Raw genomic sequence first — 144,179 nt, forward strand, 5'->3', positions numbered from 1 at the left:
CTGTAGTTATTCATTAAAAACCCAATGTTGTTTTATTTGATATACCAAGTACCATCCCTTGGTATGAGGCCCAAGCTATGATTCTGGGAAGGACCATAGTATACACTTCTCATGTTCAGATGGAGAGCTAACAGCCAGTAAGAAACCACAAAAACTAACCACTCCAACAACATCATGATAGATAGTAATATAACTCTCCCAAGATCAAATAGATAAGTATCACCAACCTCATAGAAATACCAAATCAGGAGTCATACACAAGGATCAAAGGAGCAACATACAAAAGGTGCCTCCCTGGGGCATAATCCATCATCTTACATATTTTGAATTTAAAACCCCCAACATACACATAGCAAGCAACATCCAAACTGGAGGAATGTAACATTCTGCTATGTTGACTATAGCTATGAAGCAGGCACATCATTAAACTATCTTGGTGTGATTTGCAGCTCCTATGGCCTTGGACACCTTGGCCACATCCTCTTGTCCCTTCTTCTTGTGCCTCTTGGACGGCTTCTCTTGAAGTTCATCCTCAGCCACATTATAGAAAGATTTAGTTAGGTTTTTGACCACTTTAGTCTGAATAATTGGTGGTATAGCATTACAAGGCAGGCAAGATTTAGTATCACAAGATTTTCATATATAACCATTATTATCTCTCTTAATCCTGCCACTTCTTACCTCAGTTTCCACTAAAGGTTCTTTGTCTCTCCTTTTCTTGGAGATTGCTTCCCCTAGTGGTCGCAGAATTACCTTGTAAGGAGATACTTGCCTTAAGGGGCTACCAGCCCCACTTTAAGAGTGTGCAGCTGGGCCAATGCCTTCATTTTCTTTACCCAAACCTTGCATGTTCTCCATACAACTACGAGCCAGGGAGGTAGAACATCCATCAGGAAAATGAAACAGAATAGTTTCTTCAGAATCATAGTTTGCAATGAACATTTTCCACAAACCAGATTTCAACAAATGCATTGTCCAGCCAAACTTTTTAGGAGTCAACAGAAGATGAATTATGAAATTAAACCAACTTACTAGAATTTCAATTTTGAATGTATTGGTAGCTCCCTGAGTTGCTGGGGCAAAATGTTGTATCCACAAGTCCAGTCCCTCTTCAGAAATTAAATGAGAACCATCATTAACTTCCAAAGCATGAGATTTAGCAATGGTATGAAAATCAAACATGTGAGGAGAACCTGGTAAAGAATGAGGTCCATCGGTACCTTTCTTATTGATATCAGAAGATGTTTCCACATAGGGAATTTGGACATCGTCTTTTCCCTTGTCTGTTGCACTGATAGCCTGAGGTTGTGCTAAATTTGCATCTTCAGTAATAGTCACTTTAACAGTTTCTGTGGTTTTATTTGCCACTATATTCTGATTGATGGTAGCATTTTCAGTGTCATCATCATTTTCAGTGATATTCATTTTCAGTGATCATCATTTGAGCTACAGAGCCACCAGCAGTAGTATCTCCTCCCTCCTTGGGCAATACTGCCATAGCTGTATCTTGTTGGATATTGTTCTGTCATAGTAGTATCTCCTTAACCAGCTGCTGCCACTACTGCAGGAGACTAGCCAACCTCATTTTGATGCTGTAAATTCTCCAAATTGTTAGCTACCAACTCAAGATCTTCCTCCTTCTCCTCAGCTTGGTAGGCCATAGCAATGTTGAGGTTCCCCAGACCAATATGTTGTATTGGAGCTCCCTGGTTTATCACTTCACTAGCAAAGTGAGTAATAGAAAAAATGCCATCACACAAAGATATAGTTGTAGTAATGCTACGGTTGGGAGCCCCATCATCCTGTAATATAGGAATTTCATATTCCTGTTGTTCTAGCTCATTTTGGTTCGGTTGAGGGAATGCCCAGTGCTGGTCTTGCTCCTCTTGTTCTTCCCAAGCATCCTAGTCTTCATTTTGTGCCTGCAAATTGTGCACTGGCAAGGGCTGAAAACCTGGAAAGTCATTAGCATGCTGTGGAACAGGGTTCGGGTCTACTCTAGGGGTGGAATGGGGTACTCATGAGCGGGCCCACCACCCAACATCTCTTCCAACTGAACCTCAACTGAACTAGTCCAAGACTCTTCTTCAAAGCATTCCCCCTCAGACCACCTAATGCTTTTTGGTATGTCAATGAGCTCTGTCACTCTAGCCTTAACCAAGATCTTGCCTCTCAAAGCATCTTCACTTTCCCAGCTGATAATTTTACCCCATTTAGCAACGGACTCAGCAATGTCTTCAGTATTGGAATAATCAGAAGGGACACCTACGAATAATAACCAGCAAGTCCTATTGAAATGGACCCGGTGCCAGTTTCTACCCTCATTATGCTTGGTAAAAGAAATGAAGACATCTCCAAAAGGGTGTGGGCTCTACCTGATTACCCTATCTCGATCACGGACATGCATGAACTGGACGTATGCCTTACCAAAAGGACATGGTTGGATTTCTCTAAACCCTACTTGCTCAACTCATTGCAGAAACTCCTCAAGAACCTCTCGGACATTGGGGAAAATACCTCGTTGGGATGAGTATGAATGGAAGCAATCACCCAATCTTTGTGTCTTCTTGGGCAATGAGGTGGGATTGCTCTGGAAACCCCAGTTCTCCCTTCGATTTCTTATATCTGGAATCCATGCGGAACGAAGGGGAGCGGGTCGATGGGGATGTTGGCCATTGGAGGAGTATCCGGCGAGAGAGAGACCACTACCCTCAACGGCGACGACAACTGTAGTGGCAAGCTTGTCGAGGTAGGAGCAGAGGTGGAAGCAGAGTTGGTAAGTGAAGTGGAATGCGAGAAGGCAAGCGACGGTCTCGGCTGAAAGTTTGGAAAAAGAGCCTTGACCAGCTCCATAAATGACGACGCCTGCCTAATCCGGGGAGCAGGCCCGGCGCATTGAAACCAGGACACAACCTCTCCATCGGCCCAAGCCTAGTCTGGTGGGCTAGGGAAGGAGCTAAAGCGCATAAAAGGCCAGAGCCCAGGTAAATTAGGTGTCGGGTAGTTACTGGCAAAATGACTGTTAGCTCCACATGCATGGCATACCACGTACGTGGCCACATGCATATGTTGAGAGACATGGGGCTCAATTTGTGGCCTATTGAATTCAGAATTAAAATGAGATGAATTGGGGCCAGCTCCTGGATTATTGCCCTCATGAATAGGGCCTGATAACTGCTCGAAGACTGATCTGCCATCTCTGACCACTGTGTTGTAACTCCGGCGATAACCGGAGTGAGGAACCACAACCCTACCATTTCTATCCACTAGAGTCCATTCCTTATCAAGCTCATCATGGTAAATAGCTTCTTCTCTACGCCAATTAGGACCATCGAAATTCCGAAGACTGAAAACCATCTCAAACTCTTTTTCAACAATTCTACCGGCAATATAGATCTCAAAACCAACTGACTTTGAGGCTACCAAAAACTTGTAAGTTCTGTCTCTCAAGAAACGGACTCGAAATCCTTGGGCATAACCACTAAACACTGCAAGAAGAGAAACACTAACCGTGTATGCATCAAGTTTGAAAGATGCTCTACTGAAAGATACCACCAAAGTGAATTCCTTTTGAAGAAAGCCCAGGGAGAAAACCATCGGGTGACAAAAGTTGGGCCGCATATCTGCTTGGAATTTCTTGCCACAATCAAAGTTTAGTGCATAGGGCTCCATCTTGTTGGGGTGGGTGGACACCGGGGCCGGAGTGGCCACCGATAGGGAGGAAGGAGGTGGCCGCCAGGGCTGGAGTGGCCACCGGTGCTAGGAGGAGGGGGCTAGGAGGAGGTTCATCCCCGAGTCTTTCGCTTCGTTTATTGGCGCAAAGATATGAATGACGAGCACAATGGACAAGAGAGAATTTGGAACCACTCCGGCTGAAACAAGATAAACATGGGAGAGAAGAATTTGGAAAACACTCTCTTTGACAATGGAAGGATTTGGGCATGAACTTGAAAAGATGGGATGATACTTGACAAGAGCAACAACACAATGCCTCACGAAGAATGGAATGAAAAGAACGGAGAAAAGAACCACAACTTCTAACACAATTGAATTTTAAAAGCATCCTTAGAAAGAAGGATTGAACAGAGTTGTAGGAAAAATCAACAACGGAAGGTATAAGCTTGTTGTGGGCTTATCGAAAACATCTCAAAACTTAGGTGAATTGCTTGCTTTAGATGAACGAAGAGATCAAAAACTTCTTTCGCCGAGAGGATAGGAGAATACTTGGATCATTGATAGGAGAATACTTGGATCATTGGTAAGCACCACAAATAGCAACATTCCTTACGGTAGGCTTTAGGTGAAATATAATCAAAGATAGCTCCAACAAAGAAATTGCATAGTTGAAAAGATCTCATGAACGAAGAGAAAATGATGTTTTTAAAATATCTCATTCCTGACAAGTTGTGAACCGTGAAACATGAAGCGAAATTGTCAAGAATGACATAACACCACCTCAAAAGATAAGGTAGAAAGAATTGCACTTTGAAATGCAACATGAAGAATACTTGAGCTCCGGCAACAAAAATCTTGGTGAACACTTCGAGATGAATTAAATACTTAGCGAACCATCAAGTAGAGCCTCTTGGAAGAACTCCCTGTCAGGGTACACAAACAGGGGTGTTTGTTTCCCCCTTACTTGTGCACGGATAGCAAACCACCGGCCCGTCTAGGTTGCAACATCCAAGACCAAGACCAAGTAGAAGAGATCAACTCTATGAGGAATCAAAGGGAAAATCCAAGAGACCAAGTCAAGCCGAAAGAAGCAAGACACCACTAAGGGAAGAACTCCCTTGCTGGGTAGGCGAGCCTGGCGAGGTCAAGGTTACCCCGAAAACAAGCCTCAAGACAGTCCCGGCAGGCCTGCCTGGCCCTACGAAGGCAAACTACCCCGCCAAGGCTTCACCGCTCCACCTCACAGCGACGCAAGTCATCGATCGGTGCCGTGTCAAGCCCCCAAGTGACTAAGTGGTTGTTTTCTGCCACATGGCAGCCACTTCCTATGGAAATCCCCTCCAAATGACACCCGTCTAGAGACGTGTCATACAGGCAGGAGAGAAGGTGGCTGACTAGCCCGGCAAGGCTTGCCGGGCAGGCCATCACGTGACACAAAGCGGCGCATTTAATGCGCTCTGCCCTATCTGCAGAGTTAGGTATGATAGCACTGTTTGCTATCTAATCAATACACATTGATTGATTTGCCATTGTGGTGACCCCTTGATCTATAAAAGGAGGCCCGTGGCAACCATAGAAAGGATACGGACCCTTGTACACTCATACGCGCGTAGCTGCTCTCGCCCCGAGGCAACCCTGCCGAGTTAGAGGGTTGTGTTTCCACCACAATCCACCATCAATCCACCAAAGTAGGAGTAGGGTTTTATGCCTCGCGGCGGCCCGAACCTGGGTAAAATCGCCCGTGTGTTCTCTGTAGTGCTGTGCGACGATCTCCGCTCTTTGTGCAATGTGCTCATCCCCCTGCCGAACCACAAGGGGCTCATGGCCCCATAGGTGTCTGTGGTTTCCCACGACATCTTTGGCGCACCAGGTAGGGGAAGTGCTTGCGCGAACCCGAGAAGCGTACGCAACGCGTCATCTTCATCCTCGTTTTCTTCATCGACAGCTTCATCATCCGTGACGCCCAAGGAAAGGCGGGGGATCAAAGGAACGGAGAGGGGGAGCGATATGGCTTCCCACGCACCTGATCAGTTTCCATCACCTCCCACCGCCACAGGTACTGTAGCGTCAAGAATTAGTAATGACGGCGGCAAGGTGGCCCCGACATATCAGGTGGGATGATCGTCATAGAAGCACATCCAGGGGAAAAGGACAAAGTGCATAGGTACAAGGTTTCTCTTCCGCCACTCTCACTTATCGACAATCGAGCCACTCTGGGTTTGAGCATCATCAATGTCATTGAGTACCGCGTGAAACTTGGTTCGGCATTTACCGTACTTAGGGAAATCCTGAGTGTAGCGCTGGTGCGAATTCGTTGATCGACGCCCCGGCAAGTGCGCTCCACCAAGGCCGTCCGCTGTAGCGTAACTTCTATGCCAGCCCACCAGATTGTTTGAAAAGTATGGAGGGGGAGAGAGAAACTGGTCGTACCTTGCACTGCATCCTACCGCCCACAAGATACATATGGATTTTTATCGGCCACTGTCGGGAGCCAGAGAACTACGCGCGCGACACCTACTCTTCCCAAAGCATGCGAATGCCGCAAGCACTCACATGTGAAGGGCATGAGAGGAAGTGAGGACAAAAGGTAAGTCCATGCAGTCATTTATGAGTTTAAGATTTCACATTTGTTTATCCCTTGTGTATCGCAGTGTTCGTATGAGGAAATCCTTCGTGTAGTGGCACCTTGCTAGTTTCTCTATCTCCACCCTCGATCTGTTCCGAGCCTGCTCGCGGAATGAGTGGCTGTGTGGAAAACTACCAAGGGAAAACCTGCCGGGACGCATCCATGCCAAGATGAATGCTAAGAGCCTTACGACAATCGCGACACATATGATACCGGTAGGCAACCAAAACATGCATAGGGACTAATCATACGAACACTTACGGGTGAACTCTAGAGGGATAAACATGCAATTAAGATTAAAGAAAAAACATCAGTTCCACGCAAGCATAAATAAAATGATGTCTAAACACAGAACATGCATCATGTTTTGTTACAGGACAGCGCGTGGACAAGAATAGTTCAGTGTCGGGCCTAGCGACCACGTGGAGCCATCGGGACAGAAAGGACCTTGGCAGCGAGGGGGGCAGCTTTCTCCTCGGAAGACGGGGCGTCCGTGCCCTTTCGCGGCTTCTTGAAGCCATCGGCAAGGTCGAGGTCCGGATGCCGACGGGCGAAGTTGCTCAAAACAATGAAGAGGGCGTCGCGGCCAAGGTTACGAGATTTAGTCGCAATACAACCAACCCTTCCCTCTTCATGCGCCTTCAGCTTGTCAATCAGCTCATTGAAGAAGACCCCTAGCTTGATGCTGGGGACCTCCTGCCTGCTGGCCGAAAAGACTTGCCCACCCATGCCCATTGCTGTAGTATGAGCAGTGAGACGCTCGGCGATGTCGATCGAGCTCTTGATCGAGAGGTCGACCTGCTCGGAATGATTTGCCAGCTTGACCTCTGCGTCCTTCAGGAGACGCCTTGCGGTATCCTGGTCTTTTGTCAGCTGCTGCTCACGGGCTCCGCTGTATCTACCGAGCTCTCCAAGGTGCCGATCCTGGCTTTCTGATCTTCAACGGTGCCGTTAGCAGTCTCGAGGCCTTGGCTCTTGGAGGAGAGCTGCGATTGTATATCTTTCAGAAGGGTCTCTTCTTTCCACGCCTCCTCCTTGAGGATTAAGACCTCCTTGGCGCTTCCGGCAATCTCTTCCGTCAGCTTGGTTACCTGTTGGTCGAGGTCAGTCTTGGCAAAGGAAGCAGCGGCAAGGTCATCAGCAAGTTTCTTTAGCTGGGTAGCAGAATCAGCAATGATGGCATCTAGAGCGGCCTTGTCCTTGTCCTCTACCTCCTTGGTGCGCTGCTGCACGAGGGCTTCCAGATCGTCGTCCTTGGCGTGGAGGGTGGTTTCAAGATTCTCCCGGGAAGAGATGTCTTGCTCTCTAGCGTCCAGAAGTGCCTTGCGCTCTGCCATGCGAGCCTCCCGGGCAATGACATCCTCCCTCGCCATCAAGATTGCCTCCTGCTGCCTCATCAGGGCCTGGAGCTGCTTGCCATTTTAGTCGCGCAACTCGCTACCCTTGTCCCTAAGTTGCTGGTCTACCTTGTTGGCAGACTTGCGCTGCTCCTTGAGTGCCTCCCACTTCTGGCTGTGCCGACCCTGCATCTCCTTAATGCCTGCCGCCATGGACTCCATAAAAGACAAGTCCATCGTGACAGCAACAGAATCGTCGACCTCCTCGACTCCTTGATACAGCAACGCCAGAATGCGCTGTTGCTCTTCGTCAAGTTCCGCACTCGTCGCCACTGACGAGCCGGGGGCTCTGAACCCAGGCTACGCGAGCACCAGCGCCAACTGGCTCGAGGGTGGCTGCAAGGTCCCCGCCACGGTGCCAAATGAGGGGAGGGGGCCATGGTTTGGAGGGGAATCTTCTCCTCGACCGTCGCCCCCGCCCTTGGCGCGCTGACAAGGATCTGCTTTGTTTCTGTCAGGGGCTCATGGACACTCCCGATAGCATGTCCCTGCCCCTCCGTGATAGCAATATTGATGGCTTCATTAGAGGCATCTCTCCCTATGCTGGCCACTTCTTCCGCCAGTTCAGGCTCTTCGCCCTGAGGTACTGCAAGCAAAGGCGGCAAGAAAAGAAATCAAGAAGCAGAAATATCAGGGAAGCCCAAAGCATGTAGCGAGATGGTAGAAAGAAAGAGAGGGAGGGCGAAAAGAACAGATGAATTACCTGGAGGAGTCTGCCGGGCGGAAGCCTCAATTTCCCCAGCAACATCAGTTGTCGGGTCATGGATTTCGTCCCCTTCCGTGACAACAACGGCATCGTCCTGGGCAATCTCTCCTGTTGAAGTTATCGTCGGGGGCTCCTCAACCCAATCGACAGGCAGAGTAAGTCCTTCATGGAGGGGCTCATCCTGGGTCATCTCTCCCCCTCTTCTAGCCGAGGAGGTTGGGAGCTCTCCTCCATAGCTCCCCACAGGAGAGGCCAATCCCGTGCTTTCGCGTCGGGTGCTGACCTAGGGGCTTGGCGGCGGGTCGTTTATGCTGCTCCCTGCCAGAACCGTGCCCTCCACCGTCTTCTACGGTTCTGCGCGCTTAAGCCACTTGGACCGGTGAATGAGAGTCTCCGTCTCCTCCTCCTCCTACCTGACAATAGTAGCAAGCAAAAGATTATTCAACAAGAGCAAGCAGGCGTACTGAAACAAGAAGGGGATTGTTCTCTCTTACTCTTCATCGATGAGCATGGAGTTAAAATCAAAATCGATGGGCGGTGAAGGCGCCCAGCCTCTCTTCTGTGGCAGGGGAATGGAACCTCCCGGCAGCTTTGAACCTTGCTGAGGCATACGGGGCTCCTGCGAAGACGAGTTCTATAAGGAGCTCGAGCCGGACTGGGAGCTGGAGTCAACTCCCGCAGCCGCAGATGGCTTGGCGGGAGGGGTTTTAGCCCCGGCAAGACGGGGGGACTGCCGGTGCACCACGTCCTATATGTTGCTCTAGGAGGCAATATTCTTCACCTTCTTGGTCGCACGTGCAGGATCGGGAACCGCCTCTCCCCGGTTGGCAACCTTCCTGCGAGGGCGCTTGTCCAGGACTGGCTCGGGGGCTTGAGGGCCTACCGCAAGACACTCTTCGTTGGGCTCCTCCACCTCGTTAGCCTCCTCTTCCTCCAGGGCCTCTGATGCCGTGGTGTACAGAGGCTCAATCCAGGAAGGCTCATCCCCGACAGGTTCGTTCTCGGCAAGCTCCTTCCTGGCAGGATCATCCCCGGTAGCTTCTTCTGTGGCTTGTGCCTCGTCCTTGGCGTGGGAGGAGCCTTCGCCCTCAATCTCCCCCTTCTCTTCCGCTGCCTTCGCAGACTTTGCTTTTGAGGCGGCCCGAAATGTCCTGTCCTCCTCGAGCCACTTCCTGATGTACGCATCCTCCACCTTGGAGGTTCACTTGTACATATTGGTCTCCACCCTGGTAGCCCTTTCCACTAGGGTGCAGGACCATGCAAGCTCATCATCGAGCGTGGGTAGCCACTAATCCCCCGAAACTCCATGGGCATTGCAATCTGGCATCAATTTCAAGATCTGGTCCCTGGCAGAATTGGTATGCGGTGGGATGACATTTGCCGGTAGCTTGAATAACCCAAGGCTACCAAACAGTGGATCACACAGCCAGGTGTGGCCGTAAACTGACAGGATGTTGGTCAGGCTAGGTTGCAATCTCATTCTATCCGCTGCATTTCCATACTCCCAGGCGAACCTGTCCCTCTTCTGCAGGGGTGCGATGCGATGAAGGAGGAAATCAGCTCCCACATGCTCGGTAGTTAGCCCAGCAACCTTTAGGCGGGTAATACTGTTTATTGTCGAGCGGAGCCTATCATCGGAGAGGCCGAATTCCCACCAATCATTGCCGCGCTCGATGCACTCTGTCCGAGCTTGGCAGAAATCTGGGGCCTTCTCGTCTTGAATCCAGCACCAACCTGCTCTCCATTCCTCCCATCTGTCGTGCTGCTGACCTGGGAGGTAATCCCAGCTCCCCCTCGCCACCCGTGGCATCCAACTTATGTTCTTGAAATGGTGGGCTTTGTCCTCCACCCATGGGACAAAATTGTGCCTAAACAAGTCAACATTGGGGACAACTCCGACAAAATTCTCGCAGAAGTGGAAAAAATCGCCATGCACGCCATTGCATTTGGCGTGAAATCCAGAAGATGGAATCCATAGATCACCATCATTTCTTCAAAGAAATCCGAGAAGGGAGGGCAGAGGCTGCAGATGAAATATGCATAGAAGAATCGGTATGAATCTGGCGGCTCCTCTTTCCCCTCCACCAGAACTTTGGGTGCACCGTGCCCTTTCGAGACTTCCCTCCCCCACAGGTATCCGTACCTTGCTTCCATCACTTCACCGTCCAGATTCGACAGGAAGAACATGACATCTCCCCTCTGCCTCATGTCTAGCTCCATTGCCCTCTTGCTCCCCTCAGTGGCCGCCTCTTTCACGGTGGTTGCCCGATTCCCCTTGGCGGCGACTTTCTTCCCCATCTCCTCAAGCGGCGACAGGGATAGGGGAAGGAAGTTGGATGGGGGATCGGCGGCAAGTGTGGGCGAGGAGGAAGAACAGTTGTTTGGCTTGCGAAAGAAGATGGTGGAGGGGCAGAGCAGGCGACGAATGAGCAGTGCCCTTTCGCGCTTTCCTCTCTTAAGGAAAGGACGTGGGGGAGGGCGCGACTCTTCAAAAAATTACCATTTCACATTAACTACTGCAATCCCACTACCCCACGACCCACGGTAATTTCGCAAAGTGGACGTTGGATTGACTGGTTATCATGACAAACCGCTGCACGTGCAACACTCTCTCGCCACGTGTTCGTGCACTGTTTCGAGCCTAACCCAGCGTTCCCAGCGACACGTATGGCTCAGGCTCGGGGGCTTCTATCGGGGTACACAAATAGGGGTGCATGTTTCCCCCTGACGTGTACACAGACAGCAAACCACCGGCCCGTCAAGGTTGCAGAATCCAAGACCAAGACCAAGTAGAAGAGATCAACTCTATGAGGAATCAAAGGGAAAATCCAGGAAACGAAGTCAAGCCGAAGGAAGCAAGACACCACTAAGGGAAAACCTCCCTTGCCAGGCAGGCGAGCCTGGCGAGGTCAAGGTTACCCCGGAAACAAGCCTCAAGACCGTCCCGGCAAGCCTGCCGGGCCCTACGAAGGCAAACTACCCCGCCTAGGCTACACCGCTCCACCTCACAGCGACGTAAGTCATCGATCGGTGCAGTGTCAAGCCCCCAAGTGACTAAGTGGTTGTGTTCTGCCACATGGCAGCCACTTCCTAGGAAATCACCTTGAAATGACACCCGTCCTTAGACGTGTCATGCAGGAAGGAGAGAAGGTGGCCGAACAGCCCGGCAAGGCTTGCCGGGTAGGCATGCCATGATGTGACACTAAGCGGTGCATTTAATACGTTCTGCCCTGTCTGCGGAGTTAGGTATGAGAGCACTGTTTGCTATCTAATTAGTACACAATGACTGTTTTGCCATTGTGGTGACGCCTTGATCTATAAAAGGAGGCCCGTGGCAGCCATAGAAAGGATTCAGACCCTTGTAGACTCATACGCGTGTAGCCGCTCTCGCCCCAAGGCAACCCTGCGGGGTAGAGCGATGTGTTTCCACCACAATCCACCATCAATCCACCAAAGCAGGAGTAGGGTTTTACACCTCGCGGCGTCCTAAACCTGGGTAAAATCGCCCGTATGATCTCTCTCATGCTGCGCGACGGTCTCCGCTCTTTTGTGCAATGTGCTCGTCCCCCTGCCGAACCACAAGGGGCTCATGGCCCCAGAGGTGGCCGTGGTTTCCCACGACACTCCTTGGAATTGTTTAGATGGAGTTTCATGATGATGTAATGAGAAAACTATGAACTTCAAAAAAGAAGGATGAACAACTTAGAACCGATAAATTAATCCTCATGAACAAACTCCGAAAGAAGGGATCAGTCACCTCGAGGAAACAAGAATAAGAATTATGTCATGCTTACCCTTCATCAACTTGAATCGATGACAAGCAACGGATAGGCATGCTACTTATTCTTCTTGCAAGGATTGAGGAGAGATATAGCGCGAACTTCAGGAAATCTTGAATGACTCACTGGTAGGATTTTTGAAAGAACGAATGAATTAATATGATAACAGAGTAAGAGGAATCTTGAATGAACCGTTCTAAGAATTGAAAACGAAGGAAGAAAACAGAACGAATCACCGGGAAGGATTAGGAAACGATGAAAATACTAGAGGGAATTTAGATACAAGAGAACGAAGAGATCATGTGCTGACTAGAATATTTTTGAACGATGCACCGGTAAGATTTGGAGAAGGATACGTGAAAACTGAGAATGAAAAAATTCTTCTAAATTTTTTTCCTCCAGATGATCTAGAAACGAGAACTCCTGAAATGCTTCGGATTGTCAGGAAAATAATTCTCACAATAGAAAACAATTATGAGGATTGCATGAAGTTAGAACCATGAATCTACAAGAGCATGGATCAAGATTTAAGAGCAACTTTTCTTCGGTCTTCGAAGATAAGAATGACAACGAGAAAGACCACCATGAATTGTTTAGACACTCCGAGAGAATGAAATGAGAAGAGGTTGAACCAACGATGAAAAATGTTTTGAAAGCGATCTTGGAGGAGGCATGCGACTGATGATAATTCATTCTCACGTCAACTTCGAAAAGAATTTGAGAATAACTCTGAAAAAAATTAGAAGAGCCAGGTAAGATCTTGGGAAAGACCTGTTGGTTATGGGCCCACTCACCGTTGAATGATTTTAAAAGAGAGATTGCACCTGTTGAATTAAATGGCTTGAATGAGATAACAACCTCGAAATAACTTGAATGGATTAAGAATGGAAACGCGAAGCTTCTGAGATATTTCAGCACTCCGGAACAAATGAATAATGAGAGGTGAATGATAAGAGGTGCACCGGCATGAGAAAGCATTTGAAAGGAGGAAAGGGATATAAACACAAAAGGCTTGCATTTAGTCCACCGGGGATGAAAATGATAATGAAGAATGATAAACTTGTAGCTCCTGAGCATCTTCACGTGAAATCACTGGTTAAGGATAATGAAGGAATGAAAGAAAGAAAAACTTCACATGAATAAAATGGATACTTGATTAAGATATCTGTCAGTGTTCTGGGAACCAGGGTACCCAGACTTGCCTGCCTGCGGCCCATGGTGTGGCTCCATCGACGGCCTGGTGCGGCGCATCTACAACACCAACAAGGCAAGACCCTTGCGAGGGGCCAAGCCTCACGAGGCGGGCGACATCAAGACCTCCAGAGGGAACGGCCTGCCCCAGGCGGCCTCCTGAGGAATGGAGATTTCTATGCAGGTGCCCAAACTCATGAGGTTGGGGTGACGCAAGCCATGACGACCAAGGCCAGGTGGGTGCCAGCGGGCGCAGAGGAGCCAGTTTCCCCTTTGGTGCTATGCAGGACCGCTAGGACGGTAGGACGGATGTCATCGCCGTGCCCACCACGGCGTCACGACCAGAAGCTTTGCAGGCGAAGACCACCTTTCATCGGGATAAGATGTACTACTTGTCCCCTTTCAAATTGGCCACTGTGGGATCCCTTCCCGCCTACGTTTCAGCGGAAGAGGACCGAGGCCACTATAAGTATAGGTTAGCCACCACCGAGAGAGAGATCAGACCCTTTCCACCCTCACCAGAGGAGACCTTGCGAGGTTGTTCTTCCCTTGTACTAGTTCATCCTCAACCCCTCGTGATGCAGATCCACCATAAAGCAGGAGTAGGATCTTACACCGCAAGTTGGCCCGAACCTGGGTAAAACTGTCGTGTCCATCTTCTTCCTTGTTCATCGAGATAGGCCTTGGGGGTGACAAACTGGTTTGCGGGAGAGGTTGAGTTCTTCACACACGCCCAGAGTTCGAACCTTTCTTCCACCGTTCGCTCCATCGTCATTCTATCATTCCTATGGCCGAGGCTCGCCGTGTCCGTGCTGAGCGCCGTGCCGCTCGTGTCGCTCAGACGGCACCCGCGGGCAATGGCGCTCCCTGGTGGCTAATGCCGTCAGCGACCCTGCTGCCCGCGAACAGCAGGATTCATCGCTGCCACCGTCTGTGCGGCGCGACGGCTGCACGGTGACTCCATCACCCACTCCAGCTACGGCATCATCTTCTCACATTCGTCGCGGGCCGGCGAACGCACAGGCTGCGCTGCTCATGGCGCGTGAGCTTATGCGCTATTGTCCAGCCAATGACCTCTAGGACGACTAGCTCACCCACATCGCTGAGCTCGTCAACGCCGCCGGTGAGGCTCCGGCACCGTCCCGTTCACCTCTTCGTCCGCCGTCCGTAGCGGGCAACATGGCTCATGGCGCTCCACCTCCTCCTCCTCTGCACGGCGTGCACCCCAAGCCAAGGCGTGAGGCACCCCAACGTGACCCACCGCACAGGGCATCGACACGCGCTGAAGAGAGCTGTCGGGTGGTGCAGCGGCCCCAAGAGGAGGCGCCCGCGCTTCCGGCACCACCGCGTCAAGACCGTGTTCCGCCGGAGGCGGCGGCCCGTGGGCGTCATGATCAAGCTCCTCCCATGCGGCCGGCCCCTGTGAGCGCGGCAGGATCCTGTGCTTTCACCCCTGAGCTGCACTGCATCGTCTGGCCCGGCAAGTTCATGCCAGATCTGCCTCCACGCTATGACGGCACTCCTGACCCTGCTGAGTTCCTCCAACTCTACGAGCTGAGTATCGGGGCGGCGAATGGCAACGATAAAGTGATGGTGAACTGGTTCCCCATGGCCCTTAAGGATGGCGCGCATTCTTGGCTCTTGAACCTCCCGGTAGGGTCGATCTCCTCCTAGGACGAGCTGCGCGAGCGCTTCATAGACAACTTTCAGGGCACTCACGACCGCGCCCCTGCTGCAGGCGACCTGCGGCCCATCAAGCAGCAGCCGGAACGTTCGCCTCAGGATCCCGAAGGTGCTGGACGAAGCCATCATTTTGGCGTTCTCGGAGGGCGTCCAGATGAAGGAGGAGCTCACCATACACGCGGACTTATGCTCGGCTCTGGAGATGTTCAACATGGCCACCAGATTGCCAAGGGTAGAGGAAGTTTGCCTCTCCCTCCTGGAGCTCCCGGAGGCTGATCCTGAAGAAAAGAAGGACAAGGCTAAGGACGTAAAGCGCAAGGGCCCCGTTGTGCTCATGGCTGAACCTCAGATGAAGTGCGGCTGCGACCATGCCGAATCCTCCAGGGGCAGCCGCCCGTTCTGCGTCTTCCACAACGTCCATAGCCTCAACACCAATGACAGCCAGGAGCGCAGGGCAATTCACGACGGGTGCATTGGCCACTGTCCCAAGCGCAACTACCATGGCTACGACTGCAAAGGAGGCCGCAGTGGAGGCCGCTGGGACAACCGCGACCCCCGCCAGCCTCGTGACGGCCCCTGGTGTGACCAGCCTCGCGAGGACCGTCCGCAGGGCAATGCCGGACTTCTTCCGCTGGCACCGCCACCAAGAAGAAACAACGACAACCGCCAAGATGATTGGGCTGGGGGCTTCCAAGAGCCTTGTGCAATCGCCTGCATCCTGGGCGGCACTCAGGCTCCCTCTTCTCATCGCATCTTCAAGCAGTTCGCTCGTGAGGTGAACGCGGCCCTTCCCAAGCTTCAGGCGTCGCGTCCCCTCAGGTGGTCCAAGTTCGCCATCACCTTCGACTCTACGGACTAGTTCAAGTGCTTAGCCGCCGCTGGCGCACTCCCAATGATCTGCTCGTCGACCATCAGCAACGTCCTCGTCACCAAGACACTCATCGATGGTGGCGCGGGGCTCAATGTTCTCTTTGTCGAGACATTCGAGCCACTCCACGTGCCCTGCGACCATCTCCTCCCCACCAAGCCTTCTCAGCAATGACCGACGGCTCCACCGTCCCCATAGGGTAGATTCGCCTCCCTGTGACCTTCGGCAAGCGCGACAACTACCGCACCGAGCTCATCGACTTTGACGTCACCCACATCCGCCTCCCGTACAACGCCATCCTCGGGTATCCGTCCCTCGTCAACTTCATGGCAGCAACTCACCATGGCTACAATGTCCTGAAGATGCCAGGAGGTGGCGGCATCATCATAGTCTCTTGCGACAAGAAGGATGCGGTGTGCTCCCTCGAGCGCGCCTACCAGGCCGCAGCGGTCGAAAACCTTGATGCCGTTGGTGCGGTCCTGCCTCTTGAAGCCACCCCAAGAAGAAGAAACAGCTCCTCCTCAAGGGACCTAAGGAGGATGGGGCATCCGAAGACCGCGCCTCAAGCCCCGCGCCTGCTGCTGGGGCGCCATTCACTCTCGCATCGGAAGGCGCGCCTAGGGCCCCTCTCAGGACGGGCTCGGGGGCTCTCGTCTGGAGGACCTCTGACCTGACCAGCATCACGAGGGAGGTGTTTGGGCACCATGTCGAGGCGTGCTTCGACGCGAGTTTCCATGAGCAGGGCGCGAGGCGCCAGAAACTCAGGAGTTCATCACCAAGGCGATGCAGGAGCTTGAAGAGGCGCGAGCTATGCGTGGCGAGCATCGCCCCACACCATTCAGTGCAACTGCCGCCCCTGATGAGGGTGGCGAGCTGCGCGTCTGCGTCAACATCCCGGGCCTCAACAGGGCGGCTTCTCAGGAGCTCTTCTGGCCGTCCCGTGTTGGCCTAAGCGGGGGCTACCCCTGCAGCTACGTCTGCATGCCGTTCGGCCTACTGAACGTGGCCGCCTCGCACCTGCGCTACATTGAGGGTGTCTTGGCGACTCACGAGGCCAGGCGCCAGGCGATTCTAACGGAGGAGGTTCCGGAACATCGCGAGTCTCCCGGACCTCCGGAGCCCCTCGGGACTCAGGAGCCGGCCGGCTCGTGAGAAGCGACCTCTGCAGCATGCATCTTCAGTAGCCCCAACACCTCTACAACGACGGTGCCAGGTGACTTCTTGGTTTGTTCAGTCATGGGCGCCCCTTGGGCAGCATTCTCCTCAAGCTGTCAGGGCCCGCCCCTACAACTACTTCATTTTGATTCCTATACCCCGGATCATTTACGCATGCTCAAGTTATTATGGTTGTCGGTGGTTTGGGAACCGGGGTACCCAGACTTGCCTGCCTGCGGCCCACAGAGTGGCTCCATCGACAACGTAAGACCCTCGCGAGGGGCCAAGCCTCGCGAGGCGGACGATGCGGAGTCCTCCAGAAGGAGCGGCCTCCTCAGGCTGGCTCCTGAGGAGCGGAGATTTCTATGCAAGCCCTCACCTCGCAAGGTTCGGGTGACGCGAGCCATGATGACAAAGGCCAGGCAGGCGCCAGCGGGCGCAGTACAACAGGTTTCCTCTTTGGTGCCAAAGAGGCAAGCGCATGCGCGGAGTCCCGAGGCATCAACCAAAGGTTTCCATTTCCATGCTACAAGACCAAGACCGCCAGTACGGCAGGACGGAGGTCATCGCCATTCCCACCATGGCGTCACGACTAGAAGCTATGTAGGTGCAGACCACCTCTCGTTAGGATAAGATGTACTAGTTGTCTCCCTTCGAATTTGGCCGTTGTGGGATCCCTTCCCGCCTTCATTTTGGGGAGAGGACCAAGGCCACTATAAATAGAGCCTAGCCACCACCATGGAAGGGGACGGATCATTCAATTATCCGAACCCTCACCAGCTCACACAAACACAAGAGCACACCTCTTGAGGTTACTCTTCCACTGTACTAGTTCATCCTTAGCCCACATCGAGGCTAATCCACCACAAAGCAGGAGTAGTGTATTACACCGCAAGGTGGCCCGAACATGGGTAAATTGCCGTGTTCCGTTTCCTTCTAGTCCATTGAGCTAGGCCGTGAGATCGACGAGTTGGCAGACAGGGGAGGTTGAGTTATTCACACGCACCCCAGAGTTCGAATCTATCCAGGACCTACGCCCACTGACGGGGTGCCTTCCCCTCTCGCATAGGAAGGCACGCTCGGCGCCCCTCTCAGGCTTGGCTCGGGGACTCTCCTCTAGAGGGCCTCCGGCCTGGCGAACGTCACGAGGGAGGCGCTCGGGCTCCATGTGGAGGCGTGCTTCAACGTGCGCTTCTGCGAGGAGAGCGCAAGGTGCAAGGCACCAGGCGCTCAGGGCTTCATCACCAAGGAAATCAAGGTGCTACATGAAGCAAGAGCCATGCGAGGCGAGCCTCGCTCTTCACCACCCGGCGTAGCTTCCTCCCTTGACGAGGGCAGCGAGCTGCGCGCATGCGTCAACGTCCTAGGGCTCAACAGAGCCGCGTCTCAGGAGCTCTTCTGGCCGTCCCACATCAGCCGGTGCGAGGGCCCCCCTCACATCTGCGTTTGCATGCCTTTCGGTTTGCTGAACAAGACTGCCACACACCAGCGCCACATGCGGGGCGTCCTGGGGGCTCATGAGGCCAGGCACCAGGCGATCCTATCGGAGGTGGCGATGGATCCTCGCGAGCCCCCGGGGCCTCCGGAGCCTCACGAGGTTCAGGACCTGGGTGACTCATGAGGAGCGACTTCTGCAGCACGCGTGTTCAGCTACTTCAATACTTCTTCAGCAACGGTGCCAGGTGACACTTTTTGGTTCGTTGAATTGGGGGCGCCCCTCGGGCTGCATTATCCCCAAGCCGCGTGGGCCTGTCCCAGCGGCATGTATCGTTCTTTGCATCTATCAGAACTAGCTTTACCCTATCCATGAGATGCTTTATGATTATCACCTGTTTGTCCGGTGCTTCGTCGCCCTTCGCGGCCTCCGCGCATTGCTAACCCGCCATTTGCTCATCCCGCCATGGGGGCTGTTGGCACAACGCCTGTGCTCGGGACCGTCCCTGCAGCACCGATAAACCTGAGAGATTAGGCTCTGAGTCGCGGTCTGCCCCGCACACGTCACCTCACCAGGTCCTCAGTGCCTTCACCTTTTCGCGGAAAGATCAACGCCAGGATAGCAAGCGCGGCCATGTGTTATGATCTCTTTCCCCGACTAACTCGCAGGAACCTTCGGAGCCAAACTACGAGCGGCCTCGCCAGCCACTCCCTTTTTACGCAATTCTCTTGGACATTAAAGGGGAGGCTCCTACTGCATCGCGCCTCAGGAGCTCCTACTCGCTCTTGAGCCCTCACCACCTGGCCTTGACCACGGCATCGCAACCTGGCATACCAGTGGTGACTGAGCCTCACTCGAGGGCCGGGACCCGAGGACGCAGAGCATCTATATGAGCGAAAAAGGGGGAATCGGCGTGAGCTTCGCCTAGAAGTTCCACCACCAGGGCACAGTCAGGCATCACGCAAGGGAATCACTATGAGCTGGCCAAGATAAGTCACCCCTACATAATTGCGTGAACCTCATGGCTCAGTATTTTGACTCTTGCGATCTCGCTCGAGCAATGCCGCTTTCCTTTTCGGCCATCAAGGAGCCGCTTGCACGACAAAGGGGACCTCCTGAGCATCGCGTCTCATGAGCTCTTACCGGACCTTGGGCTGCTCACCTCCTACCCTAGACCACGGCAACGCGACCTGGCATACCAGCGACGGCTGAAGCCTGCCTGGGGACTGGGTCTTGTCTACGTAGAGCACTAAGCTACCGCGAGAACGAAAAGGAGCACCGTGCCGAAGTGAGATACGCAGTTGCAACACCGAACTAGGAAAGATAACATTGAAGCAGAAGAATTACAGTTTCTTGCATACCCCCTTGGGGCTTGTCACGATTCCGCGCAGGGGAAACAAAAGAAGAGGACCTGGAAGAACCCAGGCCACAGGGCGTCACCGAAGACGCCGGGCGGACACCACTGCTGCGCTCCGGGTGCTCCGAGAGCTCGACAGCTCGTAGCTATCATCATCGCTAGACTCCAGAGAATTGCTGGATTCTGGGAAGTCGTTACTGCTGCTAGAGGAGCTGCTTGCAAGGCCAAGGGAAAGTTCAGTGCCCGAGGCTGCGCCGTGTGGATCACCTCTTCCGGAGCACCAGTCCAAGCGCCGGCCGTCTTCGTCGACAACCTCGACCTCCGCCTCCGTGGCTTGGCTGCAGCACCCGGCATGTTGCAGCCACAGATCTGCGGGCCGCCTCGGCGGTATCTCCTCGGTGAAGAACCTCGGGAGTCGGATCCACGTGCGTGGCGGCATTGCCGCCCCCACCATGAACTCGCGCGATGTGCCCTCGGCGTAAGTTGGCAAGCCAGCTGGCCATGCAGCCACAGCATGTCCTCCGTGACCCCGACCCGTGCAGCGTTGGGCAGTGCCCCCTGCTGTCGGCGTTCTGGGAACGGGGGTCCCCAGACTTGCCTGCCTGCGGCCCACAGCATGGCTAAGCCAGCAAGCCGTACGGCCCATCTTCATCAACAAGGCATCCAAGACCCTCGCGAGGGTCCAAGCCTAGCGAGGCGGACGACGCAGGACCTCCTCTGGAGTAGCCTAGCCAGGCAGGCTCACGAGGAGCGGAGATATCAAGGCGAGGCAAACCTCACGAGGCTCTCGTGACGTGTGCCATGATGAACGGCACCAGGCGGGTGCCAGCGCGCGGAGCATCCTTTTTCCTCCTTGGTGCTAAGGAGGCCAGCGCGGGCGAGGAGTACCGAGGCATCAGGCAAAGGTTGCTATATTGGTGCAACGAGACAAAGACCAGGAGGATGGCGAGACGAAGGTCATCGTGGAGCCCAAGGCAGCGTCACCACCAGAGCTTTTCGCAAGCGAAGACCACTTTTGTCAGGATAGCTTGTACTAGCTGTCCCCCTTCAAATTTGCCCGCCGTTGTTGGCTCCCTTCCTGCTCGATATTTGGGAAGAGGACCAGGGCCTATATAAGTAGAGCTAGCCACCATAGTAGGGGCATCTCATCTTAGCTCGATCCAACCCGATCGAGAGCCTACTCACAAGAACACCTCAACCTCAGGAGGCTGTTCTTCCCTTGTACTCTTCATCATCAGCCCTAGAGGCAATCCACCACCACCACACTGGAGTAGGGTATTACACCACAACGGTGGCCCGAACCAGTATAAACCTCGTGTCTTTCTGTGTTGCGAGTTCGCCGAGTTCGTCCTCGAGATCTTAGTGAGCTAGGGCGTAGATTGGTAGGAGGAAAAGACTTCACGCGCACCCCAGTGTTCGAACCTTAAGGGTTTGTCGGAACCCCACATCCGACACCTACCCAGGTGTCTATGCGTGAGCGTACATAGGGATCGGGAAGCCAGGCGAAGGCCACTCATACCAAGGCCGCGTCACCGCCTGCCCCTCGCCGGTTTCGCGGGAGCGGCCAAGCCTTTTCTGGAAGGAGTGGCCCGGGCTCCTCCCGAGGAGTTTTCCCCTTCTCCACGGCGGAAAACGTCCTTATCGGGGCCATGGATACTATGGCAAGACGGCGAAACAAGGAAGAAGAAGGAAGAACGGGCAGCAAGAAGATGGAGACGAGCAAGGGGGGCTCTGTCCCTCCCCTCATTTATAGCTAGAAGGAGGCCAACCGCCCGGCCTCCATGATCCCCAGTAATGATGAACTTTTTGCATGCAGCAGGCTCTTGTCAAGTTGAACGGTTGCCGAGGTTGCATGGGGAAGCGGAAGCACCCACGTCCCATCAAGCGCCACACATCGACCGAGGCCGCAGGCGGTTGGGGCCCGCGGTGCTCCACCCTTGCCCTTTGGCTTTGCCTCGAAGCCAAGTCCGAGCGTGCCTTGGGCCCGGGGGCTACTGTCGGCATTATGGGAACCGGGGTACCCAGACTTGCCTGCCCGCGGCCCGCGCCATGGCTCCATCGACGGCCTGATACGGCCCATCTTTAGCACCAACAATGCAAGACCCTCGCAAGGGGCCAAGCCTCGCGAGGCGGATGACGCCAAGACCTCCAGAAGGAGCGGCCTTCTTAGGCTGGCTCCTGAGGAGTGGAGATTTCTATGCAAGCCCTCACCTTGCGAGGGTCGGGTGACGCGAGCCATGACGACCAAGGCCAGGCGGGCACCAGCGGGTGCAGTACAGCAGGTTTCCTCTTTGGTGCCAAAGAGGCAAGCGCAAGCGCGGAGTCCCGAGGCATCAACCAAAGGTTTCCATTTTCGTGCTACAAGACCAAGAACGCTAGGACGGTAGGACGAAGGTCATCGCAGAGCCCAGGACGGCGTCACGACCAGAAGCTGTGCAGGCACAGACCACCATTCATCAGGATAAGATGTACTAGTTGTCTCCCTTCGAATTTGGCCATTGTGGGATCCCTGCCCGCCTTCATTTTGGGGAGAGGACCAAGGCCACTATAAATAGAGCCTAGCCACCACCGTAGAAGGGGACGGATCATTCATTGATCCAAACCCTCACCGGCGCACACAAACACAAGAACACACCTCCTGAGTTTGTTCTTCCACTGTACTAGTTCATCCTCAACTCACCTCGAGGCTAATCCACCACAAAGCAGGAGTAGGGTATTACACCACAAGGTGGCCCGGACCTGGGTAAGTTGTCATGTTCCATTTCCTTCTAGTTCATCGAGCTAGGGCGTGAGATCGATGAGTTGGCAGACTAGGAGGTTGACTTCTTCACACGCACCCCAGAGTTCGCATCTACCTAGGGTCTGCGAAGCCTCGAATCCGACAATGGTTGTCAATGTTACGCGTGTCGTCTCGTTATCTCTGGAGTTGCCCTTCACGGCCTCCGTGCGTTGCTAACCCGCCTCTCGCTCATCTTGCAATGGGGGCTACTGGCACGGTGCCTGTGCTAGGGCCCGTCCCTGCAGCACTGATAAAGCTAAGAGACCGAGCTCTAGCTCTCAGCCGGCCCTGCGCACGTCACCTCACTGGGTCCTTAGTGCCTTCGTCTTCTCACGAAAAGATCATCAGCAGGATAGCAAGCGCGGCTTCCAGTTCTGTTTCCTTTTACGACTAACTTGCAGGAACGTCTGGAGGCAGGACCGCAAGCGGCCTCGCCGGCACCTCGGGGTGCAACCGCTCCTAGGCACCCCCTCGGAGCCAACCAGTCTTTTATCGTGCAAGTCACTTGCACATTAAAGTAGGGGCTGACATTGCGCCTCAGGGGCTCCTACAGGTTCTTGAGCCCTCATCCCTGGCCTTGGCCACGGCATCATGACCTAGCATACCAGCGGCGGCTGAGCCTCGCTCAAGAGACGGTTCCCGGGGACGTATAGCACCCAGACGAGCGAGAGATATGGAGTCGGTAGGAATCCTGCCCGGGGGTGCCATCAGGAAAAGGGCGCAGCCAAACGTCGCATAAAAGCTCGCCCTCGCGGCAAGGAAACTATCGCAAACCTGCCAGCATAAGTCACCTCGCACGCGCAGGCGTGAACCACATAATTGACACCTCTATTTTGTGCGATCTCACTCGGGCAAGGAAACTTCCATCTTAGACTTCTAGAAGCTGCTTGCGCGCTAGAGGGCCCCCCCTGAGCATCGCGCCTTGGGGGCTCTTACTGGACCTCGGGCCGCTCACCTCCTGCCCTTGACCACGGCATCGTGAACTGGCATACCAGCAACGGCTGAAGCTTGCGTGGGGACTGGGTCCTATCGGCGTAGAGCACTAAGCTAGCGCGAGAGTAAAAGGGGGGAACTATGCCAAAGCGAGAGATGCAAACATAGCATAAGTAGGAGACACAAACATTAAGGCAAAAGTGTCGTGGCTTTTACATACCACCGCGGGGCCCTTCATGGTTTTCCATAGGAACGAAACAAAATGAAAAGGTCTCGTGAGGACAGTGGTCCAAGCAATGTCGCCTGCAACGTCAGGCTGGCACCATGACTCCCCTAGGCCCGGCCACGGCGGCGCGGCGGCTCATAGCTGTCGTCGTCGCTCGAGCCGGGTCCGGAGGATGCGCTGCTTCTATCGGAGGAGTCATGGACAAGGCCAAGGGCAAGTTCGCCGTGAGGGGCCTCGCCGCCTTGAAGGCCTGAAGGATGGTCGCCGCCTCGATCGCCTCCCCTGGGGCAGCAGTCTAGATGCTAGCCATCCTCCTCGAAGACCTTGAAGATGAGCGTCGACGCCCGTCGTATTCAAAGTGGATGGCGTGCCTCCCCTCCGAGCGACAGGCGCGAGCGATCGCGCCCCATCCGCGTGTCATGAAGATATCATCGGACTGGACGACCTCAAACTCTGCCTCTGAATCTTGGCTGCAATAGCCGTCGAGCTGCAGCCACAACTTGATGGGCCCCTTCAGCGGTATCTCCCCCCAGAGACCGTGGGATCTGGATCCACGCGCGCAGCGGCATTGCCGTTCATACCGCACACTCGCGGGCCGTGTCCTACATATGGGCCTGTGGGTAATATGGTTGCACGGCCACCGCTTGTTCCCCTCCACGGCTCCATTCACCGCGGCTCCCGTGGCCGCTTCTGTGGGCGGAGCTATGCACGTGAACATACACGTAGACTAGGAAGCCCGATGGAGTGCGTTCGTGCCAAGGTCGCATTTCCATGGGTGCCTCGGCGGCATCGCGAAGGCAATCACGCCTCTTCTTCGGCGGGAGCAGTTCAGGTTCCACCTGAGGGGTTTTTCCTTTTTGCGAGGCAGAGAACCTCCTCACTGGCGCCATGGATGCTCTTGCAAGATGGCGGGACAAAGAAGAAGAAGCAGGAGCGAGCAGCAAGCAGATGAAGATGGACTGGGGGCTCTGCCCCCTCTCCCATTTATAGCCAAAGGGAGGCTAACCGCCGGCCTCTCATGCAACAAGCAATGATGGCCTTTCTGCATGCATCAGGAAGTTGTCAAGTCGGGCAGTCACCGAGATGGAGTGGGGATGTGGAGACACCTATGTCCCATCAAGCGCCACCTGTCGGCTGGGCCCACAAGCGATTGGGGCCCGTGGTGCTTCACCCTTTGCCCTTTAGCTTCACCTCGGAGCCAAGTCTGAGCGCGCCTTGGGCCGGGGGGCTATTGTCGGCATTCTAGGAACTAGGTTACCCAGATTTGCCTGCCTGCGGCCCATGGCGTGGCTCCATCGACGGCCTGGTATGGCCCATCTACAACACCAACAAGGCAAGACCCTCGTGAGGGACCAAGCCTCGTGAGGCGGGCGACATCAAGACCTCCGGAGGGAGCGGCCTCCCCAGGCGGCCTCCTAAGGAGCAGAGATTTCTATGCAGGTGCCCTACCTCATGTGGTTGGGGTGATGCAAGCCGTGATGACTAAGGCCAAGCGGGTGCCAGGCAAGCGCAGGCGCGGGGTCCCGAGGAATCAGGCAAATGTTTCCATTCTAGTGCAATGAGACCAGGACCGCCAGGACAGCAGGACAGATGTCATCGCCGAGCCCACCATGGCGTCACGACAAGAAGCTTTGCATGTGAAGACCACCTTTCGTCGGGATAAGATGTACTACTTGTCCCCTTTCAAATTGGCCACTGTGGGATCCCTTCCCGCCTACGTTTAATGGGAAGAGGACCGAGGCCACTACAAGTATAGGTTAGCTAGCACCGAGAGAGAAATCGGACCCTTTCCACCCTCACCAGAGCAAACCTCGCAAGGTTGTTCTTCCGTTGTACTAGTTCACCCTCGGCCCCTCGTGAGGCAAATCCACCACATAGTAGGAGTAGGGTCTTACACCGCAAGGTGGCCCGAACCTGGGTAAAACTACCGTGTCCATCTTCTTCCTTGTTCATCGAGCTAGGCAGTGGGGGCGACGAACTGGTTGGCTGGAGAGGTTGAGTTCTTAGCACACGCCCCAGAGTTCGAACCTTTCTTTGGTCTGCGGAGCCCTAAATCCGACAATATCTGAGTCCTCGAAGGAAAAGGATGGGATGGTGGGAAGAAAACAAAGGCAACTTGGGATGGATGAAATGGCAAATCCTCAGGCTTCTGAACGGCGCCCGCATGGATTAACTTGAAGAGAAGTGGACCGGTTGAAAAGGATTGACATGACAGTCTCAATGATCAAGAAGGATTAGCACCCCCGTAGAAATATGAGAACACCTCTTAGGAAAAGGTATGGAATCAAGACTTGACTTTGAAGCAAATTGAATACCACAAATAAAACAAAACAAAACAAAGGATTTGGCTTTGAAAATAAGCCTGAAACAAACATATGTAGAGATTTCCCCAAGCGCATATCATGTATCTGTCGGAAAGATATGTTGGGTAACTACTTGAATTCCCATCTATAAACTCCCGAAATTCTCGGTTATGCAATCTGGGACAACAAGTAAAAGGAGCAAAACATCATCACACAACTCCTAGCAGAATTCTACGCTCCAAGTGTACTGCCTCCTCAACACATAACCAAGAACCTCAGAAATTATGTACCTCAGACCTTCGGAAAACATCTGCTATACTAGCTATGGTAATACATCTTATTGCTCTCCCCAGTACTGGGTGGAGCCAAACTACTCTCACCACAAAGAGTGTAGAAGCATTTTCGATGTCGGCATCCTCTGGTATTCTGGAACTAAAACGATAACAATTGTGAAGAAAACACCTTGGAGCTCAACTCCCCGGGACACTGCCACAACCCCTAAATGACAGGAGGCACCAAGAACAAAGTTCTCGTCACAATGATCCTAAAAAAATTGAAGGGGCAGAGGAGTAGAATCAAAACACCTACATCACAATTCCTCACCAGAGTGACGAAGGGGATAAGGAGTAAAAAGAATTCCTACTCTCCAACGGCAACGGTTCGTTCAATCAAGGGGGCTCCTCCGAGCGCTAAGGCTCTGATACCAACTTGTGGCGCCCAAGATGTGATTCTATCCCAATCATGTGATGAATTCATGATTGCGGCACAACCGCATTTCGAGCGCATAGCAAGGTGGATATCATTACAACATACCATGTACTGAATAGATGAGAATACAAGATAAAGGCTTAAACTCACGACAGGCTACAACAGGAATACATGAATACATCAATACATAGCAATCATCATACAGAAGAGCAGGATCCAACTACGGATGAAATCAAAGAAAAAAGAAGAACGACATCCACCCTCCTAATCCCAAGCTCCCGACCCGGAACCTATCCCTTGATGGAAGAATAAGTAGAAGAACTCCAAAAAAGCAAGCATCACTCTGACATCAGATCATCGCATTACATGTACTTGTAATTGTTGTTGTAGTAATCTGTGAGCCATGAGGACTCAGCAATCCCATTACCATGGGTATCAAGACTAGCAAAGCTTAATGGGTATGGAATGGTTAAGTGGTGAGGTTGCAGCAAGCACTAAGCATTTGTACGGTGCTAACTTATGAGTACAAGAATAAGAAGAGAAAATACGCATAACGGTCGCAATATATTAATGATCAAGAAGTGATCCTGAACTACTTACGAGTCATACATGAGCCCACTGTGCTCTCTTCTCGAACTCACTCAAAAAGATACGGTCACGGTTACACACGCGGTTGGTGTATTTTATTTGAAGTTTAGTGTAAAGTCTCTAGAACCGGATATTATAAATTTCCAATCTGCCACATAACAGCGGGCATGGCTCTCGAAAAGATTTAATCCTGCAGGGTGTCCCAACTTAGTTCATCATAAGCTCTCATGATCCGCGGAGGTAAATCTCCATCTCGGGACAATCCGATCAAGCTCGGAATCCTGGTGCACAAGACATTTCGACAATGGTAAAACAAAACCAGCAAGACCTCCCGATGTGCTAACACCCTGATAGTAGCCGCGGGTATCTCGTCTCAGGCCATAATCAGATGGGACAAGCTATGAGTAAAACATATCCTTGAGTTTCCCTGTGGTGGCCATGCAGGCTTCCAGTTTGGACCAACACTCATGAGGAGCACTGGCCTGGGTTGTTGATTTATTATCCCCGAGTGCTAGACGATCCCTATGTAAGTTTATGTTGTTATTAGGCAAATGGTAAAACCAAAGTTGGGCCTTGCTGGAAGAGTTTTATTCAGAGTGAACTGTCAAGGGGGGCCCATAAACCTCGACCGTGTTAGGAACGCAAATCAAGGAACATAACACCGGTATGATGTAAACTAGGGCGGCAAGAGTGGAACAAAACACGAAGTAAAAGGCCGAGCCTTCCACCCTTTACCAAGTATATAGATGCATTAACTAAATAAGAGATATTGTGATATCCCATGATATCCATGTCCCAACATGGAACAACCTGCACTGCACCTACAACTAGCAATGCTATGAGAGGGGCTGAGTAAAGCGGTAACATAGCCAATCAACGGTTCGGTCGGAGGGTGAAAAGGTTAGAGGTTTATCATGGCAACTTGGAAGGCTTGGTCAACAAGTGGTAGGTAGCGCGACATAGCAATAACATCGAGACAACTAGCAAGCAAAGATAGTAGTGGTATCCAAGGTAATGGTCATCTTGCCTGAAATCCTGCTAGAAAGAAGACCGAATCCATTAAGTAGACAAACCAATGTAGTCGAACGAATCCTCACAATCATAAAGTTACCGGAACTATCAGGAAGAACCACAACCATAAAGAAGCAAACAACATGCTAAACCAACAAGCATAATCATGGCATGATGCATAACCAAGTATGATGCATGTCCGATTTAATGAGGCATGGCATGGCAAGGTGCAACAATCAAATACTATAAATTAAGTGGAACTCAATATGCCAAGAGTTGCATATGGACGAAACCCCACATTCGAATAATTTAGTTCTCTATTGTTCATCTACATGACACGGTTAAATGTTGGTTTCCATGGCAAGAGGTGAAGCATAAATAACTACACATCTAGGCAAGTTTAAATGAGGCCGGTAACACACAAAAAAATTCTGGAAAATCCTCATGTGCAATTTCAAACTTTGCTACTGTTCTTCCCTATACACAATTTTAGAGTTGTTAAACATATAAGGAAATGCCACCGTGTTAATCTATGAATTTTTCTACCCCATTTACATAAAAAGTATATTTAATTCGGAACTACGGTTATTTAGTTAGGAAATATACCATTTTAACATGACATTTAAGCAAAATAATACAAACAGTAAGTTTAAACATTTTTAACATGGATGAAAGTTGCAAATTGTGAAAGTACATGAAATTGTAAGCATTTTACCTATATAGTTTGTTAATTCCGATGCACAGTGGATGAGTTTTTATATGCATGAAGGGCAAGGGTTTTTCTATAAAATAGTGATTCTCCGGTTAAATGGATAATTTGTCCCGCGGAAAAAACATGTATGAGGCCGAAATCTAGATCGACTGGGATGCTCACCACGGGTTGAGGCCTAGGTCGGTGAGGTGCCAGGGGAGGCTGGCGCGCTGGGCCTTGGCGTGGGATGCAGCCCACGTGGGCGCCTCACTTGCTCGCCCGCTCGAGGCATGGAGCTCGAGCAGGGGCATGGCCCCACACAGGAGAGGGTGGGTAAGTCCGGCCGGGATGAGATCTAGTGAGAAGATGACGGGGAAGGGCCGAATGGGGCGGCGCCGAGCAGATTTGGACGGAGGAGGGGCCTGTAAGCGGCGGATCCGGTGGACTAGGTGGCGGCGCACCAAACTAAAGAAGGTGCGGCGCACGTCCTCTATTCAAAAGACAGAGAGTTTCAGAGAGTGAATGAAAGCAGGGAAGTGAAAAGAGGAGGGTGCCAGGAGTCTTGTTGACCGGCGGCGGCGCTGCCGACGGGGTGGAGGTCGCCGGATCTGGCGGGGAACTTTACCGGCGGCGGGGTCGAAGCTAAAGGGGGAAGAGATGGCGAGGTGAGGTAGAGAAAAGGAAGGGCATGAGAGAAGAAGGGAGAGGGAGAAGTGCAACAGGGAAGCGGCCTGAGTGGAGGGATGCTCCGGCGATGACGAACTGTAGAAGGTCCGGCCTGGTTGGGCACTCGGGCGAGGTTGTTGCTGGGCCAGAGGAGCTGAGAAGGCCGGTGTGTCGCGGGCTGCACGCTGACGAGCCGTCGGGGTCCTCTCCCGCTCGGGGTCGAGCGAGGAGGAGGGTTGCGGGCACTGGGGAGCTATCGTGTTACTGGATTGAGGCAAGATGGAGGTTGGATCGGGAAGGGAGCGGGTTGTGGATGGTGGCTAGCTGCGGAGATTTGGAAACCACGGGAAAACAGGGAGTTGATCGGAGGCGACACTTGTTGCTGGATGGATCGAGCAGGTGGAGAGGTGGTTGGCTCGGGGGGGGGGATTGAGGAGGATTGGATGGGACAGATTGCTAGGGGCTAGGGTTAGACTGATTATATAGTTGGTGAGGAGATGTTTGGGGATACTCAGGCCTTCCGGTCGTAATCAGACGGTCCGAGATAAATTGGTTAGGGAAGTCCAAATAAGAAACCTAAAATATTTTAGGGATTTTGGGGATGATCCGGACCCATCGGTCATGACAGAGCGGTTTGGGTTCGGGGAAGCATTCGGACGTGCCCGAGGTTGCGAAATGGGGGGGGTCCATGCCTATGTAGAGAGATAAGGCGGTCAAACAAGAGGGAAGCGAGAACCCAGTTGGTCTGAGAAAAATCAATGAAGACCACGAGGAGAGGCGTCGACTACGAACGGATGCATGTTTAATGAAAACATGAAGGATGCAATGCTCATGATGACATGATGAAATGCAAGAAACAATTAAATCGAAAGGCGACAAAGAAATAACTGGAAGGCATCTGGAGTGTCGGTCTCAAGGTGTCACACTTCAGGTCGGCCTCCACCTCACCGCAATGTTTCCCAGCCGACGCTGCCTCAGCCAGCGCCTCGTCACGAACTGCCTTGGCTTCGGCGACTTCCTTCTTGCTATCTGCGATGGCAGCTTCGGCCCATCCCCAAGCGGCTTTGGTTGCTGCGTCAACCTGAAGCCACCCCGAGACGAGCCCCAGGTGCTCCCTTGCGAGGCACCTGTTGGCGTCCTGGAGATCTGCCCGGAGCTGGCCAAGAGCGGCGTAAGCTTCGTCCAGAGCCCCAGTTCTAACCAGGGGGCCGCAACTCGCGAGTGCAAGGGTCTGCTGAGGGGGTTGTGCTGGTGTGTCGGCCGTCTCCATGGACAAGGAGGATGTGGCGCGGTCGGCTTGGGGCGCTGGAGGCTCCGGGTTCGTCTCGGACGCGACAAGGACAACCGACTTCATTGCCCGCTGGATTGCGGGGGCTGGCTACGCCTGAGGCTGCGCCGTCGCGCTCTTCAGGTCAAATTCAACTGGAGGGGGATGGGGTGTCACCCCCTCCCCCAGGACAGGGCTGCCGCGACCGCGGCACGGAGCGCTTCCTGGTGAGGTCCCGTGTCCTCAACGGCTGCCCCCCCCCCCCCCGAGCTGCGGCGGCGAGGCACCAGGAGTGGGCGACATGCCCGCGCGCCCTGGCGCCATGCTCCCTACGCACCCAAGGGTTGCGCCAAGCCGGCGCGACGCGGGAGGCCGCGACCAACCGCTGAGGCCGTCTTCCGGATGATCGGTACCTCCATGTTTGCGTTCGGCTTCTTCTTCTTCTTCTGTGCGCCGTCACTACTGTTTGGTGTGACAAGGGACAACGTGAGCACATGGATTAAAAATGCGCGGTAGCAGGTAAGACGAAGATACTCAATCGTCTGGCGCAACCCATTTCCTCTTCTTCTCCTCCTCGAGGGTTGACGTCCCCACCTTCTTCCTCGCCGCAATCTCGGCCTCGCCACGAGGCTCGCGTAATGACCCCTTACGGGCCCTGTTGCAGCGCTAGTGACTAGAGGATCACTAGCGGCTGCCTCAGGGGAGGCCTCCGCGACCGTCATATGCTCAGCTTGCAGGGATTAACCCGTCTCCTCAGCCGTCGGGCTGGGCACCTATGCGGTCAGAGCCGTGGATTCGGCCCTTCTAGGCGTCCTGGCGGAGCGCGGCGAATCCGCGGCCGGGAGCTCATTTTCATCACCATCATCATCGTTAAAGCCGGGGAGGAGATCCCTCCATGATAGCGGGGATGCGTCCTCAAGGTCATCGTCTTCCATCTCCTCCAAGTCCTCATCTCCACCGCTGATACCAGAGGATAGCACCACGGGCGAATCAGGGTTGTTTGGTGGCTCAAGCCCAAGCTCATTGAAGGCGGGCATGGCGGCGACCAGATCATTCATGTCGTCACAGCTGTACAACGGAGTGTAGGCCTCATGGATGTTCGCTGGATTGCCGCCGAGCAGGGTAACCAAGGCCAGGTCCAGCTCCTCACATGTAAGGCCAGCAGGGTGCAGCCTCACTTCGTCCTCTGAGCACTGATACTCCCACAGGGGCTTCAAGTGCGAATGGAGCGGCGCCAAGCGCTGCGTCAGGAAGTCCTTCACAATCATCGCCCCCGTCAACTCCTCCGCCTTCATGTACGAGTCTACGTTCTCTAGCATAGGCCTCGCTCGAGGGTCAATGAGTGTGGGGACCCCGACTCATAAGTCGTGATCACCGAATGCACGTGTACAGTGATCTCAGAGATCAATGCTCACTGAACACACAGAAGCTGAATAACAAGAGTCTTACATCCATACATACCATCTTACACAAGTAGGACCATTATGGTCAAGTCTTGAGCATATCATCGCAGCGGAAATATTCAACGATAGCGTGAACTCATGCCATCTGCCTTAACCCTACAGGCATTCTGACTGGGAAGTGTCCTAGCTCGCATGTTCATCATCGTCACCAAGGTACTCTTCAATATATCATGTTCTTTCATGCCTGGCCAATAAAATAACTAGAGGCAAGCCAATGAGTACTTTGAATGTACTCGCAAGCAACCCAAGAGTGATAACACAATAATTATGCAAGGCTCAACTGCTAAATTGGCAGTTTTGCGGAAAACTAGTTTTGCTCATGCAAGTATGATCAACATTTATCAAAGACATGAATGCGTCTGCAACGAGTATCAGGAGGTTACAGAAATTAACGTCGAAAAAGAGTTGTGAACAACTCATGCTCAAGCTCATCGTGACTTCCTCACAAATCACATCAACAATATACTCAACCCGTGTTGTTTTCCAGAAACATATGGACATAGTCTAAGCAGCAGCACCCAACTGTCCTTGACCGCGGACACGGCTATTCAAATGGTTTGACACTCTGCAGAGGTTGCACACTTTACCCACAAGATCCGGGAAGCTTTTGTGTCATCCACGATCCTACAGTACCTCAAGTACTCGGGGGAAGCACCCGATCACTATCTTTCCCTAGGCGACACTAACATAGGGTCCACTCGTTGGTACACGGCCTTTGTGTATAAACATCAAGATCTTGGGACTCTGCCCTTTTTATTATCACACATACACGCAGGGACCAACGGTGTGTCCGGTGCCCTGTGAAAACAGTCATGGCCGCCTATCCAACCATGACCCCGTCCCGAGAGTGACCTCATGTCACCCCCGTCACTAGTAATGTGCGCACCATGCTAGTATCGGCCTAGGTAATGAATAATGCCCCGTCCCATAAGGGGTAGAGTGGTTGTACATGTTAGGTTGGGACGACCGAAAAATCTTAAATCTAATCCGTCTCTGTATACAACACTTTCATCAAGCCTCGGTACACTACTTCTCCACCAAGGAGTGACCTAGTTCATCATCATCTCCCAAGGGCATTAGTGGCACCCACTTGGGCTATTTGCAAGTATGTCAAACCACACTTGTTTCTTTCCATGCATAACCCTGACCCATTTTGCGTAGCCAACTACTATAGCATATCTCTACAACCCATCAACACAACTCTAAACAAGGATAGAGTCATGAACAATGCAAGTACCAACAGGGTATGCAACTGAGGCAAGCCTAGCCAGGTTGCCATTCAAGGTATATCATGCACTCAGTGAAGCAACGAAAATGCTATTATGATGTAAAATGGTTCATCATGGTCAAAGGGTTGCTTGCCTGGTTCATCAGAGTCTTCATTCCTTCTGGTCCATCTCTGAGTATTCCGTCTACTTTGCCAACTAACGCCGGAAACAAACACAGTAAGCAACACAACAAGGCAAAAATAAAAGTGCTCTAAAAATAGGAGTTGGACTTTTCTAGGATACCTCTGGTCATATGAAAAATGACCAAAGCGGTTTTGTTGGAATTGGATCAGTGGATATTTTGGAACATTTCACTATGATGGAATCAATGGATTTAATGGATCTGCAAGTTGTCCACATAATGCCTTTTTATAAAAATGAGTAAAAGTACCCATTGAATCAGGCATGATTTTAGAAACATTTAGAAATTGATTTCACTGGATTTGGAGTCCAAATGAATATCCTATGGATTTTTTAAGTGTACTTATGTGGATAAATGACCTATCCAGTGAAAACCAAGCACAATAAAATGTTCACTATGGCTCATTAAATAGATCTAGATTTATGGAGTCTCTGGGAATTTGAATCATCAAATTTGGACACGAAATGAAATACTTATGGATTTTAGAAGTTCACTGGAAAAGAAAAAGAAGAAGATTTGGGTTATTCCTAAACCACGCATAGTGCACAGTTTAGCACGGCAGCGCACTGGGCCGGCCCAGCGGCTCGGCCACACGGACGACGGGGCGACGTCGAAGGCGCCTTCGCGGAGTACGCTTCTGCGCGGGCGAAGCGGATCCTCTGGAGTCGTATCCACTTAAACGCATGGGCCCGCCTGCTGCGTCGCTGACCTGCGGGCCCCAGCGGCAGGTCGTCTTCCACCCCCCGCGCGCGTTCTGGCCGTGGGGAGGAGCGGCTCCCGATGGCGATAGGTGGGGCTATAGAGCATCTCCGGCGATGCTTCGCCCACCAGCGTTCTCAGGAGGATGAGCCGCATCCATCGGTGCACGGCTCGCTTGCCGAAGAGAGCCGTAGCGGCGACGGCCTGGACAACCACGGAAGAGGCCGTCAGCCATCTTTGGCTTCAAGCACACGACGCTCCTGCAGATGAATGGCGGCGAGGTAAGGGCTTGTGGTGGTGACATGAGGGGCCGGGGCTGTACAGGGGGAAGAGAGAGGGGCCAAGGCGTGTGAATTTAAGCAGCGGCCGGTGATGTCTACCACGCAACCTTCTTCTTGTAGACGTTGTTGGGCCTCCAAGTGCAGAGGTTTGTAGGACAGTAGCAAATTCCCCTCAAGTGGATTACCTAAGGTTTATCAATCCGTGGGAGGTGTAGGATGAAGATGGTCCCTCTCAAGCAACCCTGCAACCAAATAACAAAGAGTCTCTTGTGCCCCCAACAGACCCAATACAATTGTAAATTGTATAGGTGCACTAGTTCGGCGAAGAGATGGCGATACAAGTGCAATATGGATGGTAGATATAGGTTTTGTAATCTGAAAATATAAAAAACAGCAAGGTAGCAACTGGTAAAAGTGAGCGTAAAAAGTATTGCAATGCTAGGAAACAAGGCCTAGGGTTCATAATTTCACTAGTGCAAGTTCTCTCAACAATAATAGCATAATTAGATCATATAACAATCCCTCGCCATGCAACAAAGAGTCACTCCAAATTCACTAATAGCGGAGAACAAACAAAGAGATTATTGTACGGTACGAAACCACCTCAAAGTTATTCTTTCTAATCGATCTAGTCAAGAGTCCGTAGTAAAATAACACGAAGCTATTCTTTCTGTTCAATCTATCTTAGAGTTCGTACTAGAATAACAACTTAAGACACAAATCAACCAAAACCCTAATGTCACCTAGATACTCCAATGTTACCTCAAGTATCCGTGGGTATGATTATACGGTATGCATCACACAATCTAAGATTCATCTATTCAAACCAACACAAAGTACTTCAAAGAGTGCCCTAAAGTTTCTACCAGAGAGTCAAGACGAAAACGTGTGCCAACCCCTATGCATAAGTTCACAAGGTCACTGAACCCGCAAGTTGATGACCAAAACATACATCAAGTAGATCACGTGAATATCCCATTGTCACCACAGATAAGCACATGCAAGACATACATCAAGTGTTCTCAAATCCTTAAAGACTCAATCCGATAAGATAACTTCGAAGGGAAAACTCAATCCATTACAAGAGAGTAGAGGGGGGGAAACATCATAAGATCCAACTATAATAGCAAAGCTCGCGATACATCAAGATCGTGCCAAATCAAGAACACGAGAGAGAGAGAGAGAGAGATCAAACACATAGCTACTGGTACATACCCTCAGCCCCGAGGGTGAACTACTGCCTCCTCGTCATGGAGATCGCCGGGATGATGAAGATGCCCACCGGAGAGGGATTCCCCCCTCCGGCAGGGTGGCGGAATGGGTCTAGACTGGTTTTTGGTGGCTACAGATGCTTGCGGCGGCGGAACTCCCGATCTAGGTTATGTTCTGTGGGTTTCTGTATATATAAGAGGTTTTGGCGTCGGGGACAAGACAGGGGGTCTCCGAGGTGGCCACGAGGTAGGGGGCGCGCCCAGGGGGGTAGGGCGCGGCCCCCACCCTCGTGGGTGCCTCGGGAAACTTCTGGCCCATCTCCGGTGCTTCGTGGGCTTCTTCTGGTCCAAAAATAATCTCCGTCAATTTTCAGGTCAATTGGACTCCGTTTGGTTTTCCTTTTCTGCGATACTCAAAAACAAGGAAAAACAGAAACTAGCACTGGGCTCTAGGTTAATAGGTTAGTCCCAAAAATCATATAAAATAGCATATAAATGCATATAAAACATCCTAGATGGATAATATAACAGCATGGAGTAATCAAAAATTATAGATACGTTGGAGACGTAACAAGCATCCCAACGCTTAATTCCTGCTCGTCCTCGAGTAGGTAAATGATAAAAACAGATTTTTTGATGTGGAATGCTACCTAACATAATTTTCAATGTAACTTTCTTTATTGTGGCATGAATGTTCAGATCTGAAAGTGCCAGGACCCCGATCCTAAGTCACACCGGTCTAGCATGTGACACATCATATCACTTTGCGGCCTCACACTCGGTATTCCCACGGGTGCCACCTTACCTGGCCCAGGACCGTTTGCGCCTTTTGGCTCAAGTATATGATAGTGTCGCTAACATCCATATGACAAAGAACCCAGGCCAACATGACTAGTCATAAACCCAAAGTGGCACTAACTTACAGGGACAGGCATACATGACCCGGCAACGAACGTGTCAGTCATCAGCGAGTGAATCCGGGCTGTAGCAGCTGGGCTAACAGGACTCCGGAGAATCTGGGCTGTAGCAGGCTAATAGGACTCCGGTAGACACCGCGTGACATTTCCCCAAAGGGACAGACACAGGAACGAAGAAGGACACATGCCAACCAGCCTAAGTGTTCCAGAGCAGTAGCAAGCTACCATGGCTTAGTGGAAGCACTAGGAGACATTTCCCGGTAAGAGAGCCTACAAGGATAAACAACTAGGTTGTCGTATCCCACACATACCAAGCATTTCAAATCATACACACAATATGCTCAATATGTGCAAATACAACCTGGCGTCACAACAAAACTCTACAACTCAAAGTATTTATTCATTAGGATCTGAGGAGCCAAGTATTACAAACATGGGTCTCATGACCCAACATACAGAGCATACAAGCAACAAGCGAAAGCAAAAACATGTCTGAGTACAGACAACTACAAATGAAAAAGGTTGAGAAGCCCGACTAACTACAAGACCCTCCCATGGGTACAAGATCGTAGCTGAGGTAACAAGCTAAATGTCGAAGTCCATGCGGAACTACTAGTGAGACTGAAGTCTCTCTGCAAAAACATAAATTAAGCACACGTGAGTACAAATGTACCCAGCAAGACTTACATCAGAACTAACTACATATTCATTGGTATCAATAAAGGGGTGGTGGAGTTTAACTGCAGCAAGCCAGCTTTGACTCGGTGGCTATCCTGAACTACGACTGCTGGTAACTCTTTTGAGGTGGCGCACAAGAGAACGCCATCCATAGAACTCATGCTTATCTTGCGTGTTTTAGAGTATCAACTTTCACTTGTCTATGAACTGTACAGGCAACCCAGAAGTCCTTTACCGCGGATGCGGCTATTCGAATAGATCATTTATAACCCTGCAGGGGTGTACTTCTTCACACACGCTCTCGCCACTTACCACCATGTACACGTCATGTATCTCAGCAACCTTCAAGCGGAAGCCTGGCGAGGGAGTCGGCCATGACCTGACTAACCACACAAGTCTCTAGTCCAGGTTTATCGCCTATTCGGGTTCCATCCGCAAGGAGATCCGGCCGGGGTGTCGATCAGGGCCCCAAACGATGTGTGCAGGATTCCCAAGACCACCTCGTCGGATGGATCTACGCCTGGTACACCGTGCCACGGTGCCTAGTCTGTCCCAAGCCCGCCTGTACCGGGTGCCACTTGGTAGACTACTAACACTACCTACAAACACCAGAAACTAATTGCAACTCCTGGACAGAGATCGTGGCGGTTCATAAGCCGAGAGGGGCACTTAAGCATTCCAATGCATGGTAGTAACTGTTCATGGAACACAAACACAGAACTCAGTTCCTGAGGACGGTTTCAGTGAGACAACCCACCATGTACTCCAACATGGCCTCTCACCACTACCTTTCTCAAATCGTGTTCACACACTTAGCTCTCAATAGTAGGACATGTTCACCACAGTTGAATTCATCCCGATGAATCAGACCTGACTCAACTCTAAGCACAGCAGGCATGACAACAAGCATGAATGAGTAGGCACAACAGGGGCTCAAACAACTCCTACTCATGCTAGTGGGTTTCATCTATTTACTGTGCCAATGACAGGTCATGCAGAGGAAAGGGGCTCAACTACCGCAACATGTAACAGTTGAATCGTTGTTGTCCTAATGGAGTAAAAGAGAGCAGGAGCGAGAGAGTGGGATTGTACCGAAATGAACAAGGGGTTTTTGCTTGCCTGGTACTTCTGAAGATAGTATAGTTCTTCATCGGTGTCATCGATCTCATCGTCAGAACGTTGTCTACTGAGAGGGGACAATTACCGGCAAATAAAGAAGAACACAATCAATGCAATGCACAATATGATGCATGATCATGACATGGCAATATGATGTGGTTGATCTAAACAGTGAGGTTAAGTTGTTTAAACATCCATGAAACTAGTACAGATGGATAGATTGGATGTTTCTGATAATTTTTCATATATAAGCTATTTCATTCTGAGCTATGGTTGAATATCTATGATTTTTAGAAGTTTAGGACACTTTCTGAAAATAAATAAAACGTTTAGATTTATTTAAAATCCAGAAAAGTGATTACTGCATTAGCATTACGTTAGTGTGATGTCAGCAAGTCAACGGGACTGCTCCGGGTCAAACCTGACAGGTGGGACCCGTAGGTCAATGACACAACGCTGGCTAGAGTCACAGACAGGTGGGCCCAGTCAGCGTTGACTAGGTCAAAGTCAAAGCCGACACGTGGGCCACGGGGTTATCACTAATCTAAACAGAAAATTAGTCTAACCTAAACAGGCACAGGGGCCCACATGGTAGTGGCTCTAGGGGTGTTTAGTAGGGTCATTAGCGCTAATTAAACCAGTGCCACGTCAGCAGTTGACGCCGGTGACCACAGCAACGGCGGGGACTTGCCGGAGTCGCTCGGGACGGTGCTACAGAAGGTGGTTCGCGGCGGGGTGTGGCTCTACTACGAGCTAGCGTACGCGCGCATCCAATGGAGCAAGCGGGAGGAGCTGGGGTGGCCCGAAACATTGACTGCAACAACGGCAGGCGGCGGCCGGAGTCGCACCTTGACGGAACCGGCGTTGCAAGACGCGGCCGAGCAAAGTAAAGGCCTGGGCAGCCTCCTGGGTTTACCAGGAGCTCGATGCGGTGCACGGGCGCGACCCGTTCGATCTCAGGCCATGCGGCAGCGAGCTTCGGTCATGGCGGGGAACAGTGCTACGGCATGGAGGAGAGCAAACGGGGAGAGGGGAAATGCTGTGGAGCTCACAGAGGATACGAGGGGATGGTTAGCGTGCTCGGTGAAGGCTTGGACGGAGCAAATCGACGGCGATGGTCCACGGTGGCCGAGGACGGAGACGAGGGTGGTGAGGACGTTGCAGGGCTTCCCGACTCACATGGCGCGGTGAGGAGGAAGAGTAGGTCGAGGCGGAGCTTTGGGATGCGTTGGGGAGGTGAGGCGGTGGCTGCGGCCGTAGCAGCAGCGAGCGGCGGCGACGAACTCGCTCGGTGGGAGGGGGAGAGGAAGCCAGAGGAGGGGCCTGGGGGGTGCGTGGCAATGCTAGAGAAGGCCAGGGCGAAGCGACAAGCAGGAGATGGCCGTCGGTGGCCGTACGCGTGCTGGCGCGCCGCGGGCACAGGCCCTTGTGCCGACTGGCACGATGTTAGGGGTGACTGGGAGGGGGCTGGGCTAGGCCGGCACAGTGCTGGCCCGGCCGGTGGGCTGCGGTAGGTGCCAGGTAAGTGGCCCAGGTGGGCTTTTCTCTCTCTCTTTCTAATTATTTAAGTTTTCTATTTTCTGCAAATTTGTTTTGATTTTATTTGAATAACAGAACATTTCATAAACTTCTGAAAATTATTATGTGGCATTTTAAAAAGTAGTCAAACCACTTACAAACTTTCACAGTTATTGGAGTTATATTTAATATATAACAAATATAACTCCAATGCAAATAGTTATTGAATTAGCTCAAATGTCCAAAATAAATATTTATGAGCTCCAAAAAATATTGGTTTGAATTTTACCTCTGGCCAATATTTTCAGAAAGAAACATGAACATTTTTTGGACCTATTTGAAGCAATTTTTATCTTGGTCATTTTCAGAAATGATTTCTGAGGCTTTCACATGTTCCCATTTCAAATTCATTGAAATTTAAACATGATGCACACATGACCAGCTAGTCTAGGTCATACCAGAACTAGGGATGTGACAACTCACCCCCACTAAACAAGAATCTTGTCCCGAGATTCAAGACGTGAGGTAAGAAGACAGAGGGGATACTAAATCTCACAAACTTCATGAGCCAAGTTGCACCTCAGAAGAACGTATCATCTTTGTCTTGACGTCTTGCTCTGAGAACTCCATCCAACATGACAACGAGAAGAAAGGGAGACCTCTGGAAAAATCGATCTTCGTGAAGATCGAGCAACTCAGGAGCAACTCATGGAGTGAGACATTGAAACATCTCTCGAACTGAGACACAAAGCACACATCAGAGATGATGGTAAGGATTTGATGACGAAGGTTTAATTTGGTAGACAGGAATTCCACGCTTGAAAAGATGGTTTATAGATTTCAAAGTAGCGAGGAAGTTATTGCCATGATACCTTACGGGGCACCTTGGAAGAGGTGACTCGTAGAAATATTCCCTGAAGTGGCAGAAAGAATTACTTTTGATATAGAGATCATTGAAACTCTCTATACCAAGCTAGGGAAATTTGCAATCGGCTGTTTGAAGAAGTCCGAAAGGATGACATACTCAGACTAGAATAGATGATGTGGACTACCTTCTTGAAGACAATGCAATGGATGATTTTTACTTATCGTAGGAAATGGATGGGACCCATGGTAAGTCCACTTTTGAAAATGATCCTGGACAGGAATTGCTGAGAAAGGCAGCCCATGGGAAACTGGCACAATGGCGGTGCAAGCTGGGGACAAAATGCAAATGTTCGGAATGTTCCAACCATCATATCTACTTGAGATTTATTTCTGGTTGGTGATAGGATACTTCAGACTCAGCATGTCTGAAAAGAAAGTTTGCAACACAAACCGACGAGATAACGTTGCGAGACTCTCAGGAAAAGAACTACGATAGCAAGCTCCAAAACATGAGCTAGTTCCGCTACATACATGTGACCGTGCTGTCCAAGACAAGAATGACCACATAGTAGTCTTATAATAAAACACTATCGAGTTCAGGTGGCGACCATCATCGAGGATATCAAAGTCCTTGCGTAAGGCATGCTCTTAAGAAGGAACTTCTTCTCCTTGAACAATTCAATCAGTGGCTTGGTGTGCTAGGAATACTTGTAGAATGAAGGTTGCAAGTATTCAAACCACAGAATACTTCGCACGTATGCATGAATGATTTGGGATGATTCCAGAGGAAACAAAACAAACCTTTCTCAAATTCATGGCGGCAACTTGCATCTGATGCACGTGAACTTGGAGAAAGTCACTTCTTACACCAAATATATATTTCATGAGCGGGACATGAAGATAATGCTTATCATGGACAAGATGAAATTGTTGTCAATGGGCTCGACAACAATCCATCCAGGCTTCCATGTAGTTGGAATTCCACAAATAAGTGAACACGGTGATAGCATTGGTCTGACCAAAAGATGTAATGGTGTATGCTCGAGGGATCAACCACGAGTAAGACAACAATACGAACATCGTTGGTTCTGATTTGACTTGACGATAGCCCATAATCAAGTCAAAGTTTGGACAAGTCAATAGATCCAACAATTGATCACGAGGATCAATCAATGACGATATCATCTTTCTTCAACACACACAAACACAAGGATATCCCTTTGGCAATGAACTAAGTGGGACAAGCTTTCATCTTACAATTCTCCAAGTTGTTGTTTAGCTCAACCACCTAGTTCAGGGTATCCCACACAGAATCTTGGAGAATGGGTGGCTTACAAGAAACCAACTTGATCATGAACTCAACATAGCGGTCAGGTGACAACCTAGTTATACTTCGGAGAAGATATTCGGAAAATCACGAACCACCGATATTTTACTAAGCTCGAGAACAATCTTGCTTTTCATGGCAAGACGATATGATCAAAAGAGCAAGGGATTGATACAATCCTAACTATTTGATCGAAGAGTGCACTAGGAAATATGGACTAGGTAGCACGATCAATCTCAGAATGATGATTCAGTAACCAACACGCTAAGAATGAAATTATAGTCCATTAACTACCAAGCAACACAGTTGCTAGGAGTATCGATTTCACACATCACATTTCATTTGTCGGTATTCCGGTTGCAACAACACGGGGCCGAGAAAGGAATAATGATGGTGAGAACTATCACTGTATCAAGAATTCATAAGATGGTGTGCAATTCCTATGATATTATTGACAAAAGAGGGTAATACTCCAGGGTAGAACATAACAAAAGCTGGATTGGCATTTTGATCTGCGGATTACAACTGCTTTTACCCAATCCTCGAGATGGATAAGGTACTGGAGTTTGTTTCTCCTAGTCATTCTAGGATGGAACGGATTGACGGGCCATAGTAATAATATACACCGATGAACACGAATGCACGACATACTCTTGACCATCAATTGATAGACGAAGGTCGGAAAACAACTAAAGAGGGACAACTCAAGGAACATATAACTTTTGAGTTGTGGATGCATAGATTAGTATGTCAAACAATGTCGAACATGTTTCTTCTGGATAACCCATGCATAAAAAGAAGGACTGGCAGATCCATAACTATGGAATATGGAGAACTCTTTAAGAGCACTCTTATTGTGATCTTTTGGTTCAGGATGAGCTTTGCCAGGATGGTTCATGGTATTTGGAAGAAGGATATACCACGGACCTCAAGACTATCACAAAGGTTACTAATATCCTAAAGGAACGAGCAAACACTATCAACACGAGGTAAGTAGAGTGAATCTTGGGCTCAAGAACCCAGAAATAGAATGCCTACTAACTAAATGGCATCACGGGATGCTTTCAAGAATAATGGCCAGAATCATCACACTGGGAATAGAAAGCATTGCTAAATTACTGACTGGTTCTCGAAGACACCTAGGGTCATAATACTAACTCCAACATACATGTCAAGGCAACGGAGTACCTCAACAGACCGATTAGTGTGCTTAATCTGGCCCAAAGGAACATCGAGAACGGGAAGAAGGGATTTACAAATGCATCAGATTGTTTAGAAACCTGGGATGACTCGGACAGCATAACGGCTGTAAATGCTCAAAAAAATTTGAGACATCCTGCAAAATGGTGGCATAACCACTTAACATCGCAATATCAAGGTTCTGAGATCAACTGTCAACACACAGAAGTAGTAGGAACTGAACTGGGGCTTGAAACCAACAATCCTCTAAGTCTACGGATTAGTAACACGTGATCCTGATAGAAAGATGAGAAGCCTAGTTCTTAATCCCCGTAGAAAGGAAGAGGTTGACTCAGATCAGAAGGGCATAAGGTAAAGGAGTAAAAAGAGCCTTACGTTCCCTTTCACAATCAATTCCCTTATATAACTAAAGCATTTCTAGACTCGACTTCGACTAGTTTGGCTTGATAATCCTACAGGCAGTCAAGCTCTGATACCAAAGTTGTCAGGACCCCGATCCTAAGTCACATCGATCTAGCATGTGACACATCATATCACTTTGCGGCCTCACACTCGGTATTCCCACGGGTGCCACCTTACCTGGCCCGGGACTGTTTGCGCCCTTTGGCTCACGTATATGATAATGTCGCTAGCATCCATATGACAAAGAACCCGGGCCGTCATGACTAGTCATAAACCCAAAGTGGCACTAACTTACAGGGACAGGCATACATGACCCAGCAACGAACGTGTCAGTCATCAGCGAGTGAATCCGGGCTGTAGCAGCTGGGCTAACAGGACTCCGAAGAATCCGGGCTGTAGCAGGCTAACAAGACTCCAGTAGACACCGCATGGCATTTGCCCGAAGGGACAGACACAGGAACGAAGAAGGACACATGCCGGCCAGCCTAAGTGTTCCGGAGCAGTAGCAAGCTACCATGGCTCAGTGGAAGCACTAGGAGACATTTCCCGGTAAGAGAGGCTACCAAGGATAAACAACTAGGTTGTCGGATCCCACACATACCAAGCATTTCAAATCATACACACAATATGCTCGAATGTGCAAATACAACTCAAAGTATTTATTCATTAGGCTACGAGGAGCCAAGTATTACAAACATGGGTCTCATGACCCAACATACAGAGCATACAAGCAACAAGCGGAAGCATAAACATGTCTGAGTACAGACAACTACAAATGAAAAAGGCTGAGAAGCCTGACTAACTACAAGACCCTCCCAAGGGTACAAGATCGTAGCTGAGGTAACAAGCTAAACATTGAAGTCCATGCGGAACTACTAGTGATACTGAAGTCTCTCTGCAAAAACATAAATTAAGCAAACATGAGTACAAATGTACATGGCAAGACTTACATCAGAACTAACTACATATGCATCGGTATCAACAAAGGGGTGGTGGAGTTTAACTGCAGCAAGCCAGCTTTGACTCGGTGGCTATCCTGAACTACGACTGCTGGTAACTCTTTTGAGGTGGCGCACATGAGTCCACATATTCACCATATCAGTACACCACTACGGATCCGCTCCCGTCTCCCTACGAGAACGCCATCCATAGCACTCACGCTTATCTTGCGCGTTTTAGAGTATCCACTTTCACTTTTCTATGAACTGTACAGGCAACCCAGAAGTCCTTTACTGCGGACGCGGCTATTCGAATAGATCATTTATAACCCTGCAGGGGTGTACTTCTTCACACACGCTCTCGCCACTTACCACCATGTACACGTCGTGTATCTCAGCAACCTTCAAGCGGAAGCCTGGCGAGGGAGTCGGCCACGACCTGACTAACCACACAAGTCTCTTGTCCAGGTTTATCGCCTATTCGGATTCCATCCGCAAGGAGATCCAGCCGGGGTGTCGCTCACGGCCCCAAACGATGTGTGCAGGGTTCCCAAGCCCACCTCGTCAGATGGATCTACGCTTGGTACACTGTGCCACGGTGCCTAGTCTGTCCCAAGCCCACCTGTATCGGGTGCCTCATGGTAGACTACTAACACTACCTACAAACACCAGAAACTAGTTGCAACTCCTAGACAGAGATCGAGGCGGTTAATAAGCCGAGAGGGGCACTTAAGCATTCCAATGCGTCGTAGTAACTGTTCATGGATCACAAACACAGAACTCAGTTCCTGAGGACGGTTTCAATGAGACAACCCACCATGTACTCCTACATGGCCTCTCACCGCTACCTTTACCAAATCGGGTTCACACACTTAGCTCTCAATAGTAGGACATGTTCACCACATTCGAATTCATCCCCGATGAATCAGACCTGACTCAACTCTAAGCACAAGCAGGCATGACAACAAGCATGAATGAGTAGGCACAACAGGGCTCGACCAACTCCTACTCATGCTAGTGGGTTTCATCTATTAACTGTGGCAATGATAGATCATGCAGAGGAAAGGGGTTCAACTACCGCAGCATGTAACAGTTGAATCGTTGTTGTCCTAATGGAGTAAAAGAGAGCAGGAGCGAGAGAGTGGCATTCTATCGAAATTAACAAGGGGGTTGTGCTTGCCTCGCACTTCTGAAGATAGTATAGTTCTTCATCGGTGTCATCGATCTCATCGTCGGAACGTCGTCTACTGAGAGGGGACAATTACCGGCAAACAAGGAAGAACACAATCAATGCAATGCACAATATGATGCATGATCATGACATGGAAACATGCTGTGGTTGAGTTAATGCAACTCAGACCAGATGGGTTTGAGTCATTTTAAACCAAAGGTTCAACCCCAAACTCAAACTAAGAATTCAAATAGTGCATTATCATGTTTTGAACTAAAAAGTGAGGTGAAGTTGTTTAAACATGCATGAAACAAGTGCAGATGGATAGATTGGATTTTTCTGATAATTTTTCATATATAACTTATTTCATTCTGAGCTACGGTTGAATTTCCGTGATTTTTAGAAGTTTAGGACATTTTCTGAAAATAAATAAATCGTTTAGATTTATATAAAATCCAGAAAAGTGATTACTGCATCAGCATTACGTTAGTGTGACGTCAGCAAGTCAACAGGAATGCTCTAGGTCAAACCTGACAGGTGGGACCCGTAGGTCAGTGACACATCGCTGGCTAGAGTCACAGACAGGTGGGCCCAGTCAGCGCTGACTAGGTCAAATTCAAAGCCGACACGTGGGGCCACGGGTTATCACTAATCTAATCAGAAAATTAGTCTAACCTAAATAGGCATAGGGGCCCACATGGCAGTGGCTCTAGGGGTGTTTAGTAGCGTCATTAGCGCTAATTAAACGGGCACCACATCAGCAGTTGACACCGGCGACCACAGCAACACTCGCCGGAGTCGCTCGGGACGGTGCTACAGAAGGTGGTTCGTGGTGGGGTTTGGCTCTACTACGAGCTAGCATCCGCGCGCATCCAATGGAGCAAGCGGGAGGAACTGGGGTGGCCCGAAACGTTGACTGCAACAACGGCAGGTGGCGGCCGGAGTCGCACCTCGACGGAACCGGCGTTGCAGGACGCGGGCGAGCAAAGTAAAGGCCTGGGCAGCCTCCTGGGTTCACTAGGAGCTCGATGCGGTGCACGGGCGCGACCCGTTCGATCTCAGGCGGTGGCGGCGACAAGGCCATGCGGCGGCGAGCTTCGGTCACGGCGGGGAACGGTGCTACAGCATGGAGGAGAGCAAATGGAGAGAGGGGAAATGAAGTGGAGCTCACAGAGGATACGAGGGGATGGTCAGCATGCTCGGTGAAGGCTTGGACGGACCAAATCGATGGCGATGGTCCACGGCGGCCGAGGACGGAGACGAGGGTGGTGAGGACGCTGCAGAGTTTCCAGGCTCACTTGGCACGGTGAGGAGGAAAAGTATGTCGAGGCAGAGCTTTGGGATGCGTCGGGGAGGTGAGGCGGTGGCTGTGGCCGCAGCAGCAGCGAGCGGCGGCGATGAACTCGTTCGGTGGGAGGGGTAGAGGGAGCCAGAGGAGGGGGAAGGCACGGGAGAGAGTGAGAGGGGCGTGGGGGTGTGTGGCGTTGACAGAGAAGGCCATGGCGAAGCGGCAAGCAGGAGGTGGCCGTCGGTGGCCGTGCGCGTGCTGGCGCGCCGCGGGCACACGCCCTCGTGCCCACTGGCACGAGGTTAGGGGTGACTGGCAGGGGGCTGGGCTGGGCCGGCACAGCACTGGGCGGGCCGGTGGGCTGCGGTAGGTGCCAGTTAATTGGCCCAGGTGGGCTTTCTAATTATTTAAGTTTTCTATTTTCTGCAATTCGTTTTGATTTTATTTAAATACCAGATCATTTCATAAACTTCTGAAAATTATTATGTGGCCTTGTAAAAACTAGTCAAATCCACTTACAAACTTTCAGAGTTATTGGAGTATATTTCATATATAACAAATATAACTCCAATGCAAATAATTATTGAATTAGCTCAAATGTCCAAAATAAATATGTATGAGCTCCTAAAAATATTGGTTTGAATTTTACCTCTGGCCAATATTTTCAGAAAGAAACATGAACATTTTCTCGGACCTCTTTGAAGCAATCTTTATCTTGGTCATTTTCAGAAATGATTTCTCAGGCTTTCACATGTCCCCATTCCAAATTCATTGAAATTTAGACATGATGCACACATGACCAGCTAGTCTAGGTCATACCATAACTAGGGATGTGACATAAAGATTCAAGATAAAAGTTTAACATTGACATAAAAATAATAATACTTCAAGCTTACTAACTAAGCAATTATGTCTTCTCAAAATAACATGGCCAAATAAAGTTCATCCCTACAAAATCATATAGTTTGGTCATGCTTCATTTTTGTCACACAAGAATGCTCTCATCATGCACAGCCCCGATAACAAGCCAAGCAATTGTTTCATACTTTAGTAATCTCAAACTTTTTCAACCTTCACGCAATACTTGAGCGTGAGCCATGGATATAGCACTAGGGGTGGAATAGAATATAATGATGGGGGTTATGTGGAGAAGACAAAAAAGGAGAAAGTCTCACATTGACGCGGCTAATCAACGCGGCTAATCAACGGGCTAAGGAGAAAGTCTCACATTGATGTCAATGCCAGGTGTAGGGATTGTGTCGGATTTCGGGTTCCGGCAAAACCCTTAAGGTTCGAACACTGGGGTGCGCGCGAAGATCTCCCCCTCACCGATCACGCCCTCACATGCTTCACGAATTCACGGACTAGCTCGCTGAACCCAAAGAACACAACGACACAAGATTTATACTGGTTCGGGCCACCGTTGCGGTGTAATACCCTACTCCAGTGTGGTGGTGGTGGATTACCTCTTGGGCTGATGATGAACAGTACAAGGGGAAGAACAGACTCCTGAGGTGAGGTGTTCTTGTGCTTGGTGGGTGTGAGCATCGCTCCAGGTGAGTTCTGGTAGGTGAGGATCCGATCAGCTCAGGCCCAGTTGCCCTCTACTGTAGTGGCTAGCCCTATTTATATAGGCCCTGGTCCTCTTCCCAATTATTGTGCGTGAAGGGAGCCAACAACGGCTAATTAGAAAGGGGACAGCTAGTACAGCTTATCCTGACAAAAGTAGTCTTCGCCTGCCAAAGGCTCTGGTGGTGACGCCGTCTTGGGCTCCACAATGACCTCCGTCTTGCCGTCCTGTTGGTCTTGGTCTCGTTGCATCGATATGGAAACCTTTGCTTGACGCCTCGGTACTCCTCGCCTGCGCTTGCCCCTTAGCACCAAAGAGGAAGCAAGGACACTGTGCGCACTGGCGCCTGCCTGGTCTCGTTTGTCATGGCACACATCACTGGAACCTCGCGAGGTTTGCCTTGCCTTGATCTGTCCGCCCCTCGCGAGCCAGCCTGATGAGGCCGCTCCTGCGGAGGTCTTGTTTCGTCTGCCTCGCGAGGCTTGGCCCCTCACGAGGGTCTTGAAAGCTTGCTGGTGAAGATGGGACGTACGGGCCCGCTTGCAGAGCCACGCTGTGGGCCGCAGGCAGGCAATTCTAGGGACCCCTGTTCCCAGAACGCCGACAGTAGCCCCCGGGCCCAAGGCGCGCTCGGACTTGGCTTCGAGGCGAGGCCAAAGGGCAAGTGCGGAGCACCGCAGGCCCCAACAACCTGCGACCTTGGTCGACGCGTGGCGGTTGATTAGACGTGGGCGTCTCTGCTTCCCCACGCTGCCTCGGCAACTGCCCGATTTGACGAGTCCCTGTTGCATGCAAGGAAAAACCATCATTACCTGTGATCGTGGGGGACGCCGGTTGGCCTTCCCCTGCTATAAATGGAGAGGGGGGTAGAGCCCCCGTCGCCCATATATTCCAATTCCACTCGCTTCTCTCCCTTTGCTCCATTGCCAGTAGCGACACCAATGGCGCCCATCCGAAGGTTTTCCGCTGCGGAGAAAGGAAAAGCTCCCCGCGACGAGACAGGACCGCTTCCGCCGAAGAAGAGGCCGGTCCATCGCCATGACGCGGTGGTGATGCAGGAGGTGAAGAGGCCTTGGTGCGAGCGGCCTCCTCCTGGGTATCCGTTGCCCCTGTACGCCCAAGCCGGGGGCTCAGGAGGAAGAGGCGGCGAGCAGTGCCGCGCTAGCACGCGCCGCCGTCCCAGGGGTCCACGCTGCGGACTCTTCGCACGAGCTTGTGCTGTGGGCAGTGATGCCCCGAAGCACTTGGATCCGCTTCCCTTCCTTCTTCTCTGCCGAGATGCCGCGGAGGGGGCCCCTCGAGCTAGGGCTGCAGCACGCCGACTGCGATGCACCGGCGACTGGAGCGGAAGTCGAAGCCGTCTCCTCGGGCAAGATCATCATGACCCGAGGCTGGGGTGAGGTTGCCCGAGTGTGCCGAGCGGAGGGCGCCCTCGCGATCCACTTCGAGTTCGATGGCGCCTCCACGCTGTTCTTCAAGGTCTTCGACGCAGAAGGCCGCCGCCTAGAGTGCTACCCCAGAAGGGGCCGTCAGGACGGCGTCGCAGCCAGGGCAGGGCCTGCTGTCCGCGTCGCCAGTGGCTCCTCTGGAAGCAGCAGCGACGCCTGCGAGTCCAGCGATTCTCCCGAGCTCTACGAGACTCCGGAGACGAGCGACGACAGCTACGTGCCCCCAAGCTCTCGTCGAGCCCGGAGCAGGGCTGCGACGTCCACCCGTCGCCGCCGCTGATCTAGATGAGGTTGGCGCCGGCCTCCCGTGGCCCACTGTTGATGATGGCGTCAGCCACAGGGGCGCATGTAGATAGGACTCCTCGAAGTTCTTTTCCTTTTGTTCCCTGCGAGGAATCGAGAATTACCCCGTGAGGGTATGTAAAGGGTCCACAATGTCCTTTGTTAATATTATCCTTATTATGAAATTATGTGTGTGCGTGTCCCGTTTCGGCTCGGTTTTCCCTTTCCAACCTCGCGACGGCTTGGTGCGCTAAGCCGACAGGTCCCGGGCCCCAGGCAAGCTTCAGCCATCGCTGGTATGCCAGGTCGCGATGCCGTGGTCAAGGCGAGGAGGTGAGCGGCCCGAGGTCCAGTAACAACCCCTGAGACGCGATGCTCAGGAGGTCCCCTTTAGCGCCCAAGCGACCACCGAGAGGCAGGAAAGGGAGGCCACGTTTGCGTAGCGGGGAAACACGAATGAGAACCGTATGCCGGAGTGTTTGGTTGACCCGAGCGTCAAACTTATCTTGGCAGTCAAGGGTCGGTCCTTCGCGAGGCGCTAGGCCCATGCGGAGGCGGTCATAGCTTAGTGTAAGTGCATCCAGAGCCACCCCTAGTTGGTTTTGGAGTATTGACGACAAACCTGGTTAAGGGACTAATGTGTTTCTAAGAATTGCAGGATAACACAGGTAGCAGTCCCTCACTGATTCGGTTTACCTACCGGAGATGACCCCTAAAAATGTGTGAAGACATTGAAGACAATGGTGGTATGTGAAGATATTCACAACGAAGATTATGACTCGAGAAGACATTCACGTGAAGACTATGGAGTGAGAAGACATAGTTGTTTTGTAGTCCCCTTTTCTTCTTTGTTGAGTCATAGGAACCACCGTACTGTTAAGTGGGGTCCAAGTGAACAAAGTCAAAGTGACTGAAGTGATGCTCAACCAAATCCTAAGTCTCTGAGCGAAGACAATGAGAGAAAATCTTATCCAGAGCTGGATGAGTCAGCTTTACTTGTAGCCCAAGTCAAGCTGCCGCGTGTATTTGAAATCTGACCATTGGAACATGTGTCAGTTCCTTAGTGACCCAGGGTCATTTTGGACAAATCAAGTTGGGTTGCCTAGTGGATATAAATACCCCACCCCCTACACAATAAATTGGTAGCTGCTCAGAGTTAGTGCACGGCTTTTGTCGTTTGAGAGCAACCCACCTCCGAAGCATTTGAGAGAGAAATCCTTGCGAGGACAAATCCCAAAACACCCAGAGTCAAGAGTGTTAGGCATCACTGAAGTCTTTCTATCCGCGTGACCTGAAGACTTGTTACACTTGAGGACTATGAATCCTCCAGCCGGTTAGGCATCGCATTCTGAGCATCCAAGAGTCATTGTGGATTGCCGGTGAACGAAGTTTGTGAAGGTTTGGAAGTCTACCTTGAAGACTTACCAGAGTAATTGGGCAAGGACTAAGTGTCCTTAGCTCAAGGGGAATAAGGTGAAGATGCGGTCTTCTGAGTTGAATCTCAGCCTCCCTAACCAGACGTACAGTTGTCACAGCAACTGGAACTGGTCCAACAAATCCTTGTCCTCTCCAAGCTACTGGTTCTATCTCTTCCCTCACTTATCTACAGTTTTTCCTCGTGAAGTCATTTGCTTGCTTGCCTTATCTGTTTGACTTCACTGTGTGATGACTATTGTTGTTTGGCTTCATACCATCTTCCATCTTGATCCATTCTGCCTAGCTGCTATTAGTCTTCGTGCTTTCACTTCATTGTATACTTGACTATGGCTTGTCTAGTCTAGTCTACCTTCCACTGCATATCAATAGGTTCATTTCTATTGTTTGTCTTCATAACTCCCATGTTTTGAAGACTTTCGTAAAAATTGCCTATTCACCCCCCCTCTAGTCGATAACTAGCACTTTCATTTGGTATCAGAGCAGGGTACTCCCTTGTTCTATGTGATTCGGTTTAACCACCGGGAGTTTTAACTATGTCGGCTGCAGGGATAATCAAAGTCTCTGCTGCATGCCTTGTCTTCGATGGCACTGATTACCCCTACTGGAAGAATAAGATGCGCATGCATCTTGAAGCCATTGATGTTGATCTATGGTATGTCGTCAAGAATGGCGTTCCCAAGCCTGGTGAAGGTGTCACCCCTGCTAATGTCAAGAAGTTCGTTCAACTGGATTCTACTGCCAAGAACATCATATGTGGTCATCTGACCAAAGGACAGTATGGCCATGTGAGTGCTCTGGAAACGTCAAAGCTAGTCTGGGACTGGCTCTCCAAGGTCAACGAAGGCGTCTCAACCCAGAGAGACTCAAGGATCAGTGTTCTTCGCAACCTCTTCAACCGCTTCAAGAGACACGACAATGAGAACGTCCACCTCAAATTTGATCGCCTCACTGATATCACAAATGAGCTTCATGCTCTCGGCGCCACTGAGATCACCAAGCATGAAATCGTCAAGACACTCCTGATATCACTTGACAGCTCGTTTGACACCCTAGCCCTGATGATTCAAGAACGCCCGGACTTCAAGACACTCGATCTGTCTGACATACTTGAGAGGCTCAACACACATGAGTTTCAGCTATCTGAGAAAAGAGACATCTATGGTCCCAACTATGGCCGAACTCACGCTTTGAAGGCAAAGGCTGTTTCCTCATCTGAAGAAGAATCTGACTGCAGTTCTGGGGTTCCTAAAGACATTGAAAAGGAGCTTGCTATGCTTGTGAAGAAGTTCCAGAAATTCACCAAGAAGAAAGGCTTCAGAAAGTCTTCAAGATCCAGCTCGAGAAATGATGAAGCTTCTACTCATGACCACAAGAAGAGAACATGCCACAAGTGCAAGAAACCTGGTCACTACATCTCTAAGTGTCCACAATGGGAAAATGAGAACAAGAAGAAGAAGAAGAAGAGCAAGGAATATGATTCTGATGACAAGAAGAAGAAGAAATCCTCGAAGTCTTCTTCCAAGTCTTCATTACATAAGAAGAGCTCATCTGGCAAGGCTCGTGCTTTTGTTGGCAAGGAGATGGATTCAGAGGAGGAGTCTGCTTCTGAGGAGGCAGAGGTGGAATATGAGAAGGAGTCCAACTCTGGCGTTGCAAGTCTGGCTTTAGCCACAGCCTACATTGCCAAGTCCATCTTCAACGCTGAAGACAATGGCTCCGTCACCAACGCTGATGATAATGACAAGGACGACTCGGCCCCCACCTACTGCTTCATGGCACGTGGTGCCAAGGTAAAATCACGCGATGCTTACTTTCAAACATCAAGTGAAGATGACTCTGATTGTGAATCCAAACCAAGCTACAAAACACTTGCTAAAATTGCAACTGAACAACAGAAAGCTATGGAGCATATTCAAAAACTGTTAGACAAAAGCGATGACCTGTTGGACGCGGAAATGACCCGATCTCAGTCCTTAATTGAAGATATAAAAAATCTTCATGTTAAGTACGAGGAACTTGAAAGTCGTCATGAAACGCTCTCAACAACTCATGAAAAGCTTTCATATGATTATCTTCAAAGGAAGCAAGAACTTGAGAAACTGAGAGCACTTCATGAAGATCTTCAAAAAGAGAATGAGTCACTTCACGCTCAAAAGATCAGTCCCGCTCAGGAAGGATTTGAACCACCATGTCTAAAATGCCTTGAGCGTGATAACGCTACTTCTGTTGATGAATGTTCTACTACTACTACTGTCACAATATCTTCAACTGCTGATGTGGTAATTAACCCCTCTGCTGAGGATACCACTACTATTGCTGATGAAAATGCTAGGTTGAAGACATTGCTTGAGACTGTGATGTACAAAAGTCTCAAGGGGCATTAGACACTATGTGATGTCCTCAAAAAGCAGATTCTGAACCGAAACCCTAGGAAAGAGGGTGTTGGGTTTGAGAGGAAAATGAATGTTGATGGTTCTTACTGGAAGCGTAAGCAGTATCCCAAAACCACATGGGTTGCTGCAAAGGGACCTTCAGTGGACCCATCCACCTTATCTGGCTTCACTTGTGCTAACCAGATTATCATTGATGAATCCTTTGATGCAAACTATAAACTGTTTAAGAATCAGAATGGTGAAGTGTTTGCCAGGTATATTGGTACTAACTACAGGAACGGACCACCTATGAAGAAGATCGGGGTGCCCAAAAGGTGTCTTGAGAATCTTCCTGTGAATGTCATCATGACACCACAAGGGAAGAAGACAAACCCCAGACCAAAGGCTTCATTTGGTCCAAAGGCTTCATACAGACAGAGGACTCACAAGAGTCACCCTAACGCCAATGTTTTGCAGGGAAATCATACTCAGACTTATGAATATGAGCGTGTATCATCAAAACGCTATGTTCATAAGACTAAGAACTATTCTGCCTATTCATATGAGTATTATTCACCTCCTGCAAGGCTATTTGCTAGGGCTCCAAAGCCGAAGTTCTCAGACGCTGCACTTAGACTCATTGCTTCTAAGCCACCCCTGAAAATGTGGGTGGTTAAGAAAAATTAACCTTCCTTTGCAGGGAAAGGTCTCTAGCCGGAAATCAAAGGCGTCCGATGCTTATGCTGGGGACCTAAAACATCTTCTGGGCGCAAGATAAAATGCCCAAATGGTCTTATTATGTATTTTGTTCCTGAATCGCTTGGCAATTATCCTGTCAGTCCTAACCTTGATCTGAGCTTTGATAATCCTCTTATCCGTCAAATGTTTAGGCTTCACAATACTCTTGGTGAAGCCTATCCCCCTAACTGTACTGTAGGGTATGACACCAAATGTTTCAGAATGGATTATGGACAGTGGATGCACTAATCACATGACTAGTGATCGAAGTCTTCACATGGACTCAACCTTACGTCCATCTGACAAGAGTCACATCACATTTGCTGACACTGGTAAAAGCAACGTATTGGGTCTAGGTAGAGTTGCAATATCAAAGGATCAGCACATGGATAAAGTGATGCTTGTTGAATCCCTTGGTTTCAACTTAATGTCTGTCTCAATGCTTTGTGATTTGAACATGATTGTGATATTTGGAAAATATTGTTGCTTGTTCTAATGGAATCTGACAAGTCTCTATTCTTTGAAGGATACCGGAAAGATGATCTATATATGGTAGATTTCTCAGCAGGACCACAGTTAGACGTATGTCTTCTAGCAAAAGCATCAAAGTGTTGGCTCTGGCATCGGAGGCTAGGGCATGCTGGCATGAGGAACCTGTACACTCTCGCGAAGAAGAAACACGTCGTAGGCATCGAGGGCGTGAAGTTCAAGAAAGATCATCTGTGTGGTGCCTGCGAAGCTGGAAAGATGACTAGGGCCAAGCATCCCTCGAAGAAAATCATGACAACATCTCAACCCTTCGAGCTGCTACACATGGATCTCTTTGGCCCTACTCACTACTCTACTCTCACTACCACTGCTTGCCTCTATGGCTTCGTCATAGTTGATGACTACTCAACATATATATGGGTACATATAATCCTTTACAAGAATGAAGTGCAGGATGTCTTCAGACGCTTCGCCAATCGTGCCATGACGAACTATGGCATCAAGATCAAGCACATCAGAAGTGACAACGGCACAGAGTTCAAGAACACCGACCTCGATCTTTACCTTGATACCTTAGGCATCACTCATGAGTTCTCTGCTCCATACACACCTCAGCAGAATGGCATCATGGAGCGCAAGAGCAGGACACTCAATGAGATTGCTCGGACGATGCTTGATGAGTACAAGACTCCAAGGAAGTTCCGGCCTGAAGCCAATGATACTGCATGCCACGTCATCAACCATGTTTATCTTCACAAGCTTATGAAGAAGACATCCTATGAGCTCCTAACTGGTAAGAAGCCAAACGTCAGCTACTTCAGAGTATTTGGTGCAAGGTGCTGGATCAAGGATCCACATCACACTTCAAAATTTGCACCAAAAGCACATGAAGGTTTTATGCTTGGTTACGGAAAGGATTCACACTTCTACAGAGTCTTCAACCTCTTTCACTATAAAGTGGTTGAAGCTTTAGATGTGCGGTTCAATGAGACTAACGGCTCGCAAAGTGAGCACCTCCCAAATGTGCTAGATGAAGTTCCACCTAGTGAATCCATCAAGCTTATGGGAACTGGAGAAATCATACCTTCTAAGGCACAGGCTGAAGAGGAACTTATCATTTCTGCACCTAATCAACCTGAAGACAATACTCAGCCTGAAGCCAATGCTCAAAATGAAGACAATGACCAGCAAGAGCAAACTCTTCGTCCAGTTCACCCTCGTGTTGCAAATGAAGTACATATTGAGAAGATAGTCGACAACATCAATGCACCTGGTCCACTCACTCGTTCAAGGGCAACACAGCTAGCAAATTTCTGTGGGCACTTTGCATTTGTCTCAATATCTGAACCAAAGAAAGTTGTTGAAGCCTTCCTGGAACCTGAATGGATTCAAGCTATACAAGAAGAGCTTCAACAGTTTGAGCTGAAAAATGTGTGGGAATTGGTCAAGCGTCCTGATCCTCAGAAGCACAACATCATAGGCACCAAATGGATATATTGCAACAAGCAAGATGAGCATGGTCAAGTTGTTAGAAACAAGGCTCGTCTTGTTGCTCAAGGATACACTCAAGTTGAAGGGATTGACTTTGATGAAACATTTGCTCTGGTGGCTTGGCTTGAAACTATTCGCATACTGCTAGCCTATGCCAACCATCACAACATCCTTCTGTATCAAATGGATGTGAAGAGTGCCTTTCTCAATGGCAAGATTGAAGAAGAAGTGTATGTTGCACAACCACCTGGCTTTGAAGATCCAAAACATCCTGATATGGTATACAAGCTCAACAAGGCACTGTATGGCCTCAAACAAGCCCCTCGTGCTTGGTATGACACACTCAAAGACTTCCTGAAGAGCAAAGGCTTCAAACCTGGTTCTCTAGATCCTACACTCTTCACGAAGACATATGATGGAGAACTATTTGTGTGCCAAATCTATGTGGATGACATTATCTTCGGCTGATACAGTGATGAGATGGACACATTATGCAAGAGCAATATCAGATGTCCATGCTGGGTGAGCTGAAGTTCTTCCTTCGTCTTCAAATTCGTCAGAAAAGCAACGACATCTTCATATCTCAAGAGAAATACCTCAAAGACTGCCTGAAGAAGTTTGGAATGCAAGACTGCAAAGGTTACACGACGCCAATGCCAACCAAGAGTCATCTGAGTCCCGATGCCAATGGTAAAGAGTTCGATCAAAAGGTATACCGCTCCATGATTGGTTCTTTACTTTATTTATGTGCATCTAGGCCAGATATCATGCTTAGTGTTTGCATGTGTGCCCGATTCCAAGCGGCACCAAAGGAATCGCATCACTTAGCTGTGAAGTGAATTCTTTGATATTTGGCTTACACCCCAACACTAGGATTATGGTATCCAAAGCTGCTGACACAAATCCAACTGTGAACGTCTCTGTCTCTGAAGCCAAAGCTGCTGAAGACACTCCAGCTGCATCAGCCGATGATCAAGAAGAACACCATCAAGAAGAAGAGCGTGTTGCCACACCCCCTACCATCCAGGAAGTTGTTCTCGAGGAGAACGTGTCTGTGCCCGATCCTCCAGCTACTCAAGTGGAAGTTGAAAATACAGAGGCGGCCACCAACACCAATACTGAAGCCAATGACGTTGCCATGGCTGAAGCTAATGTGGCGCCTGAAGTGAATATGGTGCCTGAATCCAATGTTGCAACTGAAGCCATTGTGCAAATTGAAGCCCATGTCAATGTCGATGCTCCTGTACCACCTCCAAGGCCTCACACTATTGAGCTGGCATTTGATCGCGGCCAACCTGCCATGGTTTGATGGCCTATTCTGGTTCCTCCTCCTGCTTGCGGACCACAATTTGACTATCATGTGGAGCACAGGCCTTAGGTCCAGAAGCCTAAACCAAGGTGGCCAAGGTTTCCAGGTACTGCATCTTCGCCCGGATCATTCAATGTTAATGGCTTCAAGGCACACAACACCTTCTTTGATAGTGCCAAGAACCCATACACCAAGCCAAGAATTTCATCTGATCGGTTCTGGAGCTATCAGCAGCGTAGTTACTATTCTTGTGTCCTATACAATCAAGGGCGCATCTTTCCCCACATGCGTCTAGACTGCGAAGCCATTGCTGGCCTGCCCTGCTTGGAAGAAGCCCTTGACTGCTTCAGAGATGCTGGCCTTCTACAGTTTGTGACCGACAAAGAAAATTGGAATGAAGAGCTTCTGTTACAATTCTATGCAACTCTTCACATTCGCGGCTACAACAGGGATCCGAAGACTTGGGTCCTTTAGTGGATGACAGGCAATGTACACCACGAAGCCAAAGCTCTTGATATTCTTGAGCTTACTGCCTTGCCCACTATAGGTGAACTCTATGAATTTGGTTGTCAGCTTCACCGCAATGCTTTGGAGAGCATCTTCCAGAAGCCTGAGCCGAATATGAGCCAAATGCTGAGTATGATGACACCACTGCCTAGAGATGCTGAATATCCAAAGGAATTCTTTGTTGAAGACCTAGAGTATATGCCGTGCACCATCTATCATATCATCAGGCGAACTCTATGGCTTGTCAAAGGACATTCTCCAGTAGCGAAGCTTGAAGGAGCAATGAAGACAATGGTTTTCTATATCCTCAATGGCATCAGCTTCAATGCTTAGGATTTCTTCATCAGGCAACTTGCAGCATCCGGCTCTGAACTATTTGGTCTGAAGTTTTATGCTCCATGGGTAATGCGCCTCATCAAGCTTCACTCTGCTATCAACTATCAGCCTTCTGCGCGCAATCACCTCATATTCTTGCCAGAGGTCGATATGTCTATCGAAGCCATATACCCAGAGCCTGCCAACGAGCCAATTTATCTTCACAACGTCGATCGTCAAAGCTTCACGCAACCCATTGAAGGAGTTCTTGCTCCAGCTCGTGTTTATCCTTTGGCTGGCAATACATGTGCACCTCATCGTGCCCATACTGAAGCCACTGAGAGTACCATTGCTCAAAGTCCTCGGAAGCGATCTCGCGTTCTCAATGACCGAGAGCTTCTCTTCGCCCTGCATCAAAAACAGGATAAGCATCATGACTGGTTGAAGCGTTAGAGGCAAAGCCTCTGGGTGGATGTTAATCGCATTCGCAACCTTGCCACCAAGAATGCATTTGTCACTCATGAAACCTATCGGCAGTCGTGGAAGAGTCTGATATTTATGAGCTCTGAACATAATCTTCAACAAGATGGCTTCACAGAGAGATTCAAATTTGATTCCACTCCTCCCAGGAATGCTGTCTTGTGTCGGACTCCCTCACTCGAAGACTCTGAGTACTCCTCCTCAGCGCCAACTGTCAATGCCAGAGTCTTTGATGACGAAGACGATGCTACTTCCCCTACTACAACTTTGCTTTGAATCGACACTGCACCAAGTTCTTCTACACCACCGGACCTCAACGACGACCCTGCAGCTTCTCCTAGTCCTCATAGGGACAAGTAGACGCTCTATGTCTTCAAACCTTTTTGGTCCTTCCTGACAAAAGGGGGAGAAGCATATCAGTTGATAGTCTTCAAGCGGGTCCATATGGGTGGTTGCTATACTTTTGCCAAGTGCTTACAACTCTCGCTTTTGATACATTTGGTTCTTTGAGTTGTAAAACTTAAACTTGATGGTCGTCTGCTACCTTTTCTGTCAACTATGTGATGCGATGATAAATTCCGCATGTGCGACGATAAATTCCGCATGAAGTCATTTTGCAGACGTCCATTTTTCATTATGCATGTCATTATCTTTGTTATATCTTTTCATGCATGACGAATTGTCTTCATAAGTTGATGAGGATCTCCACAAGTACAACCTGCCATGTGCATTTGCATTCCAAAGCAAAACACTTATATGCACATCTTCAGGGGGAGCCTTTTGCTACTTACGAAGACAATACCTCAATCCTTTACAATTTCACATACTTTTATCCCCGTTGAAAACTTCAACCAGTTTGTCATCAATCACCAAAAAGGGGGAGATTGTAAGTGCATCGAGAGCCACCCCTAGTTGGTTTTGGAGTATTGACGACAAACCTGGTTGAGGGACTAATGTGTTTGTGAGAATTGCAGGATAACACAGGTAGTATTCCCTCATTGATTCTGTTTACCTACTGGAGATGACCCCTAAAAATGTGTGAAGACATTGAAGACAATGGTGGTATGTGAAGATAATCACAACGAAGATTAGGACTCGAGAATACATTCACGTGAAGACTGTGGAGTGAAAAGACATAGTTGTTTCGTAGTCTCCATTTCTTCTTTGTTGAGTCATAGGAACCACCATACTGTTAAGTGGGGTCCAAGTGAACAAAGTCAGAGTGACTGAAGTGATGCTCAACCAAATCCTAAGTCTTCGAGCGAAGACAATGAGAGCAAATCTTATCCAGAGCTGGATGAGTCAGCTTTACTTGTAGCCCAAGTCAAGCTGCCGCGTGTGTTTGAAATCTGACCGTTGGAACACGTGTCAGTTCCTTAGTGACCCAGGGTCATTTCGGACAAATCAGGTTGGGTTTCCTAGTGGCTATAAATAGCCCACACCCTACACCATAAATTGGTCGTTGCTCAGAGTTAGTGCACGACTTTTGTCGTTTGAGAGCAACCCACCTCCAAAGCATTTGAGAGAGAAATCCTTGCGAGGACAAAGCCCAAAACACCCAAAGCCAAAGAGCGTTAGGCATCACTGAAGTCTTTCTGTCCGCGTGACCTGAAGACTTGTTACACTTGAGGACTGTGAATCGTCCAGCCGGTTAGGCGTCGCATCCTGAGCATCCAAGAGTCATTGTGGATTGCCGGTGAATGAAGTCTGTGAAGGTTTGGATGTCTACCTTGAAGACTTACCAGAGTGATTGGGCGAGGACTAAGTGTCCTTAGCTCAAGGGGAATAAGGTGAAGACACGGTCTTCTGAGTTGAATCTCAGCCTCCCTAACCAGACGCACAGTTGTCACAACAATTGGAACTGGTCCAACAAATCCTTGTCCTCTCCAAGCAACTGGTTCTATCTCTTCCCTCACTTATCTACAGTTTGTCTTCGTGAAGTCATTTGCTTGCTTGCCTTATCTGTTTGACTTCATTGTGTGACGAATATTGTTGTTTGGCTTCATACCATCTTCCATCTTGATCCATATTGCCTAGCTGCTATTAGTCTTCATGCTTTCACTTCATTGTATACTTGACTATGGCTTGTCTAGTGTAGTCTACCTTCTGCTGCATATCAATAGGTTCATTTCTATTGTTTGTCTTCATAACTCCCATGTTTTGAAGACTTTCATAATAATCGCCTATTCACCCCAGGTCGGGCCCGTACGAGCCTTCCTCTCCTCCCATGCTCTCCTTCATGCTCTATGTCCTCAGTTCCCACCCCTCGAGCAAGCTCAGGCGCCGCTGGTATGCCAGGTCGCGATGCCGTGGTCAAGGCCAGGGGTTGAGGGCTGGAGAGCCAGTAAGAGCTCCTGAGACGCGATGCTCAGGAGCCCCCCTTTTAACGCGCAAGCGGATTACATGGGAGAAGAGGGAGCCCGCGGTGCTGCCTGTCGTGGTCCTCAGGAGGTTCCTGCAAATCAGCACGAGGAAGGGCGCAGATTGCCATTATGATTGCCGAGCGGCCACGGATTGCTTTGCCAGAGAATGGAGGCACTGAGGGCCTGGTGAGGTGGCGTGCGCGGCCAGAGCTCGGCCGCTCAGATTTGTCGACGTTGCAGGGACGGGCCCAAGCACAAGCGCCGTGCCAGAGTGAGCAGCTCTCGGGGTAGGTGAGAATCAAGCAGGTGATAGTCATAGATAGATTAAGCATGGAAACAAACTGGCTTAAGTAAATGCAGGGAAGATACACGCCACTTGGTCAGGCCCGAGCGGCTTGGGGATGATGCAGCCCGAGGGGCGCCCCCAGCAAGGTAAGCTAATGACATAAACAGGGATACATGCCACATGGATGTACCCACGCGGCCTGGGAATGATGCAGCTCTGAGGGCGCTCCCGGATGAATAAACTTGGAAAAGTGTCACCTGGTTCTGTTGATGATGGGGTGTTGAGGCAGCTGAAGATGCATGGTGCAGGGGTTGCTCCTCACGAGCCACCGGGGCCCTGAGCCTCAGGAGGCTCTGGGGGTCCAGGCGGTTCCTTGAGGACCGTCTCCATCTCCGCCAGGACTGCGTGGTGCCTGGCCTCCTGAGCCGCCAGGATGCTCTGCAGGTTGCACTAGAAGGCGGAAGCCACGCTCCGAAGGCCAAAAGGCATGCGAACGTAGCTGTGAGGTGGGCCCTCACAGCCTCCCACACGCGAAGGCCGGAAGAGCTCCTGAGATGCGGCTCTGTTGAGCCCTGGATTGTCGATGCAGACGCGCAACCTGCCATCCTTGCCTGGACGGGGAGCTGCGGCAGGTGAGCGGTGGTCGCCGTGCATGGCTCTTGCTTCTTGCAGTTCCTGAGTGGTCTTGGCGATGAACTCTCGAGCGTTGGGCTCTCCTCGTCCGTTGCCTTCCTGAGGGAAACGTGCCGCGAAGCACGCTTCTATGTGGTCCCCGAGCGCCTCCCTCATGACATTGGCAAGGTCTGAGGCCCTCCAGAAGAGAGCCCCCGAGCCCTGCCTGAGAAGGGCGCCGGGCGCGCCTTCCTATGCGAGGGAAGAAGGCGCCCCAGGCACGGGCGCTGATCCTAATGAGGTACCACTTGCGGTGCCATTCTCCTAAGGTCCGGCACGGAGTAGTTGCTTCTTCTTCTTGGGGATGGCTTCAGGGGGGTACTGAGCTGCATTGTTGTCGGGGTCTTTGATTGACGCTGTTTGGAAGGCACGCTCGAGGGAGCACACCGCATCTCTTTCTTTGCAGGGGACTGTGATGATCCTGCCACTTCCTGACATTTTGAGGACATTGTAGCCGTGGTGCGTGACCGCCATGAACTTGGCCAGGGCTGGATACCCAAGGATGGCATTGTATGGCAGACGGATGTGAGCGACGTCGAAGTCGATGAGCTCGGTGCGGTAGTTGTTGCGTTCTCCGAAGATCACAGGGAGGCGGACCTGCCCTAACGGCGTGGTGGAACCGTCGGTCACTCCCGAGAAAGGCTTGGTAGGCTGAAGCTGGTCGTAGGGCACTTGGAGACTGTCGAACGTGTCGACGGACAAGACGTTGAGCCCTGCGCCGCCGTCGATGAGGGTCTTGGTGACTTGCACGTTGCTGATGACGGGCGAACAAAGCATCGGGAGAATGCCAGCGGTTGCTGCGCACTTGAGCTGAGCTGCCGAACTGAAGGTGATGGCGCACTTGGACCACCTGAGCGGTGCGCGTGGCCTCGAGCCTGGGGAGGAATGCGTTCACCTTGCTGGCAAACTGCTTGAAGATGCGTTGAGAGGCTGGGGCCTTAGCGGGCGCGTAGCCGTCGCTGGAGGCCCCGAGAGGGCTTGGCTTCGAGTCGGGGGTCTTCCTGGGCGTGGTCTAGGACTAGGGAAAGAGAGAGGGAGAGAGGAGCAAGCGCGAGGCGGGCCAGGGATGCGGGTAGTGATTGGCGGATGTGGGCGGCGCTCGGGCACGCGCCGCAGGGGCGAGAGGAGGGCGCGCGAGTAAGTGGGAGGCCTACTGGTGTGATGCGGACGCCGAGGCGCGTCGATTGGCGCCCTCGGGCGGCCCAAGGTGGACGGGAACGGCGCGGTGTCAACGGTCGGGAGCACGGTAGCGTGCTCCAATGCGCGTCTTTGGCCGGCTTGTGCGGCTCTTTCCCGCGTCCTCCCGTGGCCACTTGCGTCTGGGGGCTCTGGGAGGGAGTAAACAAAGTGGAAATGGCATTGGATGCCCTAGGGAGCCACTGAAGGAGAGGCGGGGTTGAGAGAGAGGGAAAACTGATGTCCAGGGAAGAAAATTGGGTCCCTGCCCCCCTTAATCATTGCCCCTCGGGCAGGAAAGCACAGAAGGGGTAGAGGGGGACTAGGAGAGGTTGTGGGAAAAGTTTTAGTTCATGGAGATTAGTGGAAGGGGTTAAAGCATGGAGTTTTAAATTTTGTCAGAAGGTTTTTTATGGTGGTTTGGGCAAGCAAATGCATTCTCCTTGCCATCATATTTACCAGGAGTGAGTGGCATCACATAATAGTAGTGACCATCAATTTTGAGGTCAAATGGAGAAAGTGGCCAATGCAACTTTTGTAAACCCTAGAAATGGGCAGAAATAGTTTTGGCTAGATTTTATCATGCTATCTTGTTCTCCTTGATGCACCACTTGGCTTAGTGTCATCATTTGGGAATTTGAGCATGTCCACAAAATTTGAGATCAAAAGGAGAAACTTGGCAATGTAGAGTTGCTCAAATTTGGTTCTGGACAAAAAGGGTTTTGAGGCACTTTGATCAAGTTATACTATTCTCCAACTTGTGCCACTTGTCCTAGGTGAATTATTAGACCATCTGAGCATGTGTACAAATTTTGAGATCATTTGGACATGTTTGGTAGTGCAAAGTTGTTCAAATTTGGAACAGGACAGAAATGGTTTTGAGAGGGTTTGGTGGGGATATATTGTTCTCCATGGCATGAGACTTTGTAGGTTCCTCAAGTAGGTCATTTTTGACATGCTAGAGTTTTCCTGTATTTAATGGAGAATATTTCCTTTGTAAACATTTCAAAAGCTTGAAATGTCCAGAAATAGTTTTTGAGGGATTTGACCAATAATTTGAATATGACCATGTGTTTAAACTCTTATATATGGACAATATATGTCCACTAAGCTTCCCTAAATTTTCTCAAATATTTTTGAAACATTAAAATAATTTTAACCTATTAAAGACCATTTCTGGCCTTAAGAAAAAGCCTTTAAATAAAATAGGAAAATAACTTTTAAAATTATATTTTTGTAGTTTCTGGGTGTCCTATATCTAATAGGAGTCAAATATAATTTTTTGAAAGATTTTTCACACCCTTTATTAAGTACTTGTTGTTCAAGTCTCAATTCAGGGGGTTCTGGAAAACCTAATTTAGAAAATACTTTTTGGCAAAATTATTTTTGTAAGAAAATACTATTCTGTTCTATACACATGGCATGATCATTGTGCAAGGTTTTGGATCAAGGAGAAGGAGTACAAGAGTTGGAGGATTTATTTGAGTTTTAGAGCACTTGCAAACAGCAAACAAAAATTCAATCAAGCAAAGTTCAAAACACTCAAAAAAAATTGTGAAACCACATTTTGTCATGACTTATTAGCTTAAGTGTTGTGGCACGAAAATCAGGGTGTGACAGACCTACCCCCTTACAAGAATCTCGTCCCCGAGATTCCCAAACTAGGCGCGGGAAGGAATACGGAAACATGGATCTGGGGAAGTCTTCACATCTTTATACCGCTTTTGCTTCTGAGTGGTGCTCCTCTGAACCTTGAAGTACTTGATGGTGTGGCTTCGTGTATAACATTCTACTTGATCCAAGTTGCTAATAGGTTTCTCGCGTAGGTCAGGTTGGGCTGGGGGGTCGATGACTTGGTGATTGATGTCCTTGTTAGTGATCGGGCTAGTTAGGAAGTCGGAAACACTTCCGAAGTTGTGTCATGTGGAAATCGTTGCGCAGAGTGGGTAACTCAGGTGGTGACTCCAGCTGGTAGCCATCTACTCTTCGTCTTGCAGTGATTTCGGAGGGGGCGGTAAATCTTAGTGTGAGCTTCCTTTTGACATGGAAATGATTGGTTCCTTCTAGTGGACTGGCTTGTCTATACACATGGTCATTGACGCAGAAACTTGCTTCTTGATGGCGGTGGTTGGTGTAGTTGTCCTCCTTGACATGGCGGTCTTCAAATGTTCCCTGGCGAGCTGAATGACTCTTCTTTCACCTTTGGGTAGACAAGTATGTCACCAATAAAGATGACAACCGTCTTGTCCAAGTACTCCATGAAGACTTGTCCATGGGGTACATAAAGTAGGCTAGGGTACTGGTTCTAGGTAGTTACTCATCTAGGAGTCTGTGATCCCTTTGTGATCCAGCTCTTTATGTCCACCTTCCCCATAGAAGGGGTGAGTATTGGTCAGGATCTTCTTGACCTAGAGCCAAAGCCCATTGTCATGATCCGACCATGTTGTGGCTTGGTAGGTCTTAAGGGTTTCAAGGATTCTAGTGTGCGGGTGAACATTTTATCATCTTTTCCTTAAACACAGCTTCTGAGATGCCAAATGTTCTATCTAGTCTTCCAAACAACTCACATCATCTAACCGAAAGAATCATCCCGTATAGGTCAACTCCAATCATCACTCATGTTATTCATATCCTCATGACTCCCGAGAGGGGCTCTTAACAAAATCATACATGTCAACTATCCCCCAACTCATATCTATGCAGAAATCCATGGGTAGAACATACAAGCTGCTAAGCTTGAATTAAACACCACAACCCAAGTGCTCAGCCTACTCTTCCAAGGTCCAATATAGTGCATCTCTATCCTAAGGAAACACGTCGTATGCCACTCCAAGATCTTGTTTCCTTCCTATGAATCAACTCCAATAGCCCATTAACTTCCATCAATCACTACATAATCCATTAATTCTACAAATCCAATGTCTATGGTGTTCCACACGATCTTCTAATGTCCTATAATCCCTAAATACTTGAAAGGGCTATCTCTACTACAGTAAGTCCACCAATTTCCATTATCATTGTTGAGTAAACTCCAAGGTCAGGCTTATATAGACCCCTAAATCAACTCCAACAATTAATCCAATCTCCTAGTTTATCGTCCACCGAGAAATAGGGTATATATCATGATCGAGATCTTCAGTCTAAATCCAATTTACTCTGAACCATGTAGACTTACTCATCATCTATACTCCACTAGGATCACCTATTAATCCAAATCTAATGTCCTATGAGAATTCATACACATTTCCCCCAAGTCATTTTCATAATGTCAACTATCTTTTATCAATATCCCCTGGTTATGTCAAATCCTTATACCTCCAAAATTTCAGCTCGCGGTCATAATTATCCTACTAAATCCAGTCTACTCAGGGGTAATGAAACTTATTCTATCCTATTAACATGATCCCACCAAGTTCACCTTTCAACATGAAAGCCTCATAATCCACCAAAGTGTCTTAGATAATTCCTCAAGGTCACTAATATAAACTCATCAACTCATTTGTCCTCTATTCCTATACCCTCAAATTGGTGTTCCCTATGACATCTTCAGTTCTGGTGCTATATTAGGATCGTAATGTGCTAGTTCACTATGTCCACTATTTCCCTAATGAACCCTGTACTAAGCAAAGGTTGTTGGGGCTCAACTGGTTCTCCTGCAATCATGTGGGTTAAGCACATGGTTAAGAATTCGAGCTGGGGTATCTCGTGAAGTATCGAAGGCTCTAGGGATGGTTTCTAATCTTGAGGGATAAACATAACTCCATGGGTTTGCACTTGGTCGAGGAGGCTGCAGCAAAAGACTTCAGTGCTAGTTGGTTGCCGAAGTAGAATCCTTGGTGTATCTTGTCTTGCTGGTCTTTAGTTGAGGAGAGAGATGAGAGGGGAAAGTAGCATAGAGGAGGTGGGATGCCTAAAGGGGGTTCTATAGTGCAAGTGCAAACAATCAGGTGCAAAAAGGGCCAATCAAAAGAAACAAGGTATGGAAGGTGATATAGTCGCGTACTTGTTGCCTAGGGTAAAAGTGCGACCTATATCAAAACACAAACAAATAAAAACAAGCAACACACAATCATGGTCCTATACGAACCATCATACGGACTCGACTGCGCCTAGGGGGTACATGGCACATCCTACCCTAGGGGTTCTCGGATTTAGTAGTCGTGCTTTGCTGCGTGCCTCGTGCAGTCTTCTGGGTTTTCCTCAGGTGTCGCTACTTCTCCTATAGTTGTTCGATGAAACGATCTAGGTTGAGCCTGAAGAGTCTCCATCAACTTCTCGCCTGTTGAAGTGATGGGGTGAAGGTGGCTCCTCATAGCTAGCATTGACTTGGTCTTCTCTTGTCTTCTTAATCATGACGATCCCTTTTGCCTTCTAAGACGCCGAGGGTACCAGGTAGGCAATCCTTTATGTAATGACACTAACATGGCATAGTAGAGGTCCAATCTTCTAGACACACTGTCGCCAGTATCGTAACCGAGAGCGGGCGGTGCCGAGAACCGTTTTTCCTGCTCACTATAGCGAGGCAGACCAAATGGCGAGGTTCTCATCCACCGGTGGTTGCCGATACAACAACGGTAGTGACAGGGTTGCTCTATTAGCAATGTATATCATGATCTTGCATATCTTACACCCTGATCATCAAGGTTGCGACATCCTGGGGTAGTGTCAAGGGCGTCACCGTCTCCGGGGTCTTCAGGTCCTCATTCCTCGAGGATGTATCTTCTATTTGTATCGTCTTGTTGTGGTGTCGCCAATTTTGTGTTCAGGAGATGTGGGTGAATGTCTGGCAAGGCATCTTCCTGCTAGATTATCCACAAGGATTACAAGGAATCCAGTGGTCTGGGGCATAAGGGTACTAGCGACCGTTTGCAAAAAGTTGAGGCGGAAGAGGTCAACGAGGAAAAATATATCTTTGCTTTTGAAAAACTCAGAAGGGAAGAGAAGTATAGATAGTTTTAAAAATTAACAATAGTTTTGAAAATAGTTTTACCCTAACTAACGACCATGCTAACTAAGGCTTCCTACAGTCAGGATGGCTCTGATACCATCTCTATAGGGACCCCGACTCATAAGTCGTGATCATCGAATGCACGTGTACAGTGATCCCAGAGATCAATGCTCACTGAACACACAGAAGCTGAATAACAAGAGACTTACATCCATACATACCGTCTTACACAAGTAGGACCATTATGGTCAAGTCTTGAGCATATCATCGCAGCGGAAATCTTCAACGATAGAGTGAACCCATGCCATATGTCTTAACCCTACAGGCATTCCGACTGGGAAGCGTCCTAGCTCGCATGTTCGTCACCAAGGTACTCTTCAATATATCATGTTCTTCCATGCGTGGCCAATAAAATAACCAGTGGCAAGCCAATGAGTACTTTGAATGTACTCGCAGGCAAACCAAGAGTGATAACAGAATAATTATGCAAGGCTCAACTGCTAAATTTGCATTTTTGCGGAAAGCTAGTTTTGCTCATGCAAGTATGATCAACATTTTATCAAAGACATGAATCCGTCTGGAACAAGTATCAGGAGGTTACAGACATTAACGTCGAAAAAGAGTTGTGAACAACTCATGCTCAAGCTCATCTTGACTTCCTCACGAATCACATCAACAATATACTCAACCCGTGTTGTTTTCCAAAAACATATGGACATAGTCTAAGCAGCACCACCCAACTGTCCTTGACTGTGGACATGGCTATTCGAATAGTTTGACACTCTGCAGAGGTTGCACACTTTACCCGCAAGATCCGGGATGCTTTCGTGTCATCCACGATCCCTTAGTACCTCAAGTACTCGGGGGAAGCACCCGATCACTATCTTTCCCTAGGCGACACTAACACAGGGTCCACACATTGGTACATGGCCTTTGTGTATAAACATCAAGATCTTGAGACTCTGCCCTTTTTATTATGACACATACACGCAGGGACCAATGGTGTTTCCGGTGCCCTATGAAAACAGTCATGGCCGCCTATCCAAGTACGACCCCGTCCTGAGAGTGACCTCATGTCACCCCTGTCAGTAGTAATGTGGGCACCATGCTAGTATTGGCCTAGGTAATCAATAATGCCCCGTCCCATAAGTGGTAGAGTGGTTGTACATGTTTGGTTGGAAGGCCGACAAATCTTAAATCTAATCCATCTCTGTAAACAACACTTTCATGAAGCCTCGGTACACTAGTTCTCCACCAAGCAGTGACCTAGTTCATCATCATCTCCCAAGGGCATTAGTGGCACCCACTTGGGCTATTTGCAAGTATGTCAAACCACACTTGTTTCTTTCCATGCATAACCCTGACCCATTTTGCATAGCCAACCACTATAGCATATTTCTACAACCCATCAACACAACTCTAAACAAGGATAGAGTCATGAACAATGCAAGTATCAGCGGGGTATGCAACGAAGGCAAGCCTAGCAAGGTTGCCATTCAAGGTATATCATGCACTCAGTGAAGCAACGAAAATGCTATTATGATGTAAAATGGTTCGTCATGGTCAAAGGGTTACTTGCCTAGTTCATCAGAGTCTTCATTCCTTCTGGTCCATCTCCGAGTATTCCGTCTACTTTGCCAACTAACGCCGGAAACAAACACAGTAAGGAACACAACAAGGCAAAAATAAAAGTGCTCTAAAATTAGGAGTTGGACTTTTCTCGGATACCTCTGCTCATATGAAAAATGACCAAAGTGGTTTTGTTGGAATTGGATCTGTGGATATTTGGAACATTTCACTATGATGGACTGAATGGATTTAATGGATCTGCAAGTTGTCCACAGAATGCCTTTTTATAAAAATTAGTAAAAGTACCCATTGAATCGGGCATGATTTTAGAAACATTTAGAAATTGACTTCACTGTATTTGGAGTCCAAATGAATATCCTATGGATTTTTGAAGTGGACTTATGTGGATAAATGACCTATTTAATGTATCCAGTGAAAACCAAGCACAATAAAATGTTCACTATGGCTCATTAAATAGATCCAGATTTATGGAGTCTCTGGGAATTTGAATCATCAAATTTGGACATGAAATGAAATAATTATGGATTTTAGAAGTTCACTGGAAAAGAAAAAGAAGAAGATTTGGGTCATACCTAAACCGCGCATAGTCATAGTTTAGCACGGCAGCGAACTGGGCCGGCCCAGCGGCTCGGCCACGCGAACGACAGGGCGACGTCGAAGGCGCCTTCGCGGACTACCCTTCTGCGCGGGGGAAGCGGATCCGCTGGAGCCGTGTCCACTTAAACGGATGGGCCCGCCTGCTGGGTCGCTGACGTGCGGGCCCCAGCGATAGGTTATCTTCCACCTCCCGCACGCGCCCTGGCCGCAGGGAGCAGCGGCTCTCGACGGTGATAGCCAGGGCTACAGAGCGTCTCCTGCGACGCTCCGCCCACCGGCGTCCTTAGGAGGATAAGCCGCATCCATCGGTGTACGGCTCGCTTGCCGAGGAGAGCCATAGCGGTGACGGCCTGGACGACCACAGAAGAGGCCGTCGGCCATCTTTGGCTTCGAGCACACGACGCTCCAGTGGATGAACGGCGGCGAGGTAAGGGCTTGTGCTGGTGACATGAGGGTGCGGGGCTGTCCAGGGGGAAGAGAGAGAGGCCGAGGCCTGCGAATTTAAGCAGCGGCCGGCGGCTCGACTCCGGCCTAGCAGGAGGATGGAGGGCACGAGATAGAGAGAGGGTTGGTCCGGGGTTGCACGGGAGGGAGAGAGAGCCAAAGGTGAAGAGAGGGGGATCGAGGGTGGCCTTAAATAGAAGGTGGCGAGGTACACCATGGGGTCATGCGCCGGCGAGGCCGTAGCCGTTGATGGAGGCGACGAGAGGGCTTGGCTTCGAGTCGGGGGTCTTCCTGGGCGTGGTCTACGACTAGGGAAAGAGAGAGGGAGAGAGGAGCGAGCGCGAGGTGAGCCAGGGATGCGGGCAGCGATTGGCGGATGCGGGTGGCGCTCGGGCACGCGCCGCAGCAGCGAGAGGAGGGCGCGGGAGTAAGTGGGAGGCCTGCTGGCGTGATGCGGACGCCGAGGCGCGTCGACTGGCGCGCTCGGGGGGGCCGAGGTGGACGGGAGCACGGTAGCGTGCTCTAGAGCGCGTCTTTGGCCGGCATGTGCGGCTTTTGCCCGCGTCCTCGCGTGGACACTTGCGTCTGGGGGCTCGGGGAGGGAGTAAACAAAGTGGAAATGGCATTGGATACCCTGGGGAGCCACTGGAGGAGAGGCGGGGTTGAGGGAGAGAGGGAAAACTGATGTCCAAGGAAGAAAATTGGGTCCCTGCCCCCCTTAATCATTGCCCCTCGGGCAGGAAAGCACACAAGGGGTAGATGGGGAGTAGGAGAGCTTGTGGGAAAAGTTTCAGTTCATGGAGACTAGTGGAAGGGGCTGAAACATGGAGTTTTAAATTTTGTCAGGAGGTGTTTGATGGTGGTTTGGGAAAGCTAATGCATTCTCCTTGCCATCATATTTACCAGGAGTGAGTGGCATCATATAATAGTAGTGACCACCAATTTTGAGGTCAAATGGAGAAAGTGGCCAATGCAACATTTGTAAACCCTAGAAAATGGCAGGAATAGTTTTGGCTAGATTTTATCATGCTATCTGGTTCTCCTTGATGCACCACTTGGTTTAGTGTCATCATTTGGGAATTTGAGCATTACACCAAAATTTGAGATCAAAAGGAGAAACTTGGCAATGTAGAGTTGCTCAAATTTGGTTCTGGACAAAAAGGGTTTTGAGGCACTTTGATCAAGTTATACTATTCTCCAACTTGTGCCACTTGTCCTAGGTGAATAATTAGACCATCTGAGCATGTGTACAAATTTTGAGATCATTTGGACATGTTTGGTAGTGGAAAGTTGTTCAAACTTGGAAAAGGACAGAAATGGTTTTGAGAGGGTTTGGTGGGGATATATTGTTCTCCATGGCATGAGACTTTGTAGGATCCTCAAGTAGGTCATTTTTGACATGTTGGAATTTTCTTGTATTTAATGGAGAATATTTCCTTTGTAAACATTTCAAAAGCTTGAAATGTCCAAAAATAGTTTTTGAGGGATTTGAACATGACCATGTGTTGAAACTCTTATATCTGGACAATATATGTCCACTAAGCTTCCCTAAATTTTCTCAAATATTTTTGAAACATTAAAATAATTTTAACCTATTAAAGACCATTTCTGGCCTAAAGAAAAAGCCTTTAAATAAAATAGGAAAATAACTTATAAAATTATATTTTTGTGGTTTTTGGGTATCCTATATCTAATAGGAGTCAAATATAATTTTTGAAAGATTTTTCACACCCTTCATTAAGTACTTGTAGTTCAAGTCTCAATTCAGGGGGTTTTGGAAAACCTAATTTATAAAATACTTTTTGGCCAAATTATTTTTGTAAGAAAATACTATTCTATTCTATACACATGGCATGATCATTGTGCAAGAATTTGGATCAAGGAGAAGGAGTGTAAGAGTTGGAGGATTTATTTGAGTTAGAGCACTTGCAAACAGCAAACAAAAATTCAATCAAGCAAAGTTCAAAACACTCAAAAAAATTGTCAAAACACATTTTGTCATGACTTATTAGCTTAAGTGTTGTGGCATGAAAATCAGGGTGTGACAATGAGCTTGGCAGAACCCCACTCCGGGACGCGCGTCGGCAGCGCCATCGGGGGCGCTGTAGGATCGAAAGTTGGTCTAGAGGGGGTGATTAGACTACTTGACCAAATAAAAATCTACCCTTTTCCAAATTTAGTTTTGGGAAGATCTTAGCAATTAGCACAAGTGAAGCAATCAACCTATACATGTAATTCTATGAGTGTAGTAGCGGAAAGTAAAACATTGCATATGAATGTAAAGGGAACAGTTTCAAGAGTGCAAACGCAATGGAGACACGGAGATTTTTGGGTGTGGTTCCGATAGGTGATGCTATCGTACATCCATGTTGATGGAGACTTCAACCCATGAAGGGTAACGGTTGCGCGAGTCCATGGAGGGATCCACCCACGAAGGGTCCATGAAGAAGCAACCTTGTCTATCCCACCATGGCCATCGCCCACGAAGGACTTGCCTCACTCGGGTAGATCTTCACGAAGTAGTTTATCTCCTTGCACTTACAAACTTCTTGGTTAAACTCCACAATCTTGTCGGAGGCTCCCAAGTGACACCTAACCTATCTAGGAGACACCACTCTCCAAAAGGTAATAAATGGTGTGTTGATGATGAGCTCTTGCTCTTATGCTTCAAATGATAGTCTCCCCAACACTCAACTCTCTCTCACAGATTTGGATATGGTGAAAAGCTGATTTGAGTGGAAAGCAACTTGGGGAAGGCTAGAAATAAAGATTATATTGGTAGGATTGGTATATCTTGATCTCAACACATGAGTAGGTGGTTCTCTCTCAGAAAAATGTATGTTGGAAGTGTAGGTACGTTCTGATGGCTCTCTCACATATAGAGAAGGGGGTGGAGAGGCATATATAGCCTCCACACAAAATCCAACCGTTACACACATTTGACACAACTCGGTTAGACCGAATAGATGAACTCGGTGAGACCGCTTTAATTCAAAATGTGAACGTTAGGAATCTCGATGGGACCGACTAGGACAACTCGGTGGGACTGATGTGCTAGGGCTTAGGGAAAACATCAACTCGGTGGCACCGATTGCATCAACTCGGTGAGACCGAAGCGAAGCAATAAGGCAACAGAGAACATGTCAAGCTAACTCGGTGAGACCAATCGCTATTTCGGTGAGACCGAAATAATTGCAACATGCAACAAAGAATTGGCAAGGCCATCTCGGTGAGACTGAGATCCGTATCAGTGTGACTGAACTATTAGGGTTTCTGGTTGTGGCTATGTCATATTAACTCGGTTGCTCCGGATAGAAAGAATTGGTGGGGCCGAGTTCGAGTTTAGGGTTTGACATATTTGGAATGAGATAGTGGTTGAGGGATTTGGAGCAATATAACTAAGCATTTTAGCAAGCAAGCCATTAAGCAGCACCATGTCCCCTTTTAATAGTATTTGCTTTCCTATTGACTCAATGTGATCTTGGATCACTAAAAATGAAATGAAGAGTCTTGAGATTTTTCCAATATGTGTCCTTAGCATTTTGAGGGGTCCACATCTCTAGTCCATGCCATGCCATTCATTAAACTTTCCGAAATATTAAACTTGAATGGATATTAGTTCAATGAGGTATATGTTGTTATGAATTACCAAAACCACCCGGGGAGTAGTTGCACTTTCAATCTCCCTATTTTTGGTAATTGATGACAACATATAGATCAAAGCTTTGACAAGAGATAATATGAATGAAATACATCGTTGCTTTGAGAAGTATGTGATAAGAAAGAGCTCCCCCTAAATTTGTGTATTATTTAAAATTTGCATTTGAATGCAAATGCATAATCGATTAGGATCGTGGGTCACTCTGCCATGTCACATACATCTTGGTGGAGCGCACAAAATGATAAGAATTAAATAACATGCACTCATCACCAAAGATACAAGTGATTGATCATACACAAAAATTCATAGACATAATCATGCAAGCACACATTAAGAGAAATATGAACAAACACATGATCATACAAAGTATCTCAGGAGTATAAACACACAACTAGCATAAGTAGCAACAACCAAACCAAAGTAGCAAGTAGCAAGTGAAACCAACAAAAGCAAAACACTCTCTCTCTCTCTCTCTCTCGAAGCCTATGATCTATACACTTTCTCCCCCTTTGGCAACAAGTTACCAAAAAGCTCGAAAATGTATAGTGTTATACAGCACTCTAGGCACAATCTCCGGGAGCTCCTGAAGGGGTCTTCTGGCTTGTAGCTCCGGTGTGCGTAGACGGCATTGAGAGGAGTCCATCTGCAAATGCTTCTGCTGAAGTCTGTGGAGATGGTTGAGCAACTGTGGCTATAGTGGTAGGAGTAGAATGATCATGCCTCAAATCTGCAACTAGCTCAATAGCAGACCTCTGTGCCCATGGCACCGACTGGAACCTGTATGTAGTGTGTCTGTCATCATTGTCCTCAGCATCATCCCTCAGCTTCTGCACTATCATCTGAATCTCCGTGACCTTCACATCTAGGTCATACATCTTGCTCTCAATAATCCTCTCTAAGCTCTCTTGATTCTGAGTCAAGGTGGCCAAGCTCTTCTCAATCCTCACGGTAGCCTCTAGCAGATATGTGAGTTGTTCTTGCTTAGTCTTGATATTCACTATGGAAGCATCTGGAGCACTTGCTTCCTTTGCTGCTTTTGCAATCTTTGCCTTCTCAATCTTCTCCTGGGCCTCTGCTAAAGAAGGATGTTATGCATCCATGACAACTTCATTGTCGTCAAAATCAGGCCTAAGAGGTAGATGCTCTTTGTCAAGTATTGTCAAGTAGATATGTCCCAGTTCCAACCTTGGAGTTGATAAACATCTGAATGTGTTGGGCATATCCACATGAGCTCTTCTAGTTGGCTGCTGTCCTCTTGATTGTCTCAACTATCAAGGTCATGACTTTGAATTTTTGGGGAACATCACTACAAAAAAAATACACATCCGTGACATTTTGGGCCGAATGAATTTTTTTCTGTCATACTTATGACACTTCTATGACGATAATTGTGACAAAACCCGGTATCATCATAGATGTGGTGGGGTCCTACTTCTATGACAAAAAATCATGACAGAAATGGGCTTTTCGTCCTGGGCGGGCCGGAGACTCAGCTGCATGACATTCTTTGGGCCGTCCATGACGGAAAAAACTGTGGTAGAAGCGAGGGCGAGGAAAATATCGAGGTGTTCCCGATTACGGTGGGTGGTCGGGGCCGAGCGATGCACGTTTCTCTTGTACACGCACGTGCGTGGGTGCGAGGCATTGGGCTCCAACTAAACCCGAGCGAGGCGTCGGGCTCTAAATGAACCCGAGCAATTGCACTGCAGGCTACGTGTTATTGAACCCGAGCGATCGATCGATGGCTGTTAACTGAACATGATCGAGCGATTCCTTCGCTACTGCTGCTAACTGAAGCCGATCGATGCTGCCTCAGGATGAACAGTGAGCGTTGCTGGGGGGCGGTTGGATGAATAGTTCCCTGTGGGGGTGGATGAAGAGGACCCCGTGGTATTGCCTCTGGATGAACAGTGAGCGTTGCTGGGGGTTTGGATGAATAGTTCCCGGTGGGGGTGGATGAACAGGACCCCGTGGTGTTGCCTCTGGATGAACAGGACCCCGATCAGTCGAGCCGGTTGGGGCTGGATGAACAGGACCCCGTGGAGGGCTGGATGAACAGGACCACCCCGTGGAGGGCAGGATGAATAGTAGATGGTGGAGGAATGGATGAATAGTAGCCCGTGAAGGGGTGGTTGAACAGGAGCCCGTGGAGAGGGTTGGTTTAATAGTAGCCGGTGGAGTAGCGCGCGGTGGAGGCTGGATGAACAGGAGCCTGTGGATGAACAGTCGCAGGTTGACGCTGGAGGAGGTCGACGGTGGATGTATAGTAGCCCGTGGAGGCTGGAGGGGGTCGAGAGTGGAGATGAACAGTATCCCGTGGAGTCCCGTTTTCCGGTACGCCACACCCCTCCCGATGAACAGGATCCCCGTTTCGACCGTAGCGCTCCAACACAAGTCCGTTTCCTCCGTTTTGCGGTACGCCACATGCCTCCCGATCAACAGGACCCCTGTTTCGAACGTAGGAGGTCCGTTTCCTCCGTTTTGCGGTACGCCAGACCCCTCCCGATGAACAGGATCCCGTTTCGACCGTGGCCGGTCGAACACAAGGCCGTTTCCTCCGTTCTGCGGTACCCCAGGCCTCATTTCCATCGGTTGTTCCGTCCAAGCCAGTTGGCTCCCACGCGTTTCGTTGCCTCCCGATGAACACGGCGCATTCCGTTGCCTCCCCATGGACACGACGACGACGCAGTTTCTCCGTTCTGACCCAACCATGTACACGAGCCCTGGCCGTATGTATGCGTGAGTAGGCGTTCAAGACCCTGCCCGTATGTATGTACGTGGCCGTATTTTCTTTCGTGCACGCTGGCCACTGTATGTACGTGTACATGCTACGTGTGCGCCTCTACTACGACACGTGCGCACCTCTACATCGACCAGTATGTACGTACACGTTCGCGAACAGAATGACAACGCTACGTACACTTCGACCAGGTGGGTCCCGACTGTCAGGCACTTCCTTGCCTGCCAAGATGTAGCTGGTGGGTCCTAGCAGTCAGGGGGCGAATCGTTTTTTTTGCCCAGACGCACTTCCTTGTGTGCGAAGATGTAGCTGGTGGGTCCCAGCAGTCAGGGGTAAACATTTTTTCGTGAAATACGGTGGCCCGTCTGGTGGGTCCCCGCTGTCAGGTGGAGGAATAATTATTTTGTGCGTAATAAGGAGGCACTTCCTTGCTGCGGCCGTGGACCCAGCTGTCAGCCTCTCCACGTATAGTCCACGTCCGATGCAAGCCGTTCCTTGACCACGTTGACCACGCCACACCGAGAGCACCAGGGCGGTGGACGATGGCGAGGCCTAGGAAGGCGACGACGCAGAGCCGGGGAAGACGCGGCAGTGGAAGCCCGCGTGGAGAGGAGTACGAGGGTTCACTGGTTCGGCTGCGGTGTGAGGCTGCCGTCGCCGCAGAATAACAGGGGGTGTGGGTGAGTGGAGGGATGGCCTGGCCAGCGGTGGGAGTAGTAGGGGGCGGTAAGGCCTCCGCGGCAGCACAGCCGGCAACGGGAGGCAGGAGCACGAGGCATGACCAGCGCTGGCTTGGGCGGCTGGAGCAAGAAGACCAGAGGTTGAAGAAGCACTACGGCCGTTGGATGGACATCGTATGGTCACTGGAGCTAGAATCGTGCATATTGACTAAGTTGACAAAGCCCTCCATCCCTGTCAACTTAGTAGGCCCACAAGTCAGCCTGCCACTATACTGGGTCCCAGCTAACAGGGGGAGTATTCATTTTTTGTGCGTAATAAGGAGGAACTTCCTTGCGTGCGAAGATATAGCTGGTGGGTCCGAGCTGTCAGCGATGGTAACTTTTTTTTCGCGAAATACAGAGGCCCTTTCAGTGGGTCCCAAATATCAGGTGGAGGAATCATTATTTTGCGCGTAATAAGGAGGCATTTCCTTGCGTGCGGCCGTGGACCCAGCGGTCAGCCTCTCCACATACAGTACACTTCAGATGCATGTCGGTCGTTGACCACGTTGACCAGGCCGCGCCGAGAGCACCAGGGCGGTGGACGACAGCGAGGCCTAGGAAGGAAACGACACGGAGGAGGGAAGACTCGGCAGTTCTTTCCCATGCGGAGGGGAGTACGACTGTACGAGGGTTTACTGGTTCGTCTGTCGTCGCCGGAGAATAACAGCAGGTGTGGGTGAGTAGAGGGATGGCTAGGCCAGCGATGGGAGTACGGTGGGGCGGTGAGGCCTGCGCGGCAGCACAACCAGCCGCGAGGAGGAGGGAGCAGGCAGTCCCGTCGGCGCTTGTTTGAGCAGCTGGCGCAGGAAGAGCAGAGATTGAAGAAGCACGACGGCCGTTGGATGGACATCCAACAGTCACTGCTTGTGCGTCAACCTTTTTTTAGGAAAGCCTCAAATCTGTGGAAAACATCATACAGCCCGTCTGCCATTGTTTCTAATAATTTACAACCCATTTGCTTATTCTTAAGGCTTTTTTGGGAGCCCATATTCTTTTTGTTAGCATTACAACCCATATTTTGGCCACGGTTAAAAAATTATACGAAATTTTGCATATTTCGGTGCGGTCCGAACTGTTTTTAATCCCGAAATTTCGAGTCACGTTCAACCTTATTTTAAAAATAAATATATATCAATATAAAATCCAACAAATTGTCCACGCATAAAAATTAATGCAATTTAAAATCTGGAAATGAAAAAAAAGAAATGAAACTAATTGCCGGTTTGATGTGTTTTAAAAATGTACAGCCATTTCTCATTACTGATAGGCCATTTTCTCGGCCAGCCGAATGAAGCTCTCCTCGTCTTGAAAGATTTGCAGCCAACAGGCATGACAAAGCGACTTACTTGGCAAATCACAAAAAAACAGGGTTGTGGCCGCGGACCCAGCTGCGGCCGTGGACCCAGCTGTCAGCCTCTCCACGTACAGTACTGTTCCGATGGAAGTCGGTCGTTGACCACATTGACCACGCCGCGCCGAGAGCACCAAGAAGGGGACGACGCGGAGCCGGGGAAGACGCGGCAGTGGATGCCCACGCGGAGAGGAGTATGAGGGTTCACTGGTTCGGCTGCGGCGTGAGGCTGCCGTCGCCGCAGAATAACAAGGGGTGTGGGTGAGTAGAGCGATGCCCTGGCCAGCGGTGGGAGTAGTAGGGGGCGGTGAGGCCTCCGCGGCATCACAGCCGGCCACGGGTGGCAGGAGCACGCGGCACGACCGGCACTGCTTTGGGCGGCTAGAGCAAGAAGACCAGAGGTTGAAGAAGCACTATGGCCGTTGGATGGACATCGTACGGTCACTGGAGCTAGAATCGTTCTTATTGACTAAGTTGACAAAGCCCTCCATCCCCGTCAACTTAGTAGGCGCACAAGTCAGACAACCACTATGGTGGGTCCCAGCTAGCAGGGGGTATTCATTTTTTTGTGCGTAATAAGGAGGCACTTCCTTGCGTGCAAAGATATAGCTGGTGGGTCCGACCTGTCAGCGGGGGGAACGTTTTTTTCGTGAAATACAGAAGCCCTTCCCCCGTACAGTGCATAATAAGGAGGAACTTTCCTTGCATGCGACCATGGACCTCGTGTGTCCCAGCCGTCAGGCTCTCCACGTACAGTCCTCTTCCGATGACTCTCGTATGTTGACCACGCCGCGCCGAGCGCACCGAGGCAGTGGACGATGGCGAGGCCCCAGACTGGAATGACCCGGAGATGGGGAAGACGCGGCAGTGGAGTCATAGATGGAGAGGAGTGGAAACTTGACTGGTTCAGGTGCGTGGTGGGCCTACACTCGGCAGAGAATAACAGGAGGTGCGGAGTGGAGGGATGGCCTAGCCGTCGGCGGGGTAGCGTTTCGCTGAGGAGCGCAAAACAATGCCACTGGATGCCGGAGGCTGGAGCAGGCGGTCCCGGCAGCGCTGGGGGAAGAAGACGAGAGATTGAAGAAGAATGTCGGCCGTTGGATGTAAATCCAACGCCTTCTTAGGTTTCGACCTCCTGGCCCACATGTCAGCTAGTGCATTTGTTTTTTAGTCCATTTGGTGGGCTGGGTGAAACAATGATGTAGCATCTATGCAGCCCGTTTATATATATGGTAGAATTTAAAGCCCATTTGCATTTTTCACGAAATCCGCGGACTTGCTGGGCTGGGTGAAAATATCATGTTGGGCTAGATGGAGAAATGTTATAAAAACATGAACACATGATTGCACGTCTATTACTGCATTGGTTAGTAAAATCTTTGCATGCTTATGTACGGAATCACTAGGAGTTAACTTGCCAAGTTATATATAAACAATTATTATTATTATTTTGTAAGAACTATCAACTTACAAAATAAAATATCATTTAAATTTGATGAGTTAATAGTACGTGGGGTATTATTATTTTTTAGGCTAGACGTGGGATAATTGAGTTGGTTCTAGGGAAAAGTTCTGGGAGAAAACTCAGTTTACATCGAAAAAGAAAGTGGGAGAAAATTTAGATATAGGATTAATGAAAACGAAAAATAGAACTGAGCTGTGCGTCGTCTTGAAAAAAACAAACATAACTTGGGCTGCTGATGTTATAGACAAGCTAGGTTGGGAGGCCCAGAGGCCGCTTGATACCTGCTGGATCGAAAAAATGTTGAATTATGTCGTGGGCTGCCCATGTTAAACACAAAACCTAGGCCATGGACCTGGTGGGCCCGGGACTGTCAGCCTCTCGACGAACAGTTGTCTCCCGATTCCTCTTGTTTTGCTGACCATGTTGGGAACGACAGACGGCGGCGCCGCGGCTAGAGCACCAAGGCGGAGGATGACGTCGAAACCTTGGACTGAACGAACCGGAGCGAGGGAAGACGCAGGCGAAGGGGAGTACGAGGATTGACTTGTTCGGGTGCAGGGTGGTCTAGTGGAGCTGCCGCCGCCGGACAATGTGTGGTAGTAGAGGGATGGCCTCGCCAACGCCATAGGCTATGATGGCCAGCCGCTGTATAGGAAGAGGACGAAAGATTGAACAAAATAAAGAAATACAAATGGATAGGTGGTTGGTCCCATATGTCTGTGTACGAGACCTGCTGGGTCCACCTGAGGTGGGGAATATGTTGGGAGGAAGGAGATTCAAAGCACGACAGCCGAGTGAACTAGTTTTTTTAACGGACAAGTGAACTAGTTACATACATAAGCAAATAGCCACTAAAAAGGCAAACAGGTTAATGGGTTCTTAAAAGAAATATTTCGGACAAAACAGATAATTACGACACATAGGCTAATGCATGAAACACTCAGATGATAAAGGTGCTTATAAACAGATAAAGTACAACATCAAGACCTTCCTGGTATGCTTGATCATGACGTTGCGGCTGTCCGTGTACTCGTCGGTTACATGAAGCAGACACACCCTCATGTCCAAGATCTGCGTGCACATGTCGTAGCATGCGTATGCGTCCTTGGCCGCGTAGGCTATGTAGGCTAGATTCAGAGGTACCTCCCACTTGTTCAGGTCCTTGGTATCATTGTCTTCTTTCATGTTGGCGTATCAGGGGTCAATGATGGTCTCGGCGAGGTCAACCACGGAGTCCTTCTCCTGCCCGTTGCTGATGATCTTGTATTGCTTCTGGATGTCGACAAGCTTGTTGCACCAGATGGCCGAATCGTTGCGTTCTTCCTTCTCTCCACCGTAGCGAAGGTGCAGTCGGCGCTGCCGATGAAACGGGCAAATGCTCCAAAACCTTTGATGGCCCTACAGAAGTGGTAGATGAGAACCTCGTCCCGCACACATACTTGGGCGACGGCGATCCGCTGGTCCCTGTCAGGAGACGAATGGATGGGCACAAGGTCTAGTCCTACAACCTTGTGCTTTCTCGTCCTGTTGGTACTGCTTGAACTCGGTGAGGCAGAGCTTCACCGAGTCCGGATCGTTGGTGTACATCACATTCAACTTGGTGCAGCCATAGGACTGAACGGCGAACTCAAAGCAGACCCCCTTGTTGAAGTCCATATCCAGCAGGCTCACCCCTCGGATCGCCATTGGAGTCTCTTCAAGTGAACGAGTGTGTAGGCGGCGGCAGCAGTTCATTTTTCAGCTCTTGGGGAACTAGATTCAACAGTAAACTGAGTGTGTACAGGCGACAACAGTTACTACCCCTCCCTCGTCCGCTGCACGCCCGGCAGAAGATGCACCCTCGGCGCATTCAAAAGCCTCCATTAAGAAACCTACTCCGGCCACACGTCGGTTCACGAGCGGGTCTGTATTGGTACTGTAATAACTGGAGTTAGTGGTCACTTTACTTAAATTTAATTAGCTTTAATAGAAATTTATACTTAAAACAAGCAATGCATTGGCTCGTTCTATCAGTGCCACAGGATCAACATGCACAACAATTAGAATTATTATTCTCAGGACGCACACGATCATCACATTTGTCGCACTTTCACAAAGATAATACTACCAAGTTTGAACTGTTTGTTATAGTTGCTGTCCTCTGCATCATCATGCCGTGTTTCCCAGCTTGCAAGATTCAGAACCAACAAATAATATCCAAATAATAAGTACAACAAAGATGCCTACACATCTCATTGATTCCCAGCTTGCAAGATTCAGAACCAACAAATAAGATCCAAATAATAAGTAAAACAAAGATGCCTACACATCTCATTGATTCCCAGCTTGCAAGATTCAGAACCAACAAATAAGATTCAAATAATAAGTACAACAAAGATGCCTACACATCTCATTGATTCCCAGCTTCCAAGATCCAGAACCAACTGTAACGCCCCGGATCCGATGTGCCAGGTCTCTTCCAGTTATTCGTCGTTGTTGCCATGTCTTTTGCTTGCGTGTTGCATTTTTCCATGTTATCATCTGCATTGCATCCTCATGTTTTCAAAACTTGCATCCGGCCCTTTTCCCCGTTGTCCGTTTCGCAATCCGACATGCTACCACACACGCCCGTCGCCCCTCTCAGACCTTGTTTCGTGAGCGGGAGAAAAACGTTCTCGGAATGGTTCGAGATTTGCCGAGTGGCCTTGGTATATCACCGGCAGGCCGCCCGTCAAATTTCGTTCCATTTGGAGGTCGTTTGATGCCCCAACGGTTAACCGCGTAGCCCGAAAGCCCCTTTTATCTTGCAGCCCAACACCCCTCCAAATCAGCCCACTAAACCAGCAAAAACCCCTCCATGTTCTTGGTCGTTCGATCACGATCATGTGGGCGAAAACCGCACCCCATTTGGACTCTCCTAGCTCCCTCTACCTATATATTAGCCTCCCCGTCCTCAAATCACGGATGAATCCTACCCTCTCCGCGCCGGACACGTCCGTCGGCATCGGACACGTCCAGCCGCCGCCCCCAGCGAATCAGAGAGCGCCATGTGTCCCCGCCGGCCTCCTCCCTCTCCTCGCGCCGCCGCGGCCCGCCCAGCCCATGGCAGGCCCGCCCCGGGCCGCGACCAGGCCCGAGCGCGCCCACGCCCCGCTCTGGCCCCGCCACCTATCGCACCGCCGACCCCGCCTCCCGAGGGCCGCCGCCTCCCGCCGCGGTTCTGCGCCGCGCCACCGCGGTTGCTCGCCGCCTCACCGCAGGCGCCCGCGGCGCCCGTGCGCCCGTGCCGCCGCTGCCTTCGCCGGACCTCGCCATCCCGCGCCTCGGCTCCGACCGCCGCCGCGCTTCGTCGCCCGGCCTCGCCGGACGGTCGCCGGAGGGCGCCGCCTCCCGGTCCGCCTCGCCTCGCCTTGGCCTCCTCTTCGTCCCGCCGACCCTCTCCGGCCCGGATCCGGCGGGAGCCGGACGAGCCCCGCCCGGAGCCGCCGTCCCGGGACTCCTCCGGCGAGCCCCGCGTCTCCGGCTACCGTCTTCCTCCACTCCGGCGAGATCCCGGAGGGTGGACGAGATCCACCACTCCCTCCATCCAAACGCGTGCCTCCCGCATCTCGGATCCCTCCGTCCCGCTCGACCTCATCCCGTTTTTCCCGAGGGTAATTTTCTGCCAAGTCCCCGATTTTCATACATTCTGGTGCTAACTTTGACATGCTGTAATTTTTGCATGCTGCTCCGTTTTGCGTGCATAATATATCAAAATGTTCATCGCGAGATGCTCTACATTTCATTCCACTGTCACATATTTTTTTGATTTCATCTTGATGCCCTAATCATCGTTGCAAAAGTGCTATGTGATATTAACCTGCTGAGACGGTTATAACTTGATGATTTGTCATTTTTGTTGCATTTTGTGTGTGCATCCTATGAACATGAGCTCTACATGTGTTTTGAGCTACATCATGCTATCTTTATAGGGGTGCTTGTATTATATTTTTGTGATCTATGTGGTGACTAGCACAAGCATGCAAAATAGCCTCCATGATGTTGCTGATTTCTGTGACTTGGTCATTTCTGCTAAGTCTGTAGCTATAACATTGTGATGCCATGTAAACCTGCTGTCACCATGAGTTCTATGCCTAATCTGGAGATGTTCACTAAGGATGTTTTGTTACACATGTTACGATGTATCCACCTATGCCCTTTTTTGCATTTATAGCCTGCTGTAGTTTGTTGTAAACTTGCTCTCAAATTGCTAAATAATGTTGCTGTCAGCTTGTTAACATTAAGTTCAGTTTTGCCATGTGTTTTGCTAGTGTTCTATGTACCCTATGGACTTGCTCTTGCCATGCTTAGCTTCATAATTATGCCATCGTACTGTTGGTGCCTTCACATGCCATGAAATGCTGTGTGATGAGTGATTTGAGCTCGTAAAGATGCCTTCATAATTCTGTTTATGCCATGCTCAGTTTTTCTGCCATTTGAATCTGTTTATGAAACTTGCTATGTTTACATTGGTGCCATCATATCTTCTATGCCTTTTTGGCTCGTGATCATTAAGGGACTTTTGTTCTATATAATTTGTGTATTCATGGAATGCCTTTGTTTGCTATGATATGTTCCTGTAGCATGTTGTTTGGTACCTCTAAACTTTGCAACCTGATGTTATTTCTGCCATGTCCAGTGATTTGTGCTCTCTGTGAAACTGTTATTATTTGCAATCTTGCCATGTCCTTTTGAGTATGTTCTAGTGATTTCTGGAGATATCTCAGTGTTGATGTTTTGTTATGCTTTACCTGTACATCACGTCTATGTCTTTTGTTTTCATATTGAGTTGCTGTAGCATGTTGTTTTGATGCTTTCTAGATGCCTAGTTGCTGTTCTGGACAGCTTGTCCTTTAAACTTGTATAGAGTGTGTGTTGAACCGTTGCTCCGTTTTGAGTGTGCTCTATATGAAACTTGCTTAGATTTGCATGTAGTTTCATGTTACCTTGTTGCATCCATGTTTTGAGTGTGTTTGCTTGATGTTTGAATGCATTTTGCATCAATGACATGTTTAACTTGTTTTGCTCATATCTTCTAGGCCGTAGCTCCGAATCTAATGAACTTTATATGTAACTTAACTAGAATTTCGTGTAGATCATGTTGGTGCATCTTAACTTGTTGTTTAACAACTTGAACATAAAGTTTATTCAGATCTGGACCAATTTGTAAATTTGCATATGAGGACTTGCCGGAATTGTCATATGTTGTTTCCGGCCTCATTTAAACTTTCTTTGATGTGTTGCTCTTGTATGCATCATCTCTTGCCATGAGTAGCTTCATGTAGCTTTGTCATGCATCCGGGTTGGTTGAGCATCATGCCTTGTTCATGTGTGGCGTGTTTACCATGTTGTGTGCTTCTTCTCGATAGTTCCCGTTTCGTTGCGATCGTGAGGATTCGTTCGTTTACGCTTGGTTCGTCTTCGTGGCATCATCTTCTTCATGGACTCGTTCTTCTTCCTAGCGGGATTTCAGGCAAGATGACCGTCACCTTGGATCTCATTACTATCATTGCTATGCTAGTTGCTTCGTTCTATCGCTATGCTGCGTTACCTACCACTTGCTTATCAAGCCTCCCAAATTGCCATGAACCTCTAACCTTTGTCACCCTTCCTAGCAAACCATTGTTTGGCTATGTTACCGCATTTGCACAGCCCCTCTTATAGCGTTGCTAGTTGCAGGTGAAGATGAAGATTGCTCCATGTTGGTTTATGTTTATGTTGGGATATCACAATATCTCTTATATTATTAATGCATCTATATACTTGGTAAAGGGTGGAAGGCTCGGCCTTATGCCTGGTGTTTTGTTCCACTCTTGCCGCCCTAGCTTCCGTCATACCGGTGTTATGTTCCTTGATTTTGCGTCCCTTACGTGGTTGGGTGTTATGGGAACCCCTTGACAGTTCGCTTTGAATAAAACTCCTCCAGCAAGGCCCAACCTTGGTTTTACATTTGCCTCACCTAAGCCTTTTTCCCTTGGGTTTCCGGAGCCCGAGGGTCATCTTTATTTACCCCCCCCCCCCCGGGCCAGTGTTCCTCTGAGTGCAGGTCCAAACCAGGCGATGTCCGGCGCCCCCTGGGCAACCAGGGTCTATGCCAACCCGACGTCCTGCCCATCCGGTGTGCCCTGAGAACGAGATACGTGCGACTCCTATCGGGATTTGTCGGCACATCGGGCGGCTTTGCTGGTCTTGTTTTACCATTGTCGAAATGTCCTGTAAACCAGGATTCCGAGACTAATCGGGTCTTCCCAGGAGAAGGATTATCCTTCGTTGACCGTGAGAGCTTATAATGGGCTAAGTTGGGACACCCCTGCAGGGTATAAACTTTCGAGAGCCGTGCCCGCGGTTATGTGGCAGATGGGAATTTGTTAATGTCCGGTTTTAGAGAACTTGACACTTGACTTATTTAAAACACATCAACCGCGTGTGTAGCCGTGATGGTCTCTTCTCGGCGGAGTCCGGGAAGTGAACACGGTTTTTGGGTTATGTTTGACGTAAGTAGGAGTTCAGGATCACTTCTTGATCATTGCTAGTTTCACGACCGCTTCGTTTCTTCTCTTCTCGCTCTTATTTGCGTAAGTTAGCCACCATACTTGCTTAGTCGCTGCTGCAATCTCACCACTTTACCCCTTCCTTACCCATGAAGCTTTGCTAGTCTCGATACCCATGGTAATGGGATTGCTGAGCCCTCGTGGCTCACAGATTACTACAACACCAGTTGCAGGTATAGGTTTTGCGACGATCTTGACGCGAGAGCGATGTTACTTATTTAGGCGTTCTTCTTCTGCTTCTTCTTTGATCAGGGGATAGGTTCCAGGTCGGCAGCCTGGGCTAGAAGGGTGGATGTCGTTTGAGTTTCTGTTTGTGTTTCATCCGTAGTCGGATGTGGATCTTATGTATGTTGTATTGATGTATTCTTGGGGTGTTTGTGCCTTTTGTATGTATCCCCATCTATTATGTAATGTTGATGTAATGATATCCACCTTGCAAAAGCGTCTTCAAGATGCGCTTCTATCCTTGGTGGGACCTTCGAGTTCCTTTAGGATAGGGTCGCATCTTGGGCGTGACACCAACCCATTAGAGCCTTTTGATAAAGTGAATATCGGGATTAAATCCATCTTGGCTAGCCATGTCATACAATCGAAGAACTTGGCGAATGCTCTTGACCGTCACAACATCTGTAGTTGAGTATTCCTGTTTGCACATCACAAACAAGAAGAGCATGATTTCACTTTAATAGTGGCCTCCTTGAACTAAACCTGCAGCTCCACTCGGATGAGGCCTGCCTAGAGTTCCATGATTCACTCATGCGCCTTTTTCTGCAATTCACCTGAAATGAAGTAAAGATTGCATCATTCAGCTAGCAAGAAGTACTTGCTCTCGTGAGCTGGCAGGTTCTTCTTTAGTAGTTGCACTAAAATTGAGGAACATTAAGGTTGGCTGTCCGGCTCATGTAAGGTGCAACTATAATTTTCTTATCCTTTTGTGCAGTTCCACTAAAACAAGTGCCATTGTGGTGACAGTGACGGATCATCTTGCAAAGGCTAATAAAATATTGCACGAGATTACCAGCAGAACTTGACGGAGATTTTGGAAACTCCAATCACCATTTTGTGCAGTTCCACCAAATTGAGAGATGTTGCCCACGTGACATTTTAGTTGAACTGCACAAGACACTCATTCCAAAAAAAGTGTTTTGTGCAGTTCACCAAAAGGTCACAATAGCAACAAGGTGAAATGGATATCCCTATCTGCACAAAAAGATAGAAAGTAAACAGTTGCTGGTCAATAAGAATATACGAAACATATACGAAATGAAAAGAAGCATCTTAATTATGTTCATGGCAATCACGCAAGGACAGTAGACCTAATCTAAATTCATTACATTTTGACAACTTTTCCTATAAACTGGATGAAATTCATTACATATTTTGCACAAACCGTACTAAAACCTACTGTAAACCTAATCTAAACGATCGCCGGGCCCCGACCACCATGTCCGGCCATGAACCCGAGAAAGCCGGCCATTGCCTTTGCCTCCTCCTTATCTGCCTCGATAACCTCCTCCTCCGGAGCACAAGGTTATGAAGATTTCCTCCTCCACGTCACCGTCAAGCGGCTAATCGGCCGCCAATTTTTATCCCAGCAAGCTTGGCGTCGACTGAGTGGAGGAGCGGTGGCGACCTACCATGTACTACTCTTCCTCACTGCCGGCTGCGCCCGTGCACGTGCGCCGGCTTCGTGGTCATGGCGGCGGAGGGCGGCCGGGGGGGAGCCGGCGATCTCCTTTGTCTGCTCCTGCGAGAGTACGTCCAAGAGAGCTTTGGAGCGCGCCCGTAGCGGAGCCACCGATGTCCTTCGTCTGCTCCTGCGACAGTACGTACAAGAGAGCTTTGGAGTGCCCGGAGGCCATGGTTGGAGTGGTGTCAACAGAAGGAAGGGACCGGAGGAGAATGAGTGTGGGTCTTTGGCTATGGCTGGGAGCTGGGGCTCAAGTTAATATAGCGGGCGAATGGCAATGAGCCGCGGCAGACGGATGGACGGCTGGCACCGGAGTAGGTTCGTCGGTAGCCGTGGTGTCATTAATGCAGAGCAGTCGCTTGCACTGAGATGCCACGTGGGTGGCGCTCTCTCGGCCGTCGCGCTGCTGCAATGCCGGCGCCAGTGAGAGCTCGCGTCGGGCGTGAATGCAGACGCTGCTTCAGTGACTTAACCGCAGGTGCGTTGTCTCACTGACATGTGGGCCCAACGGGCATGAGGTCTGCATGTCAGTGACACACCAACTGCACCTGCAGTTAAGTCCGGTGAATGCGGCATTGACGTTCTGGAGAGACGGTGATCGTTTCAGGCGGGAAGCGCGCCCTAGCGATGGAAGGGGTTTCGGTAGGCCAGGGCGGTCAGACGCTGGCGTGGTGGTAAAATGTGAACTCATGGATGATTAGCCTTTGAAGCGTATGCGTCACGTATTGACAACCAGGCGTCCATGCAACCGCTCTTGTCGCCAGCTAGCATTCGACGACCACCATTAGACACCACACAACCATACATAACTTACGAATAATGGACGAATCGATCAGACACACACTCGTGTGCAGTGGCACTATGATCGGTTGCTCATGATAGTACATACTCCGCACCATAGTACCCTCTCTAGCTAGGATGTTTTATAGATTGTTGTTGTGATGGACGATATACATGAGCAAGGCGCCGAGTCACGAGTATGACCATTGGTGTTGAGCCAGGTGAATACATGCTCGGTGTTCGCAGAGGCCTCCAGCAAACGTCTAAACAGTAATGTCACATACGCATAATTTTGGTTTTTATTTCTTTCTCCACTGACAGGTAGGCCCGCATAGATAGATAGATAAAGAACACGAGCTGATGAGGCGCATGCGGACTGTTTGGCTGGTCAACCAGACAAATACAGAGCTATACGCTAAGCCAGTGACCGTATAATCACCATATCTCGTATACAATGATCAAAGTCAAGACAAGTTCAATGACCACAAATGCATTTTACTCGGTAATAAATGACCAGGATTGAAGGGGAATCCAAATTTCCTTCATCTTCTGTCCTTGAGCTCTTGACAATGCACTTTACGGTTGTCCGGCCATTCCACCCCAGAGCTGTCACCAAGCGTCGTTCATGCCACCACGCCGCACACTAACAGGTAAGGAAGCGATGGCATCCCGCCGCGCCGAGTTCCTCGCCGCCCACGACCGCACACATAATGGTAGGCAAGCGGTTGTGTCCCACCGTGCCGAGTTCATCCCGCTCGCGATCTCACACGTATGTGAGCAGAATTTGAAGTTGCCAAGGCCGAATGGGCGGTAGAGCAAGAGGCGGCCAAAGCCGCACAGAGGGAGCGGAAAAGTCAGAAGCACACAAGAAAAGAGAGGCCCACCGCCGCAAGAAAGAAGAGGACGCACGCGCTGCTGCGGAGAGGTCGGCGGAGATCCAAGCACGATGGGGTGTTGCCGACAAAGCCGGGAAGGAGAATGACGGCGTCTGGCCAGCATGTGAGAAGTAGTAGTACTAGTAGTTAGTGTGTATGTCTGTGTCGCTCGTACGTTTGTGTAATTAATTACAAGCATGTAATAGTACTACTACTAGTTACTACTGTAGTTTTTAGAGCAAATTACCAGTACATTAGCCTAGACTCAATGGAAAAATTCCTATCCTATGCATCAAATGGCATCTCTTTCTCTATAGGAATTGAGATGCATGTCATCTCACTTCCTATGATTTTCATATTCCTATAAAATTCCTATCCTATGAACCAAAGGAGGCCTCTGCTGGAGTAACTACTGTAGCTAGCAGTACTGCTGGTACAGTAGTTTTCTTCAAGAAGCGAAATTCAATGAAGTCATGATGGTTCCTTCGTCCAAGCAACTTCACAGTGGGTAAGGTTGGGCCTGTGATTTGACGGCTCATTAGTAATTACTGCGGCGCGACGACCGGGGTGACTCTCCCTTGGAGTTCTGCGGGCATGGCAAGTGGACCAGGATGGTCAACGTCCCACATGTCGGCGAGCGGAAGTATTCTTTCCGATATCGAGGAGCAAGGAAACCGCGTGGTATAGTATCACTGGTGATTTATATTTATTTTTTATTTCTAATGAATGCTAGCATTTCAACTCTTACGACGAAGGAGTGCCAAACACACGGCATGTGCTGGATGTCGCACACGTCAGCGGAAGGAGTGGGACATGAACAGCGTGGTAGAGCGTCTCCACTTCTGGGTCGGAGACCACACGTAGTAGTACTACTGTACTAGTGTTATGAACGATACAAAGTGCGACCCGGAGAGAAAGACACGTCTAGTTGGAAGGTCTCGGGGCATACACGTAAACAAATATAAAACCTTGTATGTGACTCCAATTAATATAGTAGTGGTAGAGTACTTAGTCACGTACTCCATAACATCATCGGGCATTGCACGTACAACATTTAGTGGTAGTAAGAGACAAATGCCTATATGCCACGCATGTTCATACTATTTGTGCCTTTCTACTTCACTTACTGCAGTACGTTACACAGGTTCGCACGTCCACTCCTGGGTACATGTCCATCTCGTAGTTCCAGTCCCACGTGTTCTTCATATAGATGGAACGATCCTTGCATGACACGTGCAGCTTGATGCTAGATATGTCGCGTGTTGGCAAAAGGATGAACAAAGCTCACATAAAAAAATAGAGTGGAAGAACATAGATTCCCGACGACCGGGAAGGAGCAAGGAACCTCGGGGTGGAGCGTCTGCACTCATAATATTCTATATTATTCAGCGATATAAAAACAACCAATCATCTTCACAGTGGACTGGAAGAGTACGAAACACGGCAGCACAGTGTAGTTACATCATACTAGTACATGGCTAACCCACGCTATCACCATATTTCTTGGCTTTCGTGCGACACCTATCTCTAGTAATCCAGCAGCCCGTATCGCTTCTCCCTCCTCATCTCTCTCAAAGTGCGGCGGGCTGGCGTTTTTGCCGTCTATTGGGGTCGGTTAACTCATCACATGTTAGCGACATGCCAAGAGCATTCTAAAAAAATTCCTTTCACGTACTGTTTAAAAAAAAATCCTTTCACGTACGAATTTGACTGTATGCTTGGAGCAACTTGCATGTCCTATACTGCTCCTGTTTGGATACTCTAACTTAGCTACAGGTTAGACTAACTCATGACTAACCCTGAACTAACTGTGGCCAAAGAGGTGTTTGGGTGACCGGGTTAGATTGACAATAAATGCACTTGATGGAGAGAGAGAAGTGATTTTTCAGTGGTCCCAATTAGAACTATCTCTAGTTAGCACCTCTTGGGTGGGATATTTTTTTTGGTGGGTTCGGTGCAAATTGCTCCAATTTAAACCCTCATGCTTGGATACTTTAGGGCTATTTGAGCCCCAACTAGCTCAAACTAACTCTAACCCATGGATCCAAACAGGGCCTATGGCCAGCCTCGACGCGGAGCAATCGGAGCTCTCTCGGCCGTCGCGCCACTTCAAAGCCGGCCCCAGTGAGAGGTCGCCTCCGCTCTGGTCGGGCATTAATACGGCACTTAGGCTCTAGGGCGACACTGACCGTTTCACGCGGGAAGCGCGCGCTGGCAACGGAGTATAGGTTTTAAACCGTTTCATGTGTAGGACTAGTAGTTTGCAAAACTACTCAATTATTGCACTCAGTTTCCTAAGAAATTGTGGTAAAAAATGTTACTCCATAGCCCGCTTCCCTTCTCCTTCCTCTTCCACCGCCCACGCACGTCCGCGGGAAGCGACCGGTCAACCCTTATATAGGAGTGCTAGCACAAAAAGATGCACGCATGACCACTAAAATTTCTAGATTAAAGAGCCGCTCCGGCGGGAGTATGGCGTATGTTGTTACCTTCGGCTGGGCCATGGATACCGGGCGACGGCGACCAGAGAAGAGGCGGCAGGAGGGGAATGAATGCAGCTACTGTTTGAGTTCGCCGTCCGGCTTATATAAATGTGCAGCATCACGTGTACCCGCGGGTGCACAAATTGTAACATACGTGTCTGCTTAAGTGGGAGTCACGTAACTGGTGTGTGTGTGAGATTTTGAGAGACGGAGTGCGTGTGTGCGACTCTACTCTTCAGACATGTACTCAACCTTTTGCATCGGGATATAAGTATAATGGTATTTACTTTAGCTAGTGATTTATGTGGCCATGTTAACGTGGTTGTGTAAAAAAATTGTCACTTCCTGCTCGTGATTTGCGTTATATAATTACAAGCAAGATGCTCGTGGATTGCACGGAACATCAATATGCATTTTTTTACAAAACACATGTTGTGATTTACCCATGTAGGAGTAATCCCATGTGTAAAAACTAATGATATTTCGAGAATTTTATCGGAAAACTGGTATCTCGAGAGTGTCATTGAAAAAATGAAAGATGAGAGATAAGGTGAGGAGGAGTGGATCGTGGTGGTGACTGGTGGTCGGAATGGGCGGAGGCATGGGGATGGATGGCGCCGGCAGGCGGCAGCGGCCACCATGCTAGATTGTTCCGGAGACTTTCTTTTTTAATTGCTCAGCAATGAGGTGTGGGAGATAAGGATGTGGAGAGAGGTGCGGCTATCTTTTGTAAAATTATCATAGTTTGCTTTCTATCCGTCAGATATAGATCAGACGGTCTATATTACAAGATGGCAGGCACACCATTATCGCCAACTCGGTTTTTTATAAGGTTACAGATGATAGGTTTGCTAACTACTAAAGTAAAGTGGAATTTGTCCATGTTATACAAGTAAATTAAGGTGATTGTTTATCATACGGGTAAGGGTGGATGAAGGGTGGTAGGAACAAATGCTCCGCCTAGAGCATGTGTGTGTGAGATGGAGTCTCAGTGTGTGTGTGTGTGTGTGTGTGAGAGAGAGAGATGGAGTCTTAGTGTGTGTGTGTGCGTGTGTGTGATGGAGTCTTACTGTGTGTGTGGGTGGGTGGGTGGGTGGGTGCGTGCGCGCGCGCGCGCGCGCGTGTGTGTGTGTGTGTGTGTGTGTGTGTGTGTGTGTGTGTGTCGCGGGGTCCTCGGTGGCGGATGTAATTTAAGTGTGCATGGCTTCATCATAGAGAGGTGATGTGTATGGCAGAGGCCACCAATGATGGGGTGCGAGAGAGAAAATGCCCCTAGAGAGGGAAGAGAAGGTGTGTGCACGTGAGAGTAGTCGACATCGAGAGAACGTGTTTGTTCGAGAGACACCGAGGAAGACTATTATATATCGATGGTGCATGTAGGAGGTAATTAAACGAAGGGATTGTCTTATTGGTTTCGGGGATATAGGGGAAGAGTGAGAGGGGGGTAGCTACAAGGAGATTGTTAAGTGTGAGTGTGTGTTTTACCCATTCAGGCGGAAGTTATGTGCACAGAAGAAGAGAACGATTCGATGTGGCGTTAGGGTTGAGGGTAATTAACTACGTATGGGGACATAGAGACCTTCAACGTGCATGTGTGAGAGGTATACATGTATACGTGGGATGTGTGTGTGTGTGCGCGCGCATGATCGAGATAAAAGAAAGAAGACATAAGTCATAAGCTAAGATCAACGACATGGGAGAGACGGATTGGTATGACAATATGCATGCATGCGAGAATGCAGGGAAGAAGGCCCGACAATTGAGCATGTGTTTTTGTCTTGAAGAGATAGTGGCGTGGGCTGGAGCATGCATCTATGGCGAGCAGAGGGAGTGAGGCACAACGATTGTGCAAAAGAGATCAACCTACAAATGAAAGAAGGTTGATGGAGAAACAGATAAATAGAAAAGATAAAGATGCTAGCTAGTGTGCGTTAGAGATAGGAGTCGAGTGGATCAGAAGGCTGAGTTATGGGTGTGGGTGTGAGAGAGATGAAGAAAGGGTGCATGTGACTCACATACAAACAAATATCGTAGAGAAATGAGATCCTGAGAGACGGAGTTTTGTTTCTGCGAGAGAGAAAGATATTTCAAAACGAGAGTGATAGCTAGAGAAACATATGAGGGAACGCAAGATATCTCTAGGGAGAGAGTGTGTGTGAGCGACATACAAGAGAACACTGGAGAAATATGAGACCCTGGGAGACAGAGTTTGTGTTTGTGTGTGAGAAAGAGATATTTAAGAGGAAGAGTCGTATGTTCTCATACCTAAGGAGCGAAAGACATCTCTGCATGAGGGGTGTGCGAGTGGCACACAGGGGAATAGTAGAGAGAAATGAGACCCCGGAAGACAAAGTTTTGTGTTTGTGTGAGAGAAAGAGATTCCACATGGAGAATCATAGTTAGAGACACATAGCAGGGAGCGAGATATACTTAGAGAGAGAAAGAGTGATGAAGGTCGAGGGAGAGAGTACCGTCAGTGTGTTACGAAGATAAAAGATCATTGTCGACATACAGGTAGCACGAGAGATACCCGAGAGACGATGAACGCGTATAGGTCTAGAGAGATAGTCCTATATAAGCATGAGTGATAGTTATATGAGACGAATATCTGGATTAAATGGGATTCAAATATTTAAACTGGAGATCACGACATCGACAATATCATAACACAAATTGGTGTATCAAACATGCATATTCATTTGAATTTGGGGACACATGTAATGTTATATAGTTTATCAATATTGGTGATCCATAGATTCTTTAATTATAAACAATGCATGGTTTATATGCAATTAATGTCTAAACGGGATTACACTATATGTTGCGTGTGTGAAACACATTATACAAGTTTGAGAAGTAAAAAAACCGCATGAAACACACATTAATTGGAGACAGTTAGCGACGAATACATACATTGGATTTCAACATAAAGTGGTTTCAAATATTTGAAAATCCACATTGATGTTTACAACCTTATGAATCTGAGATCATGCCATTTGTAAACCATATTTATGTATAAAGGGTGTTTTGCTTTTGAAAGTATATATAAAAAAATGATGTATATAGAATTTTATTCCAATCGAAAATGGATCACGCCCGAAAAAATAGAATACAAACGGGATTCGAATTGAGTTGGCACGGTAAACGTGCACTCTGCAAAATTTGAACGAGGCGGGGAAAGTCGCAATAACCGCCCGAAACCAAAATCTGCGAGATGGAAATTACTACTGCCTATCCCTGCCATGCAAAGCCTATCTGCTCGATTTCTATAGGTTTCGATAGGGGTAGGTTTGTAATTTCACTCGAACATGACATAACCGCCTCTCACCCGGATTCATACACGGTGGGCACTAAAACACAGTGTGTCATCGGTCGAAATCGACTCCCTCCCCGATTCATACACGGTGGGCGCAAAAAACAAACTCTCGTCGGCAAATATTCGGTGTATGCGAGATTACCGTCCTATCCCCGACCGACTAATATTGCTGTAATGTAGGAAATTTGAAACGGGCGCTAAGTTTGTAAATTTCCTCGCATTTGAGATAAGCGCGCCTTGAAGACATGGTTCCCCCCTTCCTCTCCACCTCCATTTCCCCATTCGTACTCCGTGGGCGCCAAAACACCCTCTCCACCCCAGCCTCCTCCGTCCGCCACCCCATCCACCGCCGTCCTCCTCCACCATGCCAGAGCTGATACCCCGACGCCGCCGTCCATTACAAGAGATCGACCTCTCTCATCCACGGCTTCGGACCAGGATCCTTGCATCCCGTCCTCTCTCTTCATTCCCGCCGTCGTCCACCTTGCCGGCGCCGCTCCTATGACTGTCTCGTCCACCGTGCCCAGCCGCCACCGTCTACCCTCCTAGATCTGCTTCCACGCCGCCTACAGCCATCGCTACCGCAGCACCGTCAAATTCTCAGCAGATGCATACACGGCGCCGCACCAGAGGCGGTACTCTTTCGTATCTGCTCAACTTATTTATCGCAGCAAGAAAATAGATCGCCACTGCTTTACTCTGATTTCTTGTCCATCACTTACTTGCTAGTTGAAAGCAAACATTGGTTACGAAGATGCCTTTGTCCGGTTTGCAGCTTCAGATCCGCCATGGCACGCTCAACACTATACTCCCAATGCTTATGGTTTTCGCCTTTTATATTCCACACTAGTTAAATCACAGTAGACTAAATTTCAAAATTGGGTCAGTCGATTTTTCAGAGCTCGCCGGAGTTCACCGGTGCGAACGAAGGGGCTCGGGTGGGGACTTTGGTTGTGGGGGCAGTGGTGGGGCCTCGCCGAATGAAAGAAACTCGACGCGGGTGGGGGTGGGGGTGGGGGTGGCTGAGGAACACAGGCGATGGGGGCCGATGGTCCGGCCGGCGGCCCGTGCAGTGTTCTGTATGGGAAGAGTCAGAGACGAGGAAGAAGAAGGGTTAGGAGACGTAGGATCTGCATCCAACTGCCTGAAATGGTCGACTGGCCCAAATGACAAAAGTCACGCGACTTGCATGCAGACATGCCTTTATATTCAGTACCATCATCATACCTGCTTAGCACTGCTCCTGAATCCATCAAGCTAAACAATGTGCCACTCATAATTCCAAACTTGTTGCTCAAGTATGAATCTGATATGATGCTGATATTACTAAAACAGATAACATTTAATTGGTCAGCTAATGTTCCTACTTTACTTTCGAAAAGGCACGTGCACCACATATAGAGAGACAGCAGGGAGTTGCTTTCTTAATGTGCTCTGGTTCATCATGTGTGGGCACAGCGCAACGAACATTTTATTATCCAAAATCTGCTTGCTCTTCTTTAGCATGTTCCTCTTCCGTTCTTCTTTAATAAGTACTCTCTCCGTTCCTAAATACAAGTCTTTGTATAGATTCCACCATGGACTACGTATGGAGCAAAATGAGTGAATCTACACTCTAAAATGTATCTGGATACATCTGTATGTGATCCATAGTGGAAATCTCTACCAAGACTTATATTTTGGAACGGAGGGAGTATGATAGTAGTACAGTATGTTTCTTGTAGTGAAGATGAGCAGGGATATTTGCAGTGTAGAGGTCTATACGGTCGGTTGGTATGGACACTTTGAACTCTTTGGGCCTCTTTGATTCGTAGGATTTTGTAAACATGGGAATATGATTTGTACTGGCCTGCCCACTTGAATCCTATAAGAATAGCAAGGAAATGTGGGGAGCTGTGTCGCCTTTGAGAGTTGCACTGATATTAACAGTACTGCACCTTCAGTTGAAGAGAGCTGGTACCCGAAGCCTTTCTAGCCGTACTGGTAATACTAGCACATATATTCCAGCAAGTTCCACTTTGCTGATTTTACTCTCATGCTTACGGTTTTCCCGTTACATCTACACTATGATCTGTGTAGCTTCTTTGTGTAGCACTAGCAGCAGTCCATGCTTGAAGCTAAACACCGCAATGACTTACAAAATTGGCACCAAGGCATTGAGTGCCATTCTGGATGCAATGAAACTCATACGCTCCCCACCTGTTGACTCTTGTTCAGAATATGATCCTAATGACTCTTGTTCAAAATTGCCACATATAGAGAGACATCATGGAATTGCATTTTTTGGGCGTTGTGATTCATCATGAGTGGGCAACCAACATTGTATTCAATTAAGAGGAACCTCAAGAATATGCTTCCTCTTCTGTTCTTTAACATGTTCCTCTTTTATTATTCTGTATTTAGTACGTACAGTATGTTCCTTGTCAGGAAGGGGAGCAGGGACATCTGCAGTCAACAGCTGATAGAGCTGGCATGTACTTGATCGATAGGCTTTCAATTACTAGCGTCAATACAACACCGTATTTTCAAGCCAGTTGCACTTTCCCGATTTATATATCGTGGTTATGGTGTACCCCTTTTATGTACACTATGATCTTCCTAGTTGCTGTGTGCTCTTGTTATCGTGGTTTGGCAATAAACTCTCTATACAGTATATTTTGAACCTATCATCTGCCAACTATCCTTACTTCTGGAGCCTATTTTTTTGTGTACTTGTGCCAGATTATATAAATGCACGCACCATATTACAGCACACATGAGCTCTCTCATCAGAATCCAGTGATAGCACACAAGTGTTTACAGGGGCGCCCCTATATTAGAATATCCTCTAGATTACAAAGATAAGCTCACAACTATTTATGTTTTCATGGTTCTCAGATATTATACGTAATTACAGTGAATATCAGAATCCGCGTATCAGAAGAATATTGTGGAACACTGCAATGACTTACAAAATTGGCACCAAGGCATTGAGTGCCATTTCGGATGTAATAAAACTCATACGCTCCCCACCTGTAGATTCTTGTTCAGAATATGATCCTAATGACTATTCTAACCTCGAGGAGTCAAAGGAAGATGGCCTGTCATGTTCACCCATCAAGGTGCCTTCTCTAATTTGGCAAGGTTTTATTGATTGTGCCTATCTTGCATATGTTGTCTTGCATTTCTTCTACTTTGTTGCACCGCCATCTGCTTAATTTACTCATCATATATGTCGAGATGCCATGCCCATCCATTATCAATACATATTCCATCTGTCATCATACCATGTTTTTCCACTCAAATGCTGTTCTTGTGCATCAGACATCAAAAAGGAAGAGGGTGATTGCCGAACCTGAAGGAGCACCAGCAAAAGTCCTTGAAAAACGTGGTTGTGCCGGAGAAATCAGACATCACCCCACTTATATTGGTTGTACAACCAGTGACACAAAACGTAGGACCGACTCCAGCAGACTGTACCCATACTTCACTGGCCACACCACTAGCCCCACCACACAGGACCTGCACTCCAACAAAAGGTATGCCGATTTCAGTTGCCATAGCACCAGCCGTACCACAGAAAAATCCCACTCCAGCAAAACGTACAGCAAGTCCACCGGCCGAAGACCTATCCCAACTACAGAGACGGCCAATTCCCGAAGATTGAAACCCCATTCTAGTTATTCCTAGTTTAAAAGACAATGCTTTCAATGTTGTTAGGGACTACATGCATATATTCCCATCATTGGAAGATTATAGTGAAGACAAACACCATTTCACATCTTCCTGTCCCACTTACGTGTAAGTGCTATTATTCATGATGATTATTTTCATGTTTTCTACTGATTGAACACATCAATGATTTACATTACATTGTTGTAAGTAGGTGAGGGTCAATCTGGATAGTCATGGCGAGCAAAGCTTGCTTGCACTTTTCAAGGAAGCATTGCAGTAGTATTGGTGTTACCTGAGGAAATCACACTTTGATGGCAAGTCTATAAACGAATTTTTGGTGAAGTCTCCTGTGCTAAATTTAGAAGACATTGAATGGAAAAACCTTGTTATGCACTGGTCTCGTTCCGAGGATGAGGTACTGTCTATGATATCGCATGACAATTTGAACTTCTACTTTTCCGCATGTGACTTACAGATCTTTTTTGCAGGAAATCTGCTCGAAAAAGAATTCCGGTTTGAAAAGAACGACAGGATCGCAAATATGCTGCCTGCTGCTTTGCTCTTGTTAGTACCTGTTGTCCTGTATCACTGTACTTGCATACATACCTGGTTCATTATGTGACAGCAGTATGCATGATAGCTTGCTTATCAATTGTTCACTCCAAATTATCTGATCTGTATGAATGGTTACATTAGTGTAGAATATATCCAATGCCAATGAATTTTTTTAGCTTTGCATTGTTCTTGTAAGTACATGTTGTCCTTTACCAGTGTACTTATATTGACAGGTAGTTGTTCATGCACCATCACTCTGCAGCTTATTTTCCTTTTCCCTCCATTTTCTACACATAAGATCTATATTTACTCTTACCATAAGGTTGGATAACACCTATGGTACTGAAGAAGTTTAGCTCTGCATTGCTCTTGGTTGTACCTTTTGCCTGTATCGCTGTAGTTACATTTATAGCTACTTGGTTATGTAGCATCACTCTTCATCTTATCTTAAATATTCTACATTTTTTCTTATATTGTCACATCTATATTTACTCTTAACAAAATGTAGAATAAAGGCAATGCTTATGAAGAAGATTCTGTGGTAAACTTCTTGAATTGCCCCCCCCCCATCAGCATGGACAAGGGCTTTATAGAGCCTGCCTTCACCAATAATGTAAGTTTCTCCTTCTAAAGCCTTCAAACTTAGTTGTGTATATTTGGTTAGGCATGACTGCAATAGCTGTTTATTTTTGGTGTTTGCATCAAATTGCATGTTTAAAGTTTATTATGTACTCCAGTTCATAAACAAAAGTTTGTCCTTCTCAATTTAAGTTTTCAGTTGTACAACCAAGTTCCTTCTTCATACCATGTAAATTAAACTATACAGAGCAAGCGATCTTATTTTGCCAATCTGAAATGGGATAAATTGACAGCACACTAACCATTGATACTTATGAGTTCTTGATCTGTAATCCAGTGGTGTCGTGAAGCTGCCAACTCCTTCACAATGTCATTTCCTGCCATCTCTTGACCTGAACAATACCATATTGTGTTAATGCTATTTTAAACTGTGTCACTTTATTCTTCAGTAAGAAATGTGATGAATTGTCGGCACTGATACTTATATGTGCAAAACCTGTCATCTGTCTGCTTGTTTATCTTTCAGAGTGAGGAGGATATAAGTGTCAAACAAGTGCAGTCTCACCAGCTTGCGCTGCAGCTCCCGAGCAGGGCTAACCTTTCTTGAACTCTATTGAAGTGCTGTTGATTTTGTATATTATTTTGTCGGCGTGTTTAGTTGCGCTGGTGGCGATCTTTGATGCCCAGTGTATGTAATCTGTTGTCTGCTTGTGCTTTATTATCATAGTGGCGAACTTTGATTCCCAGTGGATGTAATATGCCATAATTTCTTTATTGTATAGTCTAGGTTTTTTCTTATTCACAATGCTGCAGTTATTTTACTATATATATATCCTTTCTTCGCAGTAAACCGGCCAAACCATAAAATTATGGTACATAATCGGGCCGTCATGCAAATCACCATGTATGATCCGCATCATGGGCCCCGTCATCTTGGTCCGTTAACAGGCCTAAATGTAAACTGGCCCACTAGTAGATTCGGGCCTTTAATAGGCCGAGTAAACCGCCGGCCCTATTTTCCCAAGAAAACTCAATGGGCCTTTAGGAGGGTGAAAAGTAGGTTGGGCCTGAAACGTGCCGAACAGTTCACGGGCCGGCAGCAGGCCGAAATAGACCCCGGCCCAAGAATGTGCCAATCAAATCATGGGCTTAGAGCAGGCCAAAATTGTCTTGGTCCTTGTTTGGCCCAATCAGATTATCGGCTGGGAGCAGGCCGGATGCAAACCGGGCCGTAGTTAGGCCCAACTATATGACGGGCTTTTAACAGGCCGAAACTAATATAGGGCTGAAATGTTAAACGGGCCCTTAACAGGCCGAAACTAATATCAGGCCGAATTACTAAATGGGCCTTTAGCAAGTGGGCCCAAAAGCATAGCATCCAGTTGACGGGCCGAATCTGATATGGGCCATAATTTAGCCCAATCCTCTTAAAGGGCCGGACCTGATCTGGGCCGTAATTTGGCCCAGAACGTGGTAGGATTTTAACGGGTCGGATCTCATATATATGGGCCATTATTAGGCCCGGAACGTGGTAGGCCATTAATGGACCGGATCAAATATGGGCCGGCATTTGGCCCAAATCATGGCAGCCTGTTAATGGGCCGGCCTACTAGGGTCCTCAAAATCTTGTGGGCCTACAGCTGGGCCGGACCATTAATGTCGGCAAAATCTCGTGGGCCTTTAGCTAGGCCGGCCCATTATGGTCCACAAAGATCTTGTGGGCCTTCACCTGGGCTGGCCCATTATGCCCGGAAAAATCTTGTGGGCCTATACCTGGGCCGGCCCATTATGGCCCGCAAAATCTTGTTGGCCTTTAGCTAGGCCGGCCCATTATGGTCCGCAAAATCTTGTGGGCCTTTAGTTGGGATAGCCCATTTAAACTTTATGGGCCACTTTTGGGCCAGACAACGTGTTAACATATCATAGGCGCATCTCGCCCATTGGATGAGTGACACCTGTGCCAACACGGAGCTGACACGTGTTTCCTCTAGCCAATGATGATTTTACACGTGGAAAATCCCCATTGGTCGGGGCTGTTAACGGGTTATCGGATCCAAAACCGGACCCAATAGCTTAACGGCGTTCCGTTACGGTGGATGCCACGTGTCGGTCACCCTTGACGAAAGCACTTCTGTGACGTGCGATTTATCGTCATGGAAGTGGACACTTCCGTGATGATAATTTTGGTAATGTCATGGAACACTTCTACGACAGCACAGGTATGACTATCTTGATTCTATCATAAATTTGTCATGGATGTACATGCATGACAGAAAACGTGACCTACTGTGACAAACACGTATCATCACGGAAGTGTATTTTCTTGTAGTGCATTAAACAAATGTAGCAAGTTGATGGAATGACCACGTATCATTCTTTGATCTCCAGACTTGGGAAACAAAGTATGCCTCAAGATGGTGTTCATGGTGGTCAATCGAGCAAGCAGATAGTAGATTGATCCAAGCTTGTGAGTCTACAGGGCTGCATCAGGAATAGGCTTATACATGTTAGCCATGGAGTTGTGATCCTTCCTGGGTTTTCCATAGACATCAATATCATCTTCTTCTTCTTTGTAGCATTTATGAGCTTAGCCCATTCGGAGATTGATGACAGGTACCTGGTTCCCCCCGCAAAAAAAGACTAGTACCTGGTTCCCTCAGCCATCCAGACAATCTTTCCATCTGGGTAGAAATGGGCAGTGGAGTAGAACTGCATAATCATCTCATCATTCCATTTAGTCAGTTCTTGTCCAACAAACATATCAACTCCATTCAGCCTGAAGCTTTCATGACATGGGGAAAATAGTCTTCATTGTCATCAATGTAATCTCAATCAACCAATTTCATGTCACATACTATGGGCTTCTTGTCCAGCAACACATTCTCATAGAAGTCCTGCTATTCTATGGTATGAAAATGGTAGTCCACAATAGTCCTCCTCCTTATGGCATATGGATCTGTTTGTCTCCATAATCTCATACCATGATCCTTCCTCAACTTAATGTTCTTAGCCACTGGATGAACATCATTGTGGTATGGATCTTGGGCTTCAGTTTCCTGAGCACTAGTGGCTCATCATCCTCTTGGACCTCAGGCACTGGGCCCTTATTCTTCTCTGCAGCTGGGATATTTCTTGTGGATCTCTTTGGAGCAGTTGACTTGGGTGCAGCAGGTGGAGGTTTTGTCTTGGGCTTTGAGGGAGCAGCACCAGTCTTGATGGCATCAGCCATCAACTTTTGAGACATAGCAGGTGGTGCAATAGCTTCCTCCTCCTCCTCATCTTCATCCTCATCCCTCATCATGGATGGTGTTCCAATAACTCTGGCAATGGTCTTCCTGAAACTTTCCTTCCTTTTCTTCTTTCCACCAGCAGCTTCATCTTCTTTTCTTTGCCCAAGTGTGAACTCCATAGTCTCATGGGAAGAAGTTGATTTTCTCACTTTGGATAATGGAGCTCTCTTGGCAGGAGGTTTCTCGTGTAGGCCTGGCTTGCTGGTGGCAGCAGCAACAACATATTCCTTCTTTACCACTTTCTTCTTGGAAGTCACTTCTTCCTCAATCACAAAATCCTCATCTTCACTGTCAGAATTTCTCTTCTTCCTCTGTCTGGTAGGGGCTTTTGGAAAGTTGTTAGGAGTGCTTCTACTGCCCTCATCATAGCTGCTGCTGGGACTAGTGCCCTGACTGAGGTTGACTTGCTCCTTTGACCTATTCTGACTATCACTGGCCTCAGACATCTCTGTAACCGACCCTGTGAATAGATGGATGTAGGAAGAGTGGATGAGCATCACAAAAGACAGCTGGTATTTGCAAAAATTGAGACAAAATCTTAGCTTTAGTTTTCTGCAAAAAGCATTTCGAAGCTACCGATTTGATAATCTCGGCAACACCGATGCACTTAACAGAGTCTAAACATGCAGTTTCGGTCAAACCGACTTGCAGTTTGGTGGCTCCGAGATGCTAGGCTTTCACTGAGAAATTGCTTTCGGTATCACCGATCAGTACGTTCGGTCATACCAAGTTGTACTTAGTGCAACGGCCAGGGCCAATCGGCGGGACTTAAAACTTCAATTCGGTCTGTCCGAGATGAGTTTGGCAGAAACCTAACCCTAAGATTTTGCATCAAATCTAATCTAGAGGAGTTTTTGTGTGGTTAGGAAGCTTTCAATCATGGCAAGAACACATGCATTTACTTTGTGCATTGAATCAGAGAATGGAAATTGCACAAAGAGGTCAAACCATATCCTAAGTTGGTATGGCTCACGACGGCGGCAACGGCGGAGGTGATTGCCGTTGACGGTGATGGAGACCTGCGAGGCGCGGGTTCGAGTGTTTGAAGAAATTTCCAAACACCGGGTCGCCGAGTATAAATACCCATTAGCTATCGGTGGTGCCGAGTGGAACGGTTTGGTGGCACCGAGATGCAAAACTTCTTGGAATTGTTGCAACTCGGTGAGATCGAATTGTTCTAATCGGTGGCACCGAGGTGAAAACCTACATCAGCCTGGTGATTTTGGTGGGACCGAATATGAATTTGTTGGTCTGACCAAAATTCACTAAGAGGTTTTGGAAGTCAGCACTTGACTGATCGGTGGCTCCGAGTGCTCCTTACCCGAAGGGCCTGAAAAAGGCCTGTTCAAATTTTGTGATGTAGCATGAATAGAATTGAGAAGAGAAAAAGCATAGATAGCTAGAGGGAGTACTTAGGCATTCTTGTCCATCCATTTGGCCAATAAAAACTAAACAATAAAAACCACAAATGGGTGTCCTCGAATGGAGAAAATTATGCAACCAACATGCTCACACAATAAGATAGCAAACGAAACATGTGACAAAGAATGCACAAACACTCTAGCATCTATCAAGCAATTGGCGATGACTAGGTCATCTATATATGAGTATATTGACTGATGAGTCAAATCGGAACATTTAATCATAGGTCATACTCATCCTTTAAGCACAAGTGGCGTTACCAGTTTTACATAAAGCATTGTTGTGTTCACATCATTAGAGTTGCTTTAGCTCAATTTTAGAGCGAAGCTCCCCCTCGGTGCGATATCTTCCCTAAGAGGGATGAGCTAACCTTGGGTTTTATCGATGATGACTTCATGTAGATGTTGAACATGTGGACGGTCAATGTTGATGTAGATCTTTTGGAGCAATCTATTGGAGTGTTGCACTTTCAATAACTACATGGGTTAGTCCCAAACATGCAAGGATATCCATAGACATAGAGTGAAACACAAATATGATGATGTCCATGAAAGCTTTAGGTTACCTTGTCCCTTGTCTTACCAACAAGAGGGTTATGACTCCATGAACTAGTGCAAGATATGGAAGTTGATTGCACATGTCCTTGCCAAAATGAATATGAGTGAAGTACGTTCGCGGAGTCACCCTCAAGAACACTCTAGTTCTTCTTCTTTGAGATCCACATCAACTTGATGCAAATCCTTGGAGTTGTAGTCGTAGTTGAGGAAGTGGAACTTGATGTGGTCTTGGGAACCCACTTGACCATGGCCCTAGGAGCTTCTTCAAATGAATCAATCTCTTCTTGAAGCTTGTCCTTGCCTTTTAACTTGTGGTCTTGTAGTGGAAGAACATCTTGTGATTGTGTTCCCTTGAAAGAAGTGGGTCATACATCTCTTGTTGAGGAACAAACTTCATCTTGGGGTATTGATCTTCTTCCTGCTCAACCCCATGGGCATTGAACTTTCATTCAAAACCAACACCTTGATTCTTCCGGTGCCTTCCTTGCTTACGTACAATTTCCTCAAATTGCTTACTTCCGGCAAGGCTCTTGTAAACACCTTTCTCTACAATTCCCTTCAATAAGCTATTTTCTTGCTCAAGAGTAACTTGGCTAAGAGAATCATTAGTGGAATCAAGAGAACTACTAGAAGCAACAATATTGGATTTAACCTAGTTATTGTTACTACTAGAGGAAGAATCTTTCTTTTCTTATTGCTAGATTTTACTTGTGGCATATAAGTAGACAAGAGGAGACATTTTGCAAGGTAAGAAGAACTCTTCTTTCGAAGATCATCATTTTAGCTTTTAGGAACTCATGCTCTTGCTCTAAATTTAGCTTCTCGAAGCGTAGCTTCTCTTGAGTCTTTTGGAGCTCTCTATGATCCTCTAGAGTTGTTTCATGAGCTAACTTAAGAGTGTTTAGTTCTTTAGTTAGATGCTCAATCTCCTTATCATTGTTATTCATTTCATGTTGATTAGCATGATTACTAGCAAGTTCATCATAGTTTTCATCACTAGTGTTGTCAACAGGTAAATCATCATCACCTAGCAAATCATCTTCATCACTATTGAAATTAACATACTCGGGGTGTGATACCTTTGGACCTTTAGCCATGAAGCATCTTCCAATTCCTTCATTTGGTGAGGGAAATATGTCGTAGGAGTTGGATGACACAAGTGCAAGATAGGCAACACCTTCATCTTGAGTATATTCGGAGTCAGAGTGATAGCTTCTCTCGGAGTAGTTGTCGGAGTCGGAACCGTATGCCCATTCACCAACATGAGCTTGATGTCTTTGTCTTGTGTAGCTCTTTGATGACTTGTCCTTCCTTTCCGAATCCTTGCTTCTATGAGAGGGTCTTCGTTCATAACGATCGTCTCTACTCCTTCTCTCTCTTGGAGGTGATTCATCTCTTCTACCTCTCCTTTTTGGCGAAGCTTCTCTCTTCTTGTTGGGAGCCGTGCACTCATTGGAGTAGTGTCTGGGTATTCCATAATTGTAGCAATTATGATCATGACTAGAAGATCATTTGTCATTGTAGGATCTTGACTTGGAGCTTCTCTCTTTGCTTCTATTCTTGTAGAACTTATTGAAGTTCTTCACCATTAAGCTCAATTCTTCATTGGAGACTTGTTTCTCACTTGATGTTGTAGGAGCATCACTTGAAGCTTTGTAAGCACCACTTGACTTGTTGTGGAGCTCTTCCTTATCCTTGAGTGACATATCATGAGCAACAATTCTACCGATGAGTTCCGTGGGCTTCAGATCTTTGTAATTGGGCATCATTTGGATCAAGGTGCACAATGTATCATATTTTCCATCCAAGGCTCTTAGGATCTTCTTGATGATGAATTTGTCGGTCATATATTTGATTCCTAAGCCGGCAATCTCAAATTTGATGAGACCAAGCCTAGAGTACATCTCAACGACTCCTTCACCATCCTTCAGATTGAACTTGTCAAGTTGACTTTGAAGCACACCCAATTTGGATTCCTTGACGGGTAACTTCATGCATATCAACCAAAGTATCCCAAATTTCCTTTACATTCTCGAGGCGGCTGATTTTGTTGAATTCTTTGGGGCACAATCCATTAAAGAGAATATAGCGAGCTTGAGAATTATATTGCAAGCTCTTCATTTCTTCCGCGGACGCTTCACGATCCAGTTCTTTTCCATCCTCGAAGAAATTACCTTGCAAGCCAATGCGCACAATAGCCCAAACGGCGGGGTTATGACCAAGAATATGCATTTTCATCTTATGCTTCCAACTAGCAAAATTAGTACCATCAAAGTAAGGACCTCTACGGTTGTAATTTCCCTCGCTAGACGCCATACTCTCCTAGGTTATGAAACAAAGGCTATGATCACCAAAGCTATGGAAATCAAGGAAAATGGAGACCGAAGCTCTGATACCACTTGTAGGATGGAAAGTAGGTCTAGAGGGGGGTGATTAGACTACTTGACCAAATAAAAATCTAACCTTTCCCAATTTTAGTTGTGGGCAGATTTTAGCAATTAGCACAAGTCAAGCAATCAACCTACACATGCAATTCTAAGAGTGTAGAAGTGGAAAGTAAAACATTGCATATGAAGGTAAAGGGAAGGGTTTGGAGTGTGCAAACGCAATAAAGACATAGAGATTTTTTGCATGGTTCCGATAGGTGGTGCTATCGTACATCCACATTGATGGAGACTTCAACCCACGAAGGGTAACGGTTGCGCGAGTCCACGGAGGGCTCCACCCACGAAGAGTCCACGAAGAAGCAACCTTGTCTATCCCACCATGGCCATGACCCACAAAGGACTTGCCTCACTCGGGTAGATCTTCACGAAGTAGGCAATCTCCTTGCCCTTACAAACTTCTTGGTTCAACTCCACAATCTTGTCGGAGGCTCCCAAGCGACACCTAACCTATCTAGGAGACACCACTCTCCAAAAGGTAATAAATGAATGTTGATGATGAACCCCTTGCTCTTGTGCTTCAAATGATAGTATCCCCAACACTCAACTCTCTATCACAGATTTGGATATGGTGGAAAGATGATTTGAGTGGAAAGCAACTTGGGGAAACTAGAAATCAAGATTCTTGTGGGATTGGTATATCTTGATCTCAACACATGAGTAGGTGGTTCTCTCTCAGAAAATGTGTGCTCGAAGTGTAGGCACATTCTGTTGGCTCTCTCACATATGGAGAAGGGGGTGGATGGGTATATATATCCTCCACACATAATCCAACCGTTACACACATTTGACCCAACTTGGTCAGACCGAATAGATGAACTCGGTGAGACCGATTTTGTTCAAAATGTGAATGTGAGGAATCTCGGTGGGACCGAGTGGAACAACTCGGTGGGACCGATGTGCTAGGGCTTAGGGCAAACATCAAATCACTGGCACCGATTGCATCAACTCGGTGAGACCAGGGTGAAGTAATAAGGAAACCGAGAAAATGTCAAGCCAACTCGGTGACCGATTGTTATTTTGGTGAGACCGAGATCCGTATAGGTGTGACTGAACTGTTAGGGTTTCTGGCAGTGGCTATGTCATATGAACTCGGTGGCTCTGGATAGAAAGAATCGGTGGGGCCAAGTTGGAGTTTAGAGTTTTGACATATTTGGAATGAGAAAGTGGTTGAGGGATTTGAAGTAATATCACTAAGCATTTGAGCTAGCAAGCCATTAAGCAACACCTCTTCCCATTTTAATAGTATTGGCTTTCCTATGGATTCAATGTGATCTTGGATCATTAAAAATGAAATAAAGAGTCTTGAGCTTTTGCCAATATGTGTCCTTAGGATTTTGAGGGGTCCACATCTCTAGTCCATGCCATGCCATTCATTGAACTTTCTAAAATATTAAACTTGAATGGATATTAATTTAATGAGCTATATGTTGTTATGAATTACCAAAACCACCAGGGGATTAGTTTCACTTTCAGGTGCAAAGAGTGGATCGGAGCCCTGGGCGTCCAGGAAGACCCAGCAGTGCCACAAGCCCTCCACCTTCTTCCCGACTTTCAAGAGTGAGTTCCTGCTCTGAATCGCGACGAAGGAGACGCATGAGGATTGCTGGTCCCGGACGTGGAATCGCAAGCTGAACTAGTGGTGGAAGAGAGCCACCGACAGCCTTACGCCCACGAAGGCCTCGCAGTAGAAGGCGATGATGGACAGGAGGAGAATGGAGTTAGGATGGAGATGGAGGGCACGGATCTTATAGTGCCTGAGGATGGCATAGAAGAACTCTGAGATGGGCGGTACGAGCCCTGAGAAGACGCTGTGGAGGAATAAGGGGTAGTGTAACGCCCACGATGCGGCTACATCTCCCACGTGTCGAGGCACGACTTAGAGGCATAACCGCATTGTGGTTTTGTCGCAAGAAGGGTCATCTTCACACAATCCCATGTAATGAACAAGAATGGGATAACGAGAGTTGGCTTACAATCGCCACTTCACACAATACATAAATTAATTCATACATCATCCAAAATCCACACATAGACCGACTACAGTCAAATCCAAATGAAAATAAGATAACCCCAAATGCTAGATCCCCGATCGTCCCAACTGGGCTCCACTACTGATTATCAGGAAAAGAAACATAGTAACGACCACGTTCCTCGTCGAACTGCCACTTGAGCTCGGTTGCGTCATCTGCACTGGCTTCGTCGGCACCTGCAACTGTTTTGGTAGTATCTGTGAGTCACGGGGACTCAGCAATCTCACACCCGCGAGATCAAGACTATTTAAGCTTATAGGAAAGGATGGTGTAATGAGGTGGAGCTGCAGCAAGCACTAAGCATATATGGTGGCTAACATACGCAAAAGAGAGCAAGAAGAGAAGCAACACAACGGTCGCGAAGCTAGAAATGATCAAGAAGTGATCCTGAAACTACTTACGTTCATGCATAACTCAAACCGTGTTCACTTCCCGGACTCCGCCGAAAAGAGACAATCACGGCTACACACACGGTTGATGTATTTTAATTAAGTCAAATGTCAAGTTCTCTACAACCGGACATTAACAAATTCCCATCTGCCGCATAACCGCGGGCACGGCTCTCGAAAGATAATACCCTGCAGGGGTGTCCCAACTTAGCCCATTATAAGCTCTCACGGTCAACGAAGGATAAACCTTCTCCCGGGAAAGCCCGATCAGTCTCGGAATCCCGGTTTACAAGACATTTCGACAATGGTAAAACAAGACTAGCAAAGCCGCCCGATGTGCCGACAAATCCCGATAGGAGCTGCACATATCTCGTTCTCAGGGCACAACGGATGAGACATCCTATGAGTAAAACCAGGCCTCATGTTTCCCCGAGGTGGCCCCACAGTCTACTCGGTTCGGACCAACACTCGAAGGAGCACTGGCCCGGGGGGGTTAAAATAAAGATGACCCTCGGGCTCGCGAAAACCCAAGGGAAAAAGGCTTAGGTAGGCAAATGTAAAACCAAGGTTGGGCCTTGCTGGAGGAGTTTTATTCAAGGCGAACTGTCAAGGGGTCCCATAAATCACCCAACCGCGTAAGGAACGCAAACTCAAGGAACATAATACCGGTATGACGGAAACTAGGGCGGCAAGAGTGGAATAAAACACCATGCATAAGGCCGAGCCTTCCACCCTTTACCAAATATATAGATGCATTAATTAAATAAGAGATGTTGTGATATGCCAAAATATCCATGTTCCAACATGGAACCCACTTCAACTTCACCTGCAACTAGCAACGCTAGAAGAAGGGCTGAGCAAAAGCGGTAACTTAGCCAAACAACGGTTGCTAGGAATGGATGGTTAGAGGCTTGACATGGCAATATGGGAGGCATTATATAGCAAGTGGTAGGTAGCGCAGCATAGCAATAGAACGAACAACTAGCAAAGCAAAGATAGAAGTGATTTCGAGGGTATGGTCATCTTGCCTGCAAGGTTCTCAGAGTTGTCGAAAGCTTGATCCTCGTAAGCGTACTCAACAGGTTCCTCGTTCACTAACTCGTCTCCCGGCTCTACCCACAGCAAGAACACAAGCAATGGAACCACAATCAAACAATCAATCACGGGAAGTGCACAAGCAACATGATGCAATACATGCATGATGTGCGAGACATGATATGCAATGCGTATGCGTGCTCCGGAAGAAAAAGGATGAACAAGGAAGTAACTTGGCAAACCAAGTAAGACACTGGAAAGATGAGATTATTTTGGTCGAAATCGATATAAAGATCACCGGAAACGGATACACGTTTTGCAAATGGCAAGCAAAACAAGAATGACACGAATCTGCGATTAACAGCATGATAGCACTTAGAATACAGCGAGTAACTATGCTACAGCACTCTAACATAGCAACAAAGCATATGGCAGTGATCTACAGGAGATGCTTAACAAAAGATGAACACTGAGCTACGCCTAGATCACACCATAACAGGTTCAAACAAGCATGGCAAAAGTGCAAAAGATATCAGGTTCAGACTTGGTGAAAATACTGAACATGGCTGAAACAGCATCAGGTAGCAATGTTCAGAGCAAGCAAAACACATGCTACAGGAACTTATCATAGCAAAACAAGGCATGGCATGAATCTACTAAGTGCATAGAAGAAAAGTCCCTTACTGACCATGGGCCAAAAAGGAACAGAAGATATTATGGCACCCATGTAAACATAGCAAGTTTCGTTAACAGGTTTCAGACTTAGCAGAAAACAGAGCATGGCATTAGCAGAATTATGAAGGAATCTTGGTGAGCTCGATTCACTCATCACAAAGCAATGCATGACAAAACAAGCATACCTACAGTAATATGGCATGTTCAAGAAGCTAACCATGGCAAGAGCACGTTCATAGCATGTATGGATCAACTACAACAACCTTGGCAAAATTCAATATCATGTTAACAATCTGCGAGGAATATTTTATAGCAAACGTAGAGCAAGCTTAAGACATGCTATGGCACTCCATAATTGTAAACAGGGGCATGTATGGATAGAGCACAACTATATCTACAAAACATCCTTACTGACCATACTCAAAATAAGCATGGATCTCACTGTAGCCACATGGATACATGGCAACAAAATAACAGCAGTCACAGACTTGGGAAAATTCTAAGTCCCTGAAAACAGAAATATCACGAAGCCTAGTTTGCATGCTTGTGCTAGTCACCACATCAATCACAAAAATACATGGCATACACCTCTGTAAAGATGGCATGGCATAGATCAAGACACCTGTAGAGCTCATACTCATAAGATGCACACATTAAATGTAACAAAAATAACAAAACACCAAGTTCTGTTAAGTAACAGTAGTAAACATCATATAGAACTCTTGCATCAGAGATTTGGGCATCAGTATGAACTCAAACGAGCATGGCACAATGGATCAAAATGAAGAGCATCTCGTGACGAACATTTCGACATATCATGCACGCAAAACGGAGCAGTATGCAATGACATATGATGCGATAAAATGAGCAACATATTGCAATACATTTCGGGACTTGGAGAAATCGAGGGGAGAAGAAGTCAACCTCTCGTTCCAGATCGAGATCTGGCCGGCTCGAGGCTCGGCGGGGCGCTCGCCGGAGATGGAGGGGACGGCGGCGACCGGAGAGAGCTCGGGGGAGAGGAGAGGACGCCGGCGTCGGAGAAGCTCGAGGGAGGCGGGGCACGGCGCGGAGGCGCGGGGCCCGGCGTGGAGGCGGCGACGGCCGGCGGGGTCCGGCGGACGGCGGAGCCGCGGGCGGGCAGCGGAGCCGAGGCGGAGGACGGGCAGGGCGGCGGGGGAGCGCGGGCGTCGGGCGGCGGCGTATGGGCCACGGGTGCCGGACGCGGGCTCGGCGGGCCGGCGCGGCGCGGGTGGCCGGGGTGCCATGTGTCACGCCCCGGTTGGCTGCGGGCGGCGGCGGCTTTCGTCCGGCGCCGGGCGGACGTGTCCGGCGCGCGGAGGGAGCGGGGCTAGGGTTTCGGGACCCGGATTTCGGAGGGGGAACACATATTTATCGGTAGAGGGAGCTAGGAGACTCCAAATGGAGTGCGGTTTTCGCCCACACGATCGTGATTGAACGACCTAGAGCATGGAGGTGACTTAGATGGGTTATTGGGCTGTTAGGAGGGGGGGTTTTGCTGCAACACACAAAAGGACTTTGCTGTTACCCGGTTAACCGTTGGAGCATCAAACGACCTCCAAATGGAACGAAACTTGACAGGTGGTCTACCGGTGGTGTACCAAGGCCACTTGACAAACCTCGGTCCATTCCGAGAACGTTTAACACCCGCTCATGAAAAGAAACAAGAGGGGTGCGCCGGTGCATGTGGGAGTGTCGGATTGCAAAACGGACAACGGGGAAAATGCTCGGATGCATGAGACGAACACGTATGCAAATGAGATGCACATGATGACATGATATGAAATGCATGACATGAACAAAATGCAAAACGAGAGACAAAAACCCAACCATGGAGGGAATATCATCATACATAGCCGAAAATGGCAAGAGTTGGAGTTACAAATATGGAAAGTTACATCCGGGGTGTTACATGTAGGCTGTCTTTGCCAAGGTGCTCCGTTCCGCGGAGCCGGCCGAGATGAGAGTCCCGCCACACTCGTTCGTGTTCCCCACCGTCAGTGCAAGCGCTGGACTGAGGTCCTTATCGGTGTCAAAACCGGCCGATCTCGGGTAGGGGGTCCCGAACTGTGCGTCTGAGGATCGAAGGTAACAAGAAACAAAGGGACCCGATGTTGACCTAGGTTCGGGCCCTCTTAATGGAGGTAATACCCTACTTCCTGCTTGATTGACTTTGATGAGTATAGGGCTTACAAGAGTCAATCTACCTCGAGATCGTGATGGCTAAACCCTAGCTGTCTAGCCTATGTAAATTCTGATAGCCTCTACGGATTAAACCCTCCGGTTTATATAAACACCGGAGGGACCTGGGGTTGTACAGATTCAGTTTATAGAGAAAGGAAACTATACATCCAGACGTCAAGCTTGCCGTCCACGCAAAGTAGAGTCCCATCCGGATATGGGGGAAGATCGTCTATCTTGTATCTTCACGGCCGATCAGTCCGGCCCATGCTACACAACCCGGACACCCGAGGACACCATAATCCAGGACTCCCTCAGTAGCCCTGAACCAGTCTTTCGATGACGATCTGTTCGGTATGTGGATTGTCTTCGGCATTGCAAGGCGGGTTCCTCCTCCAAATACTCCAAAGCAATCTTTTGAATAAGAGAAATATATCCGGCTCTGTTTAACAATTACAACCCTCAACCACAATACTTAATCAAAATAAGGTATGTCTACTGACAACTTTTTCGGCAAAACGTTACGTCTGGCCTCTTTATTATTTCGAACCGTTTTTATTTGGCCTCTCGCTTCACGTTTCGAGGCACATCCTCCATTGACACGTCTTGTCAAAGCAGAGATTGTGTCCCCTTATTGCGGGATTCTCATCAATATGGGTTTTGGGCGATCCAACCGCGCCGTTCGCACGACCCCTTGGGAATAGGCGAGTTTTAAGGCTAGCGGGGTGGGCTCTTGATATTCACGGCCTATATAAGCGGATAAAGATCCCTTCTTTTCACCCCACGCCTTCTTCCTTCCTCAGCCTTCCCATCCTCGAGCTCCAGCGCCCAAGCTTCGTTCTTCCCCACTACCACCAACCTTTCCAACCATGTCCGGATCCGGTTCTCAAGGCAAATGGGTAGCCTCATCCATGATGGAGAAGGACGTCAAGTAGCTCCGGGAGGCGGGGTACCTGACTATGGATGTCACACACAGGATCCCTACATAGAAGCAGGTCATCGCCACCCCGGAGCCCGGCGAAAGGGTGGTATTTATCCCCCACTTTCTCCACGGACTAGGGTTTCCACTCCAGCCCTTTGTCCAAGGCCTCATGTTTTACTACGGGCTAGTCCATGATCTAGCGCCAAATTCCTTCCTCCATATCTCGGCGTTCATCGTCGTGTGTGAGGCGCTCCTCCGCATTCCCCCACACTTCGGCCTATGGCTCAAGGTCTTTAACTTGAAGCCGAAGGTGGTCGACGGTCAGCACGCGGACTGCGGCGGCGCCATGGTGAGCAAGCTCCCCAACACTACTTGGCCCAAGGGGGCCTTTGTGGAGACTGTCAAGATATGGCAGCAGGAGTGCTTCTACATCACCGAACCTCGTGGCGCCAACTGGGCGACCACTACTGAGTTTAGGTCCGGACCCCCAATGCGGCTCGCGTCATGGACCAACAAGGGTTTGGACTGGGGGTCGACAAACAAAGTGAGGATGCTGCAAACGCGCATAAAAAATATAATTGACAAGAACACCAGTCTCACTGACGTGATTCAGGTGATGTTTTTCCACCGGACCCTTCCGTGTCAGCGCCAGCCTCTCCACATGTGGGAGTTCAATCCGGAAGGGATGCGTACCCTGCAGCGATTCTTAGGAACAATGCACGGAGAGATCTGGAAGCTGCTCTTCAAGGCCCAGAAGTCATGGCCGGAGACGACCGACGACGTCGGCCTCGACATCGCGCATTCGGCTACCCCGGTAAGTGTTTAGTTTCCGAACATAACTTAGTTCAAAAATCAAAGGGGGTATGCTGAGACTTCCATCCTTTAATCAGGGCTGGACAAAGAAGGCGGAGCGGATCAAGTGTCTGGGTCCGCTGCTCGAGAACCCAGTAGATCCTTTGCTAACGAGGATGCTGGTCTCGACGCCGTTCCACGCGCCGGAGAAGAAGGCCAAGAAGAAGGGCAAGGAGGCCAAAGGTGGCCTCCGCCGTAAAGGCACTTCGGACACCGTGTCCGGAGAGACCGAAGCTCCCTCCTCACATGAGGGAGACGAAGAAAAAGAGGAGGAGGAGGCCGAAAGAGATTCTCCCTCGAGGGGAAGGAAGAAGAAGAGGGCGGCATCCATAGACCCGGAGGCAGAAGCGTCCAAGAGGGGGAAGATATCCCTCCCGGACGGCTCGGATTCGGATGTCGACGCCATCCCTCAGTGGCACCCCAGGTCGAAGCCCCTGGTCGCATCGTAAGTTACCTGGAACACTGTACATATATCCGGTCTTTATGAATGTTATTTTAACACACGGTATTGTGTGCTTCAGTCCGGCCCGCGATCTCCCCCAACTATCATCATCTTCAGGGAACTCGCTAGAGCCGGGGATGGTGGATAGCTGGACGCCTCCGCATGCCTCTCTGCCAACCGCCACGGACGACACCAAAGTGTTGTCCTAGAGGGCCTCCCAGGTCACGAAGAGGTGCAGGAGGCCGCCAAGACTGCGCCAGAGGGTAATGCCTCGGCTGCCGAGAACATGGGGGGCACAACCCCCATGGAGACTGAAGACGGGGGCCCTGACTAGTTCGGCCCCCAGCCGAACACCATTCCGGAGACCCATGTAGCTCCGGAATCGGGCGGGCAACCCCCTTCAAAGGAGGGGGAGCGCCCATTCCAACGGCGACCTCCACTAATCCGGAGGCGCCGAACCCTCTGATGGACGCACTGCAACGTGCTTCCGTCGTGGAGGAGCATCGTACCCTGATGGGTACGGTGGTTGAGAAGGTTCAGTCTGCCAAAAGTAGGCTAAATGAAGCCTTCACCAGCCTATTAACAGGCTTTCAGCTATGTGATGTAATATTCTTAGCTTCTTTGCATATGAAAAAATATGCCTGTGTATAGATAGTAGCCCCTGAGACTCTGTTCGGCTTTTGAAAAAGTCCGAAGAGAGGATCAAGTAATATTCGCAGAAGATAACGTACTTGTCTATTTTGATAAACATGCTTCACTGTTAGCGGCGACCGCCCAGGCCGCCGAAGTAGCCGAACTCAAGCGGAAGCTAGAGCTGGCCGATGAGGATCTCGTCTGCATCAACAAGCGGTTTGAAGAGGCGCAAGGTATGTTTTGAAAAAATTGCTTACACACCTGAAGTTATATGCGAGTGCATAGTTTTAAGCGCGTGTGTTGCCCTAATCATGATTACAGGTATTGGGGCCGAGGTCGAGACCTCGAAGAGCACCCTCGCCCAAGCCAAGGAGCAGGCGCGGGTGAGCCAAGCGGCCGCTGATAAAGCGGCTACGGATTTGAAGGCCGAGCAGGTCGCCCGCCGCCAATATGAGGAGCGGGTGACTGAGGTGGAGCAAGAGCGCAAGGATGCCGCCGGCAAATGTGAGGCTTTGGAGGAGAAAAATAAGGCCCAAGCGGTCGATCTCGCCAAGTCTCTCTAAGAGGCCAAGGAAGCGCTGACCGAGTCCCGGGCGGCTCGCGAGGAGATCAAGTAGGCCGAGCAGATAGTGGCTGGTAAGCCCTTTCTTTTGTAAAGTAAATTCGGCAGTCAGAAATATGCCTTGCTCACTTGACTATGGAGTTCTCCAGACGCCTTTGCGGATCTGCCAAGGAGTGCTGCCGATGCCGCACAGTATTTTTGGCCCAAGAGGGGAACACGAAGGAGAAGCTCTTCTGGTCGCAGTACCTAGCGCCGGAGCGGCCAGTGCTGCTGAACAACCAAATGATGCAGCTGGGAGAGCTGCATAGGATGTCCGGTTTGTCCATGAAGGACATCATAGTCCGACTGTGTCCAGCCGGACCCATCCCTAGCAGCTACTTCGGCCTGGTCAAGCGAATCGGTGATGCCCTGCCCCGTGTTGAAGATGTGAAGCGCTCGGCGTGCATAGAGGGTGCGCGGATGGCCTTTGCCTGTCTCAAGATGTATTGGGCGAAGATGAAGGCCACCGTCATGGCAGTCGAGGGCCCACCCGAAGGCAAGGACCACCGCAAACCGGAGCGATATTTCAAAGACGTCCTAGAGGGTGCCCGTTTAATAGAGGGTCAATGCTCGAAGGATATCATGTTTGAATGAATGTATTCGGGCTGCCCAGACGTTGTGTTATGAACTGAAGCTTTGTAATATATTTGTGCCTTTATCTGAAATTATTTTCCTCCTGTGCGGCCGTTTTTATTTCTGAAAGTTTACCAGTCGTCGGCTTCATCCCCCACGTAGGCACTACGAGGGTGTTCGGAATAGCACATAACCACACTTGACCCAATGTCTTGGTCCGTAAAGGAGGTGTCTGTGCAGTGAACCAGGCAATCAGACTATGCGGCTTTATCACTCTCACTTGGCCATAGTAGTTTGACAATGGGACTATGAGCTAGCCCCTGGTGTGTGTGCGGCTATCCAAACTTGGATGCCGTAGGCGCGTGACTGGGTGGAGGCCAGTCTTTCGTCCAATACGGAAAAAATTGCAAGAGATTTAGTAAGTCACCGAACCGCTGACCAGCTCTCGCTGTATCATGACAGTCAATTTTCGGCTTTCTCTACTGAGGTGTTTGACCAGAAGAACCAGAAACACAATCGCAGTAGTTCTCCCTTTACTACCTTAGCCGAACAAGCGGAACGTAAGGTGGTAACCACAGGAGCCGGGCAACCCAACCATTGACCAAAGACATGATTCGGAGCCGATGCATATAATGCAGTATTCGGGATGCCGAAGTATACTATAAGAGTGTTCAGACTTTTTTTGAAGAATATATGTGGCCGAATAGAGCCCCTGGCAATTTAGATCATGCCGAGGTATATATGTCAACCTCGCGTGAAGAGGGAATGCAGATTATGAAATAAGCCAATACCGAATAGGGTTGGGCAAAACTGTTTCCCCTATAGTCTGATGGATACATCAAATTGTGCTCTTACAGAGACTGCCATAAGCATCAAGGCTATTTTACATGCCCAGAATTTGTTAACAAGGGAAAGCTGTATACAGGTCCTAAAAAAGAGAAGGTGGTCTTGAAGAACCTTTGGACACCCTGCCGCACGTCTGCGCCACTTTTCACCTTGGTGTAGGATCCTTTGAGAGGATCAACGATCATGTATATAGAAGGGGCCTGGGAAAGGGCCCTTGTACCACCGAAAAGTGATTTAGGTTTTGGAGAACCTGAAATAAGAAAGAAAAATGAAAAAAAAGGAGAAGAAAAAGAAGAAAATCAAGGTCCGAATAGGGACGAGCCGTATTGTGGGCCTTGTCCCTAGTGTGCCTCCGTCCTTGCCCAAGGTATTTTGAGTGTGTAGTTATGCACACGCGGTACATACGCCGCGGTTAGATGGGGGGATTGACGGAGGCGGAATTGCTACTCCAGCTCAGGATGGACCAAGCTGTCGTTCCGTAGGGTAGACCAGACAAGTTTGACAGTGTCCGGGGGCTTAATGGCTGATGAAGTGTTTGGCTTCAAAGGGCCGCTATGTACCTCGGCTGCGAGGGCCGCGGTGTTCTCCTCGGTATGGAGGGATCACTCCATGTTTCCATTAACTGTGATGACGCAGCGGGGTCCAGGCATTTTGAGCTTTAAGTAAGTGAAATGCGGGACCGCATTGAAGCGAGCGAAGGCGGTCCGTCCAAGCAGTGCGTGATAACCACTACGAAAGGGGACGATGTCAAAGATAAAGTCTTCACCTCGGAAATTATCCGGTGAGCCGAAGACTACTTTCAGTGTTATTGAACCTGTGCAGCAGGCCTCCACGCCGGGTATTACTCCTTTAAAGGTTGTTTTAGTGTGCTTGATCCTTGACGGATCGATACCCATTTTACGGACGCTGTCTTGATAAAGCAGGTTGAGACTGCTGCCGCTGTCCATGAGGACCCGCGTGAGATGGAATTCGTCGATGATTGGGTCGAGGACCAAGGCTGCCGAACCTGCATGAAGGATACTGGTCGGATGGTCCCTCCAATCAAAGGTTATTGGACAGGCCGACCACGGGTTGAATTTTAGGGCGACTGGCTCTATGACGTAGACATCCCTTAGTGCGCGCTTGCGCTCCCGCTTGGGGATATGAGTGACATAGGTCATGTTCACTGTTTTCACCTCAGGGGGGAATTTCTTCTGTCCCCCTGTGTTCGGTGGGCGAGGCTCTTCATCGTCCTCACTCGGCGGCCCTTTCCCCTTGTGTTCGGTGTTTAACTTACCGACCTGTTTAAAGACCCAACAATTTCTGTTGGAATGATTGGCAAGCTTGTCAGGGGTGCCATGAATCTGGCAAGGACGATCGAGTATTTTGTCCAAACTGGATGGACCATCTTTGTTTCCTTTGAATGGCTTCTTCCGTTGACCGGATTTAGAGCCACTGAATCCGGCGTTGACCGTTGTGTCTTCGGTATCTTTGTTGTTGCTTCGACGCTTGTGTTTGTTGCGTCGTGGCCTACCGTTGCCGTCTCTGGCTTCGGAGGTGCCAGGGTCGCTGGTACTGTTGCTTCTACGAGCTAACCAGCTGTCTTATCCCGCGCAAAAGCGGTCATGAGTGCGGTAAGAGCTGCCATGGACTTTGTTTTTTCTTGGCCGAGGTGTCGGGCGAGCCATTCGTCACGGACGCTATGTTTAAAGGCCACAAGGGCTTCGGCGATCGCGCTGACTCTCCGGGTTGCTGGATGCTACCTCTTGAGCATGCGTTGGTTTTCCCTTGAAGAGGAAAGGGTGATGCAGCAAAGTAGCATAAGTATTTCCCTCAGTTTTTGAGAACCAAGGTATCAATCCAGTAGGAGGATACACGCAAATCGCCTCGTACCTACACAAACAAATAAGAACCTTGCAGCCAACGCGATAAAGGGGTTGTCAATCCCTTCACGGCCACTTGCAAAAGTGAGATCTGATAGAGATAATAAGGTAAATATTTTTGGTATTTTTATGATATAGATTGGAAAGTAAAGATTGCAAAATAAAATAGATCAGAAACTTATATGATGGAAAATAGACCCGGGGGCCATAGGTTTCACTAGTGGCTTCTCTCAAGATAGCATAATCTACGGTGGGTGAACAAATTACTGTCGAGCAATTGATAGAAAAGCGCATAGCTATGAGAATATCTAGGCATGATCATGTATATAGGCATCACGTCAGTGTCAAGTAGACAGAAATTCTGCATCTACTACTATTACTCCACACATCGACCGCTGTCCAGAATGCATCTAGAGTATTAAGGTCATAAGAACAGAGTAACACATTAGGCAAGACGACATGATGTAGAGGGATAAACTCAAGCAATATGATATAAACCCCATCTTTTTATCCTCGATGGCAACAATACAATACATGCCTTGCTACCCCTGCTGTCACTGGGAAAGGACACCGCAAGATTGAACCCAAAGCTAAGTGTCATGGTTCTAAGCCTGACAGTAGAATGAGGGGTAGGTATAAGGAGGCAAGATCCTAGCTATGGTGAAGTTGTGCATGCAAGATTTACGAGTTCAGTCCCTTCTTAGTCGAAGTAACAGCCCTACGTCTCGGTGCTCGGGAGCTCGGTCGATTGGATTATGCTTGAAGTTACAGGGGCTGCGAACCCCTGTGCCTGAGGAGGGGGGTGGCTTATATAGAGTTCGCCAGACCCCTCCGACCCTCAGTTACACAGGGTTCAATGTACATAAAGATAGGAAAGTTACTGGTAACGCCAACAATAAAGTTACATAAATGACCATTAACTCTATGGAGTGAAGGCTTGACCGTTGTCATTTAGGGTGACCTTAGGCCTTCTGTCCTCCGAGTGGATTTTGTATGGTCGAATGGAATTGGCGTATCCGAGTGAACACTTAGTCGAGTGGGTTGAACCTTGTGGTGATTCCAGTCAGTGTGATCTGCTGTTCTTTGGATGTCCTTGATTATAGGGTAGTGTCCTTGGGTAGGGTGCTTGGACCTGGTCTATTGCCCTACCCTAGGTACATATCATCGTCATTAGCCCCCGAATGGTTCGGGGCCCGAGTGGATATGAAGTAGAAGATGGTTCCGACTCAACTTTCATGCTTCGGAAGCACTTTATTTGGATTGGAGAACCATGCACAAACTTCGACTTCATTCTCAGTCGTCTTGAACCATTCAGAGGTTGCCGACTGGATTTTGCTAACAGGCTTTGGGTGTTTGATGTGGTATAAAATCTCCTGTATGACTGACTACTCTGCCGTTTCCGGATCTCGTGGGATTCAAAACTTGGGGAAGCGCGCGGGGCGGAGAGGGCCGCGGTAATCATAATGGATTAGGCAAGGGCGCCTCGATCTCCGCGCCACCTTTTTCGCCACGTACCACGCGCGCGATTGTTGCGGGATTTGATAGGACTGCCTGGGCCCACAGGTCAGCCACTCGGGAAACAAGCCCATATAAGGAGTTTGGGCCGGTGCTTTTGTACTGCGCGCCTCATTTCTCCTCTTCCTCCTCTGTTTCTCCTCTGCGCTCACCCGCTGTCAGGACCCCGATTCTAAGTCACACCGATCTAGCCTGTAACACCTCATATCACTTTGCCGCCTCACGCACGGTATTCCCACGGGTGTCGCCTTACCATGGCCCGGGACTGTTTGCGCCTTTTGGCTCACGTATATGATAGTATCGCTAGCATCCACATGACAGAGAACCCGGGCCGACATGGCTAGTCGTGAACCCAAAGCGGCGCTAACTTATGGGGGCAGGCATACATGAATCAACATCGAGCACGTCGGTCAGTGCACTGGGCTAACAGGACTCCGGGAACCCGGGCTGTAGCATGGTAGGCAGGACTCCGGATGTCACCGCGTGACATTTCCCCGAAGGGACAGACACAGGAACGAAGTGGAACACATGCCGGCCAGTCCAAGTGTTCCGGAGCTATAGTGCTGGGCTAGCAGGACTCCGGTAAACCGGGCTGTAGCGGACTACCAAGGCTCAGTGGAGACACTAGACTACATTTCCCCATAAGAGAGGCTGCCAAGGATAAACAACTAGATTGTCGGATCCCACACATACCAAGAATTTCAATCATGCACACAATATGCTCGATATGTGTAAATACAACATGGCATCACAACAAAACTCTACAACTCAAAGTACTTTATTTAAAGGCTCGGGAGAGCCATACATAACATGTTCATACAGATAGGGGTCACACGACCCGACACTCAAGTCATACAAACATACAAGCACATGCGTAAGCAAACTTGTCTGAGTACAGACAACTGGAAAGAAAGAAGGCTTGACGAAGCCTATCTATCTACATAGGCCCTTCACAAGCTCAGGTCACCACCTGGGTGGCAAGTCACTCGTCAACATCGAGATCTACATAGAACCCATCGGAGGGGCGGTGTTGTCGTCTGAAAACAGTAATTAAAGCAACATGAGTACAAAGGTACACAGCAAGTCTTACAACAGATCCTACTATACATGCACATTCTCAAGAAGGTAGTGGAGTTATTGCAGCAAGCCAGCTTTGGCCCTTGGCTAAGATATCCTACGAGACACCACTTGTAAAATAGTTTTCGCACACGAGTCCACTAATCACCATCACAATACTACACCGTGGATCCTCCCTCGTCATCCTATGAGAGGGCCATCCGCGGTACTCGCACTTATCTTGAGTCTTTTAGTAGTACCCATTAACTTGTCTATGAACTGCATAAGCGACCAAGTAGTCCTTTACCGCGGACGCGGCTATTCGAATAGTTTTATACCCTGCAGGGGTGTACTTCGTCAGACATGTTTCCACCATTAGCGTCTGCACACGACATGTGCTCGGCAGACTTCAAGCGAAAGCCGACGTGGGTGTAGACCACGACCTGACTAACCACACAAGCCTCTAGTCCAGGTTTATCGCCTATTAGGGTTCCATCCGCAAGGAAATTCGGCTGGGGTGTCCTCAACGGCCCCAAACGATGTGTGCAGGGTTCCCGAGACACCAAACGGGCGACTCGGTACACCGTGCCACGAGCCTACCGCATCACAGCCCACCCCTAAGTTCAGCGCTGCGCGTGGCTTCCAGCAACTACAAACACCAGAAACTACTTGCAACTCCTGGACAGAGGGCGAGAGGGGTCAGTAAGTCCAGCGGGGTCATATTTCAGGGCCCAATGTGTGGTAGTAGCTGAACTTTAAATCACGCATACAGATCTCAGTTCTTAAGGACGGTCTCAATGAAACAACCCACCATGTACTCCTACATGGCCTCTCATCGATACCTTTACCAAATCATGTTCAACACTTCACTCTCATTACCGACACAACCATTCACTCTAGTCCATCACCCTGATGAGCCAGACCTGACACGACTCTAAGCATAGCAAGCACAGCATGGTAGGAAACACAAACATGGCTCAATCAACTCCTACACATGCTAGTGGGTTTCATCTAGTTACTGTGGCAATGACAGGTCATGCAGAGGAAGTGGGTTCAACTACCGCAACACACAGCACTTTGAAACGCGTCGTCTTAATGCAGTAAACGAGAGCAGAAGCGAGAAGTTGGGTTTGTGTCGAAATGATCAATGGGTTGCTTGCCTGACAGAGTGGTAGTGGAATACTGCCCTTCAGTTACTCGTGAATATCCTTGGAGGCAGAACCTACCACGAAGAACACATCGAAACACAATCATCACATGGCAATATGCAACAATATGATGCATGCAATGACATGGCAAAATGAGTGTGTTTCGGCTAATGCAACTTAGAACAGATTGGTTTGAGTTCATTTGAATCAAGGATTCAAGTGCTAACCCAAAATAAGAGGTGATATTAGTGCATTAACTTGTTTCATCTAAACAGCAAGGTTAAAGTGTTCTGACATGCATGAAACCAGTACAGATGGAAAGATTGAATTTTTCTGATCAAATTTCATATATAAATCTTTGCATTTGGAGTTACAGATTAATTTCTATGAATTTTTGAAGTTTGTTGCATTTTCTGGAATTTCCTGTATAAGAATAAACCAGTAAATGATTTATTGCGTCATCATTGCGTCAGGGTGACGTCAGCGGTCAACGGGGACGGTCCAGGTCAAACCTGGCCAGTGGGTCCCGTCTTTCAGTAGTTAGTTAAACTAACTAAATTTAGTTAGTCCTCAACCTGTGTTAATTAGCAGGGCGGGCCCCACTTGTCATAGACCCGAGGGGGTCAAACTGGGCCCACCCGGTCAACTCGGTCAGCGGGGTCAAACTCACCGACGTTTAGCCGCCGGCGAGGCCAGACGCTGCGGGGCCGTGCGGGATTCGTCCTCCGACAACCAAATGGGCGGCGGAGACCATCTACGGATAGCTTGGAGTGAGCCGCGTCGAGTGGTGGTGGCGGTGGGGCTCGGGGTCGCCGGAAACGACACCGGCGATGAGTTGTGCGGCTGTCGGAGTTCGGGCGAGCTCGGGCTCGTCGCTAGGGGGCACGGCGAGGTGCGTGAAGTGGTGCTGCGGGCTCCTGGGGATGCGGTGAGTGCGGTGGACATGGTGGTGTGGCCGTTGGGTGGCCGGAGCATCTGCGGCGACGAGCTCGGCGGCGACGCGTGCGGTGAAGCTTCATGTGGTTGCTATGGTGGTTGAAAGCAAGAACGAAGAGGATGGGAAGGTAGCTGAGCTCACGGCGGTCACGGCGGAGGAGACGGCGAGGTCGGGGACGAGCTGTGGCGGCGGTGACAGCGAAGGGGATCTCCCGTGGTGGCGGAATCGGGCGTGCTCGTTGTGGTGGCTTCGGGGCAAGCGAGCGCTCAGGGCTCGGCCTACTCGACAGAGAGGAGGGTGGTGGAGGTTTTGGACACGGTGGGGCGACGAGGAGGCGACGGTGGGCGCATCTACGTTGGCGGTGCGGCTGCGGTGGCGTCGGCCATGGTGAGGAGAGGCGAGGGAGAGAGGCAGGGGAGTGAGCAGGGTGTCTGCGGGGTCGGGGCGGCGATGTGGAGCTCGCCCAGGTGTCCATGGGCGCGGGCGGCAAGCAGGTGGCGCTGTTGCGAGCTCGTGCACGCCGGCGTCACCTCCCTGCCTGCCTGGCGGGGAAGAAGCAGCTGGCTGGCACGAGCCAGCACAGTGCTAGGCCGCCAGGTGGGCTGGGTGGTGGGTTGCGGCCAGGTAAGTTTGTCTCCCTTTTATTTTCTGTTTTGTTTTATTTCTGCATGTTTGTGGCATTCTAAAAATGCTTAGGCATCTTCAAAAATCACCAAACTTCTCATGCCCACTGTATAGAGTATATCCAACATGGAACATTTTAGTTTGGGATTATTTGGACATTTAAAGTATTTACTAGCATTTAAATGCCCAAATGCAAGTTACATGTGATTTAATTCAATGACCTTATGATGACCTAGAAAATTGTGAACCAATTTTGTCAGAGGTTCTAACCCAAGACAAAAATGATGGATATTTTAGAAGGGCATTTCAGGTTCATTGAAAAAGATTTTAGTAAACCCTAGTTGTTTCCAGGGGGTGCTGGGGGTTCTGTCATCCCCATTTCATGTTTCTGGAAAAGTAGACATGATGCAACACTCTAATGCATGAACTAGCTAGGATGTGACAACTCACCCCCACTCAAAAGAATCTCGTCCCGAGATTTAGGATCCTCCGGGAAGAAGGTGGGGTACTCAAGTCGAAGACGATCCTCCCTTTCCCAAGTAGCTTCTTTCTCGGAATGGTGTGACCATTGAACCTTGAGAAACTTGATATTTTGGCGTCGAGTGGTACGCTCGGCTTGATCAAGGATGCGAATGGGATATTCCCAGTATGTGAGATTATCTTGGAGATCAAGTGTTTCGTGGTCCACTCCACGGATAAGATCCGCGAAGCAACGCCTGAGTTGAGAAACGTGGAAGACATCATGAACTCTGGAAAGATGCGGAGGTAGTTCCAATTGGTAGGAAACTTCTCCTCGTTTGGCAAGAATGCGAAAGGGTCCAATGTAACGAGGAGCCAATTTGCCTTTGATACCGAACCGATGGGTTCCCTTCAGAGGACTAACACGAAGGTAAGCCTTCTCGCCAACTTCATAAGTCATGAGCTTATGTTGCGGTCATATTGACTCTTTTGACAGGATTGGGCTGTCTTCAATTTCTCATGAATAATGCGAACCTGCTCTTCTGCTTCCTGAATCATATCCAGGCCAAAGAGTTGTCTTTCCCCGGTTTCTGACCAGTTAAGAGGCGTTCGGCATTTTCGTCCATAGAGAACTTCGAAAGGGGCTTTGCCCAAGCTAGCTTGATAACTATTGTTATAAGCGAATTCGGCGAATGGAAGGCATTTCTCCCAATCCATACTGAAAGAGATGATAGAAGCTCGGAGCATATCTTCCAGAATTTGATTGACTCGTTCTACTTGACCACTTCATTGAGGGCGGAAGGCGGTGCTAAAGGAGAGATGAGTTCCCATAGCATTTTGGAAACTTTCCCAAAATCGAGAGGTGAAAAGACTTCCACGGTCTGAGTTAATCTCCAATGGAACACCATGAAGAGACACTATTCGGGAGATGTACAAGTCAGCTAGCTGGCTAGCGGTTATACTCTCACGAACAGGTAGGAAGTGGGCTACTTTGGAAAGACGATCGACAACGACGAAGATAGCATTATTCCCTCGTTTGGTCCTAGGAAACCCGGTAATGAAATCCATACCGATTTTATCCCATTTTCATTCAGGAATAGCCAATGGTTGAAGGGTGCCAGCAGGCCGTTGATGCTCTGCTTTAACACGACGACAGGCGTCGCAACTAGCAATGTATTCAGCAATTTCTCTCTTCATCCTAGTCCACCAAAACCTCTGGCGTAGGTCTTGATACATTTTAGTACTACCGGGATGAAGGGTGAGAGGAGATTCATGAGCTTCCTTAAGGATCAACTGACATAGATGTTGTTTCTTGGGAACCACCAAGCGGTTCTAGAAGAAGACAACACCTCGCTCATCCATGGAAAAACATTTAGCAACTCCGCTAGCGATGTTTTCCTTAATCCGGGATATGCCATTATCACACTTCTGGGCAGCTATGATTTGATCCGGAAGGTTAGGCTTCGCCACCAGGGTGGATAGGAATCCTCGGGGAACAATGTGAAGGTTAAGCTTACGAAATTCCTCGTGGAGAAGTGGTTGACTTTGTTGTAACATCAAGTTGTTACAATAAGATTTACGACTTAGCGCATCAGCCATGACATTGGCTTTGCCCGGGGTGTAAGTTATTCCTAAGTCGTAATCAGTGATCAACTCAACCCAACGTCTTTGCCTGACATTCAAATCCGGTTGGGTGAAGATGTATTTCAGACTTTGGTGATCGGTGTAAATCTCGCAACGATTTCCAAGAAGGTAATGTCGCCATGTTTCGAGTGCATGGACCACAACTGCAAGCTCTAGATCATATGTGGGATAGTTATCCTCATGTGGACGCAACTGTCGAGAGGCGTAGGCAATCACATGACGATCTTGCATGAGTATGCAACCTAGTCCTTGCCACGAGGCGTCGCAATAGATAACAAAGTCCTTAGAAAAATCTGGTGGCACAAGTACGGGAGCAGACGTCAGGCGTCTTTTCAGTTCCTGAAAGCTGAACTCGCACTGTGGGGTCCACTCGAACTTCTTATCTTTCTTGAGGAGTTCAGTTAGAGGTTTAGCAACCTTGGAGAAATTCTCGACGAAGCGGCGGCAGTAGCTCGCTAAGCCAAGGAAACTCCGAACTTGCTTGACCGTTTCAGGTGGAGTCTAATCAAGGACGGCTTGAACTCGGTCGGGATTGACAGCAATACCCTTACCAGAGATTACATGGCCTAGATAGGTCACTTCTGGCAACCAGAATTCACAATTGGAGAATTTGGCATAAAGGCGATGCTCTCAAAGTTTCATCAATACTAGCCTTAGATGCTTGGCGTGTTCTTTCTCATTCTTGGAGTAGATGAGTATATCATCGAGGTACACCACGACGAATTTATCCAAATACTCCATGAAGATCGAGTTCATTAACCGAGAGAAGGTGGCTGGGGCATTGGTTAAGCCGAAGGACATGACGGTGTACTCGTTTTGGCCATAACGAGTAACAAAGGCCGTTTTAGGAATGTCCCCGTTCTTGATTTTGATTTGATGGTAGCCCAACCTCAAATCCACTTTAGAAAAGACTGAGGATCCAGCGAGATGATCATACAGGTCGTTGATCCTGGGGAGCGGATACTTGTTCTTGATAGTGACCAAGTTGACAGGTCGGTAATCTACAACCATACGATCCATTCCATCCTTCTTCTTGACGAAGAGGACAGGGCAAGCCCATGGAGAGGAACTAGGACGGATGAAACCCTTTTTCAAGGACTCATCGAGTTGTTTCTTAAGCTGGGCTAGTTCTAGGGGTGCCATCTTATAGGGTCTTCTAGAGATTGGGACGGTTCCTGGAACAAGGTCTATCACGAACTCGACATCCCTGTCAGGTGGAACACCTGGCAATTCTTCTGGAAAGACATCGGGGAAGTCACGGACTACCGGAATATCTTCAAGGTCTGGAAGAGGGTTGGCATTTAGGGAGTAGAGCTGATGCTTAGACACTCGGGTCAAAACACTGACTGTCTTGCCCGATGGATGGGTAAGTTGAACAATTCTAGTAGAGCAATCAATCTTAGCATAATGGGGTGACATCCAGTCCATACCCAAGATGATGTTTATGTCCAAGGACTTGAGAGCTATCAGTGATGCAAGGAAGACCAATCTATCGACAAGAATTTCATTTCCATTGCTTACTTTAGAGGTTTGCCATTTAGAACCAGGAGTTTGAATTACCATGGAGGTGGGCATGTCACAAAATGTGGTGTTGTGCAATCGAGCATAGCTCTCAGAGATAAATGAATGAGATGCTCCAGTATCGAAAAGAACAGTTGCCGGATGGCAATTAACAAGGAGCATACCAAGGATGACATTGGGATCATCATGAGTCTCCTCAGCTGAGACATAGTTGACATGGCCACGTGCAGTGGTGGCTGGCTTGGCGTAATAAGTCTTTCCCGCTGGCTTACCACGACCAACGGACTTTCCAGGCTGATTGGGGTTGTTGTTCTGGGGACACTCGCGTATGTAGTGACCCGTCTCTCCACACTTGAAGCATGTCACAACATTGGGGCGTGGAGCAGCATGAGCAGCGGGGCCACCATAGGCCTTGGGCGGTGCATACTACTGGTTGGGGCGAGGCGCCTCAAAGGATGGCCTCGGATTGAACCTGGGTGGCAGAGCTGTGTTTGGAATCCACACCCGACGCTTCTGAGGTCCAGAACTGGATGAAGAACCAAAGTCACGGGAGTGCTTGTGTGAAGCGTCATAGTCAGTCTGACCTGTCTCAGCACTGATGGCCTTATTCACCAACTTCTGAAAGGAGGTGCACTCGTGCAAATGGAGATCACGATGAAGCTCGGGGCTAAGTCCTTGCGGAACCTTGCCTGCTTCTTGGTGTCGGTGAATACCTCTGCAGGAGCATAACGTGCTAGATTTCCAAACTCACGGCTGTATGCATCCACGGTCAGTCTACCTTGGGTGAAATTGCAGAACTCTTCCCTCTTACGATCCATGAGTCCTTCCGGAATTTGATGCTCACGGAAAGCCTCGCTGAATTCAGCCCAAGTAGTGATTTGGCCAGCTGGGTGCATAGCCTCATTGATTGACACCAAGTCGTTCCTCTGGCGAAGTGCAGTATTCTGCTCAATTCGTTCTAGCAAGCGGTTGGTCTCACGCTTGTTTCTTTCTGCCTCCAGCATAACTTCGGCCAGAGAAGGTGGGTGAGGCAGATTCCCATCCCTAGCTGCACTGGCTACACCCTGCGCCTGGACAACAGGGTTGTTGCGGGTGTTGACCATCCTAGGAAAAACAAGACAACGGTTTAGACAAGGATGGCAAAATCTTGGCAAGGAAGTGCGGAATGTAATGGATAACACGGAATGCAGAGATGTTCATCCGTATGACATGGTAATATAGAAACTGCCATATATATATCAATGGTCATACACACCATACATAGTTTAGTACAAGCCCAGGCTAGAGTACAACTACGATGAAAGACGATACATCTCATCAGAGGCATTCCAAGCTCCTATACATTATTTTTTATGCCTCCGGAACGTGATACACACCAGGTCGTATCCCACGAGTCACGTAGGACTGTGGAGAATACAACTGTTACAATACTAGTGAAGCTACAATCAACTCAGACGTCTCCGTAGTAATCTTCATAGAGATTGCCACAATTTCCTGGGAGCTGAACATGATCATCTGGAAACAGTCGGTCCTGTGGAGCTTGCGGTCCATAGGGACTCGGGTGTGGCCTTGGTCCAACAAACGGTGGCAGACGGGGTCCATGGGGAGGAGTGATGCCTCCTACATCACGCCAATCCATACAATCCAGACGAGACCGCACGGGGTACAAGTCCCTCATGTCCATATACCCAGCCTGCACGGCAGGTGCAAACCGTGTCAGAGTGGCCCAGTGATCAGAACGAGAGTTGAAGAGCTCCATTCGCAAGGCACGATTCTCACGGTCCTTGTCCTCAAGCATCTCTGTGGTGGTGCGGAGTAGAGAATCCTCATTTGTAGAGTCAGCATAAATAGCCTGGTAGTACCCTTGTGCCCCAGGGAGTGATGCTGGCATATAGCGGAAGTCAGTGTTCCGAAGCAAGGCAGTTCTGGCTCGTATTATAGTCATCATCGAGTACACAGCGTCCTGCACGGACATCTCGATGGTAACCCCAAGTCCATAAGAGCAATGGAGGGGTTTCGTAGCTCCAGGATAGGAAGGTTATATCCTGACTGTACAAAGGTATTGGCTCTGATTGAAGTCTTGAAACTGCTCCTCGACGGTATACTCAGGATACCATCGATAGCCCGTCTCGATCATCACATGGACCAGCATGGCCGTGTGACCAGGTACATCGAGGCACCGAGTCAAATGAACCACTTGATTCTGGTTGCGGGAGGCCATCTGAAAGAACGGAATAATGCAAAGGCATTAGAATTTTCTAGGAGAAATCGGACAGCATAATGACTGTAAATGCTTAGGAAAAGATTTGAGACATCCACAACAGTTTGCAAAGCCACTCAACAACATCATATCAAGGTTCTGGTTCAACTGACAACATACTAAAAATAGTAGAACTGAACTGAGGCTTGAAACCAACAATCCTCTATGTTACTACGGATTAGTAACACGTGAACCTGATAGAGAGAAGAGAGCGTAGTCCTTAACCCACGTAGAATGAGAAGAGAATGACTCAGATCAGAGGGCATAAGGTAAAGGAGTAAAAAGAGCCTTACGTCCCTCCCACAATCAATTACCTTACATATAACTAAAGAATTTCTAGACTCGACATCGACCAGTTTGGCTTGACGAACCTGCAGGCAGTCCGGCTCTGATGCCAACGCTGTCAGGACCCCGATTCTAAGTCACACCGATCTAGCCTGTAACACCTCATATCACTTTGCGGCCTCACGCACGGTATTCCCACGGGTGTCGCCTTACCATGGCCTGTGACCGTTTCCGCCTTTTGGCTCACGTATATGATAGTGTCGCTAGCATCCATATGATAGAGAACCTGGGCCGACATGGCCAGTCGTGAACCCAAAGCAGCGCTAACTTACGGGGACAGGCATACATGAATCAACATCGAGCATGTCGGTCAGCAGCGTGTGAATTCGGGCTGTAGCACTGGGCTAACAGGACCCCGGGAACCCGGGCTGTAGCAGGCTAGGCAGGACTCCGGATGTCACCGCGTGACATTTCCCCGAAGGGACAGACACAGGAACGAAGTGAAACACATGCCGGCCAGTCCATGTCTTCCGGAGCTGTAGTGCTGGGCTAGCAGGACTCGGGTAAACCGGGCTGTAGCGGACTACCAAGGCTCAGTGGAGACACTAGACTACATTTGCCCATAAGAGAGCCTGCCAAGGATAAACAACTATATTGTCGGATCCCACACATACCAAGCATTTCAATCATACACACAATATGCTCGATATGTGTAAATACAACATGGCATCACAACAAAACTCTACAACTCAAAGTACTTCATTTAAAGGCTCCGAAGAGCCATACATAACATGTTCATACAGATAGGGGTCACACGACCCGACACTCAAGTCATACAAACATACAAGCACATGCGGAAGCAAACTTTTCTAAGTACAGACAACTGGAAAGAAAGAAGGCTTGACGAAGCCTATCTATCTACATAGGCCCTTCACAAGCTATGGTCACCACCTGGGTGGCAAGTCACTCGTCAACGTCGAGATCTACATAGAACCCATCGGAGGGGGCGGTGTTGTCGTCGGAAAACAGTAATTAAAGCAACATGAGTACAAAGGTACTCAGCAAGTCTTACAACAGATCCTACTATACATGCACATTCTCAAGAAGGTAGTGGAGTTATTGCAGCAAGCCAGCTTTGACCCTTGGCCAAGCTATCCTACGAGACACCACTTGTAAAATAGTTTTCGCACACGAGTCCACTAATCACCATCACAATACTCCACCATGGATCCTCCCTCGTCATCCTACGAGAGGGCCATCCGCGGTACTCACACTTATCTTGAGTCTTTTAGTAGTAACCATTAACTTGTCTATGAACTGCATAAGCGACCAAGTAGTCCTTTACCGCGAACGCGGCTATTCGAATAGTTTTATACCCTGCAGGGGGTGTACTTCGTCACACATGTTTCCACCACTTAGCGTCTGCACACGACATGTGCTCGGCAGACTTCAAGCGAAAGCCGACGGGGGTGTAGACCACGACCTGACTAACCACACAAGTCTCTAGTCCAGGTTTATCGCCTATTGGGGTTCCATCCACAAGGAAATCCGGCTGGGGTGTCCTCAACGGCCCCAAACGATGTGTGCAGGTTTCCCGAGACACCAAACGGGCGACTCGGTACACCGTGCCACGAGCCTACTGCATCACAGACCACCCCTATGGTCAGCGCTGCGCACAGCCACCAGCAACTACAAACACCAGAAACTACTTGCAAGTCCTGGAAAGAGGGCGAGAGGGGTCAGTAAGTCGAGCGTGGTCATATTTTAGGGCCCAATGTGTGGTAGTAGCTGAATCTTAAATCACGCATACAGATCTCAGTACTTAAGGACGGTCTCAACGAAACAACCCACCATGTACTCCTACATGGCCTCTCATCGACACCTTTACCAAATCATGTTCAACACTTCACTCTCATTACCGACACAACCATTCACTCTAGTCCATCACCCTAATGAGCCAGACCTAACACGACTCTAAGCATAGCAAGCATAGCATGCTAGGAAACACAAACATGGATCAATCAACTCCTACACATGCTAGTGAGTTTCATCTAGTTAATGTGGCAATGACAGGTCATGCAGAGGAAGTGGTTTCAACTACCGCAATACACAGTAGTTTGAAACGCGTTGTCTTAATGCAGTAAACGAGAGCAGAAGCGAGAAGTTGGGTTTGTATCGAAATGATCAATGGGTTGCTTGCCTGACAGAGTGGTAGTGGAATACTGCCCTTCAGTGGGATACTCGTGAATATCCTTAGAGGCAGAACCTACCACGAAGAACACATCGAAACACAATCATCACATGGCAATATGCAACAATATGATGCATGCAATGACATGGCAAAATGAGTGTGTTTTGGCTAATGCAACTTAGAACAGATTGGTTTGAGTTCATTTGAATCAAGGATTCAAGTGCTAACCCAAAATAAGAGGTGATATTAGTGCATTAACTTGTTTCATCTAAACAGCAAGGTTAAAGTGCTCTGACATGCATCAAACCAGTACAGATGGAAAGATTGAATTTTTCTGATCAAATTTCATTTATAAATCTTTGCATTTTGAGTTACAGCTTAATTTCTATGAATTTTTGAAGTTTGTAGCATTTTTTGGAATTTCCTGTATAAGAATAAACCAGTAAATGATTTACTGCGTCGGCATTGCGTCAGGGTGACCTGAGCGGTCAACGGGGACGGTCCAGGTCAAACCTGGCCTGTGGGTCACATCTGTCAGTAGTTAGTTAAACTAACTAAATTTAGTTAGTCCTAAACCTGGGTTAATTAGCAGGGCGGGCCCCACTTGTCATAGACCCATGGGGGTCAAACTGGTCCCACCCGGTCACCTCGGTCAGTGGGGTCAAACTCGCCGGCGTTTAGCCGCCGGCGAGGCCAGACGCGGCGGGGCCATGCGGGATTCGTCCTCCGACGACCAAATGGGCAGCGGAGACCATCTACGGATAGCTAGGAGTGAGCCGCGTCGAGTGGTGGTGGCGGCGGGGCTCGGGGTTGCCGGAAACGATGCCGGGGACGAATTGTGCGGCTGCCAGAGTTCGGGCGAGCTCGGGCTCGTCGCTAGGGGGCACGTCGAGCTGTGTGAAGTGGTGTTGCGGGCTCTTGGGGATGCGCTGAGTGCAGTGGACATGGTGGTGTAGCCATTGGGTGGACGGACCATCGTCGGCGACGAGCTCGGCGGTGGCGCGTGTGGTGAAGCTTCATGCGGTCGCTACGGTGGTTGAAAGCGAGAACGGAGAGGATGGGAAGGTAGCTGAGCTCACGGCGGTCACGGCGGAGCAGACGGCGAGGTCGGGGACGAGCTGGTGCGGCGGTGACGGCGAAGGGGATCTCCGGCGGTGGCGGAGTCGGGCGTGGTCATTGCGGTGGCTTCGGGGCAAGCGAGCGCTCGGGGCTCGGCCTCCTCGATGGAGAGGAGGGCGGCGGAGCTTCTGGACATGGTGGGCCGACGAGGAGGCGACGGTGGGCGCATCTACGTCGGCGGTGCGGCTGCGGCGGCGTCGGCCATGGTGAGGAGAGGCGAGGGAGAGAGGCAGGGGAGTGAGCGGGGTGTCTGCAGGGTCGGGGCGGCGACGTGGAGCTCGCCCAGGTGTCCAGGGCGCGGGCGGCAAGCAGGTGGCACCATGGCGAGCTCGTGCACGCCGGCGTCACCTCCCTGCCTGCCTGGCGGGGAAGAAGCAGCTGGCTGGCACGGGCCAGCACAGTGCTGGGCCGCCAGGTGGGCTGGGTGGTGGGTTGCGGCCAGGTAAGTTTATTTCCCTTTTATTTTCTGTTTTGTTTTATTTCTACAAGTTTGTGGCATTTCTAAAAATGCTTAGGCATCTTCAAAAATCAACAAACTGCTCATGCCCACTGTATAGAGTATATCCAACATGGAACATTTCAGTTTGGGATTATTTTGACATTTAAAATATTTACTAGCATTTCAATTCCCAAATGCAAGTTACATATGATTTAATCCAATGACCTTATGATGACCTAGAAAATTGTGAACCAATTTTGTCAGAGGTTCTAACCCAAGACAGAAATGATGGACATTTTAGAAGGGCATTTCAGGTTCATTGAAAAAGATTTTAGTAAACCCTAGTTGTTTCCAGGGGGGTGCTGGGGGTTCTGTCATCCCCATTTCATGTTTCTAGAAAAGTAGACATGATGCAACACTCTAATGCATGAACTAGCTAGGATGTGACACCCCCTCCCTCAACGCCGCCGCCCAGTCTGAGCGCACCCTGCTGAGATGGCGAAAGACAAGACGGCGGCCCTGGAGCGCGCGAAGAAGGCGTCGGTGAAGGCCAAGGGCAAGCAGTCCAGCCGGGGGGATCATCGTTGAGATCTGGCCTGCCGCCCGGTTGGATCCAGGGCGACTAGATTCGCTCCATGATCCAGCAGGAGGATCTAGAGGATCTAGTAGAAGGGGGTCTGATTCCCCACGACTCCTGGTGGCTCCCGGAGGACGAGACCGAGCCGTGGCCGCTAGAGGGTGAGTGTGTGCTCCTCGCCACCCATGTCGACCGCAGTTTCTCTTTGCCACCACATCCCTTTTTCCGGGGTTTTCTGAATTTCTTCGGGGCTCAACTTCATCATTTCTCTCCCAACAGTATTACGTACCTTGCTGCGTTCGTGTCCATGTGCCAAAACTTCCTGGGGTGTCGACCGCATAGGGGTCTCTTCAAGCACATTTTCACTTGTCGTTCTCAGCCCGTAAAAAAGGCCAATCCGAGTGATGAGAGGACACACGTGATCCAGATGTGTGAAGGATTAGGGATCCAGATGAGGGGAAAAAGCACCTTCCCAGCCATGACCCTTCGCGAGTCGGTTAGAGGTTGGCAGTCGACTTGGTTCTATTGTAAGGATGAACCGACTCCTGGTCAGTCGTCCGGCCTCCCTCCGTTTTCCATGGAGAGAGTTGAAAAGCCCTCTCCCTTGAGAGTGACCTCAACTGAGAAAGTGGAGGTGTCGATGTTGGTTGAGCGAGTGGTCCAGCTTGTCCGCGACGGTGTGACCGGCATGGATTTGCTAGAGGTATTTCTCAAACGAAGCATCCAGCCACTCCAAGCTCGCGATCATCCAATGTGGTTGTACTCGGGCGTTGATGACAGCACTCGGATCCACCCGGAAGAAGTCGACGTGGAGACAGTGGCGCAGTGGTTGCAGCGCATCACCGACAATAAGGACAACCCCAGGGGGTGTAGGAGAGTTCCTCCATTCGACAACACCAATGAACCAGACAAGGCCTGACTCTTTTCTCCCGAGTGTCTTTTTGTTCTGACATGTGATTTCTTTTGGAACCGACTGACATCCAGTCGACTCTGTGTCTTGCAGATTTATACTGAGACGTACTCAATGCCCAACGGAGAGCAGGAGCCGGAAGGGGAGGCGAGCGGAGGCGAAAGCAGCGAGTGGCACTCTGACGCAGGAGACGACGATGAAAGCGATGACTCTGGCGACGGTGAAGAAGTCAACTCACCACCTTGCACTGAAAGGCGATCCAAGCACATCCATGACCCAACAAGTATCCATGGCAAAGCGACTGCGCATATTGGTCAGACCTCGAAGCGCCCTCGGACGTCCTCTCCAGCGCCGACTGAGAAGGCCCTGAAGCAATCCAAAGCTACGCCGTCAAAACCTCGGAAGGCCTTGCCCAAGATCAAAGTGGTTGTTCCCATTGCTTCCGGGTAATAGTTGGACTCGATTTCTTAGTTTGGCATGAATTGATCTTTGGTCGACTCACTTGGGAAGATCTGACTGACTGAAATTTGTGATTTGTTGTGCTGCTACCTCTGGGACTTCTGTTTACAGAGATGAAGACGAGGAAATGGAAGACGTAGTCACCTCTAATCCGGGTATGACTCTTGTAATCTTGTCTCTACTTTCTCAGCCATTTTGTTAGTCGACTGAACTCTGGTGATTGATTCTTTTGCAGCTCCTCCCAATGTCATTGATCTTCCAGAAAATGACGAGGATGTGCCGCTGAGGCCCATGGGAAGGATGAGCAAGAAAAAATCAACTGGCAAGGCGCCTCAGTCGATGGCGGTGACGGAACCGGTGATCCAGGAGACCTGCGATGCCAACCGGGCTTTTGTGACTTTTGCCGTACCATTGTCGAGTGCCCAGCCCTGAGCGTCGACTGCACAGATTCCAGCTGATCCACCGTCTTCACTCTTCACTGTGCATCATGTCCCAGAGGACCAAGTGGGTGCTACCAACGAAGCTATACGCCAGGCAGGCATCATGATGAAGTAGATGAAAGTGGTTCGGGAGGCCAGTCAAGCTGCCTATGACGCCAGCTGGGCTCTCCAGACCAACGTCCAGGTTGGTTGATTTCTGACTGATCCTTTAGCTTGTCGCTTGTTCTGTTAGGATATGCTACCTGAAAACTTTTCTTGTGCATCTATCTGTCAGTCTGTACTTTTGCATCCATACACCCACTGGGTGTTTTAAATTTCTGCCGAATAGTTTTGCTTCTTGGGTCGACTAGGTTGTGTCGATTGAGTCTTTGAACCAGTGGGGGCATGCTGAGTGCACCCACTAGGTGTAGTCCCTGATACCATAGTTGACTGCGGGCAGTCGGCTATGGTCTGAGAATCAGAACATTCTCACTCGGTCTGAACTGATCACGTCGAGTGGAACCTGAACTAGTGGGGGCACGCTGAGTGCACTCACTGGGTGTAGTCCCCGAGACCGTAGTCGACTGCGGGCATGTCGAGTGGAAACTGGACCAGTGGGGGCACGCTAAGTGCACCCACTGGGTGTAGTCCCCGAGACTACTATTGGATGTTTGATTCGGCAGTAGTCTTAGAACTTTTTGAATTTGTCACTCTATTGCTCGGAAACAACCAATTTTCGCGTCTGTCGACTGACCATCCTCTGACCACAGAAATCTTGTGAACTTGGAGCTCGGTTTGCTGACTTGGAGCAGAAGCAAATCCAGCTCAATCTTGATCTAGAGTTGGCCAACACAAACTTGCAGAAGGCCAGGGACGTAGCCGCTGGTATGAAAAACTTGTCGACTGATTCGTTCCTGACCTGAGTGCTATTTCCTTCCTCTGAACCAAGCTTTATTTCTTTCAGAAACAATGAACCAGGCTCTGGCGAAGAAGGATCTGGACCTTGCAGCCGCGCAGAAAGCAGCAGAAGAGAAAACTGCACTCGCCGACCAGAAGCTGGCCTCAGTCGGTAAACTGGAGGAAGAGAACACCAAGATGAAGGCTACCCTTGATGAAGCAAACAAGGAGGCGACTCGTCTGAAGAAGGACAAGAGGACCCTGACCGACAAAGTAGAAGACATTGCTCGCAAGAGAGATGAGCTGGAGAATTATCTGGGAGGGCTTGCCAAGAAGCTATTCGTCATGCTTGAAGGTACTTTTCTTTATCCGACTGTCTTTGTGCTGTCGAACCGTTGTATAGCTGTTGACTCATCATTTTATTGCGTGTGCAGAATTCTGCCAGAACTTCGAGGAATTGAAACAAGCTTGGACCCCATCCTCTCTCCTGTTAAGGACGAAGCTGCCATGAACGTGCTCCAAGTGGAATCCCGTGTTGCTGGCGTCGTTGACTATCTAGCTCGGCTGAAGGTTGCGGTGTCGCGAATCGACATAGCGCTCTGGCCAAGGGCGACGCTCCAAAATGACCTCGAGTCTCTGATGACTCGACTCAATGAGATCCCTGGTCGAGTGCAAGAATGGAAGAAGTATTCTGCCCGGTGTGGCGCTGATGTTGCACTGTCTCTGGTTCGCGTCCACTGCAAGGAAGCTAGAGAAGATAAGCTAGCAGCGATCAAAGTTGCCAACACCAAGAGGCTTGACTTCCGTTCCTTCATGGAGACTTTTATTGCTGCCGCCACTCGAATTGCAGATGGAATCGACCTGGACGAGTTCGTCGAGCCTGCCAGTCCTCCTCCTGTGGAGTGAACAAACTTTTATGATCTGATTAAATTTGCCTCGGTATGCCGAGTGGTTTTTGTAACCGTTAAACTCCTTCGAGCCTGATGCCCGAGTACTTTAATCCGTGGTCTGGAAACTCGTGGGATTTATCTTAAACTTAGCCTTTCTCTTAATATGCTTGTATTTGCCTTCGAGTGGAACTTGTTTCTTCACTCGGAACAGTCTTTGTATTTGTGGTGCAGCTCTGAGGAGAAGGTCACGGTCGACCTGCACCTCATCATCCTTGCAGACTAGGATGGAGCGCACATTGTATTTATGGCGCAAGTCTGAGGAGAAGGCAGCAGTCGGCCTGCACCTCGTTGTCCTTGCGGATCAGGATGGAGAGCACATTGTATTTATGGCGCAGCTCTGAGGAGAAGGTCGCAGTCGACCTGCACCTCATCATCCTTGCGGATTAGGACGGAGCGTGTGGCCAAGTCCCCGAGCGAGAAAATTGTTTTTTACTCGAAGCGTATTTTGAACTTAGGCGAGTATGGAACTGCAACTAAGCCCCCAAGTGAGAGGGTTGCTCTTCACTCGGTGGGATTTTTCAAACTTAGGCGAGTACTGGATTGCAGCTAAGCCCCCGAGTGAGAGGGTTGCTCTTCACTCGGTGGGATTTTTCAAACTTAGGCGAGTACTGAACTACAGCTAAGCCCCCGAGTGAGAGGGTTGCTCTTCACTCGGTGGGATTTTTCAAACTTAGGCGAGTACTGGACTGCAGCTAAGCCCCCGAGTGAGAGGGTTGCTCTTCACTCGGTGGGATTTTTCAAACTTAGGCGAGTACTGAACTGCAGCTAAGCCCCCGAGTGAGAGGGTTGCTCTTCACTCGGTGGGATTTTTCAAACTTAGGTGAGTACTGGACTGCAGCTAAGCCCCCGAGTGAGAGGGTTGCTCTTCACTCGGTGGGATTTTTCAAACTTAGGCGAGTACTGAACTGCAGCTAAGCCCCCGAGTGAGAGGCTTGCTCTTCACTCGGTAGGATTTTTTCAAACATAGGCGAAATGGATTCGCAGCTAAGCCCCTGAGTGAGAGGCTTGCTCTTCACTCGGTAGGATTTTTTCAAACTTAGGCGAAATGGATTCGCAGCTAAGCCCCCGAGTGAGAGGCTTGCTCTTCACTCGGTAGGATTTTTCAAACTTAGGCGAAACGGATTTGCAGTTAAGCCACCCACTGGGGGATTTGAAACATATGTATAATCGACAACAATCATTTAGAAGACTGTAAAACTGTGTCTTTGATAAACAAACTAAAAAGGTATTTCTCATTACATCTCAATAGTCTGAATGCTCAAGTATAAAAACGATGGAGCAACTCTGCATTCCAAATGCGTGGCTCGTCTTTATTGTGCTCCACATTATAGAGGTGATACACTCCATTGTGGAGCTCCTTGGTGATGATGAAGGGACCTTCCCATGCAGGAGCAAGCTTGTGTGGCCGTTGCTGATCCACTCGGAGAACCAGGTCTCCCTCTTGAAATGCTCGACCTCTCACGTTTCTAGCATGGAATCGATGAAGGTCTTGCTGATAAATGGT

Source organism: Aegilops tauschii, chromosome 3 (genome assembly GCF_002575655.3).
Source record: "Aegilops tauschii subsp. strangulata cultivar AL8/78 chromosome 3, Aet v6.0, whole genome shotgun sequence".
Classification (NCBI taxonomy): domain Eukaryota; kingdom Viridiplantae; phylum Streptophyta; class Magnoliopsida; order Poales; family Poaceae; genus Aegilops; species Aegilops tauschii.